The following is a 137354-nucleotide window of genomic DNA, read 5'->3' on the forward strand; positions in this document are numbered from 1 at the left end:
AAAAAATAATTTTGCTGTAAAATGCCGTGTTATGCTGGGCAGCAGGCTCATACACGTCATGTTTACCACATCTTTTGATTACATCATTTTCTCTTGTGCTTGATTTAATCTTGTGTTGTTTTATAAATTGTGTACAGTGTTTATAAGTCTACAGCAGTGTACAGTAATGTCCCAGGCCTTCACATTCACTCACTGCTCACTGACTCACCCAGAGCAACTTCTAGTCCTGCAGGCTCCATTCATGGTAAGGGCCCTAGACAGGTGGACTGTTTTTTAATCTTCTATGTCATATTTTTACTGTACCTTTTCTATATTTAGATACACAAATCCTTATCATTGTGTTACTACTCCCTACAGTATTCAGTGCAGTAACACGCTGTTCGGGCTTGTAGCCTAGGAGCAATAGGCCGTACCACACAACGTAGGTGTGTAATAGGTTATACCATATACTGCACACCATTGCACAATGAAATCACCTAATGATGCATCTTTCAGAATGTTTCCCTGTCATTAAGCGGTGCATGACGGCATAGTCAAGCCTCCAGCTTGGGTAACCAGGCCCAGAGCCTCACACAGACACTGCCCAGTAGAATTTTCTGTGATGGTGGAAATGTTCTATACTACCCAATTCAGTAGCCGTTAGCCACATGTGGCCACTGAGAACTTAAAATGTGGCTAGTGCAACTGAGGAATTAAATTTTCACTTTAGCTTTATTTACTTAACTTGACTTGAAATTTAAATGGCCGCACGTGGCTGGTTGCTACCGTATTGGACAGATTGCGTTCTCAGGTCTCAGAGCGGCTCTAAATCCTAAGGCAGAAAAGAGATGCGAGGCTCAAAGGCAACCCTATGGAAGGCAGGCTCACCTCCATGCCTCCAGTCCCCGTGGGTTCTAACTAGCTTGGAGCATCATTTTAGAAAGCGCGAAGAAGAAATTGCGAAAGGTGAGTTCAGAACCCTTCTCGACTGATTGCTCCATTCAATCCAGTCTTTTCTGAAAAGTACATTCAGACTGCTAAGTATCAGAAAGCCAGGGCACTGGAATTCAGCCTGGGAACACCAACAGGCTTCTGCCTTGAGCATCCTCTCCATCACACCGGCACCTGCACAGAAAGCAGAAAACATCCCCGGCCAATTTTTTGTCTTTTAATTCTGAGACCAGAATGCCAGAACTACCCAGCAGGTGGTGAAAGGGTTTGCAGAGTGTGCTGCGGAAGGAATCTAAAAACACAGGCCTGGCCATCACCTTAATCTGGGGCTGGCAGGAGCTTCAAGCAGAACTAATGGCTCTGTTATAGACCTCATTATCCGAATGGGATTTTTAGCCTTTTCCTTACTGTGATTGTGGGGTTTTTCTTCCCATCTGCTATTGAGCGAAAGGAATTTTGTAACAATGTTAAATTATTTGCCATTTCCGGGAGGGGAAAAAAATCAATTAAAAAAGAGTCAAGGGAGAGCGTAAAATGAATTTCTTCATCATTTGTGCTGATCATTTAAGATAGGATTTTCCTCTGCGGGGAAACTGCAAGAATAACAGGGCATTTGATAAAGAAAAAAGTTCTCTCTCACTGGTGGTTAACATTGCCATCACCCACCCTTTCCTGCAAAAGGGGTTTGGAATTCTCCAGTGCAGTCTCCAGGTTGGTGTAGCCTCCTCAACTTCCCCGATCGACTCTAATTGGGGGTGTTCAGCGAAGGAGGTCCTATGTGGCACCAGCCATGCCATGCTCGCTGTGGACAAATGCATTCCCTTTACAAAATACCAATGCATGTTGTCCCTCCTGTAGATCTTCCTGGGGGAAACCTGGCTGCCCTCCCTTCTGATGCCTCTCTTCTGAGAAAACGGAATGTATGCCTCACACCAAGCCTCCTTGCCCGTCCCTTCGTACTTAGCCAGAAACTTCCAGCACTGTAAGCCAGCCTCTCTACGTGCTCTCATAACCTCTGACAACTCAATTCACTAACCATATTTCCGTTGGAGAAACTTTTATAAAATATTACAATCAATTCAATTGCATTAACACATTTGAACCTCTAAGTTCAACACTGGAAAACACAATACTTCTCTATTACATCAAGTGTCTGGTCAGATATATATCACACAAAACTGAAACCAGAGGCACTGGGGGACCCTGTTTACCCCAACTTAGCAAAAGGAATTATCTGACAGTTGGAAATGAAAAACTACTAATAAACATTATGGTTTATTGAAAAGTTTAAACAATAAGATTAAGGAAACTTCTGCAATATTAAGAAATGTATATTATCCTACTTTACCTTGCTTGGGGAATTCCTCAAGGATTTATTATTCTGTTACACCACCAAAAAGCCTGTGTTATGTTAAGGGATTCTGCCATCCTGCCTGCATTCCACATGAATCTAAAATTAAGAGGCAATCTTTCTTCAGCACATTGTACTTCCCTAAATTAGGTTTGGTTTCCAGAGCAGAATTTGGAAGTCGGTGTGTTTTTTCTCTGGGTAACCATGGGCCCCTAATAATAAATGCTCTAGAGAAAAGAGTCCCCCTTTCTCTAGTGCTTTTGTTGTTAGCGCTGAAACATATGCATGTAAGGCAGGTGAGGATGCTGGGATGGGAAACTGACCTCCGGGCCGAGCCCAGGGTACATACAAAGTGATGGAGAGGAGCCAGGGGCCGCTGCAGGGAGTGGGCTGGCCTTAGGTCAGCCAGGAACAAAGAGGTCCTTGGGTGTTTCAGGCTTCCAGAAAGCAGCCTCCAAAATCTTCATAGATCGTGAATTGAGTGGCCTTGACCCATAGAGCAAAGTCCTCCTTCCTGGGCTGCCTCGTTCCTTGCTTTCAGAGCTCATCACTCAGTGGGTTGCTACTTGGCCCCCAACAATTCTCTCTCTAGGCATGAGGGATTTCATATCAGAGTCAGGCTAGAGTGTTGCTGTCAGGATGTAAACCTCCAGATGGGGAAAGAGCCGAGCCCGTGGCCAGCCATCGAACACCCTCTCAGGGCTCGCATTCGTAGACAGTATTGCTAATGACGCCCAGATGTCACCTCAGCCTGGGAGACCTACAGAAGGACTTTTTAAGCCCTCCTCTGATGAAGGTTGAGTCCCCAGACTCACACACCTTTGGTCTAGATTCTGCTCCCCCTTGCTGTCTCCGTTCCATCCTATATCACTCCAGCTCAACCCCTTGACCAGTATCCCCTAGAAATCCATTCACACTGAGCATTTGGTGACCTCCAGTAGAATTTATTAAGATTTGGTTAGTATGGGGAGTGCGGAGAGGAGAGAAGCAGAGGCCTCACCAGACAGTACAAAGCATGCCACCACCCAGTCCCGGTTCCAGCTTAGTGAGGATCCCACAGCTGAGTAGCAATGGGCATTCCACCAACCCAGAGACATTTCCTCTACCAAGTACCCATGACTTTGAGTTGTTTCTGCAATGGGGGAACAAAGCACCAGAGTCATCACCCTCGCAGCCTCCCAGGACGATCAAGTGCAAGGGTTGGGAGATGCAGCCAGATCTCCCCTACATGTGGCTCGCAGGATACAGCCTTGGCTAGGATTTGGTTTCTGTTCTCCTCATTGCTAATTAGCACCTACAGAGGAGAATCTGTAGTCCTGGTGGTGTTCACGCCAGCCCAGCCTGAACAGCAGGGTGTTTAGACCCAGATGGAGAGGATCCGTGTGGACGGCCGGGACAAAGACATGTGCATTATTATCTCAAATACACCTGACTCCTTGGGTAGCCTCTAGAAATCTTTGTGTTTCCGAGTCTCAGTTTACCCCCACTGCAAAATGAGCATCATTGTCTGTCCATACTCACACTGGTTAGATCTTTGCTGGTGTTGGCATCTTTTATAATCTGAAACTCCAAACCCAATCTACTTTTGTTCCAGAATCGCTTTATCTCACCAACCTGCTGCTGCAGCTATTTAACTCTTACCCCTCTCCTTACAATCTAATTAGCTAAAGACCCTTTGGTCTTTTGAACACCCCCCTCAATTGGAGGTGTGAGGGCAGAGCTTGGCTCCCACAGGTTAGCTCATTTAGGACTTGCATTCATCCACTATGTTCATGTATGTTGGAAATGTCCCCAAATGCATTTTAATCTCCATCTGCCATTATAGGGAAATTTTCCCAAAATTTTTTATTATTGCATCTTGTAGTTCTAGAATGTAATGTTTAACCATCAAACCTCAAGACAGGCAGCCTTGTATATTAAGCTCCAAATCTTTCCTCTCTTGAGAATCTCTACATCATAAATTGTTAGCTGAAAACTCAAAAATGTAATGGTTTGCATTGGTATTCAACTGCATCCTTTGTTGTTTTCTGGCACAATGGAATGAACACTGAAACCTAACTCTCCTCAGGCCCACAGAAAGTGAACAGGCAACTGCATTTCTAGTCCAAGAAAGGTCATTTTGCCAAACTGGACATCCCAATGATGCCCATATCTAATTCACAAACTTTGGGGAAAGAAGCCAGTGAGGCCAAATATAACAGAAACCACCCAAATACACAACAGTACCCACTCATAGTGACATCTGTGCCTGGTTCTGTAGCCACAGCCTCCACACCATCTAAACCCTCTCATGTGAAAACTCTAAATGCAAGCATACCCTGTGCTTTGCAGAAAGTCGGGGGTGAGCAGCAAAGAGGGGCAGATGCCGAAAACTACAATGCTCGTCTTACTGAGCATCAGGAGTCCTCCCTGCTTCACAGAATCTCTGGGTGAAAGGAAACAGCATTTGATTCCCATTATCCCATTTGCTCTTCACAACCTCCTCCTGTTAGGTAGGTATTATTGTGTCCATTTCACAGATGGGGAAACTGAGGCTCTGAAAAGCAGTTACTTGCCAGAAATCACACTACTAGGGAGTTGCAGAGGTAGGAACTTGTATTCAGGTCTGTTCACCTTTATAGCTCTTCCCAATAGTTATTCATAGTCCAATGTACCCCACCCCACTCCCCATGCCCACCCCTGTCATCCAATGTCAAAATCCCTACTGCAGACTCCATATCTAGTGGCCATCCTCTTTTTGCTCAAACACCTGGATGGAAAGGGGTTCACACCCTTCTGAAGCAGCCCCTGTCCCCCCTTTCTTGCCCCTACTTTCTTGCCATTACACTGGGGAAAGCCAGGAATCTTTCCACCCTCAGAGACAGGATATTAAGAAGGAAGCCTTAGAGCTAGCTTTTAAAAATATTTAAATTAGAGAGAATCTTTCAAAATGGGAAGAAAAAAGAGAGAGAAAAAAAACAAAAACAGAAAATGCAGCCACAGCCAGGAACCTAACCTGCTCCAAAGCATTCGTCAATTTCACTTCTTTAAAGGAAATAGGAGCAGGTGAAGGGAATGGATGATGGAGAAGACACCACTCTTGGTACCCAATTTCCAGGGGTCTGAGTGGGTCAGGCTGGACCCATCTGGGAGATGGCTCCTACCATCAACCCAGTTGAACTTCCAAGGAAGCTTGGGTTGGCTTTTCTTACATCCTTACACTGTGTCAAAAAATAAAAGCAAAAAACAAACAATCGGGGGGGGAAAAAAAAAACCCATTGCCACTAGGGAAAGGACACAAATTTTTGTGGATTAGCAGAGAACTGCAACAGCTCAATTCAATTCAACTGAGAGGTTGGAACCAGCTTTGCTGTTCCACATGCTTATGGAATACCAGGCTTTATTTTAGTATCTTAACCTGTCACTGTATCTCCTAACTACCCAAGAAGCAGATACTATTATTGTCCCTGTTTTATACATGAGGATCCAAAATCTTTCTTTTCTCTATACTCTGACCCAATCAGTCACCCCTCTGAGCCTCAGTTGCCCTCTGTTGATAGCAAGTGGCAGAGCTGGAATTTGACCCCACTGGGTTTCAGGGCCCGTGCTCTTAACCACTGCCTCAGTATATTGTGACTGTAGGCATGGTCTCACAAAACGACAGGCAGTATGGGTCTGTCCATGACCTTTATGAGGTCAAAATCAACCAACCAACAAGCTGAGTAAACATCATACAGAAACCACAAGTCCAAAATCACTGGGTCAGAGCAGAGGACACTAAAAAACTTCTAAATCCATTTTCAAAGCCAGTATAACATTAAAACCTTACAAAAGAAGAACCCAAAATGAAATGTCTTATTTATGAATACTGAATAATGATCTAAATAGATTATTAACAAACAGAATCCTGCCACATATTAGAGGACTAACATACAGGACTAAATGGAGTTCATCCCAGGAATGCAAGGCTGGTTCAATTTTAGAAACTATTTCTTAATTCAACAAATCAAAAATAGGGACTATATGATCATCTTATAGATGCTGGAAAAGAATTTACAAATTTCAACATTCACTCCAGATTTTAAAAAGAAAAATTCTTAATAAAATAACAATAGATGGACATACACTAACATGGTCTACACATCTTAAGCATCAAAACAAAATCCAGACAACACTGAGTCTTGGCAAGAATGTACAGCAACCAGAACTCTCATACATTGTTGATGGACATGCAAAACACTTTGAGAAAAGGTTTGGTACTTTCTTATCAAATTAAGTATATGGCAGGTCCTCAATATTATCATAAAACAATGATGAACGAAAAGATATTTTCATTCATCATCGTTTCATGATAACATTGATGAAATGCCATAGGAACTTGATACAAACAAGCCTAACTCTTGTTATAAACTCTTGATATAAATCAATTAGCCTAATGTAAAATTGGTTTCGTTATATGTGGTTTCCCTTAAAGTCCAAGAACTTGTTGTCAATGTTAAGTGATGACTTATGTACACCAACCCTGCAACCCAGAAATTCTACTTGTATGTATTATCCAGAGAAATGAAAGTAAATGTCCCCAAAAAGACTTGTATGCAAATGTTCATACCTTTATTCAGTCCCAAACTGGAAGTGGTCCAGGTATCCATACTAGCAAGTAGGTAAGAAACAAAAAGGAAAGGTAAACCCAAGATAATCAGCTGAAAAATCTATTAGAAAATCTGAATTTCAGTAAGATGACTGACTACAGATGTAAAATGCTTATAAAAATTGATACCTTTTCTACATATAAATCACAAGCCATTAGAAAGTATACAGTAAGAAAAGCAAATCCTATTTATAATTGCAACAAAAAAGAAATTTGTTAGGCTTGTTGAAACAAGAAATGTGCAGAATCTATAAGAGGAACACTTTAAAACTTTACTGAGGGTATATCAGGCAGTAGAGCCTAAATGATGTTGCAGGAAAAACCAGCACCAAAATCTCAGTGACTTAACACAATAGCAGCTTATTTTTCTCACCTGAAGTCAGTTGTGTATATCTCAGCAAATGTTCAAGACAGCTGTCCTCCGTGTGTAGCTCAGCAACGAGCTTGCTTTGATCCTGTAATGCCTCATGCTCCCATGATCACCGAAACAAGGGAAGACAAAGTAGAGAATCACGTTTGGGTTTGTCAATGCCTCAGCCCCAAAGTGTCACATGTCACTTTTGCTCATATTTCACTGACCGGAACAAGTTATGTAGCCTCCTGTCATCTGCAAGAAGCGGCAAAATTCAGGGGAACAAATTAAATACTTGGTGAGCATTTACTGCCTCTACCCCAGAGTAAATGAAAGTCAGATTGGGATCTTGATTAAAAAGACTCGCTAAAGATATCACTTCTCCCTAAATTATGCTATAAATATAATCCCAATTAAAGTAGCAATAGGATATTTCTTGGAACAAGACAAGTAAATCTTAAGTCTATATGTAAAACATGTAAGTATACCCAGAAAATTCCCGGAAGCCTGTCTAGTATGCTACCATTTATATAGAAAAGCATATGCATTGAAAATGTACAGAAAGATACATAAGAAATTGCTAACAGGGGTTTCCTCTGAAGAGGAAACTGGAAATCTGGAGTGGAAAAATCGCTTTTCATTTTATATCCTCTAATAGTTGTTTTTTAACAAGTAAATATAAAACAATTGCAATTTTTTAATCCCTAGATAAAAATCATTGTGCTAGAATCATCAGGATGAAATCAGCAGAATTCCAGGGAAACACAGCTGTATGTAGAGCTCTTTTGTGGGGTAAGGAACTGAGTAGGGAAAGCGCCTCCAGCCAAATGACCTGAATGATACATTTGGCTGGGCACTGAGTTTTCAGAGAAGAGCAATACTTCCCAGTCAAGTCCACCTGGGTTCGCTTCCTTCGTTTGCCACTTACTAGCTGTGTGACTTCAGTCAAGTTTCTTCACCTCTCTGTGCCTGTTTCTACATTCCTTAAAAAGGGATTTCTTACATTTACCTCTGTTACGATGATTAAATGACACGATACAGATAAGGTGCTTAGTTAAAGGCTTAGCATAGCAAGCATTTAATTAGTAGTAGCAGGAGAAAGGTTAAATTAATTATTGTACCCTGGTACTCTAGAATATTATATGGCTTTCGGAAGGAATTAGACAGGGCTAGGCCTGATAACGTAGCAAGATCTCCAGGCCCATTTTTACATGAAAAAAAGCAAATGAGAGATGAGAGTATATAACAGGATTGCATCTGGGGTGGGGGGAGAAAACTGTGTTATGATTTGACTTTGATGTTTGGTGTTTTTTTAATCAAATGGCTATGCTATTAAAACGTCTGGAAGGCTACATGCCTATCTGTAAACGGTAGTTAGTATCTCTGGAGAGGTTTGGGAAGGAAGAATGGGAGGCATTTTCGCTTCTTACTTTATGCACTGCTGTATTGTTTGAGCTTTTCACGGCTAGTTGATCACTTTTTTGATTTTTTAAAAGAAATACTTTTTAATTAGACAATTAATGGGAATTAGGAATCAGGTGCAGGCCTCCGCAGCGGCCCGGCCAGTGGGGACACGAGGCCCACTCCCGGCTCTCAGCACGGACACCCGGCCCTCTCGCTCCGGCCACGGGGACGCGGGGCCCCGGAGCGCGCAGCCCCGCAGGCCCGGGCGCCCGCTGAGCCTGCGCGCCGCGCCGCCGCACCATCAGCGCCGCCATCAGCCGCGCGGCGTGCGGCCCCGCGCCCCGCTGCTCCCGACCGCCGGCCCCGGCAGCAATAATGAGGCACAGCACCGTGACCGCGGCCCCGGGCTGCGCCGCCGCCAGCCGCGCGGGCGCCGCATTAGCATTTTAGAGTCCTTCCTATTTGTTCTTTTGTGCTTGCTTGTTTTCCAGCCCGAATGCTCGGCACAGCCCACCCCGCTGTACTTAGCAGAGGGGCCACCGAGGCAGAACGCAGCCGCCTTGGTTTTAGAAGCCGGGCGGGCTGCCTCTGGGAGACCCCTGCCTCCCGCCCTGCCCAGCCAGACCTCTTTTGGGACCGCATGCCAGGGGACGCGGAAGGGGCAGGCTTCGCCTCAGAATTGACCCTGAGTGGGGTCTTCTCCCAGGGAATTCCCTGCCGTCCGTCCCTGCATCTCTGGCCATGGCGCACAAGCTCTGAAGCCAGACTGGCGTGGGCTCAAGTCCTGGCTCTACCACGGAATGCTGTGAAGCCCTGGTCTACAACCTCGTCGATGTGTGCCTCAGTTTCCCTGGCTTTATAAATGAAGCCGAGTACCTATCTCCTAGGAGTAAATGCTTGTAAAGCACTTATCTTAGTGCTTGACACATTATCTAATTTATTCTTTAACAATCCTGAGAGGTGGGTATTAATACTGTCAAAGAAAATGGGGCTCAGAGGGGTGAAGTGGCAGAGGTCTTGACAGCTAGGAAACTCCTGCACTGCTGGGGATAGCAGCCGTGAGCAGACGTATTTGTCTCTATGGTAGACTGCGGTGTGTACTTTGTATGCGACTAAAGTTTTCTAGCCCAGGAAGGATCTCAGGAATAAATGAACTCAAATGAGGAAGCTGGAGAAAAAGCCTGTGCTTGGGGTGACACCTTTTAAGGAACTAAGAAGCCCTGAGGTTTAGGTGTACGTGTGCATGCACCTGCCGTCCCAGCATCAGTCAAAGGGAGTGGCTTCCTCTTTCCACCATTCGTGCACCTAGTAGGTATGCGCTGAGCAACTGCAATTGCCTGGGATGGGGGAGGGGAGGAACAGAGGCAAAACTTACTGCATAGTTACAATAATCAAGACAGTGTGGCACTGGCATAAGGATAGACATATACATCAATGGAATAAAATTGAGAGGCCAGCAATAAACCTTTACATTTAAGGCCAATTGATTTTTGACAAATATGTCAAGATAATTCAGTGGGGAAAGACTAGTTCTACCAACAAATGGTGCTGGTACAACTGGATAGCCACATCATCATATACAAAAAAATGACTGAAAATGGATCATAGGCCTAAATGTGAGAGCTAATACAATAGAACTCTTAGAAGAAAACATAGGAGTAAATCTTTGCGGCATTGGGCTAGGCAATGGTTTCTTAGATAAGACACCAAAAGCGTGTGCGCGCGTACACACATGTACACACACACACACACACAGATAAGTTTAAATACATCAGAATTTTAAACTTGTGTGTTAAAAAGAAAAGTGAAAAAATCCCCAAAACAGGAAAAATATATTTGCAAATCAGATATCTAGTAAAAGGTATGGATCTAGAATATATAAAGAACTCTTACAACTCAATAATAAAAGGGCAAATGCCTAAATTTTTTAAATGGGGAAAGAATTTGAATACATATTTCTCTAAAAGAGATATGCAAACGGGCAACAAGCACATGAAAAGATGCTCAACATCATTAGTCATCAGGAAAATGGAAATCAAAACCACAGTGAGCTATCACGTCACACACACTAGAATGGCCAAACAGAAAGGATGTGGAGAAATTGTAGCCTTCATACACTGCTGGTGGGAATGCAAAATGGTACGGCCATTGGAAAACAGTTAAATATAGAATTATCATATGACCCAGCAATTATACTCCTAAGTATATACCTGAGAGAATTGAAAATATATGTCCACACAGAAACTTGTATATGAATGTTTATAGCAACATATTCACAATAGCCAAAATATAGAAAAACCCAAATGTCCATCAACTGATGAATGGATAAATAAAAGGTGGGATATCTATGTAATGGATTATTCTGCCATAAAATAAATGAAGTACTGACATATGCTACAACATGGAAGAACCTTGAAAACATTGTGCTAAGTGAAAGAAGCCAGTCATAAAAGCCCACGTATTGTATGCTTCCATTTGTATGAAATGATCAGAATAGGCAAATTTATAGACAGAAAGATTAGTGAATACCAGGAGTTGGGGAATGGGGTGGGGGAACGGGTGCTCAGATGGGGACAAGAACAGGTAACAGGGAGTAACTGCTAACAGGTACAAAGTTTCTTTCTGAGGTGATAAAAATGTTCTGGAATTAGATAGTGGTAATAGTTGCACAATTTGTGAATGTATAAAAACCACTGAATTGTACACTTAAAAGAGTGAATGTTATGGTATGTGTATTATATCTAAATAAAACTTTTTTTAAAGAGTAGGGATTCATGCATTACTTGTGCAAGTAAAAATCATTTTAAGTTAGGCAGGTTGAGCGGCAAGGAGGAAGTGAGTTCCAGGCAAAGGGAACAGCATGTGTGAATCAAAGATCTGACAGCAAGAGGGGCCGGCGCGGTGGCTCAGGCGGTTAGAGCTCCGTGCTCTTAACTCCGAAGGCTGCCGGTTCGATTCCCACATGGGCCAGTGGGCTCTCAACCACAGGGTTGCCAGTTCAATTTCTCGACTCCCGCAAGGGATGGTGGGCTGTGCCCCCTGCAACTAGCAACGGCAACTGGACCTGGAGCTGCGCTGCGCCCTCCACAACTAAGACTGAAAGAACAACAACTGAACAGAACCCGCCACAACTAAGATTGAAAGGACAACAACTTGACTTGGAGAAAAGTCCTGGAAGTGCACACTGTTCCCCAATAAAGTCCTGTTCCCCTTCCCCAATAAAATCTTTAAATAAAAAAAAAAAAGAAAGATCTGACAGCAAGAGAAAAGTCATGATGGGGGAGACTGGAGGAAGTCAGAAGGGCTGGAGAATAGAGTGTGAGGGGAACAGAGGCATGTGATAGGCAGAGGGCAGATTACAAGGGGCAGACCACGAAGCATCTAGTGGGCCACAGGAAGGAATGAAGGCTTTCTCCCAAATACAGTGGGCAGCCATGTCATCCCTCTCACTGACACACACTTGCACTGATCCGGACTCACTCTCTCATACCTTGTCCCAATCTACAATGCCGCCCTTAACCTAGTCTTTCTCAACACACCAACCTCTCTTCCACGTTCTTCCCTCTGCCTGGAACTCCCATCATTCTTTCATCCACCTGGTTAATACTCCCCTGTCCTTCAAGATTCAGCTCAGATGTCACAGTCTCTGGAGACCACCCCTCCCACTTCCCACTACCTGCTCCCAACCTCCTCCAACTTAGGAGAACTTCACCTCCTCCCTCTTCCCCAGAAGCAGCTCTCTGTCCTTGAGTTTCTCACGGTGCATTGTGAACTGTGAGCCTCTTGGGGTTGTGTCATCATGTCCAGTGCTGAGAACTCAGCACTGTCCCATGCTAGTAAGTGCTCTGCATCTGTGTTCAGTGAGTGACTGAATGGTGAAAGAATGACTCCTCAAGGGGTGTTTTAGCCACAGCTTTGGCCTCTCCTGATCTGTTAGTCCTCCCAGCTGTACGGTCCACGCACACCCCCCTGGTTGCCTGGAACACATCTCTGGGCACAAGCAAACCCCCACACTGAACCAGCCTAGTCACCGTAGGAAGAACCCTGGCTCTTCCTGGCTGCGTGAGCTTGCACCCTCCTCTGAGCATGCTTAATCACCTGTCAAGTGGTCATCAGTGCCTGCCTGACTTCCCACCCCAGGGCTGTGTGGCTAAAATGGAGTGTGGCAGGTATGAAGTGCAATCTTCAAACTGAAATGTCCAAGGAACATTTTTATTTTCTTTAAATAAGGTTAAGTCCAGCTCTGAAGATCCAGCCCTCTACAAGCATGGGAAATTTAATCAGTTATTATTGGGGCTCTTCCTTGCCCCAGGGCTGCTCAGGGATCCTGGGGTCTTGGGCAGCACCAAGCCTCAGAGAGACCCTCTGGTCACCAGCAATCATCTGTCCTGTTTGTTCCCAAGGATATGCCCAGGAGGCCCAGCCTCACAGTCCCGTGGGCCAGACAGCTCTGCTACCTCCATGCCAGGAAGCCAGCCTTCTAAAGTCATGCTATATCTTCTGGAAATGAGTCCCTGAGGTTCCCTTGGAGGGACCCACTACCTTTTCCCATTCCAGGTCCATGAAGGCTCTGTCTTCTCTCTCTCTCTCAATGATTTCCAAGGCACTCCCCACTCTAAGACACCCAGTATCACTTATTGAAGGAGCTCTGGCTTTTACAGAACAAGAGCCCTCTCTTCAATCAACTGCTTTGCTCTGCACAAGAATCCCTGAGGCAGAGGAATTCGAAGGGCCAGGCTATTGGCTTGGAGAAAATAGGGATTGGGGAAGAGAGAGGAAAAAAAAAGCAAACTGCATTCATATGTCAAAAATAGATCCTGCCACAGCACATGCCAAAAAGCATTAATACATTGTGAAAGGCCCTGCCTTGGGTGGGAGTTACACAATGCCAAGCCCAGCCTGGACCGCTTCAGTTACCTCCATGTGCGGACATCATTTGGCAAATGCCTGCCATAGTAGGACATTAACAAATAATAATTTATGGAATGGATGAAAGAATAGAAAGGTCTGACTTCTTTCCCAAGCTGAAAGCTTTTCTGACTTCAGCAGGGCTGTCAAAATCCAAAAATCAGACACTTAACACTTAACACCTGACATTGGCCTCTTTGGTCTCTCTGTTGTTCTAGATCAAGGGCAGGAGCTAACTGCCCCCACTGGGCTGCTCCTTAGGAGAAAACATGTTGCTGATCCTTCTTGGAAATACCCCCAGTAGCCCTAACGCTGAGCTTGCTAATGTCAGACACCCTCCTCTCTTTGATACAGTCTTTCATTTAAATTTGGAGAAAGTCTAGTGCATTTCTCTTTTTACACAGAGAAAACTATTGCACAGAGAGGTAGTTTCCCTTATACCTCTGTCTAACTCCAGAGCCTGTGTTCCTAAACACCCTTGCACATACTGTCTCCAGTTTTCGTTTTTGTTTTGTTTTTCAAGTCTGGAAATGTACCCAAGGTGGAAGAAGCGAACTCAGTAACTGTACAGGGAGACAATTACCGGCTTCCAGCAGAAGCTCGGGAGAGGGGTGGTCTGTCCTGTCCACTCAGCACAGGCCCACAGCCAAAACCAATAGGACCCCTGAGTCACAACAGCCCTTGTGTGTGTTATACTGCCCCTGGCGCCATGCCCAGGACTGCCCAGTGGTTCTGGGGCTCGGAATACAAGGTCAAAATGTCCACATGGTCCAAACCACGCCATACCTCTGCTCAAACATCTCCAGTGCCTTCCCACCACCCCCACAACCAGATCTCTCAGTCTTTTCCAATTTGTTGTGGAATGAGCACTGGCCTGGAGACCTGAGTTGTGTTTGTCTCCTGGGACCTTGGCTTCCTAGTCTGTGACATGAGAGTCCACATCTGTCAGCCCTTCCAGCTCCACGTGGCTTGACTCCATGGGTAACTCTGTAGCCTAACTGCCTGGGAAGTCCCTTCGTACTCCACCCGAAGCCCCTGCCTCATCATCTTCTCTCGTGATGCCTTTCCCATAAAATCTTCTTCCCTCCCATTTCTGCCAACCCAAATCCTCCTCGTCCTCCCAGCTCCAGCCCAAACATCACTTCCTCCAAGAAGCCTTCTCTGATCCCAAGAGGAAGCCATGTCAGCCCCTCAAACTCTCCCAGCACAATGTCTGTGGGTCTCCCAAAGGACACAGCTCCCTTACCTTCTTTTTATGGGGCTGTGTGCTCTTGCAAGAGGCACAATATTATCTGGGTCAAGGGCACAGGCTTTGCGTCAAACAGACCAAGGTTCAAACCCCAGTTTTCCTGACTAATGATCTCAGGCAAGTGACTTAACAGTTCTGAACTTCACTTTCCTCATGTGTAAAATAGGCATAACACAGGAGCTCCCTCAGAGGGTCATAGTGAAGATTAAATAATAGGATGCACATAAGAGCTCAATAAATACTGGGTATTAATTACTATTGTCTTGTCTTTCTTTTTATACAAGTTCCTTGAGGGCAGACATAGCCTCTTTCTCATCTCCTTACAGAACCTCAGCGCAGAGTCCTTTCTGAACATGGTTAAACATTTTCAGAATAAATGAAACAATCAAAAGCACACCCATGTTCATAGCTGCGTTATTCAAAACAGCCAAAAGGTGGAAACAACCCAAGTGTCCATCAACAGATAAACAAAATGTGGTACATACATAAAATAGACTATTATTCAGCCTTTAAAAGGAAATACTAACATATGGATGGATGAATCTTGAGGACATTATGCTAAGTGAAATAAGCCAGTCACACACAAAAAATAGAGAGGGTGCCAAAAAATGTATACACATTTTAAGAAAGGAAAAAGCTGTATTAAAATTGTAATACTCAAAATATACCAACAACAAAAGATGAATACAAGTCACGTTTGACTTCTGCAATTACAAGAGGTGCTCAAAGTGGTTACCGTCAGCGTAATTTTAATACAGTTCTTTCCTTTCTTAAACTGTGTATACATTTTTTGGCACCCTCTGTGTATGTGTGTGTATATACTGTGTTTCCTCGAAAATAAGACCTAGCCAGACCAGCTCTAATGCATCTTTTGGAGCAAAGATTAATATAAGACCCAGTATTATATTATAGAGTATAAGACCTGATCTTATATTAAAATTATATATATAATTGATTTATATATAATGATTCTACTTATATGAGGTACCTAGAGCAGTCAAGCTCATAGAAACAGAAGGTGGAATGGTGGTTTCCAGGGGCTGAGTCAGCAAGGAATGGGGAGTTGTTGTTTAATGGATAAGAGGTTCAGTTTTGCAAGATGAAGCATATTCCAGAGATTGGTGGCACAACACTGTAAATGTACTTCATGCTACTGAACTGGACACTTAAAAATAGTTAAGATGGTAAATTTTGTGTCACGTACATTCTATCACAATTAAAACTAAAGAAATTAAACTAATGACTCGTTTGGCCCTTTTTTAAAATAGCAGATTTAGGCTGAATCCCTCAAGGGTCTCAGTAGGAACAGAGCTACTGAAAAGATGTGCTTGACGTTTAAAATGTTTGGGTATAAATAATTTTTTTAATGTCTGTGAGCCACCTATATATGCATACACTCAAAACGAGCTCATTTTTCTTCTCCTTTCTGCTCTGAAGGGTGACATAGAAATCAGCGCAGGAAGGATCTGAACGACCTGCTGATTACAGGATAATATTCATACAATGAGGTTAAAAGCACTGGCTGAAAAGTTCTTTCATAAAACCTGCTACACGAGAAGAGAAAATAATTTATGAGAACATGAACAATTAGCACTTTGTAAAAAAGAAATAATGCACTTAACTTGATCCCTATATTTAACATCAATTAAAGATTATCCTCATGAATGAAACTCGACCTGGAAATTAACAAGGGATTTAAATTGCATTATGCAAGCGAAAGAGAGAAGCCGGCGCACCAGTTCAGGGCTTCCAATATTCGGCTAGAATGGCATCTGTACAACAAGGCCTGGCCATTTCTTCACATTTCTCTGCAAGATGTTGCTGCAATATATACAAGCATTTGTTTCAGAAAAAAAAAAAAAAAGAATCCCGTGATAAAAATGCCCAGGTAGCTGCAAGCACAAGGCTGGCACCCTTCATTTTTAAAAATAACTTCTGGGTCATTTTTTTACAAGTAAAACTAACCAATAGATTCCCTTTAAAAAAAAAAAAAAGTGTCTGTACTACTCCTAGATTTGAATCTGGCATTTCCATAGAACTATTCAAGTGAACCTATAAGGCAAGGCTGATCAAAAATTATATTCAGTCACCTGGTTCCAAGTCACAGAATATTTTATTCCTTAAAATGAACAACTCAAGGGCTGTGAAATGGGTCTTAGAAAACAAGTGTGGACTAAAGCTATTTTTGTGTGGCTTTTTAAAATAGTTACCATGGACTGAGCCCGACTCTTTACTAAACAACCCACACCCCACGAGGCCAGTATCATGATCTCCATTTTACAAGTGAGAAGACTGAGGCTCAGAGAGTTCACTTATTCGTGTTCACACAGGCAGATATGGACTGTGACCCAGGTTCCTCTGTTTCTACAGCTCACTTGTAGTCACTACCTTTTGCCATAGAGGGCAGATATGATGGCAGCAGCATAGAAACCCTCATAGAGGACAACCATGAGACACCCCCACCCCATGCCTGTATCTAGAACTAGAGACTCAGCTCTCAGTTTGCCTCCTTCTAATATAAAGCATCATGCTCCTTCCCAGGGGACATGTCAGGACCGTAGCTCTGATGCTGATTGCTAAGAATTGCCCCGCTGGGAGGATGCAGAGAGCTTCTTGCCATCTTCTAGACCCCCTGGAAGAAAGGGTCTTGTTCACAGCCCAGAAAGTGCCCCCTGAGAGATTGGCTTTGTTTTTTTTTCTTTTCTATCACTGTCACTCTTGCTACATCCAAGTTTTCTGGTTATTGTTCCTAGTGCCAGATCTGGGGACAATTTACCTCTTTGCTGAAAGAGAGAGAGACTCAGCTCTCAAATCCTGGCTTGGTGCGTGTGTGTGCAGAGCACAGGTTTCCCCATTGTTATCTTGGGAAAAGAGAAAGCAGATGTTAACCGTTACCCCTTGAGAATTCACCTTGCTATGCTGTAAAATTCTGCATTATTAACATTCCAAAATCCTTCCACTCTTGTATGCGTCTTAGATGGGAGTGAATTTTTAAGAATTCAAAAATGTGAAGAGGATGGAGGTGGCAGAAGTTTATTAAATTGGCCCAGGGCAGTTTTGAAATTTGAAAGTTTCTCACCCTCCATGGCTCTAGGCCAACTCACAGCCAACTCAGCTGAGCAGCCTGTGTGGAGGTTTCTCATTGGGTGACCCTCTCCATCCTCACAGAAGGTGAAAGGCAAATATGGTGGGATACCAAGGGGGGACTGATTTGTCCAGCCCTAGCTGGACTCTGGAGTACACTGGGAAAAGTGGCAAAAGGAAGACACTCTAGCTGACTTCACAGTAAGTGTATTAAATATTAGTTAAATCAATGGGTCATTTTTTTTAAGACAAATAATTCTAAGGCAACTTTTCTTTTATACAAGCCAACAATGAAATTCAGCAGTTTCTTCTTCCTCTAATGTGGCTGACCCATTGGAAAATGAGAGTTGGGTTTTTTGTGTTTGTTTTTCACTCTATTTTGAAAAAAGAGAGAAGCAGCAAAACCAAACATCCACTCATTGCAAAACTATAAAATAATTTTGAAGGGTAGTTCCCAACATACAAGTGTGCTTTGCAGCAAGTTAACTGCAAGTTTGTGTAACAGTAGAGTGATGAAGCCCAGGGCTTTGAAATCAGAAGGACTCAGGCTGAGTTCTGCCTTTGTCTCTTTCCAGCTGTGTCACCTTAAGCAAGTTAATTGACCTCTCTGAGTTTCAATTTCCTCCCCCAATTAATGGGACTAACAATAGCACCTACTTTATATGTAGGTGCAGTCTGACGATTAAATGAGATAATGAAGATAAAGCGCACAGTACTTGGCCCATAGTAGGTGGCCAAGAACTGTTAGCTGCCACACATTATTATTTTCATCATCGTTATTGTTGGAGAGGTTTTTTAAGCACTGTGGCCCCCAGATGCAGTAGCAACCACATGTCCTGCCCTGAAGCCGCAGCTGGGATTTGGTTTTCCATCATGAACTAGACCCAAGGATCCCAGGACATGAGACAAACTGCAAACTAAAAGCCACTTCAATATGAGGAGCTTCCTCTCCCCATCCCTCAGGACCCACGGTTTGATTTCAGAATTCCCAGCAACAAAAGATTTACTAAGGACATTCTGGAGTAGAGAGAGAAGAAAGTCAAAATAGAATCTAATTCCTGTAATTAACTGATTAACTAGGGCCCTCAATCAATGGAATTTTTTCATGTACTGTCCTTTAAAGATGAGATCAGAGGATACCCGACCTCTCTGATCTGTCTTCCTAAAAATAAGCTGTTCCCTAACCCAAGCGCAAAGGGCCACCCAAAGAAAACTCAGGTGAGTCCTGGCACCTCCTGAGCCTCAGGCATCTGAGCAAGGAGGACCCACGTGGGTTTGCTGTAAAAGGTTGGGCCAGTGGAGCCCAGAGGAGGAGATGGACGTTTGTGCAAGATTGCCACAGATCAGGATGAATCCGAAAAGGATGGTCTCATTAACGCAAAATAACCGGCCAAGTTAACTGACCCAGAGTCCCCAGTCTCCCAGCATTTAGGGAAAGGGAGTTTGACGAAGCCGCAGCGCCGGGTGTGGGAGGCTGAGCGCCGCTCCCTGCAGGCGCTCCCCCGCCTGAGTAGACAGCCATCCATCACTCTAGGAGAGGCAGCGGTGGGGACGTGAACTCGGTCACCTCCTCCCTTTCTCCCCTCCCCAGCAAGCTCTGAGGAGCCGAGGCGGTGGCGGCAGCGCGAGGAACAGAACGCGCTGCAAACTGCTTGGCTACCCCCTTTGCAAGACTGAAGCCGCCGACACAAGTTTTTCCATTTCCTCAAACAGCCTCTCCGGCTGCCAATAAAGACAGCAGGCTGCTCTAGGCCCTTGCACGCGGTCAAAGGGGTCGTTATCCACCGGGTTCAGAGAGGCCCTCTCTACCCAGAACTGGCGCGGGGGAAGGGGCCTCCGGGGACACTCACCTTCCCCCTCAGTCTGTTGGCCGGCTCGCAGGCAACCCCGGCCGATTGCAGGACTGTGCGGAATAATTACCGAGTAATTTGATGACGGGCCTGATAGGTGCCAGGTCTAAGTCCCCTTCGAAATCAAATTCTGCCGCCTTATGGGTCTCAGTGCGCAAGGCATGGTTCATGCCTGGTATCCCACATTTGTAGGGCTCTTGGGGGTTTGTCTGAGCCATTGTTGCCTAAGGCAAGTCTACAGGCTCCATTAGAGAGCGGCTCTGTCATGGAATTGTGATCTTAACACGGGTATGTGGTGGATACCAATTACTCACAGCTCCCTGCACCTACTGGCAGGCCCCTTTGGGGGTGGAGGGTGACTTATAGGGTCAGTGGATGTTCACACCACCATTCCTTAACTCTACAGGCCTGCCCTCATCGGACCTGATCTACAGGGCCCAGGTTGGGAAAGGTATGGCCTGGAGACCCACTGTGAGAGGGAACAATGCCCCTTCAATGCCTGACCCCACTCAGATGGTCCCATTGGTCCACACATTCTGAGACAAAGCCTCAGATGCTTCTCAAAGTCAACGCATACTGTCAACTTTGCAAGGACTGTCAGATCTCAACTTCGAAAGTCTTTTGAGCAAGGCTTGCAGCAGCAAGAGTGCTGAAGTGGGATACCTGGACTCCCTGGAGTGACCTTGACAAAAGCCTGCCCTCATCGGAGCTTGACAAAAACCTTCCCCCTCTATGCCTCAGTGACCCATCCTCCAAGCACCATGACAAGGCCCAATTTCAGAACCTGAAGCAGCTCAGGTCTGTCCCTGACTGATACATAAAGATGGCCACTAGAAATTCAAGCTGAGCTCCCTTCCTCCTAGAAAGCAGAGAAGCCACTTCCTGAGAAGGAACTCGACTGGAGGTGAGAAATGAGAGAGTTTGCAGACCTCACCTGCATAGGAGGCAGCTCCCACCAGAGGAACGTCGGGCCCTTGAAAGCAGAGACCCTAAAACTTGGAGCCCAAAATAAAGGGGCCAATAAAACAAATCCATTAATTCCCATCATACACTCCAAAAACAACAGAACTGACCCCAGCCCTCTGGGTCCCACTTCCCCTCCACCTGAGAAAGGAACCACGTCCTCTGCGCAGACCTCTCTCTCCAGTGGCTGCACCCAGGTCCTAAGGTGTGCCAGCCTGAGACGCGCTAATCACTGCTCCCCACAGGTGAGGCCCTGAGGATGGGCAGGGGTGACTCTGCCTGCTATTATGGCTCTTGGGTGGAGGGAGTATCTCTGTGGCTAAGAGACCGGCAGTGACTGACCCCGGGTCACCCGAAGCTAGTGCAAGGCTCAGAACGCCCAAGTCTGGCGGAGAGGGAAAGGATAAGGCTTAAAGCCTGGGTCTAAAGGAATTGGATCAGGATAAGCCAGGCGGCCTCTCACCGCGGATTTCACCCTGCGCTACCTCGCCAGCCCGCCCCTCGCCACCCCTCCCACAGAGCAGCCCGCGGGGCCTCCAGTCAGACCCTCCGGAGGGTGGCCACCGTTCCCGCTGAGCCCCCACGGATTCGTAGCACGGCGGAGACCAAGGCTGCCATCTAGCGGGCGCCGGAGGCTGGCGCGGACGGTGACCGGAGCTGGACCAGGATGCAGAGGGCTCCCAGGACTGCGGGTCTGGAGACCAAGCACTGGCGTGCACACTTCAGCACGAGTTCTGCGACCTTGGACAAGTTCCTGACCCGCTTTGAATCAAACCTCCTTTCCCCGTGGACGAGACGACTTCTCCGCTAAGGGTCGTCGCGAACCGCGAGACCCGGGGAGTGATGCACCCTCCTTCCTCGAGGCCACACACTCGCTCCGCGCGTCCGCTCCACACCCCGCTGTTTTCCAACCGAGTCTTGAGCTAACCCGGTCCCCTAAAGACAGGAGAAGAAGGAGGCACTGCAGAAAGCCAGCAAAGCAGACATCCGCACTGAACAACAGGATCCTTTTCTAGGAATTGTAAATCCAGAATTGTAAATAAAATGCTAATGATTTATTCGTGCTCAGACTCCGGGGGCTGAGTCTCAGCTTTTGAAGACAATTCCTAGCCAGGCTTTCCAGGAAGACGGGCCTCCCCGCTGCGCCTTCCATGGCTCCTAGGGGACTTACAGGCCTCGGTTCTGGGGGGAGCTCTGAACTGTCCTTCAGAGACCTGGATGGGGTCAGAGGTCTTTTTCCTTCAAACAACTGAGTCAGACCCGTCAGCAGGCACCCATCATCATTCAGTCAACAAATATTTACCCATCACCAAGTACCTACTAAGCCTTTAGCTGAATACTGGCAATCAAAACAGATGTGGGATTCACATCTGGTGGGGAAGACTGACTCAATGAGCAGTCCAACAAATAAATACATGCAAATTACACTGAATGTCTCAAAAAAAATTGAAAAGTACAGTATAGATTTTTAACTTCCAAGATGGATTCCATGAAAGTTCTGGGAATCTCCAGGGGCCCTGGGGAGAAAACGGGAGGAGAGAGTTGCAATAAACCTTGATTGTCCTAAGTATTTTAAGGTACTTCTTAAAGGATGGGCTTTTAAAAAAAATTAAAAACTTAAAAATAACCTAAGCTATATTCATGTGCATCTTTAGCTGCCATGGTAACTGTCCTTATGTCTGACTTGGCTGGGTAAGGTGACGGTCACTGAGTACTGGCAGGTGGAGAACACAAATAGCCCATCAGACTGCTGTACAGCCAACCCAACACACCAAAACAGCAGAAATGGCCTCACTTTCAGCTTCCTCTCCCGACTAAGCAGGAGGCGCACAGACCCTGGTTCAGAGCCGCCTTGAGAAGCTTCAGTGGCCACAAAGCCTACACCTCAGAGCAGGAGACCTGAAACAGCCCACCCAGCTCTCCAGCAGCTCCCTGCAAAAGCACATTGCAGGCTTTGTTTGTTTTTAATAAAAGCTTCTCTTCCCCACATTCCCTTTTATGTAATTTCTTAAGAAGTGGTGAGTCTCTGGTTAACACTGACCTTTCTAGGTCCTTTTGAATGTAAGACACAAATGTACTAAGGATGATCAGGAGTCCTGCCTCCACTACTAAGCTGATTTTTTGCATGGGGGGGGGCCTCCATCAGCCCACCAAGGAAATACTTCCTCAATCACTGGTCACTGAAAAGTGTATTGTTGAGGAAATTCAGGCATCCTATGGAGGGTTGTACTGAATAACTTTTATTATCTCCTCCTATGGACGGACTCTTTACTGGGCCTTGGGGATATAAGACAGATAAAACAGCTCCTGCCCCCATGGTGCTCACAGTCTAGGTCTGGTGCCTCGTTGGCAAAGCAAGGAATTCTGAGATTCCCTTCCTGTGCCAGCTGCATGGAGAGCTGGACCTCAGCACAACCTTGTTTCCCTTAATGTATGTTTTGAGGGAATTCACGAAACAATCAGGTCCCTAAAGTTAAATACAAAGAAGTTGGGATTTGGCCAGGGCAGCCAGAACCAAAGTCCAAAACACAACCTCTTTGAGGAACCCTTGTTCCAACACCCACCCCTTAGGCTGAGCTGCATTTTATTTCAGCTCATTTAGGATCACACTTTATTTCATGAGGCAGGGTTCTAATATGTATCTTTAAGGTAATTTTCATGTTAAAAAAAAATACTAGCAATGAAAATGAGTGAAAGTCTGCTACAGGCAAAAACATGGATGAATCTCGCAATCAAAGAAACAAGGCACAAAAGAGCACATACATACAGGATGGTTCCATGTATACAAAGTTTCAAAGCAGGCAGCAATAAGCTATTCTGGTGGGGAAATTATGAAGAAAGACAAGGAAATGGTTATCACAGAAGTCAACATAGGAGTTACTTCTTGGAAGGAGGGGTTAGGATAAGGGGGGCACAAAGTGGACTTTTTGGGAGCTGGTAATATTCCATTTCTTGACCCAGGTAGTGGTTGCAAAGATATTTGCTTTATAATTTACTCATCAGATTGTATCTGTGTCCTATGCACTTTTCTAAACATGGTAGCTCACAATAAAAATCACATTCAAGGAAAAGGAAGAAAAGGAAAATGCAGCCTACTTTTTATGACTTTTGAAACTGAATTCTTCAGTTTGGGTGCGTATACCCTGCCTGAATTCTCTATAACTGCTTGTATCAACACTGATTCTCTCATGCGGCTGCAACAGCGTCCAGTTCTGACTCAGCTTTATAGATACAGGGAAGGTGAAGAGCTTGGGCTGGGAGACTTAAATTCCAGTTCTGCAGCGTTACTAATTCATTGTATGACCTTGGGCAAAACCCTTCCCTCTCTGGGCCTCAGTTTTCTCTACTGCACAAGAAGGAGGTTAGAGGAGATGATTCCCCAGGCCTGTAGTTATGTGACAGGTGCCTTGTATGTGTATATTGGGTGAAGTTTTCTCTGTTCTAGAAACTCCTTTCCATCTCCCACAGGACTGACCCTGGGAGCCCAGCAAATCCTGCCATGATGTCACACTGCAGAGGACGTGAACATTCCAAAAGCAAGGCCATCAAACACCCAAGGTAGCTGTCTGAAACTGCCACAAAGGCTGTTCCTAGGGGGAGAGCACCCCACATCTCCACTCCCCACGTCCCAGAATCCACACAGAGAATCAGAGCTCCGTCAGTTCTCAGATTCCTCCCTTTTGCCGAGGCAAGAACTGTCTTTGGACCTGGTGTCCCTTGGGGACGTGAACACTGCTAAAATCCCATTGATTAATCGTGTCCCACCCTTGGATCAATGGCTGGCATTAGGCGAGCTTAGCGCAGTTTTATTAGTCTGGCTGCCCTCTTGCAGATGTTATAGATGAAGAAATAAAATGAGGAGGAGAGGGAAAAAGGACAAAATCATTAGTCTGAAAGGAGCAAAAGAGCATCTTTTCTATTTTGTATTCAGATTTAGAGCTGTGCTGGGAGCACACACAACAATCCATTTTTATGCTGTTTCCAGAAGTTCAGCTCAGCCTCCTGATTTCCCATTTTGCCTGATATCTAAGTTCCCAGGAGCATTTGGTGGATAGCAACCGACAGCCCAGCCTCTGAAACCATTTTCCAGGGCCCCAAAAACACCTGAGGTCCATTCATTCATTCATCCATTTCTCACGAGGGCTTTTGCGTGATATAGAGAAACAGGCCTAACTATTCACCAGATAATCCATCTTAAAAGTGTCACATTTGCTCTGAAGGGACTGCCCCTTCCTCAGGACTTGAAGAGAAACCTGCTACATACACACAGTCCCCACCTTTCCAAAGCTTTGGTTCCAATGGAGGAATCCTGTGGCCTCTTCTAGCTGAAGCTCTCCAGAGAAGCGCTTTGAATTAAGACCAGAAATGCTTTTAAAAGACTTTGGTCCCTGGCCTTCTAATGATGACCTCTTCCTTAATTTTGTGATGGCTTCATCTGCCTCCTTCAATCATCTAGGTAGCTATAAAAAGCTAAACACCTCCTACTAACCCCATTAGGATGAAAGTGGAGGATTTTACTATTCATTTTTAATAGGAAGAAGCTCAAACTCCCCCAGGAAGTGTAAAAGGTAGGGTTTTGATGTATCTAATATGGAGAGGTTGCAACAAAGCGGAACCCCCCTAAACCCCCAGAGTGGGAAAGCCTTGTCGAAAGACAAACTGGAAAGACTGGGGAGACCAGCCCCTGCACAAAAGTGAACGATCTCAGGCAGCCCGGACCGACTCAAGGCGCCTGTGCTCCAAGGCGCCGACTGATTTCAGAACCTGCTTGGGAATCCAGGAAAAACTCAAATCCCCTAGAATATCGTCTCCTGATAATTGTCTGTTAAACATTTGCAACTCACACACGAAGGTAACTAAATGGAATGGCTCCCTCCAGGACTGTGCCATTCATAACAGTAATAAAGCCCCTGCCACAGATAGCAGCATTATCCAAACGCCATCAACATCAATATTCGTATCAAATGCCATCTGGCAAAGGAGCCTGCAAACCTACGCCCCTCCTACTCTGGGACTTCACAGCCTGGTAGGGAGAGGAGAGCCACAGCCTGGCCTCCTCAGCCTAATACTTAGGGCAGGAGAGGCCAGGCCAGCAGGCTGGGCCCAGGAGGGTAGGAAGGTACACAGGGAAATGGACAGGGAGGGCGAAAAACATCCACGTCTAATTTATTCACTGTCACTGACTTTTCTTCAAGTCTTAATTATGAAGATGCAACTAACTGCTCCTTCACATTGTCATAATAGGAAACTGATTGAGTATTTATATAAACCTCAAAGGAATCATTGTTTTGAAGAGAAACAGAACTTAACCTCCCGCCAGTCCTCAGGGCTGCGTTGCCGACAGCATCACACACAGAACCCTATACTTAAGTTGAGAGAGCTTTCTGTGGAGAGTAATTACGTGACCCTAGAGCACCAGTTCTTCCTGGAGAGAGAGGCTGGGTGCTTGGGGCACAGCTCAGCTCCTCCTCTGTGCTGGATCCTGCTTCCCCAGCCACTCCATCGATGTCACCCTGGGAGCCTTCTGAGAACCGGAGGTTACACAGCCATGAGGCTCAACATCCCTGAGCTTAAGTGTGTGAAAAGGAAGAAGGAAGGAGCCTTGTAGGTCTGGGCTTGACAAAGTGATGTGTGGCGCAGGCAGAAAGAAATACAGGAGCAGGCTTCAAGGACATCCTAAAAAACCAGGCCGGACCTCATCTTTTCCTCTCCATTTTAGCTGTTATGATTATAAATATTGATAAATGAATAAATGAATACCTGCTGCATAGGAGTATGGTGAGATTTGAATCAAGTCGTAGTAATGATGATGATAATATAATAATAATAAGCGCTACCACTTACTGAGTTTAAATATGTGCCACGTACAAGGCTGAGTGCTTCACATCTTTTCTCATTTAATCCTCACCACAGCCATGTGAGCTTTAAAAGTATTGATCTGCATTTTATACAAGATGAGACGGAGGCTCAGAGAAGTTAGGTAAGCTACCTAAGCTTATCCAAGCTAAGTAAACTAGTAAGTGGGAAAGCTGGAGTTTGAGCCCAAATCTTCCCAACTCTAGTGCCCAAGCTCTTGACCACCTTTCTGTCCTGCTCCCAAAAGCATTTTGTAAGCTCTGATATACTGAGCACAAGATTTTGAATTAGAAGGCCAGGGTTCTCATCCTGGCTCCACTGCTTCCTGGCTGTGTGAGCTTGGGTGAGTCACTTTGCTTCTCTGGGCCTCAGTGTAGCTGTCTGCCTCACAAGGTGGCAGTGAGGAGATGAAGGTGGAGACTGACCTCTCTTCCCAACGGGTAAAGCACTGCACAGATGAGAAGAACAGGAGTTCCGCTGCTAGGAACAGCATGGACCAGCAGTAAACAGCTGGGAAGCAGCAGCAGCCAGTGCAAAGAGGAGCAGCTTTAGGGAAACACCAGGGAAAAAGTCTCTGTTTGAGCCGAGCGTCTGGGGCAGCCAAAAAGCAGAACGACCATTTCCAGCCACTGTGGGCTCTCTAGAGAGCAACGAAGGGCCGGGGAGCGGCTGCTTGGACTACAGGCTAAGGATAGTCCTTTGGCCCCACACAAGCAGGAACCTGGACAATGGCGTAGCATCTGGACAAGCAGCTGTAGCATCTTTCATACTGAGACGCGACTGGCTGGTAAGAACTTCTCTGACTTGTACTGTCTTGATGAAAGTGAAGAAGATGGTATAAGGCAGGAAACCCTTCTCTACTTTAAATCTTTTCAGGAAAGATACAGGACTCAATCAATTCAAAAAACGAAACAAAGAGAAGTGAGTTCCCAGCATTGGAAACGACCATGCACAGCCCACCAGGGATGCCCCAGGAACGAGTTTCTACATTGAGAAGGAGGTCTTCACACCTAGACCTTCAGTTCCCTTACAGTTCTTTGTAATCACCCGGCACAAAGTCTTCTTACAAGAGGCAGGGACGGACTTGAAAGGGGACGCAGCGATGTTCTGGGAGAATCTAAGTCGTTAACTCCAGCGCAGTACTGTTCACACACCATGTGTTCCCTATGATAAAGTCCAATCATTCCACACCCCCTCTCACTCCCTGTATGCCTCTTGGGGCTGGTGTGGTGGACACTTGCCGAGAGCTGGAATGGGGTAGGTTTGGAGGCCAGGACTGAGCTGGGATTCCCTGGCCTGGGAAAGCAGAAGACAGCACTGCTACAGGGGAGCCAAGGCAGAATGCAGCTCAATCCAGAGCAAGGAGACAAGTCCTGCAAGGCAGGTCAGGATCCAATGGGAAATCTGCAAACTGCAGCAAATGCCAGCCAGCATTTAGAAGTCGCCTTTCTGACCAATGAGGACATGACTCATGGCTTGATCAGCCCTGGTCATAAAAGACCTGGGTAGGGTGGGTTCTTGGAGTGAATAGGAGCAGCCCCTGCCACCAAGTACCCAGATGCCAACACCCTGCCCTCGACCGCCCGCAGTACCCTCTGAAAACCTTGGGCATATGTTCTCTCACGCCAGCCTACTAATAGCACAACCGAGGGAACTTTTTCTACTTCTCCCTAATACATTCAGGCGGAAGAATCATTAATACTTCACAAGGAATGAAAAATCAAAAGAGGAAGACAATTTTTTACTGTATTTTTTAAACATTTGAGTAAGAAAAGTCAGATGTCAAAAAAAAAAATCCCCATTTACATCTTTTAAAATATGAGCAATTAATATTTTCCATGGAGGTTCATGCTCCCTCTCTTCATTCTGTTTGCAGGGTATTGTTAAGCCATGCTTTGTAATTTGTTGCATGTTTAAATATTCCGTCTGTATTTCATTTGGCTACACATTTAATTCAGCCAACATGTTCATTTTAAGATCAATACTGTCATAACTATGTTGAAAAATTAAATTATTGTAACTTTATTTACATTTCTTAAAAGTACTGTGAAAATTATTCTTAACCAGGACCTAATCAATGTTAGAGTCTAAAAATATGCCACTCTGCATGAAGCTATAAAAAGATTAATGTACATTTTTTTACAAGAAATTAGTAGCTTAATGAAGTGGATAAAAACGCTGTCACAATTTTTATTGGATCTAAATTGCATAGTAGTGGAGGTACAGTAAGTGCCTTCTACATAATGACATAATGAGTCATGACTGGTGCTGGAAGGCTAATTTGCCCTTAACTGACACAAAACCAGGGAATTAACATCCCAGTCGCTCTACGCCAATAGCAGATGCATTATTTCATTGCACAGCAGGGTTTTTAACTAAACTCTTAACTGTAGAAATATTGATCTATTCTTCTGTGAAATGATGAAATTGGAATTTTTTAAAAGGACGTCTTAAATTATGGCTGCGGCAGTGACATTTGCTTTCACAGTACCGTGCCTGCCGACAGAGCAGATGCAACAAGAGAAGTTTGGTGAGGCTCATACCTGTTTGAGAGTCTTTACTCAGAGGAGAGGGGAAGGTGGATTCTGTGTGAGAGCAAATGCTGGCATTTGAGAAAATGACAGACTGTCTGTAGGTGCCCAAGTTCCGGAGTGAATGTTCTTGAATATGTCCTAGCCCATAATTTGGTTTATTTTGAAGATTATGTAGTGCCTGCAGGTTGTTTGAGGATAAAACATCACCAAAACAGTGAGATTCAACTTAAGTCTGAAATAAAAATTTAGTGGTAAAGGGGAGAATGGGTAATAGTTGAAGGAGCTAGAGACCCTTATAAGAGACAAGTATAAAGTTAGAGACATTGTACTGTCCTAGTTTCCATCTTGTCATTAATTCATTCATTTATTCATCCTATATTTATTGGACACCTACCAAGTATCAGAGATGGATAAATACAGTCACCCTATGGTGGCTAACTATTGCTGCTGTCAAATAGTGCAATGCAACATATTTGTTTAACCAAGTGGATCAAAATTCATCTTTCTGTGAAATTTTCACAAGAAATCTGATACTAACTACAGATACTTTGAGCTACCACAACCCAGGAATTTAGAAGAAAAAAGAACTGTATACTAACAAATACACATCTGACACCTCTTGTGTGTCTCTGACATATCAAAAAAAAAAAAAAAGAAAGAAAGAAAGAAGTGGCAAAATCAGAATTCTTTGTGCTTGAGGAGCTGGGAGACCAAACCTATTTAACTCAGTTCAACAAGCCTATATATTATGTCACATGACCTCAGCCTGGGCACATGAACTACCTAGATATAGTTAGATCAGCCTACAGGCCAGTGGTTCTCAACAACACTACCCCGGACATTAAGTCGCATGGGGACAGCCTTATTGCATTGGCTTGGGATGGACCTGGTATCGCTATTATTTAAAATCACCCCAGGTGGTTCCAGAGTGCAGCTAGGATTGAGAACCACTGCTGTAAATGCATACAACATAACAACAATAGGAACTGCACAGACATGCTCCAAGAGTTAGAGGACTTGACGATCAGACTCTGACCAGGAGTTGAAAGGAGGAGAATGACAGATGGGCCAGGTGAGGTGCACAAAAAAGGGGCAGTTTGACACATAATGAAACTGCAGACAATCAACTCGGTTCCCTTACTCTGCGTCTAGGAGCGCGCTCTTCTGCATGTTAAAAACCAATAAACATCTCCTCCTCACCTTCCCTTTAATTTTTATAGGATTCTTTAAAATGCATATATGTTGTAATGCAGGGACTCAGCTCCCACTCCCCGCACAAGAACGCAGGACATGGTGAGGCCAAAAAGGAACAACAACGGAGCCATAGATAGGGGAGTCATACCACTATATTCTCCATGGCGGCTGGTAGAGACACAGGAAGTAGGATCAACACAATCCACAAACCGCTTGCTTAACCGCACTTGCTAGCGTAGCTACAGCATTTATATTCGTGGCTAATGGCTAACTGGTTACAGCTGATGGCCAACTAGTTATAGCTTATGGCTATCTGATCACAGCTGATGGCCATCTACTTACCTGAGCCAGCACCTTTCCACGTGAGGCCGAGAGCCTGGAAACTGCTCTCTGGGGCTCTGTCCCTACATATATATGTATACCTTGTTTCCCCGAAAATAAGACCTAGCCAGACAATTAGCTCTGATGCCTCTTTTGGAGCAATATTAACATAAAACCCAATCTTATATTGTATTATATAAAATCAGGTCTTATATTATATAAGACCCCGTCTTATAGTAAAATAAGACGGGGTCTTATATTGATTTTTGCTCCAAAAGATGCATTAGAGCTGACTGTCCAGCTAGGTCTTATTTTCGGGGAAACACAGTATTGTTAATTATAAAAAAGATACACATTCACTGTAGAAAAATTGGAAATCACTGTTAAAAAGGTATTTTTAAAAAGTAAGAGACTTTTCAAATTTGTTATTTTAAAGAGGTACAAGAATCAATTCGTTTAAAAACATCCTAAAATTGATTGCTAAAGCATGTATGAAAGATTCTTGTATTCTCATCAACATGGAGCATCATCCTTTGAAGAAAATACTCATTTTATAAAGAGAAAGGGAAACCCATTGTTATTTTAATTTGCATTTCTTCTATTACTTATGAAGTTTTATGGACTTTCATGTTTTTGGCCCCTTCTACTTTGCGTGTGATTGTCACACACTGGTATCTTCTCATTTTATTTTGGAATGTGTTTCTTACTGATTTGTAAAACTGTACGAAGAATATTAACTTTTTCTACTACACATTAGCAAACGTTTTTCCTAGTTTCTCCTGTTTTGTGTATAGTACATTTTGACATAGAGAAGCTTTTCATTTTTATGTTTAAAAAAGGACAATAAATAGAACTCTTTGTTAAATTGCCTCTAATATCTTTCATATCTCTCCTTCCTACCCGCTTTGTGTGTTGACAAGCTCCTGGGACTTGGAGGCAGAAGATGGACACTCCTTAACAGGTGTGTGATTTAGGGCATGCCACTCCGCTTCTTGGAGCCTTCGTTTTCCTCCATTTGCATCCTAACTTTTGTCAGAATGAAATTCAGTCACCACTGTAATGGCAAGAACTTGGCTACCTTATTCACAGAGACCTGTACCTAGTAGGTACTCAATAAATATTTGTTGAATGAATGAATGAAGGAAGGAAGGAAGGAATAAGCATGTGGCTTGGATTCTAGCCCAGAGAAGGTAAGCAGTGGATTTTGGTCACCCAAGGGATTCAGCATGTCTGTTCCTAAGATGTCTTTCATGGATCAAAGATTGTATCTCCCAGTCCTGCTGCTTACATTTTCCCCATTATTTCCCAGCACAGCAAAGTATGTACTGGGTGTGCAGTGTGAGGCGGGGCCTGTTCTGAGCACAGACTCTGCCTAGGCCTCATGATGGCCCTTGCAGGATTTCATTACACACAAAGAATAATTAAGAGGAGATGAGATGGACCAGAATGTAGTCCATGAGTCTTACTGAGAAGTGAGATCAAGAAGAGGAAAGCAGGAGCAGGGAGGGCTTGTTAGAGGAGGGAGCAGCGAGGGAGTTAAAGGATGGGGACACTTTGGACGCACAGAAAAGAGGAAGCTGGCTGGCCAGATGGTAAGCCATGCTCTAGGTTTACTTTTATTCCTAAGACTATTGGCCTAATGTGCTACTTGATCACAAGACAAGCGCGTTTTATATTCATGATTTCCCTCACCCAGACTATTTTACTTGCTCATTGACACTTGTACCATATGCTAATGTATTGGTTTCGATAAAAAGCTCTCTTTTCAGTTTTTACATATACAAGAGGGGAGAATGGGAACCCCCAGGAAAGAATGTGAAATCCAGAACATCCAGCTGAGTCAAGCTTTTTCAATTCTGTTCTAAATATGCCTCCTAAGAGGTTTGTGTTCAGATTCACAACTGTTCCTTCACCTTTTTGAGTGCAGACCCCTGGGAAAATAGAGAGAAAAGCCAGGTTCGCCTGTCCAATTGGTAATTTTGCACACAAATTCAAGAGCTCTCAGAAGCCCTGTAACCCACCCATTGACTCCTATGGTCATACAGTGAACCCCTTGCATTAGAAGTTTGCCCTGAAGAGCAGCCAGCAAACCCCAGAGTTCAAATTCTGTGATCATTATACTCTCCTTGGCCTGAAAAACATTATTTTAGCATTAAGCAACTGGCCACAAAAACTGGACCTTTCTGGTTCACTTCTTTCCAGAAGTTATTTCCTGTCTCTGTCCCTACCTGCTTAAACTTCTAGCCAAGAATCATGACCCACATTACGCATAGGTGTGTAAGTTAGGATAAAACCAGCTGTTATAACAAATAAAGCCCATAATCTCAAAGACATCAGAGACACTTGCGCACTGCTTATGTAACAGTCCAGTGCGAGTGTTTCTACTCAGCAGTTGAGCCTCCACCAAAGTGATCGAGGAAGCCAGGTTCCTTCCATGTCAACACCCTGCATTTGTAATAGTGTTGCTGTGTTCACCGACAGCAACCTGGTAGAGGGGGAAAGGATCATGCAGGGAAGATCATATATGACAGGGTTTTACGGGCTAGGCCTGGAACTGGTATACCTCACTTCCACTCATGCTCTACTGGCCAAAACTCAATCATATAACCTTCCCTAATTGCAAGGGAAGCTGGAAATGTTATCCCTGTGCCTGAGAGGAAGAGAAAACTTGTCTGGTGAACAGGACTTCTGCCTCTGCCACAATGGGTGTCTATAGCTACTCACAAAGAGCTCTGGAGCAAGCTGTTCAGAGTCCCAGTCCCCAGGTAGCCATTATCCTTCCTCCTTCTGTAGATGCAGCCTCTAAGGAGCTCTGCTAGTACCAAGAAGACAGACCTTTGCTCTGGCATAAGACAGATGGGACTTCAAGTGCAAGATCTGCCAATAATTAGCAATATGTCCTTGAAGGTTCCTTAGCCTCTCTGTGCCTCAGCTTTCTCATCTGTAAAATGGACCACAACAATAGCTCCAATCTCATGACACTGAATGGATTGTATGAGAAGGCACACAATCCTTCTCATACAATTAATAAAGCTCTTAGTACAATGGCTGGGAAGTTGTAAGCACTCAAGTATCATAACATTAATAATACTAATAATTATTATAACAAAAATAGTACTATTATTATTATAGGCTAGTCCAGATTTTGGAAATGAAGAGAATCTAAGAGACAAGCTGAGGCTCCTGTAAGAATTGAGATAAAATGTGGTAAGAATCTGGCCTGGGTTAAAATAAAAAAGAATACCAGTTAAACAACTACTTCTATAACCATTGTCTTGGATCTGAAAGGAATTGAGAATAATTTAGGGATTTAATAATACATTGGAAGAGGAGAGTCAAGGGTCTATAGAAGTATAGTGGCCCAGATCTCCAGGTTGAAGGTCTTTCAAACTCACCAATACTCCTAGGCAAAAATCAAGGTTTCTTATTTATTCTCATCCTTCAGGTCTCGGTGCTGCACTGCATTTCACGTATCACAGTCTACCTGGTTTTCTTCTCACTGCAAGGATCATTCTGACTTCTTTCCCAGCTATCCTCCTTCACTGATTGACATGGCCTTCAACAAATTCTGCCCCCACCGTCTCAGTGTGCTAGTTCAGTCTTCAGCTCAGCCTTTTCCCCCTCCATCCAGCCTCGTCACTCTCGTTGTCCAGAGAGCATTTCCACTGAGACCCACTGACCCCTGACACCTACGTGAGTTCCTTTTTGCCAAATAGCCTGCCTTTCTCAATTATCCCATTTCCACCAATAGACTGCCACAAGGGTCATGTAGTGAGGAAACAGAGCCCAAAGAACCTTCAGTCTTAGACATCTAATCAAGAAGAGCTACCATGCATGCAGCAAAAAGGCATCCTCCAAGCAAGCAAATGGAAAACAGCTCTATTTCCAAAGTCAAGACAGATATTAGAGAAATGGTCAGTAGGGCTATAAGCCTACTTCTCAGTTCATTTCCCAAAGCTGTAAAGCCAATGCCTTTTCTGGGACAAAGCCCCAGTACAGAGAGTTCCAGCATTGCTTTTCAGAGTAAGTCCAGTCTTCAAATAAATTAACATTCCCTTCTCAACTGACTCATTACCTGGAACACGAAGTTTGCAAGCCTATTTGAATAGACAGGAGGACATGGAAATAAAAAAGGAATATTTACAATTTACCAAAATGAGTGTACCAGCACCTCTCTTCTTAAAACCAGCAAAAAGAACACTATAGAAGATTAATATTCCTTCTTTATAATCCAAGCTTCTGTTCTGAAGGTTATGTTGCATTAAACCAAGTTAATCGTCCGCCCAATGTCTTCTGATATTTAATCACCTTAGGTGCTCAAAAGATGCTTTTTAAAGTGTAAGGATCTTAAAGGGGAAGTTGCCACACTTTAGGGCAACTCATGGGTAATAGCAGGCACTTTGAAGTTGGGGGAGGGGAAAACTAATTTCCTTCCACTCAATTCCTCATTATAACTGTCCTTTTACAATTTTCTCAATTATATTTTAAACAGTTCTAAAAATGCACTGATGCATCTAATTCTTTTTTTTTTTTTTAACTTTTATTTAAGTGTGTTTTTCCAGAACCCATCAGCTCCAAGTCAAGTAGTTGTTTCAATCTAGTTGTGGAGGGCACAGCTCACACTGACCCATGTGGGGATCGAACTGGCAACACTGGTGTTACAAGCATCGTGCTCTAACCAACTGAGCTAACCGGCCGCCCCTATCTAATCCTTTTTACACTACAATTTGTCTTTGCAAAACAAAGTCACAGTTGGGAATTGGGGAGATGATATGGCACTACAAGAAAAACAGTGCCCATGGAAGAAGGATAATGGGCTGCAGCCTTTTCCCTGGCAGTATTGTAACTCTCAAGTGTGACATGATTACAACAAACCTTATCTGAGGCAAAGGGAAGTGATGAAAGCAGATATTTTAATTCAAATATATGGCATTTCCTTACATGGGAGCACTGAAGAGAACATACATCTACAACAGATGCTTAGGGAGCAAATAGTTCTGCCTGCTACAGGAATGTGGATAGAGTGGTCTTCTTAAGGTCCCCTTGGAAACCATAATCGATGACGCAAACGATGTTATGACCGCCCAAAGCTTGTTGGATAAACAAGCTTTATCCAACCCCTTGTTAAAAAGCTGACAACATACCAAAAGGGAAAATCGCAAATTGCCCCCCTTCCAATATAGTCTCAAATCAGTCCTGATTTGTCAAGGGAAATAATATCAGCAATTCTTTGCATCTCTATGTTCGGTGTACACTTGGGTGATAAGGGCGTTTTAAACTTCGGTTAACAGAGCAAATGCGCGGGAGCCTGAAAGCTAGAAACCGCGTTAAATAATACAACACCGCCACCTAGAGGTCAAACATTAAGGAACTGGACACTACAGCCAAACCGGGTGAAAAGCTAGACAAGCTACTGCCCAGACCAGAAAGGCACCCCTTCCTTCACATCAAAGCTGCAATGCGAGACGATTTAAGTGAGCCCGGGTTTTCTTCAACATACGGGATATTGAGGAAATGCCAGAGTAGCAAAATATGCCTCCCCCATCACTACCTACAAGGACTGGTGCTGAGCAAGTGATTGGAGCAGAGAACAGACCCCACCCACCCGCCATGGAAGGTACTGGGGAGGAGAGTGGAGGTGGGAAAAGGAAGGAGTGATCAGACGGCTTTCACGGATATGGCCGTTAAGCTGAGCTAGTAGGATAATAGAATTTCTACAGGCCAAGGGAAGTGGACTCCAGGCTGCAGGATCAGCATGAGCTATTAAGTTCTATTGTGAAAACACACAAGCTTTACTCTTTCAACTAGTTCACTGAAGGTTATAAAGACACGTGGAAAATGAAATAAAAACTGTGCTTCCAATCCTACTGAAAACGTTTCAGTCAAGTGTCCTTCAGTGTATTATATGTTTCTTGAATAGACATTTCATAAAGGGTCAAATATACTTAGGAACATGGGCTATAAACCAAGGTAAAGAGACATCTCTATTGCAGGTCTTCTCAGAACCTTTAATATTTTACTGTATACTATGTAGTAAATCTCCAAGAAGAGAATACAGGATGCTATTTCCAAAAGGTAACTATCGACTTCGTTTTCTGCAACACATCCCATGAGCAAATCCTCCCTCCTCCCTACTAGGGAAGTAAAGTCAAGTGGCAGTTTAAAGATGCAGGTTCTAGAATCGAACTATGGATTCTGATTCTAACTTCACCATTCACAACTGAGCCTATGAGTTTCCCCATCTGCAAAATAGGAACATATACCTACCTCACAAGGTATTGTGAAGATTACATGAATACATATAAACCACCTAAAATAATTGCTAGTGGTTGCTATCCATACTTCATGCCCTTCCTGGATGTTCTACAATCTCCCAACTCTGTAGGAGCAGTTCAGGGAAGATACTATTAACGGAAACACACTACAGCTATGCCCAACGGCTTGCTGCCTACATTCCCTTGTAAAGACTATGTTCCTTCAGAGGTCTCTGGGGGAAAATGGATGCTTAAAGTTGCATTACTAGCTTAGATGGAAAACAACGATATTCACTAATAATCTCCTTGGGATATAATTGGAAGCACTTTCAGCATTTGCAAAACAAAACAGGACAAATAGAAAACCCTAACAGAGTCCGCAAATCACACACATTGCTTTCCCCACCTCCAAAGCTTGTAACTATTGGAATTTTCTTTAAAATCGCTTGTTTTTCTATAAACACAGACCTTACAATGTAGAAGGTAAACTAATGCAACTCACAAATACCTTCAGTATTCTATATTGGGAAATCGTTATATCTGTCTGTGTGTGTATAAATGTGTATACATAAATGTGTGAATGGGAGAGGTAGTGGTGTGTAAAACAGCTAAAACATCTTGATGCAAAAGATTTCAAAGGTTTTGTTTCACCATCTGTCCCAGCTCTCTGAGGTAGCCTTGTATAAACACCCATCGGGATGCAGAACGTATCAGGAGGCAAACCCTCGTTAACAGTCTAGTATGATTCTTCCATTTCCCCTTTCCCTGAGTTGTCTCCTTTTCTCATTCACTTTATTTCTATTTCACGATTTTTCACCTTTTCTCCTTCATCACTCCCTGAATTTATAATTTTTCATAATAGTGGGGGGGGGAATAGTATTTCTTGGGTATCTACGTACCATGTTACGCTCATCCATTTAACCAATGGGAGCCTGAGGCTGAAAATGAAGGCAGGCAGCACTGGGCGATGTGCAACACTAACTAGATCTATGACGAGACTAGCCACCCTTGGTGTCCCCAGGACAGCACAGTTTACATCTGTTGTGCTGGGATCTCGTGAGGGCACCCCTTCCACGCTCAACACAACAGTATCCTGGTTTGGAGCTTTAGTTATATGGTCTCACACCATCTATAACCCTGGGCAAGGCTGTTTAGTCCTCTGGACTTTTGTTTTCCTAACTTGAAAAAGGATATAGCATTTGACACTATTTTTAAGATTTTGTTTTCAATGTTTCTGTGATTTCCATTTCAGTTTTAAAACTGAACTTCTAAAGTAGCCCCATCATGAAATTAAAGATCTTCCAAGATCTACCTCCCTCCCTTCTATAAATTAATGTATACTTTATTCCAATCAGTTTAGACCCAACCTAACTACATAAGCACCTATACATAAACATTGATTTAACTGACATTTAAGGGCCAATAAGTGGAAGAAATGAACAAGCTGGAAATCGGTACAAGTTTTTTATATGGTGTTCTACTAAATTCATCTCCTTAGCCTTCCTAGCTTGGATATAATGCATCATTATGCCAGGCCCTGGATATTCTCCATCATGAGTGAGATTTGTTAGTATGAGACACCACAACCAGAAAACATTTTCACCTGGGCTTAGACCTAAGCAGAAATGGGCCAGGAGAGATGTCTGGATATAAGGCATGAAATTCCTACATCAGGACAAAACTTGAAAGTCCTGAAACATAGCCACATTAACCATATGAGGCAGCAAAAGAAAAAAAAAACGATGATAACATGATAGTATGGGAAAACCCAATGTTCACCTCACCCTCTCATATCCTAGGCAAATAAAAAACTGTTTTTGGTGTAAATACATTTATTGATACCCATTTTATATAGTTCAATGAAATAATCTATAAATATAAAAGCATTTTTCTTTTGGATATCACCATGGTCCATGTAAATACTCAGCAGTCAAGAGTCATCTGCAAGAAGCACTCCAAGTCACACTGTTAGGTTTACAGACCTGAATATACACATTTCATTAAACAGTGGCACTTATGTACTCAAGTGGTCCAGTGGCTTTGGAATACATGACTACTGGGCATGTGGAGTAAAAATAATGTGTAAGTTTAAATCAATGGAAAGGGTATCAACCATCAACAAAAAGAAACAACTGAGAATTAATATCCTGGACAAAAGAAAGTACCACAGTTGACACTTGGTGTCAGAATACTGGAGATGAACTGAAGTATGTTTAATAACACATGTGTGGCGCCATGTGCTCTCTCCAAATCCCAGTGGACAGTCCACCAGTGCCTAAGAGTCATTCATGGTCAACAAGACATCAGTACTTAAAGAATCTAGATAGCTTAGAATAAAAGATATATAGCGGCTGGTATCAAGTTTAAAGAAAAATGAGTTAAGTATTTCAATGACATAATGAGTTCCTCCCCTAGGAGATTATAGGGAAAACAATTTTTTCAATTCCCTTTGCTATACTGACATGATCTTTTATCTTATTCAGGAGAAAGAACCCAGGTATCTGGTACCCAAAACACATGTGCAAAAATTTTCTTCTGCTTTAAAATTTTTTTCCTCAATACTTCAGGGGAACTAACACAGTAGCCACTGTTGACCCTTGCACTTGACCTGATGCAGCATAAAATTTTCTCATTTCTTCAGTAACAAATACAGGAATGTCCTTTGCTGCAGTCAGAGCATGAGTCTCTGAGTTAGCAAGCAAACACATTTAAAAGATCTTAAGTATGCAATGTCCAAAACTGAAATCTGAGAGGCAGTGTTAGAACTTAAGCAAGGCAGGATTTTTAGACACTACTCAAAATGAAAACATAAGTATATAAAAACTCAGTTCTTTCTATTATTTTCAACTGGTAAATGATAACAACATCCCCTGGTAAAGATAGGTTATCTCCAGGTCCAAAATGTCCCAACTACTTAAAGTAGGACCCCAAAAAGGAGAAATGCACACTTGAGTTCTGTGATATCTAGAATTCTTTTTTGCCTTTCTTTAAAAAAAAAAAGAAAAAGAAATAGTAGCTTCAGTTGTACACCACTGGTTGAAGGGGTTTTCATCCAAATGAGAACTTCTACCCATGGTCTTCAGTGGAACAGGCACCAGGTTCCCACAAGCGGCATCTCCCATGTCCTGTAGCATGTGGCATCTGACCCTGGAGTGAAGAGGAAGCAGGCACAGAGCCCCGACCGCTGGAATTCAGGTTAGATGGCCAGGCTAGATGGCATTTCGCGGCGTGCCATTGTGTGTCAATGCTTTCAGGCTGGGGGCACTGGTCTGGTGACCACAGCCCCTGTGAGAAGTCACGCCCACCTCAAAAACCTCATGAATAGCTTTCCGGAAACAATGGAAGTTGTAGTCTATTAAACCTGCAACAGAAAAAAAGATCAGGCCTCCAGAATGTCAACTGTGAAATTACCTACTAAGAAACATTTGGTGAAAGAAAGAAATAGTCGGTATGTATTTAAAAACAAACATCCAACTGAGGAATTCTCTACGCGGGAAACATGATAAAGCATACGCCCAAATTGTTAACACTGGTTACCTCTGGGGTCTGGGAGTAGACAGGTTAAACAAAACAATTAAGAAGGTAAATTTGCTAAGAAAATTTACAATGAAAGCAAGCAAAATACTTCATGAAATATCAAGCTTTTACTTTTACACATCTTTGGGGCAGCCAATGTAGAGCTGAAGGAAACATCTAGAATAATAGTTTGACAAACTGCTCAGCTGAGCCCTAGGGTTTGGCGGTACCAGAGAGAACCATCAGGCAGAACCTCAGGCAGCCTGTAACCCCTCTTCAAGGCAGTTCCTTCTTCATCTGTTTCATGAACTGGCTTCCAAATAAGATTTTGGTCAAACAAAACGTTCTCTTTTGTGACAGAAATGGCTAGTTGCTTACTAAACATTCATTTTCCCCCTTTTTCCTCAGAAACAGAACCCCAATTTTGGATGAGCACACAGGTGCTCCACTGAAACATTACATTTCCCAGCCCCCCTCGGAGTTATGTATAGCCACGTGACCAATTCTGGCCACTAAGATAAGTGGAAGCGTGTGGGACTCCAGTGAAGTCTCATTAAAAAGGAAGAGGATGCATGTATTCTTCCCTCACCCCTGTTCCTCCTTAATGTCTGGAATATGGATAAAATGGCTGGAGCTCCTGGTGCCATTCTGGACCATGAGGTGACCTTGAGAATAGAAGCCAGTGCTAAGAATGACAGAGCAGAAAGAAAAGTACCTATGCCCTCAAGGACACTGGGACATAAAGACAACATACTAAAAATCAATCAATACAATCTGCTGTCAAATTGACTACAAATGCGAACGGAAGTCCAAACAAGGGAAAGCCAAATGCAGGGCAAGAGCAGCCAATGAAAGCTTGGGGGATGACGCAGCACCTGGAGAAAGATTTCATTAGGCAGGAAAGATGAGCAAAAGGGTAAGAACAGAGCAGGGTGCTGGCAAGGAGAACACAGCACAAGTAGAAGACTGGGAAGAAACCAGTCTGACTGGAGATAGGCGCAGAGAATTCTTGGTAGGAAGTACTGGGAATCAACGCCAAATTAGTAAATTAGAGCCAAATTAAGGCAGACCTTCAGAGTCAGGGGGGAAAAAACTATAAAAGAAAAATTTAGATAAGTTCAACTACATTGAAATTGACCTCTGTGCAAATGGTAAAGTAAAACTGACAGGGAAAGTTGAACACTGGCCTGATATTTGATGATATTATAAAATCACTGTTACAATAATTTGTTTACATTTATTAATAGTAATACTGTTATGTTTGAAAAAGAGGACTATCTCAGATGTAACTGCTGAAATCTACAGACAAAATGATTTGGTATCAGGAATTTGCTTCAAAATAATGTAGTATAGAAAGAGGTATAGAGATGAAATAAGATGGCTGTATTTTTTATAAAAGTTGAATCTGGGTGATAGATTTAAAAGGTTCATTATATTACTCTCTACTTTTTTAATATGTTTGACAATTTTAACAACAAATAAGTAAAAAAATAATAATTTATTTGTAAGGATATATACACAAAACAAGATTGACCAGATATTGATCATTATTGAAGCAGGAAATGGGTACATGAAGAGTCATTGTGCTGGTCTACTTTTGTGTACATCTGAAAATTTCCATAACCAAGAATTTTTTAAAAAATTTAAACAATAGAGAAAAATAAAGAAATCCTAAGAAGTACAAAAAAGATCAGTACAGAAACAAAGGTATATAAAAAGGTAAATTACCAAAGAAGAAACTTGATCAGGTATAAAAAGATAATCACCATGAAAAAGACACTTACCCTAACTAATAAAAGAAGTAAAAATTAGAGGCAAATGAGGTACCATTTCACACCTCCTAGCTGAAAAATAACTAAACAATCTTAACAAAGCAAGCATTATCAAGGACATGAAGTAACAAGACCTCCCACACAATACTGCTGAGGTGAAAATGCAAAGCAATACCTAAAAAAGATATTATGTCCTCTATATATTCCGCTCCTAAATACCGTGTTTCCCCCAAAATAAGACATAGCTGGATAATCAGTTCTAATGCATCTTTTGGAGCAAAAATTAAGTAAAATAGTAAATATAATAGAATATAACATAAATATAACATAACACATAACAAAAACATAATATAGTATAATATAGTATAATATAATATAATATATGATATATGATATAAGACCCGGTCCTATATATAATATATATATATCTTATATATGTTATATTATATATAGGACCGGGTCTTATATTAATTTTTGCTCCAAAACACGCATTAGAGTTGATTCTCTGGCTAGGTCTTATTTTTAGGGAAACACAGTACATACTCTAGAGAAATTCCCCACATGTGTAAAGGGAAAATGTTCATTTGTTGCAAAACTATTTTTAATTTTAAAAATAATCTAAATATCCAGCAATAAGACAAGAAATTGTGGTATATCCAACCCATGAAATATGGTGTGACAGTGAAGTGAAAATGAATAAACTGGAGCTACATGTTATCAGTATGGATCAATCTCAAAAACAATCTTGAAGGAAGAGAAACAAGCAAGTCACAGAAGAGACTACTTACATTTTTACATTATTTATACAAAAATGTACAATACGCTATACTGTTTAAAGGATAGATGTGAAGTAAAAGAGTAAATCACGCATGGGAAAAATAAAACACTACAATCCACAGAGTGTAAAGGAGGGGTTTTCAATTGAGAAGACACAGAAGACACAGAGGACATATACATATTTGTCATGTTTTAGCTCTTAAGCTCAAAGGAATGCAAAATTTTTGTTTTATCCAAAAAGTTTTGCATATCTGAAATAACTCATTAATATTAACATTAATAAAATAATATTAATTCATTTAATATTAATTGATATTAAAATCTCAGCCAGAAGAGCACGGACTTGTTGCAGTGAATAACAGGGCACTACTATAGATCCTTAAGTAAATAACATGATAAAAGCAATTTTCTAAAATCTAGTCTGCCTTCGGAATAAAAGATGATACATACTAAGTCTTTAATATAAATATATGTGTGTATATATATGTATGTGTATGTATGTACGTATATATGCATGTTGAATGCATAACCTCAAGAAGAAAGGTACTGCAGCACCCCAAGCCTGGAGGGAAAGAAAAAAGAAAACCCAAGAAACAAATGATAAGATTTGGTGAAAATTCAATGTAAACAATACAGGAAAAGAATGGAAAAAAGAGAACACTGAATGCCCTCTTATCTGCAAGAGCCCCTTCAGCAATACTACCACTGATTACCTGACTACAGATATCTATGCTTGGACACCAGAAAAATGTCCTAATAACAGAAGTAGGACAGCCAGGAGAGCCACAGAGCAAGGGGAAACATATTCATCAGTTTTTGACACTGTGGACAAAATAATCAAATATTTATGTGTAGATGTCTCACTAATAGCTCCAAACATGGGACAGGAACATGGGCCCAAGTCAGAAAACACGGCTTGGATGAGCTAACCTGGAGAGTAAGAGAAGTGAGCAGAAAGACTTGGCTCTCAAGAATGCTCAGAACTGGGGGGGGGGGGGGGGGGGGGGGACAGTCAGAAGAAACAGGAAAGATAGTCAGAGAAACAAATACATAAAATAACCCGGGGAGTTCAGCTTTAGGGAAGCAAAGAGAAAAGAAAGCTCCGAGAAAGGAGGGACTGACAAGGTCACGTGCTTCAGAAGGCCGAAGAGGCTACAGAATGAGAAACACCACTGAATGCAGCAAGAAGGTAACCTGGTAACCTCTAAAAGAAATCATCTCAGTAAACTGGTTCCGGGGGAAGCCAAACTGCAGGCTGTTAGGTAATGAAAGGATCCGAAATAAGAGGCTGGAATAAAACACTTGATTTAAAATAGAAGATCAAAAGGAGAAAGTCTGACTACATAGGGAAGGGACAAAAGTAATTTGAATTTTTAATCGTCTAACACTGTAATATTATTCTCGCTTGTCTTCAAGAACCTAAGAAATTATGACGAGAACATAAAAAAAGCTTTTTAAAATGCCATTACCTTTTCGTTCAAAACTTTCTTCCCTAAGAATGCAGACCAGTGCCAAAAATTTAGTCACTTCCTTTAAATAAAGGACAGTTGTATTATTCAGTTTGATAATTGCCATAGATTCTTTGTCATAAGCACTTCCACTGCCATCTTCCTTTAACCTGTTTTAAAAGAAAGGACTGTTCATTACAGGTTTCCCAACTTGGTATTTTGTCACATTTAATTTTCACACTGACAAGTTTTTCCACCCAGTTTCCCAAATGTCTTTTGAGAAAGAAGAATACTGGCTTAAATATATTGGAACAGAAGTTCTCACTGAAGTATAGGATTCCCAGACTTTGCTGCAGCATTCCATGCATGCATTCAAACCTTCCTTTACCTAAAATGCATGCAATACAGCAGGCTCAAATCTTCTCTCATACTAATCTGTACTGACACAGTCTGCATATAAAGGACCTAAAATATGAAAACTGCCATTAGTGAAAAAGAGTAAGAGAAAACCTAAAATAAATACAGTCTATCAAAGATACTATAGAATCCTGATCTTGCGAAGTGAGCCGGACAGGGTCTGAAAGCTTTCATTTATTAAATTAGAATAGTCATCCTGGAATTGTTATAGGTAGTCCCGCTTCAAAAAATGTAAATCAACAATTATGAAGCAAATTAAACTATAATAAAGCACACCAAATTACACAGATTGTGTTAATAATAATGAGATAACAGATTTTTTTCTTTCATAATGTACTTTATATTTTACAACATACCTAATATTGAAAATAAACTTTACGTTTGATTTTATTATAAAACATTGATTTAAAACAAAATTTTTATTTGTTTTAAAGAAAAAGCAAATGTTCTATTCATCCATTTTTAAAATTAGGAATGCAAACATTAAACTTTACTAAATAATATAATAAATAGACATCTCATTTTCATTATGGAAAGAAAACAAAGGAGAGCAAGTAATCACAAAAGTGAAACAGAAGACAAGAATAGACAAGAAAAACAGGTGAGACAAACACATTCTCCTATCAGAGGCAGCTAAAGAAAGACACTGACAAATTAGGCAGAGAGACCAAGGTGAAGGGAAGGGACAGAGCAATGAAAGAGGGGGAGCAGAGAAGAACAAAAGACACAGGACACAGGTATCAGAAAGCCTTGTGAGTGCTGAAGTTAACATATCAGGAGAATCGGGGCTACCAGAGTCAACAGAAGTTATTGGTCTTTGAAATACCAGTAATTCTCCAAAGTTTTCACTCATCCTCTGGGCTACTCTATAAAATCACATCTTTGCTAGCTTTTATAAATTTCTGTAGTTTGGTGAATTTACATCGAGTTTACATTTTAGAGATTTATTTTGGAAACTCAGGCTTACAGGTCAAATTTTTATAAGTCCTTCTGACATCCTAATTCCAAATTCCTAGTTTCTTAGCTCTCTAAAAAATTAAGAACTCATTCCACAAAGCCAGAGGTTAAATTAAGAATCAGTACAGTCTGTTATTCAGGATGTTTTAATTAATCTAGTTTTTTGATCTAGCTAAGTCCCTAAGTGAGACGATGCAGTGCAAACCCCCCCAAATAATAGCAGGAGAAACTTTCAGTGATACTTAAGTGTAGCTTTTTTAACAGGTTGCGTACGGCAGGGTTTAAATCCCTCGTGAGGATTCTCGTGATCCATACGCAACGTGTTAATGGTTCTTATGCATCCGCTCCGAAGGTGTTAAGACGGAACCAGCAGCCCACCTACAGAGAAATTATGCTCCAAGTTGAAGCACTATGGTCAGAACAAGTCCGCTTCAGACAGTACTTGCTAGAAGCCTCAGAAATGACTCCCCCTAACAAACCGAAATGGTAGTTTTCCACCAGAGATCTCGCAGAAATACGTACATAACTTACCCATATATACAAGACACATCAATTACAACATCAATCATGTCACAGCACAGTTCGTAAGATTGCATATCCACAGGAGAACTGTCTGTTGCGATGTAGATTTTGCTGACAACATCAAAGAGAAAAGCTTTTTCAATACCTGAATTCTTGGAAAAACAAAATTGAGGGAAGTGTTCAGTTTTTTTTATGAATCACAGTTTGTAACTTATCAAAGATCTTGAATTACTGATGACCATCCAAGGACATTTTTTAACTATACAACTCAATACTAAAATAACCAACTAGTATTTGGTTCAGAGACACTTCTATTATCCAAAATGAAATTATTTCTATGCTCTGATTTACTGACATAATTGCATTAGTCAAATTTTTTTATTTCCTCCTCTTAAGTGAATTATTTTCTAAGACATCACCAAAAAAATTTTTTTAAATTTTAAATCCTCCCAAAATTAAAACTTGCTACATTTTCAATAACCCTTTCTTGTTATAATAATCAATCTCTGATTTGAATGACCTTTCTACCATAGAAGATCAAAAGGAGAAAGTCTGACTACATAGGGAAGGGACAAAAGTAATTTGAACTTTTAATCGTCTACCAGAAAGACTTTACATGACAATTAGCAAAACATAAAAGAATTAGTTTGACGTCAACAACTAGCATAACCCAAAAGCCCAAAAGAACTGGAGATAACTACACATTGAGTCCTTTAAAGTAATGTTTGGAAAATATAATGGCTGACTGCTAAATTTATTGGGGGATATCTTTTTATTAAGCTGAATCCTCAAAATATAAGAATGGAAATATGACACTATCATTACAGTTAGCAAGGAAAAGAAAAGATCAATTTTTTAATGTGACCTCAGAGATTAAACTGAGTCAAATTCCCAAAAGCCAGTCCTTCCAGTTACTACTTTTCCTTCAGGAAACAGGTATCATGAAGATATTTTTAATTAAGAAAACATGAGGAAATTTTTAATTTTAAGACAAAAAGGGTGAGTACTAAGGAAAGAATTCAGAAAATAACTCAAGCCACTTTTTAATGTCATTTACTTTGCATGTTAAGGGTGTCATTTAGTCTTTAAACTGGATCCAGACAAACTCAAGCCATTTTTTTTTTTTTAGAGAATGTGATAATACAAACAAATTCAATGAAAATGGAATAGAAAACTATAGTGAATTAAATAGCTCACTTACAGATATAAAAATATTTAACAGGTTTTCCAAGGTCGGCAGCTGTGGAATGAGTTTCTGCACCACCTTACTAAAGGCTTCAAATATTGAATGGTCATAGATACTAGTCAAATAAAAGCTGAAAGACATAACAGATTAATTTGAAAAATATCTTAAGTTTGGTGACAATGGTCATAATACACAAAATTTTAAGTTTCTTAACATCTGATTTCAGTAAGTTCAAATAAAGCCTTTTAATATTGTCCACCATTCCCATCGTTCAAGATGATAAATGCAGTGTCCCCACCTGGCTTGTGGTTCGCCATCCCTTTACTGCATTTACACAGAAGGCAATTGAGGCAGTACCCAGGAAGCATTTTCAGATGCAGAAACTTAAAATATTCACCTAAGTCTTTGCAATTTGATCCAAAAAGCTCGGTTTCTTAAGCCAATATTTGACAAAAACCAAGAGAAAGCTCAGAGGGATTGGTGACATATAGTAAATAAGTACCTAATTCAGGTCTCTACTAAAATGTTATCTCCTCAGAAAGTTCTTTGCTGACCTCCCTACCTAAAATAGTACCCCCGTACCCACTGCTTTCTACCATTTTCCCCTAATTTATTTTTCTTCATAGTATCAATAAGTACTTAAAATTACACTATACATTTATTTATAAGTGCTTTTGAGCTGTCTCATTCATCAGAACGCAAACTCCACCAAGACAGAGACTGTATCAGTCTGGCTTGTAGCTGCAAGCCCACTGCCCTGAACAGTGCTCATAAATATCTGCTTAATAAACAAATGAATACAACTGGTGCTTAGAATTTATGTAAATAACATATTAAGGAGGATGGGAGCTGGTGGCCCAGAAGGATATACGGTAGAGAAGTTAATATCTGTAGATTTAACAAACACACATTTGAGGGAGAGAGAAGCAGGCCTTTAACAATTTAAACAGTGTGGACAATTCTACCTGATTTTTTGCTTAGAAAGTATACTCTTCATTAAGTAGTTGCATCAGTGACACATTTGTAAGTATATATTACAAAATCAGAAACACAGAATTGTGTGTATCACACTTCACAGGTAATTTAAAGATACTTTCAAGGAGCTGACCTAAGAACTTAATCCTATGCAAGATGGGGCTCTACTCGAGATGTGAAAGCAAGGGCATAGGTAAGGCCAAGATGACCCCCCAAAGGCACCAGGGACTAAAGAATGTTTTAGTGTTTCCTTTAGGCTGAAAGGTTAGCAATGTGAGAAGGTCCTGCAACGACATTGAGGCTTGGAGGTGGACGGGGACAGGACAAACAGGGCATTTTAGTAAGCTGAGTTTCTGGAAACAAGAAGAGCGAATGGAATCTCATCCACAGGACTGCTAGTAATTATTAAAATCTTGATGCAAAATTCTACTGAGGTTAACAAGGCCTAGGGTCCTATGAAGAACTGGGGAAAGGAATGGTGTATACCACTGGAGCAGGATGCCCTGGAACGGGACACGGAAATGCTATAGAAAAGCAGTTAGGATTCCCATGGGCACTGGGGAACACAGCACAATCAAGGCTTAAAATCCATTATTAATAGTGGATTCCCAAAAAATATGATTGAGGAATTTCATGGGGAGGCACTTTTACTTTCTCTTACAAATACTGCTGAATTTTTTTAAAGCATGAATTACTTATAAATATGTTAAAATTTTAACCCAGGCAAACTAGAGATCAATGAGACTTTTCTACATGATCTCCTAGAAGAATAACTGAGGTTTCAAAGACTTTGAAACCTGAGGCCCGAAGGAATATTACTGGCAGGAATGGGGGTTGGCTTGAGCCTATAAGGAAGTCACTGTAACAGACAAGGGATAAGGAAATAGCTCCGCTTGTGTCTCTCTCCTGCTTCCCCTTTAAGCTGTTTATATCAAGATAACTTTCTTGGGTACTTTTTATTACTCATTTCTACCTGTAACACCAAAAAAATATAAGATGTAGGAAATACTCCTCACACACTATCAGAACACAAATCATCAATCCCAACTAGTAGGTTCTTTAATAATTTCTCAATGGTACTTAGGCTGAAAGGTTAGCAATGTGAGAAGGTCCTGCAACGACAGTGAGGCTTGGAGGGGGACAGGGTTATGAGCCAGCAGTTTTTAAACTTAATAGCAGCCTTAGGCAGATTTATTGGCTAAACCCACCTAATTCAAACTTTAGTTTCATGAAAGCACAAAGTGTTTTAAAACACATAACCAAGACACATTGGAGTCGAGACTTGAACATGTATCACCTTTAGAAGGCTCTTCCTACTGAGAAAAATACTGTAAAAACAGAGTTCTATAACAAATGTGACAAGAGAGTCGAACTGAGGTAAGAAGGAAAAAAAAAGTGATGACACTAGGGAGTCCCAAATCAGTTTTATGCCATGAGGAAACAGCCTGACTTTGATCTCTTGGGATGAATTTGTAAAAGCACAAACAGAAACACTTCACATGACTTCAACCTCCAGGAAAATGCACAAAAGCAGGAAAGTAATTTCTCAATAACATCAGGCTCCCAAAACAGCTTGAATTTAACAAAGAAGGAATCAAACACATTACAGATTTGGGAAAGGTATACCAGTGACAGAAAGCTATGTTTGTCATGACAGAGATGGGAAGACATTTACACATTTTTCAGGGCTCCCATATCAAACACTCGTTTGTTACCTAAGGTGGAGTTTTTCTAGCCCAGCATCTGCAAGGTCATCATTGGCCCTTTGATGAATGTCCCTCTGTGTTTCTATTTTGTGATCATCAGACAGACCATCAACTTTGTGAATAAAAACCTCAAAATTCATGTCTGGGTTAACTTTGTAGGCTTTAGAAACAGTAATGTGAAGTCTTGTTAAAGCCTCCATGTAGTCATCCTGTAAGTCAGAACAAAATCATTTTTACAAAGAAATCTTGCAAAAGACAAGAAATGAGTTAAGAAAGTCTCAAACCACCTCTGTCCCCAACCACGAAAAATGTTATCCTAATTATTCATAAATACTCAAACATTCAAATACAGTAATTTATACCACTAAATATAGCTCCAATCTCTCAAGATAACAAAATTCAATTACCAGTACTTGAAATTTTTGTTAATGATAAAGAAAGGAAAAATGAAATGACATTCCTTCCCAATAGAATTTTTTTAAAGTAATCGCAGCTCTGCCATTTATTAGATGTGTGACTTTAAGCAGGTTGCTTAAACTCTGTGATCTCAGTTTACTCATCTGTAAAACTAGAATTATAGTACCTACCTCACAGTATTGTGAAGAATAAATTAAATTAGATCAGGTATGTGAAAGCACCCATTACAGAGCCTGTCACTCAGAAAGCATTCCCAACTAATGTTTAAGCTTATAAAAAGCTTCTTAAGGACAGGGACATGTCCCCCATTCATCTGAGCGCCTGCCACTTACTAGGCCCTCAGTAAATGCTTGTTGGGCTAAACTCAATTTGGACAATTAAGTAAATCATCCACTTTAATATTTACAGACTCAGTTCTCATATGCCTTCTGCTGTTAAGGGCATTGATGAGATCTTTTCAGTGAGTGACATCACTATTGCAACAGTTAATAAAAGTACAGCAATGTCTTCTACTAACAAATAAAAGTGGAAAGCTGCTCATTAACTACAATTCAAGGCTATAACCATATCTCCTAGTCATCTGCTATTCTGTACTTGTACAATGATACGCCTACTCCCAAAGCACTCTGCATCTCTTGCACTGCTAGGGAATCAACTGGCAACAAAATAAGCTGCAAGAAGCACATGACAAAGAAGATAAACAACTCTACTTTGTTTCTACATCTTTTGATACCAGAGGAAAAAAGTAAACATCATTATTCCTAACTACCTGTGCATCAATGACATATATCAATGCTCCTGTTCCCCTGAAGATCATCTCGTAGTCAAAAGTTGGGTCAAAAAAGTCCATTTGCCCAGGAAAATCCCATATTTGGAAATTCACAAAGGAGCTATTGGAAATGTCATCTTTATAAATCTTGTTGGTACTTTCCAAAAAGAGGGTCTCGTTGGGTGACATTTTATGAAACACCACCTGTTAAAAGAAAGAACACAATTTTGTGACTATTCAATTTTGTACTTAAAGTTCAAAATTCTACCCTTAATTAACATAATTTAAAGAATCTGATCCCACAGCAAAAATTTTAAAAGAGATAAAAAGTGAATGGTGTATCTATTGCTAGTCACTGTCCTTTTACTTCTGATAAAGCAGAAGATACCAAATTACTTTCCATTCAGCCTATTTTAGAACTGAAACTTTCCTCTTTTTTCTGCACCATATTCAATACTAGCAGTAACACTGTCTCTCAATTGATTTTTTTCCTGTTAAATTGTACTAATTCTGCCAAAATCTGCTTTAAGATTATGAAAGCTTATAGCTCAAGTTTAAGAAGCTTGTTCATTGAAAACTTACTAGAATGCCTACATTAGGCTATGAGGAATAATCAGAAATGAAACCGACTGGACCCTGCCCTCATTGAGTTTGCTGTCTTGTGGAAGAAATAAAACAAAGATAGTAATTATACCAAGTAGAAAGTGGTAAGGGGAGGAGGAGGGAGGGGACGCTGGGAATAGACAGAGAAAAGCCAGCTACGGTAAGAAATGGTAAAGGCAATTAAGAATCACAATAATCATAATCCGTACAACTCTAACATAAAACCGATATGCCTCTGTTACTTTCTAGAGAGAAAAATGGACAGCTACTCCCAGTGAGTCATAAGTGGGGAAAAAAATTAAAATCAGTTTGCTAAAAACCTACCAAAAATTTACCCAAATTTTGCTGTAGAGGTGAAAAGTAAATTCAAACACAGTAATCTAGTAAATTCGGAAGAAGGCTACTTTTTAAAATCATCATATCTCCCAAATATCGTACACAGGCTTATTCTGGATGGACCTTTGCAACCGAGTGGAAAGGGCAAAAGAGCAGGTTATCTGGTGTTTTCTGACCAGCTCACTTTGTAAAGGGGCGATGGCTGATGGAGGCGGCCAACCTTGCCTCTATTTACCCCTTACTAAAAAGTGTACAGACCTCCATTCGGTCCCGGCAGACCCCAAGTGAAAGAAAATGGACTGACCTAGGTCTGCAAATATTCTCAAGGTTTCAGATTTCTGTAATCACAAAGACAGGAGTAACATCACCAGTGTTATACTCACCAGGCCACGAGTACTAAAATAGGTGGCATAATAGCCCCAATCTCCAATAATGTTACAGTCAAGTCTCCTTCGTGCTAGTAACAAGAGCAAGCATTCAAATGGCCAGTGACTTAGTCACAACATTCTGACGCTGCTCCCTGGGGCTCACCTGAAAAGTCCTGCAAACTCAGGTCACCTGAAGTGAGTGGCACACACAAAAACGGGGCAGGGGAGGGAGTCCGTGAAGTTCTCCGAGTTATAACTGGGGAGTAGGTCTCAGTTTCGTAAAGACACAGGCGCTGGGTCCCAGGAGGCGGAGGTCCCGGGCGGTGCCACGGGCACCTGCCTCCTGCCAGCCAGTTTCGCCTTCGGCGACCCACTCGGCCTCAGCTGACTTGGGCGTGCACTTATAGGTCGGGGTCCTCGCACGGGCCGCGCCTCGGGCTCTGCTCCCCAGAGAAGAGAAAGCGCGGTGGAAAAGCCCTGCAGACCAGCCCGGGCCGCCGCCCTCCTCAGGGGCCTCCCCCGCCAGGCGGCCACCGGAGCCCCCAGGAAGGGGCGGGGGAGGGACGGAGGGACGCGGCGCGGCCTCACTCACCTTCTGGATGGAGGACTTGCCGCTGCGCCGGAGCCCCATGAGCAGAATCCTTGGCTTGGAGCTGTCAGCGCCCCCCGGGCCACAACCTCCGCCAGCCCCCGCCCCAACCCCGCCGCCCGCGGCTGCCGCCTCCTCTTCCTCCTCCTCCACGCCGTAGCCGAAGTCCTTTGGGAACGAATCCGCCGCGCCGTAACTGCCGGCGAGGGGCGCCTCCTCCGCCCCGTACTGCAGGGACATGGTGCTGGAGCCGCCGCCACCCGCGCCCTGACAGGCCAGGCCAGGCCAAGCCAGGCCGCCGCCTCCCCAGTTCTCCGCCACCGCCGCCGCCCCCGGCAGCCCCCACCGCCGTGCGGCCCGCCCCCCGGAGCCCGGCCCTCATTGGCTTCACTCCGAGACCCAGCCGTTCATTGGCCGCTCAAGTTGCCACTCAGAAACAGCAGGGTAGGTGGTGTCCGTCACGTGCCCGGAATCACCTGACTCGGAGCCGAGGTGGGGGGAGGAGGAGTCACGAGGAGGGTGGCCCCGCCGGGCCGAGCCCTCTGCCCTCCGCCCCAGCCCGCACCTAGGTCCTGCCCAGCTACGCGCGTTGTTTCTCACCGCTGTCCTGCCATCTTCGGAGCTCCGGAGGCCATCGCAACGGGAGATGCTCTCTGGGCATCTGCGAGGATTGTCCTCCTACTACAATTGTACTCGCCCAAATCAACGTTTATTGATGCCTGCGAAGTCCTGGGGCACAAGGAGCACAAAACTGGAATCGACACGGACCCTGCCTGCTTCCCCGTTGTTAGAAGATTAATAGATATCGGACCTCTCCGTAAGTAGCCTTGGTACGAGATACAGGGTGGGAAGGTCAAAGGTACAGATGAAAATGCTCGGGAGTTGGGAGGATGAGAAAGTCTACAAGGACCTGGTGTCTGAGCAAGGACTAAGATGGATGGCTATGGGTGGGAGATGCAAAGGTATGGAGCAGCCAGCCAGAATGTGGGCAAAACCTCAAACACGGCAGAGTGACGAATGTAATAACAGTTCTAGCAGGTAGAAGAGCAAATCACTGACAGTGAATACTGCTGCCACTTCAAACTCAACAGGACTCAATTTCCCCACCTACCCACCTATCCAAAGTCTGATTCTCCAGTAATTCCATCCCCTCATTGAGCACTGCATCTTCTATGACCTCCAAGTCAGAGATCAAAGGAATGAATGAAAGCAAACCAAAGTAAATGTCTGTCACCAAGTATTTGAGAAAGCTAAAGGAATTTCCACCCTCCAGGGATGGAAAGTCAGGCTTTAGAATGGAAATTGGACAAAAGAGGATCTTCCTCCGAAAGTGGGGGTGGGGTGATACTGGTCTTCCAAGGAAACTAACCTCTTGATTATGAAGGGAAAGCATGTTCATGCAGGTTTGGGACTTGGTTATGTCTGAATCTAGAAGTTAAAGGTAGGATACATCCTTAGAGGTCATGTAGTGCAACTTCTTGCCTATAGAGGATCTACTCTACAGCATCTCTAATAGACATATAGCATTCACTTCAATAGTTTTAAAAGGAAGAGAGCTCACTATCTCAAAAGGCAGCCAATTCCACTGATAGAACTTTGTTTAAAACAAAGTCTCTTCTTCAGGCCAAAACTCACACTCCCTGGAGCTTAAAAAGGGAACGATACAGGAGTAGTCTTCATCTCTTTAATGACAGCCCTAGATTGCAGTCTTCATTACCCACTGTCTGCTCTGCTTCACATTAAACACACTCAGTTCCTACAACTGTTCCTTCTACAGTGATGTCCAACAGAATGTTAGATGGCAGAAATGTTCTACATCAGTACTGGTCATTATAGTAGCCTATGTGGAATGAGCACTTGAAATGTTGCTAGTGTGACTGAGGAACTGAACTTTGGATTTTACTTAATTTTAATGGCCAGATGTGGCTATGACTACCATATTGGACAGAACAGCCTTATATTGTCAAATGCCCTCTCCCTATTGGTCACTCTCCTTTATATATATATATATATATGCATTTGAGTTTGTCAGCATCCATCAAATCCCTGGTGTCTACAATGCAATACTGACCAATACAGCTTTCAGGATGACTGTTTAGCACCTGGACAATATTTCTATTAATGCTTTCCAGAATGGAATTTTTTGTTTTATTATCCATAGAGTATAAGTAGTTCCCACTGATAATAACTAGAACTAGTACTGTCAGCAGTTCTAGTGCGTAAACTTGTATAACTGCATTTTTTAACCTAAATATAAGACTTAATCTTTCAGCTTTTTTATTTAGGCCCAGAAGTTCGGGTATTTCCAAGTTGTTAAGCATTTTCAAGCATGTTTCAATAGCCTATCAACCAGCCCTTCCAACTTTGTGGCACTTACAGATTTGGCATCACTACCATCTGACCCACATGTAGTCTTATACAATTTGCAAGATACCTTTCATACATTATATTTGATTTGTTCCTCACAAAACCTTGTGAGGTAGGCAAGATACAAAATCAGCACTTTATAGATGTTAGCTGAAGCACAGCAGGAACTGAATGGATGGGATCTATTTTCTACTCCATTGAGCCTCTTCTTGTATACTGTCTTCATCCAAGACCTTGATAGAAATGTTGAAGAAGACCTCCAGAGGCCAGGCTGACCCTAAATTCTTAAATAGCACTGACTGGTACAGCAATTTAGCAGGTCAGTTCCACCAAAAAGTGTGATTATCCAACCCATGGGTTGCCATTCTGTCCAAAAGGATGGTACAAGAGACAGTCACCTGACTACATAAATATTAATAGTAGTCCCATGGGAAAAAAATGCAAAGGAGGATTGGCTACCAGAAAAGTTATACTTGTCTGTATACACAAAGGGACTGTCATACCAACTGCTTAAAGAAGCCAAGTCTCCCTCTCTTCCAAAACCCCTATGGGGCCATATTTTATTATTCTTTTGACTTTTTGCACATCCTATCCCACACTGTAATTGCTTATATACATGTCTCATAACTAACTTCAAGTCATTCATCTTTATAACACCCAGTACTCAATACACTGCTGTCCATGTAGGAGGCACTCAAATTGGTAAAAGATAAACCAATATTCAAGTGTATGTTCTTCCAACAGTATCTGGCCCCCCTCCGAAAACAAACTTGTGACTAAAAGAGACCCAGACCATTACCATATTCCTGCCAATATGACTGATTAAAATGCCCTTAAAATTGGCTTAGTGACAGTTTCCAGCAGGTGCCGAGACTTTTGCTAGTTAAACCAGCTTTCATTGGATTGTTTTTTCTCTGTGTTTTGACCGAAAAATAAAGACAGGTTCTCTAACAATCTGGATAAGATGCATGAAATAGGACTACTTAATAATGTCAATCAGTAAGGAAAATTAATGATTTAGAAAACAAAACATCTTTTTAGGTGTTCTAAAAGAAAGGAGAAAGGACTAACAAACAAGAATATAGTGCTTTACCATTTACAAATCTTTCACATACATTCCATTTGACCCTCACAACAACCCTGTGAGGTAGGCAGCACACATATTCTTCTCATTTAACAGATGAGGAAAGTGAATCTCAGAGCAGTTAACTAATGTGTCCAAGGTTCTACAGTTAGTAAATAATTTGTATTAGCATCAGTCTTTGGCCTAAAAATTCAGCACCCAACTTCCCCTCATGCTTGCCCTACCTACTTCACAGGGATAATGAAGATAAAATGACTTCAAGGCTATAAAAATACTTTGAGGGAAAAAAGCACTATATAATTATACCCGCAAACTATAATTTTCCACGATATATGGCTCATTCCCCTTCTCATCCCAACTTGTGTGTGAACCCAGAATTTTATATTGCCTCTGTTCTGTGCTCAACTAAGCAACTAATACAGCGGAACAGTGTGATCCTGTTTAAAGTTATATAAATTACAATCAGGGTAACTGCTATTACAGCAAATTGAAAATCAACACAGAAAGGCCAATGTGCAAGTAGGCCCAATGAAGCACAGAGCAAGCAAGGCAACATTATCAGATAGGGCATGATTGCATAGAAGGAAAACATGGTATCAGAGTTCAAACTGGCACACACACGGGTATCTAAGGCAAAGTGGTGGCAAAGAAGAACTATTTGTCCCACATGATATAAAAAAGCAAAAGATTCATGGGAACCCATCCACACAGAAGCATCTGTCACACAGATCTCTCCAGCTGCCCACAGAGAATATGAACAGTATCATCTACATTTTAAAGCATGACTGTACCTGTGCTCATATCCTGAACTAAACCAAGAAACAGCTCCATGCTAACCTTCCTTGGCTAAAATACAACCAGTACCGTCATTCCTAGTCAGACTGAAAAACAGAATGTCTTTTAAAGTAATGAATTAGATGGCTGTGTTTAGAATTTTTTCAGCGTTCATTTTGGATTCTCCTGCTTTTAAGACTCAAAAAAAGTTATATTGAGTTTTTATTGGTGATTCTAAGTATATGTGTTTATAACAGTTAAAGTGTAATAGGTGAATTAAACATATTAAAAGAGTTCTATAGCATCTGTTCAGAAAAGATTATATACTATACAAACTATTCAAGTCATACAAAACCATTTTTCAGTGTCTTTTCAACTGAGAAGAATCCTATTCAGCACGCTTCTCCTCCTGAGGTGGTTCATACTGAGCAAGCTATAGGGCAAAGACAGAGGAGTTTAGGTGAATTTTAATTCTATATTGGGTAAAAAATGTAATGGTAACAAAACGAGTCAACTATTACTCAATTTTTGTCAGTAAGTTTGTATTAATATCCTATCCTTTTATAACCATTCAATGATTTAAGATTTAATACAAGCAAACCTAATGAAGGCTCTTTTTACATAAACTTTTACTATCACTAGGAAACTAAGATTTAATTACAATTCATGGCTACACTGCTGAAATATTTGACATGCAATAAGCTATATCTTCCCAAAGACGCTGTGGCTTATAATAAGGAACTTTCTTCCCCTCCACCAAAAGTTTACTGAACTTTCTCCTAAAAAGTAGAGAAAAAGAATTACATGACATGAATCTAGCAGTCAATGAAGAGCTGCTAATGTCTTTGACTTACAAGATGCCCAAGAGTTAAGTGGCATTTGCACACTATGGAATCTTGGTAATTTAAGATACTGCATTTTCTTTTATGTTAAGTTGTGGAAGAGCACTAGGCTAAGATTTGAGTTGTTCCATTTAGCTATCAGAGTTGTTAAGATAAAACACATCATGAGAAAGGCCTAGGGTAATGTAAAATGCATTGTGTGATTAAGAGTGTGGTAAAACCTCAAAGACTTAGAGTTGACTAATTTGAAATTTATGAAAATTCTCACGGGAGTTTAAACAAAGGAAAAAACTTCAGCACTAGACAAAATTAAGTGCAAACAAAATTTACAGAGGTACATTAACACATGACAGGGCCTCCACATTATGACTAGCAATGGCCCTTTACTGACCTACTTACATCAATTGCTTAAGACTCAGAAATCTCCATTTACTTTTATAAGCAGCATTAACCAATATTCTCTTTTTGTTGATGCAGGTTCCTAAGAAAATCTTGACCACACTTGGCTGTCCTATTTATAATTTATCTGTGGTTTTCTAAAAAGGGCATCCATTCAGCCTTGCAATTAACTGAGATTAATATTCACCTTCCTCCCTCCCCTACTGTCCATTTTAGTGAGGTTTTGATCATATCACTAAAGGTAAAATTATTTTTAACATGAATTCTTTTTAAAAATTTACCTTTGTTTTCAGTTTTTTATTTTCTTCTACAATAGCTTCATATTTCTCTTTCATTTCTGCCAATTCTAGGCGAAGCAGCTCTATTTCTGGATTTTCTGGGGTAGCAGCTCCTAAGTGATGCTTTAAAAAACTAATATTAAAGTTAAGAATTTACTTGAGCTGAATGAAACTAATGAAATAGCCCAGAGTAGCATCAATATCTCTGATCAGAGTCACCCCACCCTACACCCATATTTCCCCAGAGATCATCATCCAAAAACTCAAAGGAAAGTAACTTTGTCAATAATCAAAAGTATTTTAAACGTTATTATCTATGTGATCAGAGTTCCAAAAATAAGGCCTTTTTCTGACTTGAAAGATGAAAAGGATACTCCAAAGCACTATTAGGTTTCTCTGGTTCTTCATATAAGGCTACCAATACTGCAAATCAAAAAGCAAAAAAAGCAACAATTAAAGTCTTAAATTTGAATGGCTGAAATTGTATTCCATAACCCGGTATATATGCATATTAAGTGCCTATTATTAAGTGCCAAGCACATAGCTAGGACTGTCTATACTATGGTGAACAAGACAGACATGGTCCCTGCTCTCAATGAATTTACAGTCTAGTGCAAAAGCAAGGAACTAGACAAAAAAGAGTACAAAGGGACAGTACAGGACAATGGGTCTTGGGAGCACTTTGGAAGATCACCTAACTCAGCCTAAGGACACCCGGGAAGGCTTCCTAAAGGAAGGGAAGTAAGACCTGAGCCTGAGGTGATGAGGGTTGCAGATGGGAAGGGCAGGAGGCAAACGAACAACATATTGAGGAACTGAAATTCAAGTGTGGCTGGATGGAGTGTGAACCATGTGGCAGGAGTATCCACTGTCAGTGATTTACTGAAGAAGCTGGAAGGGTGGTCGGGGGCAGACAAGGGAGGATCCTGCAAGTTCAACAGGACTCTGATCCTAAGAACAAAAGGCACATAAACATTTTCAGCAGGAGAGTGATACTATCACTCTTGACTGCTGTGTGGAAAATCAACAAGTAGGACCAGAATAAAGGCAGGAAGAACAGTTAAGAGGCTAATGTGGTAATCACAGGTTGAAAAAAATAAGACACCTGCACTAGAGTGATAGAGGGGTGGAAATAAGGCAGATAAATTTGAGAAAAATTTAGGAGAGAACCAATGTGGCTATGGTAATTACTGGAAAACTGTGAATTCAAAATGTTCTTCAAGAATGAGTTTCATACACAACATGCTAAATAACCACCAACCAAAAACTTTACCAGTAATCAACATGCTCAAATCAATATTAAAATATTTTAGTGATTTCACATCCAAAAGCTCATGTCAGCACTACCTTGCTCACCTTCTATTGAACAAATTCCTCCTAGGATTTACTACTCAGATAAAAATCTCTCTAAACCAGTGGTTAACTTTTTTGTGCATGGAACCCTTTGAAAAATCTGATAAAAGCCAAAAATATGTAACTACACATAAAAAAAAGTGCATATCTAGACCCCAAGTTAAGAACTCCTGTCGTAAACCAACTTACATGCTTCCCTTGTATTTTTTAGTTTTAGTAACTCATCAAAATAATATAGACAGTATGTAAAAACTCAAATGGGCAGCTACTTTTAACACCTTAATTTGAGTTGATAGTTACTCTTCATCTCTAAATACACTTACAAAACTATTTTTCTGAGAAAATGTTTACACCACTACTACCCTCACCTCTTCCCCTTTTCAATGTTACAGTACCTTTCATTCTGTACTTACTACCTTTTTCTTTAAATTATATGCTCTAACTTCTGTTTCTTCCGTTAATTTCCACTGATCTCTATTGAGTCCTAATTTTATAAGACATGAATACTCTTATCCTGTCTTCCTCTTCTTCCCCCATCCCATTTCTTTCCATTTTTAAATTTCTGTCAGTGGTGCTTAAAAGTTTGATAATCACAGAACATAATGTAAATGTCAAGTTTCCTGTGTTTTTCTATAGATGGAATATACTTCCTTTTAATCAGACAAGAAAAACTCTATACCCGATGTTCCCCTTTTTGCCTTAGCAGCCAGGATTTTTAGAGGTTGACACAGTGCTCAAAATAACTAAAATACTTCTTCTTCCAAATGACTTATCATCTTTATCTGTAGACATCCAGTCTTACAGTGTTTTAATGTTAGAAGCAGTTTCAAATCCTCTTGGAAATAAGCTAGATAAAAATTATAAATTAAATCTATGTAAAGTACCTATGTTTGAAGCTGAAAATCAAATTTTAAACAGATCACATCAGTAGATAGTATGTTGTCTGATGTTTAGGAAACTGGAAATCTAGGGAGGTTGAGGGTTAGATACCAGTAGATAGGAGCAAGGGAAAAGAAAGCTCCAGTGGTTTCCAATCTCTCATGAAGTTAAATCCATATATGGCTACAAGGCTGTACATCTTCAGTTACGTCCCACAAGGGTCACTTTTCTGCCCTTTACCATTCTTTCACTCACTCCATCTAGCCATTCTGGCCTCCTTACACTTCCTGCAACTCTTGACATCACATACTATTTCATTCAGGTCTCTGCTTAAATGTTACTTAAGAGCCGCCTTCTCCCCACCCATCCCCCATACAAAAACGGCATACCCATCACTCTTTATCCCCTACTTTGCTGTTTTTATTCATAACACTCCTGGCTGACCCTATGCATTTATTATCTGTCTCCCCCAACTGTGAAATAAGCTCATTTAAATATGGGAATTTTTTTCCCCACTACTGTATCCCCAGTGCCTAGAACAGAGACCTGAATAAAATGGTTGATTAAATGAAAGAAATGAACTTGTGGAGTTTTTTTGAGGGGAGAGGGTCGATGAGATTCTAAATCTCTGTGACACTTCCAGAAACAACAAAGCTCGGTGCTTTCGTAGAGTAGTCCTTTAATGTTTACTGAAACTTATTTGCAAGGAGATAGGGAAACCATTACCTAAACCCAAGGTAAGTAGCAATTCAAAATTACCAGCCCATGCTTGGGAATTCAAAGCCCTGCTTTCTGCTAAGACGCCAGAATTAATTCTCCCACAATTTTCTCCTAACCCTTGCTTCTGGCCAAAGAGCAGTTACCAAATTATTTCCCAAACACTTACTGTTCTTCTCATGTGGACCCAAGTCCTCATCCCTGCCAGCTCTTCTACACCCTTGAAAGCCCCAGCCAATGAGTGATATGTAACAGGCATTCAAATCAACTGCTGAGCTAATGAAATAAGCAGTGCCCCAACTATCTCTTGGAACCCTCCAACTTCAAGCACCTTACTTAGATCTGAACCCTGGAGGAAGAGACATGGTGTGACAGCTTCCATTTTAAAAAATGAAAACAATATAACCATTTTGATGTGCCCTCAAGTTCCTTAAACTGTAATTCTACTGGAATTATGAAATCTGCACAAAGTAGGAATTGATATGGACTATGAAACCGGGGTTGAAAAGCCACAGCCTAAAAGACTATGATTCGCCTACTTCGGGGATTAGGCTCACTTAGCTACTTCATAGCGCACTTTCAAATCGGTAAATTTTCCCACTTGCCCTTTGTTCGAGGTTAAACGTTTCTTAACAGGAGTTTGAGGACTCCGCAGAAACTGTAAAGCGGGAGGAATTGGATCTCAACGTCTTTAGCAAACATGCCCACTGCGGCTGCTCGAGGCTAAGCAACGGAAGTTGGAGAGACTTTGCAACAGCTGCAACAGTTTCAATCCCGGCCGGGAGAGTAGTAGCGTGAGCGAGGCTACCCAATCCGGGCGGTGTCCGGCAACTAAGCGTGTGCTGATCCCCGCCGAACCCCGAGGCCCACCTCGCTGGACCCCGGACGGGTCGCACCACTACGCCCTCCATTCCCACGCCACGGCTTCTCGGGCGCAGCCCCGAGGACCACGACGAGGACACGAGGAAACATCTCCTAGCCCATGCTCACCCTTGGTCAGCGTGTCCAGCACCCCCGACTTCTCCAAGTATCTCCGGAACTGCTCGCGCTTCGAGTCGGCGGCCTGAGAAGACACGGCGGGTCAGTGGCCGAAACCCCGGGGGCCGGAGAAGGAAGAAGGCGCTGAGAGTCCGGCAAACCCCGCCTCCGCCTCGCTACCTCAGGCCCCCAAACCTGCGCGCGCGCCCCCAATCCCACCCGGAGCCGACCAGCGGCTGGCTACCGCCCGCACGCCCCCAGCCACGCCGCGCCCCCCTCACTTTGTAATGGGCCATAGTGACAGCGGCAGCGGCGTCGCTGGCGCCGGAGACCGTGGCTGGCGGGCTCTGAGCAGCACTGCTCATGCGCGGAAGGCCGCGCGCGCCTGCGCACTTGTGAACCACGGTCCGGGGTGGCCGGGGTGTGGCCTGTTTTCATGGCGACCAGGACGCTCTGGATGTCCAATAGTGAGCTGAGCCGAGGGAGGTTGCGTAAGCCCGCCCATCTGGCTACCCGAGCCTCACCTCTCTTTCCTCTTCCGGTCGCTGCCAGGTTCATTTGCTCGTCAAGAGGTGAGGTTTCGATAACTTGAGACAAGTGTCCAGGTGGGGCCAAAGATGGGCGTGGCGCCCAGGGACCGGGCCCGCGGAGCCCAGGAGCACTAGGACTACTGCCCGGGGAAGGAAGCCCTGACACGGGTAGTAGGCGAATCCGTTTCAACTGGGACCTCGGAAGCTGTGGTAACATATATGTGCTGGCTTCTTGGCTCTCATCCTGAAAAAATACCCAGACTGACGCAGGGCGACCCTTGGATTTCCAATGGCTTGAGGAGTGTGTTTAGAATCGTATGTTTCGGTTCTAGCTTTTACGTTTTGAGTTTTACTTGTTTTGTGGCCGACTTGATGTGGGCCTCTGTAGCGTGAACAGTGACGTGCTAATAATAGCTAGCACTATTGAGCGCTTACTGTGTACCAGGTACTGTATTAAACATATGTTTATTATTTTAATCATACTATACCTGTGGGGTAGGTATTGTTAGTAAAGTGGCGAGATTAGATGACCAGTTGTCAAGCCAGGACTCCAATTTGGGCACCAAATTCACGATGCTATAAACTGGTCAAAGAAAGCCACCAATCTTTTAAAGATTTTATTTACTAGATAACATTGTGATTATACACAAGACACATCAGATTTCAGTCTATAAGGGAACTAAGTCAAGTCCCAGGAGCAAACAAAATTTAACCGGTGTACAGAAATAAAAGATCAGTAACTAAAAGGAGGAATTATATACATTAAAAACAATCTGCTAATGATACAGGAGAGTTAGCATGTCCCTGGGTAGACAGGGAGGTCCCTGGTGGAATAAACAAAGACAGCCATAGTCTAAAACTCCAGGTTTTGAAATCACTCCTTTGCTCCAGGACATAATGTAACAAGGCCTTGAGATTAATCATAAAATTCCTTTTGGCCTGACAAATGGAGCAGATCTGATAGATAAGAGTGGGTTACTTTGCTAATTCCTTTAGGATGGGCAAGCAGAACAAACCTGGTAAATGAATTTCATTAGAAAGCGCCAGTTCCCTTCTTCAAACAGTTTCCTTCTTCAAACAGCTCCCCTTCCCCAAACAGACAAGGGAAGGTATAAAAGTTTAGTTTTTTAACCCACATTTAAATTCTAAATTCTGGTTTCTTCATGACAACTTTTGAGCATTTTCAGAAATCATTTCAGTAATATAATTATGAATATTTATGAAATTCTTATACTTTGCTAGGGAAGGGAAGGTATAAAAGTAAGAGCTTTTTGCCTCAGTCAGGGGCCACCCCCATTCGGGACCCCCCTCCCACTCGGGATCTTTGACTCTTTGCTTTCAATAAACTATCCTCTTTTTAAAACTCTTTGCCTCTCCTGGGACCGTGTTTCCATTCTTCGGTCTCACGAGACACGATCCCAGCCTACACCCAGAAACTGCCGGCAGATCCAACATCATCTACATCGTCTGGGGACTCACAGGAAAATATTCCTCCATCACTAAGGCTGCGGTCCCTTCAAGGAAAATCCTGGTTCCAATCCATTTAGCCTCAATTCTAAGCATATGATTTTTCCAAAATCAGTTTTCACAAATTCTAAAAAAACTAATCCTGATTTGGTAACTCTATGTCTTTGATTTTAAAACTAATCCTTCACAATTCAGAATTTGAGCTGTTTTCTCTTTTTTGAAATGAGTTTGCAGGTGTCTGTCTTAGCGGCTGGTCTTTAGAGCTGCCCTTATGTTTTGTCTATGCTCCACCCACCGCTAGGCTACTTCTATAATAATATATGCAGAATGTCTAAAATCCAACAGTTGTTCAGATCTGAAGGTCAGTGGGAGCCTGCCTACTAATGAGGTTGTTTGTCAGTAACACTAAATGATTTGGAGGACAAGCGGTAGGATTATTGCAGGTTCTGACCAACTCAGATCCACAGGACAAGTCTCCCGAAGAATTAGGAGTGTCTGGAATGTCAGCTGGTTGAAGTCTCCTTGTAAAGGAAAAAGGGTTCTGATTGTGCCCTCTCTGAACTGGCCCTTGAGTTTACCTTTAGGAAGTGACGCCCAGTTTTCATCTTCTATAGAGGGACTCCATGTAGCTCGAAGCCATGTCGGTTTCCCAGCGCAGTTAGCTGGCAGGAAGAAAGCCGTTTGGGGTGACTGCCCCATATGGTTGTTCAGAGCTACAGTAAAACCTGGAATAGAACAGTGACCTCTAAAGTACTGGTTCCTTTTGTTGTCTTTGCCATCAATTTCTCTTTTTTCCCTTAACTGGTTACCATTAACTTCTTTTCCAAATATTTTATGAGTGTCTTCAATAGTACTTGAGCTGATGTGTTGAATATGACTACAGGTAGTACTAAGTATGCACATCTCATTAGAAAGCAGTTTCCTGTTCTTCCAGAATGCATTTCTCATGATTTCCATTGTGATTGTCAGGATATGCCTGAAATGCAGATGAATTTAAACGAGGGCACACTGCGTGTGTTTGCTTTCCCACTAACACATTATAATCAGGTGCAGAAAGACAGTCGCTTCAGTGAATTTGCAGATGTGCTCTGATATTTGGCAAGATTTTGTTTTGACTTATTCACATAGAATTCATTATGCTCATCCTTCAATTTATATTGTTCCCAAAGCCCTCTTTTAATCTTTTTAAAGCCTAGATGGAAAATTTCTAGAACATTTAAGAAAAGTGAAACAGTGGCTATGGATTGCATAAATAATAGGAATATTGTCTTTTCTGTTGGTTTTGAGACAAAGCAATCAATTATATTTGGACATGGGTGGCCATGGCATTTAAATAGAGGCTCTAAATGAACTCCATATAAAAAATACTGTCCAATCATGAACCCAATTTCAACTACAGAGTGAGCTAAAATGTGTCTCACATAAGTGCAAAGCAAGGTTCCTGAGTGGAATCTTATTTAATTTCCTTTGCTCCAGCTGATAAAGTTCTTGCTCTAATATCCTCCGATTCCCAGACATTTCAAACTCTACCCTCTCCAGTTCTCCTCTCAGTTGAGCTTTCGCCCTCTTCCTCTCTTTCTCCCTCTTCTTCTCTTTCTCCAGAGCCTCAGTCGGTACAAAGCATGACCCATGTAGACCAGGGATGGTGAAGACATAAATACCACCTGCAGAACCCAGTATCTAATGAGGGAGATAGGAAAGGCCTGATCATAGCATACATTTCTGCATCCAGGTTGTTCTGTATTACAGATGAATCCAGACTGCTCATCATGCCAAACATTTTCAGCTGCTACACCCAGACAAGCATTCGAAATATGAACAGGATGGTGAGCCAGACCTTTCCAGTCATGGTGGAGTGGATGTAAACTTCCTCCAGAATGCCTCCAAGGAAATTCCAGTCCCCCATGTTTATTTAGTTGGCCATCTTAAGTCTGAACCCCATCAACTAGAAGGCAGATAAATTCTTCCATTCTGACGGGGGGGCGGGGGGGTGCTATATCTTAAAGCAAACCTTTGGCCAAAATATGAACAAAGCATCACTCTTCAGTGTGCTGGTTGCTTTACTTTTTCCCTAGAGTTGTGATAATCTCTTACCAAGAATAAGATGTCAGGAGCTTAAAAATCACTTCTGTTTAGACCTCAATGCAATGAAAAAAAACAAAAACATGATACCTGGGGAGGGATGTATGTAAACTCTATGAAGAATAGAACGGTAGGATTCCCTATAAGAAAGGAGTCTTCCTAGCTGAAGTTTGTTGTTTTATTTTTTAAAACTCAGAGCTTTTGGAGAGGTTCCTAAAAACTACTGATTTGTTCTTACAAACCTATTAAGATTATTTTATATAAAAGTTATAACCAAAGTCAATGATTTTAAAATCTCATTTATACACAAAGAAAAATAAATGTGTTTTATTTCATAATTCAGTAAGATACAGCATTTAATGAAACCAGAGGAAACATCTGGCTCTGCTATAGGAATTCAGATTAGTTTTTTAACCCACATTTAAATGTCTAAATTCTGGTTTCTTTATGACAACTTTTGAGCATTTTCAGAAATCATTTCAGTAATATAATTATGAATATTTATGAAATTCTTATATTTTGCTATGAAAAATATTGTCTTTTTTTAGAATTAAAATCTGCTGATATATTTTAGTTCTTACTCTATTTCATACCTAATCATTTATACAGCCTGCCTCCTACAAATTAAAAGGTGCCATTAGGAGGCTTAGACAAAAAGTGGTTCCAAAGCCGGTTTAAAATAATTTTTTATTGCCCAGGATATTTTTTTTCTTATGGCTTGTGGTGTTTTTCTTGTTTTGTTTTGTTTTAACAGGACTTTATTGGGGAACAGTGTGAACTTCCAGGGCTTTTTTCCAAGTCAAGTTGTTGTCCTTTTAATCTTAGTTGTGGAGGGCAAAGCTCAGCTCCAGTTCCAGTTGCCATTGTCAGTTGCAGGGGGCGCAGCCCATCATCCCTTGGTGAAGTCGAACGGGCAACCTTGTGGTTGAGAGGACGCGCTCCAATCAACTGAGCCATCTGGGAGCTCAGTAGCAGCTCAGCTCAAGGTGCGGTGCTCAATCTTAGTTGTAGGGAGTGGAGCCCACAATCCCTTGTGGGAGTCGAGGAATCAAACCGGCAACCTTGTGGTTGAGTACCCACTGGCTCATGTAGGAATCAAACCGGCAGCCTTCGGAGTTAGGAGCAGGGAGCTCCAACCGCCTGAGCCACCGGGCCAGCCCTTGTTTTCTTTTTTAATAACTATAAATTCAAGCTTAGGGAAGCTTACCTTTGTCTTGAAAGACAAAACAATGAAGCTTTTATGTGATTTGCTAAACTGATCTTGTTTTAAGAGAGAGATGGTAGTTATCTTGCAAGAGTAAAATTTATGCCATGAATGATGCAGGTCTAAGTCTAAAAGGAGACTTAGGTGGTAGTAAAAGGAGACAATAGCATTGTTGACAAAATTATGTACTGGTGGCATTTGCAGAAAAGAAGCCCTTGCAAATTTCTAAACAACAGTAAACTCTGTTAGGAAATTCTAAAGTGTCTTACAGGCCAAAAAGGGAATGAGGTTAGTAAAATGCCTCAACAGAGTTTGAATAAAATACTAAATTTGAGATTTACTGGAGCTTGGATATGTAAAAATAGGTTGCAAGTTGGTTCATGCTTACAGTGGTCTCAAGTTCACATAATACTGTGACAATACACCACTTCACAGGTCACACACTTTTCCAGGGACTTTCTTTCCTTCTACTGTAAATTTTTATCATCTTAAAATGAACTCCAAAAATTCTCAACTATCTTGTACTACCAGGATGTTATTATATATTACTTTGAAATAAATGGAACATTGGTGTGATGGTGGTATTATAGAAATTTTCATTCTAACAGTTTTTGACCTATTTAAGACATGTAGCTTGCATTTGTGGAGGAAGCGTTGGGGCAAGTTGTAATTTACATGCTTGGATTATCGGCCAGTAGGTTTTATATTAAGGTTGATATCCTGGGATATCTAAGAGGAAATATATCCCAAAGAAAAGGAAAAAAACAATGAACGTATTCATTCACTTCATTTAGAATATAAATGTGTGTCCTGTAGAAAGGGAAATGTTACACAATCAAACAACATACGGGGATACTATAGCTACAAGATACGTACACCACAAAAATCCAATGAGGTAGGTATGTTGCTTCCCTATTTTACAGTGAAAAAACTGAGCACACCTTAAATTACCAAGGTCACACAGCAGAACTGGCATTCAAATTCAATCAATGTGGCTTTAAAGACAGCTCTTGTTTTACTAAACTGTTATTTTTTCCTCATTAAGCATTTTTTAAATTTGCATGAAAGAGATATTAAGAAGTCATGTTTTCTCTTAAAAAGTTTAATTATTTAAATAGTGATAGTTTTGATTTTTTAAATAACTTGTTCTAGAGTATGTTTTAAAGCTTTATATAGTTAAAAAGACTTGCAGAAGCATCAACCTTCTAAAATTTAGTTGTATTCCTGAGATAAAGAATATGTCTACTTGATTTGATTATGTTGGCAATAATATACTCAGACCCAACAATCCAAAGCACTTTAAAGTGTAAGCACATATTATTCATGATAGTAATCACAATTATCAATGCATGACTATATTGTACATAATAAGTAATAGTACATCCAGAGTATGGTACGATGCAAACAGTAGAAATAATAAATATATACTAATATAAAAAGACATTTGATATATTGTTTCAGTGACATTCAGGTTATAAAATACAGTAGTATGGCCCCATTATTGTAAATTCACTTATATGTAGAGATGCATACAAAAAGCCTAGAAGGATATTCATCAAAATGTTAACTGACAGGAGTCCACCATCCTCCCAGAATGCTGGCATTTTAAATAAACCTGCTTTTCATTCCACCAAAAAGAAAAAAGAAAAAAAAGTTAACTGATTATCTCTGGGTATTGTCACACTTGACTTAATTTTTATGTATCATGAGCACTTTACTTTTCTATCACAAAAAGAAATAAAAGATTTTTTTTTCCTTAAAGGGCATAGTATTTCCTGAAAGAAGAAGCAGTATTATTTCACTACAAATCTTAGGTTCTAAAGCTTTCATAGCAAATGATGTGAATACTAGTACTATACACAGATACAGTACTATAAAATTCAAAAGCAAAAGATAAAAACATTTTAAATGACAATTAGCTAAAACATAGAGATTAACACAAACCTTTCTTAGTTTAGATAAATCTGAAGCAAATCATGCTTAAAAGAAGTTATACCACGCCATCTTCAACTTTGTTTTCTGAGTTTGTCCCTTGGCAGGCAGGGGTAGAGCAGATTCGATTCAGTTTCATGTAGTGAATGGGTCAGCCACCAGATAAAAACCATTTCCCTTTCAGCTCTTTCTTGCTTCTGAAACAGCGCTGTCCAAAAACCTTTTTTGCAATGATGTTGAAATAGACTCTGTCTGCGCAGTCCAATAAGGTAGTTGCTAGCCAGCCACATGTAGCTATTAAGCACTCGCAATGTGGCTTGTGTAACAGAGGAACTGAGTTTTTAATTTTACTTAATTTTAATTAAAATTTACAGAACTACCTGTGCCTGGTCGCTACTTTATTGGACAGCACAGATGAAGATTACTTGCAATATTTCTAATCATAGCACAATTTAGAAGGTTAAAGTTATGAGCCCCAAAGTAAGCCAAATAAATTGTTCCTCTTTCATAAACAGATGTCAAATTTAAAACACCAGGAGATGTTTGTGTGCTCTTTTTTAATGGTAGTTTTGCCCACTGGGGAACCCAATAAGATAATCAGTTTTTGGTCATGTGAACAGTTTCTAGTACCAAAAAAAATCTTTCTGACTAGACAATAACTTCTCAGTCATCAGTCTTAATAATCAATGAGTCACATCCAATTTCATAGTTAGATGAATCCTGTTGCTCTGTCTAGTTTTCTATTATTAACAATTATATTATCCTTTAGGTCATTAAATGTCTCCTCAGAGCTAGTGACCTGGTAGATTGGCCATGGCAGATAAATATTTCCTCATCTGCCAACGAATAGCTACTTTTCAGATTAAATACAAACATTTCATCAGGGGAAATTTATAGTACATATACATTCGTATTTGTATAGTTTATATTACATAAATTACACATGTTTAGTATACATTATTAATAAACTTGAAAAACACTAAACCTCATTAGTAGAAAAATACAATTAAAATGAAGTATTTTTTAACTATCAAAATGTCAGTTTTTCAAAGGTTTATGATACCTGGTTTGGGCAAAGTTATGAGAAAACTGTTACTCTCATATACTGTAGGACTATAAATGCATACAGCTATTTTTTTTAATGTGTTTAAAGTCCACCAATGTTAACTCACAGTGACAGGGATAAAGGAAAATACTTTAATGGTTCAAAAAAATAATGCTGAAAGCTCTTTACAAAAGACTGAATGCAAAAGTAAAAAGTGTACATACCGGTAGTTGTTTAAAAAAGGAGTTTTAAACATGTTTACTTTCTATGCATTTTTTAATTTGTTATAGTAAATTAATAAGCATATCAAATTTTTAAAAAGGCAGTTTAAATTTATCAAAATTGACATAGCATTTCTGTTTCTAGATGCTTGAAATATTCATTCATTCAGCAACACATACTTAAAGACACACTGAACTTTCACATAGCATTGTTAGTAGTAACATAAAATCAGCAACGACTGAAGTGTCCACTAGAGGAATGGTTAGATAAACTACAGTACATCTTTATCATTCAACAACTCAGAGAATAAAGATCACTATCTCTGTTTAGTAACAGAGAAAGATCCCTACATCACATTATAAAGCAAGGTACAGAACAATATATGACACATGACCTCATATATCCTGGACACAGTGTGTACTAGAAAGCCAGTTGCAGGTTCCTTGGGATCCTAGAGAAGCTATTAGAATCTTAAACTAGAAGTCCAGAGAATTCTGTCTTCTATAAGGTATTTCTTCTCTTATAAGGTATTCCTGGTGCACCCACAGAAATGTTTATTTCTATACTCCATGATACTCTTTCAGTATTGAAAGACAAGTATTGTTAGACCAGAAGGGGAGGAGAGTATGGGCTTTCAAAGTCATTACCAATCTTTACGTTTTGCCCCCTCTTAGAGAAGTTACTTGAATTTTTAAGAATATTCATGTCCTCTCTAAGATACAGAGTAATAGCCACCTTTCTGGGTTGTTAAATAGATTAGCAATAGTGTATATAAAGCACTTCAGTGATCTATCTACTCAGTGATCGAAAGTGATTATCAATAGTCTGACACAGGTATGAAAAGTTTTTATCAGCTATCAAGCAATTTCTACAATGTATCCTCCAAGGAGAGCAAGTCTCTTTTAGAGGGTTTGTACATGCACACCATGTGTCTAGGAAAGACCCAATCTTTGTTTTTTATTGCCCTTCCCTTTTCTCTTTTCTTCTTCCCTCCCCATGCTTTTAGAAGCGCCTTGCCTAAACCCCACATCCCTTTGTTAGCAGTCTGAAACTGATGACTTCAGTGGTGGTTTGCCTTCTTTTTAAAATTGTTAGCATTAGCTGGGACCGCTCTGTTTCTTTATAGAGTTCTTCAGTGGTTTTTTTTTTTTCCCCAGATGGCTTTTTTAATAACTGGTTTCTATTAGGAGCAGGTCAGTTTGCTGGGGATAGGAAAATATTGAAAAACACAGCAAATACAACACAAGCTAAATAAGCTGCAATTGCTATCCAAAACCGTGGATCTTTCAGCAGCGCCTTATCAAAGCAGCTAAACACAGTGTAACCAATGGACATTCCAGCAAATCCACCTGCAATGTGAGCTGTAAAAGACACCTTGGGGAAAAAAGGGGGGGGAAATGGAAATAAGAAGAAAATGCTAATTACGTATTTCAGTTGCATCTCTCTTACTAAACAACAAATACCATCACAATCACACAAGAGTCTTAAAGGTTTGAAGAACAAGGTGATCAGGCAAAAGACACACAAAACTGCATGTGCACAAAAAGATGTTCTAAAACGTGCAAAGCTAAAAAATGTCATTTCACCAACTCTGAGTACACAAGACAGAGCCATTGTTTCTCATTCTTGTTCGTCATCATATTTTGGATGGTTTTCTATAGTACCAACCAAGAGAACAGAGTTGGGTTGCATAAGGGATCTCTATACGAGCCTAGTCTGATCCCATATAAAATGTTAGAATGAAAGCACAGGTAAATACAACCCACACAAATACTCAAACCACAAACTGCCAAATTCAAAGATGAATTTCAACAAAATGAAATCTTTGTCAGTTTTCTTTATATTATAAATTCATCTGGACCCAAATTGGCATTGCTGTTTTCCAATGTTTTATATTTTCTGTGGGTTGTGAAATCCCTTCTATCCTGTTCTGGAATAGCTGGCAGTATAGTATGGCAGGTGTAGACTAGTACAGCCAGTGGTCAGGGCCATGAGAGCTAAGTGAAAAGGACAACCCAAAAGTCTGATTTCCTCAGGAATTTTCTTCCAAATGGAAATTTGATTGCCCTAAATCACAGAATTGTGGCCCTTATTTAATGACCCTTTTTAGCTATTGATATGATAGGTAAACAAATTTTCATTAAAAAGATAATAAGCCAAACTCACCGGTGACCCATTTGCAGGGACAAAGAACCGTCTGTAGAGAGCGAATCCCATGTCTGACACAACTAGAAGGAAAAACAATCTGATGAAGCCCCAAGGTCTCCACAACAGTGCACCAAATGTGTTTGGTTTCTCTCTAATAACAGTAGCAGCTAACATGTATTAGACCAAATTCTGTGCCAGGTGCTTTTCATATAAGAGCTTTGCGTGTATTAACCTTGTATCATTAATCCTCACAATGATCTTATGAAATCGGTACTATCGTCCCATTTTGCAGATTTATTCACCCAACAAATATTTATTATCATCTATGTGCCAGGCACTCTTCCAGGCAATGGACAAACTGCAATGAACAGATCACATACCCGTAGCCCTGCCTCAAAGCTGACTAGTTGCAGGAGACAAGCAAACAAGTAAAATATAAGGTGTGTCAAATGGTGCTAAGTGCTATGGAGAGATACAGAGAGAGGAAGGAGAATGGGGGACGCTGGGAGTAGGGTGTGATTTTTAATAGAGTCAGGGAGGCTCTCACTGAGAATATGACGGCGGTAAGGGAGCAAGCCATGCTGAAGTAAGAGTCTTCCAGGCAGAGAGGAGAGCAAGCACAAAGTCCCTAGGGCAGGAATGTGCCTGTTCTGCTTGAGGAATCCCAAAGCAGCTGATGTGGCTGGGTAGGTAGTTTACAAAATGCAGTTCCTCCCAAGGTGGCAGCATAACCTGGGAATTTATTAGAAATTAAAAGTCTCAGGCCCACCCCAGACTTCCTGAATCAGAAACTCTGAAGGTGAAGCTCAGTCTGTGTTTTAACAAGACTTCAGGTGATTCTGGACTACCGTTAGGGATAAAATGATAGGTGATGAGCAGGGGACAGACCATGGAGAGGTCTTATGGGTTACTGTAAGGACTTTGACTTTTATTCTGAGTGACAGGAGGCCTTTGAAAGCTTTTGAGCACAGGCGTGACATGATCTAACTTATGTTTTTAACATACCATCCTGACCGCTATATAGGGAATAGATAATATGGGAGCAAGGACAGGTGCCGGGAGACCAGCCAGGTTACTGGTACTATAGCATCCAAGTGAGGAATGATGGTTACATTTTATACATAAAGAAAGCAAGACACTGAGGTTAATAATTACTTGCCCAAGGCCACACAGCTCAGAGGCAGGGGCAGGATTTGAACCTTAAAAAGTCTGGCTCCACTCTCATCCACACACTAACTGCCTCTAATTACAATCAGGAGGACTGAAGATGGGCCAGGAAAGGGAATGAGTCCACATTCTCCAGCAGAGCAGTGAGAGCCAGAACTTAGACATTCTTCGAATAAGTCAGATCTGTGATGTGAAAGGAGCCTGTGGATTTCTTGGCTTAGAAGGACTCCCGTGCAGCACTTGGAAACATCTTGTGCAGCTGTCACATTCCATACCCATCCCCCAATTCCCTGTGCTCTGCTTAGTGAGCCACTGTGACATAGGAGATGGAAAGACCTAGTCCTTGCCTTTGGGAAAATAGCTTCAGGACCACATGTCCTGGCGACTTTCCTTTTCAATACTACGATATTGACGTGGAAGTCACTGGGCGGGAATTGAGGTCGCGGAAGTAACCAATATAAATTTAATTGGAAATGACTATTACACAAAGTTCTGGATAAATGTGGCTGTATGGTATTTTCAATCATTTGCATGTTCTGGTCCAGTGTAAATGACACAGAAAGATGGAACTACGAAAGTATAAGAAAACCCCTGCCAGAGAACAGGGCTGACTTATTGGAAACAGTTACTCTGATCTAGTCTTCCAGGGTAGGAGGCCATGTCTCAAAAAGTCTTTGTCATGTCAGTATCTCCATTTCTCTCTGATCTTGCCCACTTCCGACACCACTGCCTGGCTCTTTGTACTTCCTAGGGGAGTTTGCTTCTTAAGTTGCTGCAGTCTCTAATCTGAGACATGTCTTCCCACCTAAAAAGAAGACCTTCTTCCAATAAACTGAATCATTGTCCTCACTAAAAACTTGACACTCATTTTAAAGAAGTTGACTTTATATGGATTTTTTTTTTTTCAGGATGAAAATGTGAGATTTCCTTAATGTTTTCCAAAGGGTAATCTCAGTTGCTTCATTAGAAAACACATCCAAACAAATAAATGCTTAATGAAGGTAAGTCCTTAAGCCCAATTGTCCTTCACAATTAAGAAGAATTTTTACATCTATATATCTTTATAGCTATACATTTTCCCAAGAAAATATGTTTAAATTTAAAATGTACTTATATTGTATTTAATCTGTTGTGTGTTGTAACTGTTCTTATTTCAATAGTAGGTAAATCAGGCCAAAGAATTTTTAGAAATGACGTAGGCCAGGAAGTGGGGAGGGTTGATGGTTAGCATGTGTGTCCTACCTCTGTTCGAAAGTTACAATAAAAGCACATCATTCAGTGGCTTTATTACTTACCTTAAGAATGACATAATGTTACATAAAGTGTCTTTGAAGAAACCCTGTGCACGAGGAAAGGGTTTTTACTCCAACATTGAAGAATATTAAGAGTATAAAAACAATTTCCCCATCAAGGGTTTGAGGCTTATTTTATAATCAGTTATTCATAATTACCCAAAAGAAGCACATTGAAGACCCAGATAACTTGTGTAACAACATTTTTCAGTCAAAGGACTTGTTTGTCCATTGGTTCTGGTTGTGACACTGAACAACTCAGGCGGCAGCTCTACTCCCACAGCATTTCTCCTACATAACTAACTCCCAGATATTTTCTCTCCTTTCTGGGCTGACAACTTTCCCTCACTTCTTGGATTTCTTTCTTTCCTTTTTTTTTTTTCAAGTGTGTTTTTCCAGGACCCATCAGCTCCAAGTCAAGCAGTTGTTTCAATCTAGTTGTGGAGGGCGCAGCTCAGTGGTCCATGTGGGGATCGAACCCGCAACCTTGTTGTTAAGAGCACTGTGCTCTAACCAACTGAGCTAACCATCCAACCCTTGGATTTCTTATACAGAAGGGAAAAAAAATCACATAGAGTATGGTACAGACTATAAACAAGTCACTCATTTTCTCTCGAGATGAAATATTGTTTTTACAGTTAAACTGTTTACAAACTAAATTTAATCTCTTTCCTCAGAAGTAGTTGTCCCTGTTCACAGTGTTGCTAATTGAACTCTTGATACCAATTAGCAGAATCATTTTTTACCATGTGAACAGCCAAAGTCTTTGGCTTTATCAAGTGTCACCTCTGTCTTGACCTTCAAGTCTGACCTCAGAGTCTGACCCCAGCGTCTGTCCTTCTCCCCACCCCCTCCGTGTGGATACAGCTTGAGCTGGAGCAGCACAGGGAACACAAGTTACTGGCCCTACCTTTGCTTGTTTTCTTCCCCATGTGGCCTGCCGCCACCCAAAAATCTACCCTGACTTTCAAACTCAATTAAAATTCCATCTCCTCTCTAGATTGAACACTCTTCCTAAACTCCTCCAGCATGTAATTCTCTATGGTAGGTCTGGGAGCTGTCAAAAGCCATATTAGTCATCTTCTAGTTCCCTGACCTCTCATTTCCTTCTCCTCCAGTCCCATCTTCAATCCTCAGCCACCACTCCATGCATATATCCTAGATCAGCTTTTTTTTTTTAATCTGGAAATGTAGAAATTGAGAAAGAAAATAGATTATAACATTGGTTTTCAAGCTTTCCCTTTCCAGAAAAAATCATATACAGAAACCAATGTATGAATAAGAAAAGTCCAGTATATAAAACATAAATGAAGCTATTGTGGTTGAAGTGGACAGAGTGCCTAGAGCTCTACTCTTTTGACTCCCCCAACTTCAGAAAAAAATTAAAAGCAAAAACATGTTACTGAGGTACCCCTAAGAACCACCCATGAGGGGTGAAAACCCCTCCTTTTTCTGCTTAGGGCTGTGGAGCTGATACTTTTCTGACTCTAGGCTAGCAATCATCCTAGATTTAGTGTTTAGGAAGCTGAGACCTTCTGAAGGTTGAACCAATAAAATTGAAGATGTGAAGTGTTCACAAAACAAACTTACTTATAAGGATGATGATCAGTAGTCGGACAATTCCCAAGGCCGGGATCATTTCTCGAAAATTCTTGTAAAGAGATAAATAATAACAAGATAAGCTGTCTATTTGCAAATGAAACCCCCCACCATACGGTGTTTCCCCGAAAATAAGACCTAGCCGGGCAATCAGCTCTAATGTGTCTTTTGGAGCAAAAATTAATATAAGACCCGGTCTTATTTTACTATAAGACTGTGTCTTATATAATATAATGTAAGACTTGGTCTTATAATAATAATATAATATAATATAATATAATATAATATAATGTAATGTAATGTAATGTAATGTAATGTAATATAATATTTTATTATATCTTATAATAAGATATATTAATTTTTATATTAATTTTTGCTCCAAAAGACTCATTAGAGAGGGCAGACGGTCGGCTCGGTTGCTTAGAGCACGAGCTCTGGGCATCGGGGCTGCCAGTTCGATTCCCACATGGGCCAGCGAGCTGCGCCCTCACAACTAGAATGAAGTCAACGAGCTGCTGCTTAACTCCCAGATGGCTCAGTTGGTAGGAGCGCGTCCTCTCAACCACACGGTTGCCGGTTCGACTCCCACAGGGATGGTGGGCTGCACCCCCTGCAACTAACAACGAGACCTGGAGCTGAGCTGCACCCTCCACAACTAAGACTCAAAGGACAACAACTTGACTTGAGAAAGTCCTAGAAGTGCACACTGTTCCCAATAAAGTCCTGTTCCCCTTTCCCAATAAAATCTTTAAAAAAAAAGATGCTTTCGAGCTGATTGCCGGAGTAGGTCTTATTTTGGGGAAATACCGTTACTCCCTCCTCATCTGCTTTTTCATTTAAAATAAAGTTTGAGTATCAGATATTTGCAGAACAAAGGACTGGTGTAATAGCTGTTTTCAAATGTATTTGGAGAGTACTACGCTGGTGAACTTTGGAGAACAAAATGAAACATGACATTTAATTCCATGATACAAACTAGGCACAATTTTATGTTAGAAAATAATCTAAATATAAGTAATATAAAATCAACACTTAACATGAGATAGATAGATAGATAGATAGATAGATAGATAGATAGATAGATAGATAGATAAACACTGTCAAACTAAGTCTGATGAAATAGTTCCAAGTTTTTTTGGTTAATATTCATTTGATACTTCTTTATCATCTTCCTGGGTAGGAGTTAGGAAAGACTTAACTAAAATTTGAGTGTTACCTTATTTTTTTAAGATAATTTCAAAACAATTTTAAATGTTGGTGGAAAAAAAGTTTAATTTTAGCTTTGAAAAATCTCAGTCCAGCTTGCAGTACCCTCATGTGTTACTAGAGAACTGAGTCAGAAAGACATTTCCACTTTAATCCATTGAGTTTCTTCTCCCTTCCCTTTCAAGTTCTTAACTCTCTTCCCAAAGAGTAAAGATGCTGGAATAGCCGTGTTTATTCTAAATCAATTATTTTCAAACTATTGTGACCACGACCTATAGTAATAAATAATGTACGTAACAATCCAGTACACACATAAATCAAACAGTATTTACTCTTATTACACATACTACATACTGAAACTTTTTCATTTTTTCATTTTTGTTTAATTTTTCACAACTTTTAAACTGAGTTCACAACCACTAGTGATTGCAACCCAAAGTTTGAAAACTATTTTTTCTAAATGACTTTTATTTTTTAAAGAGTTTTATGATTGCTTCATATTTTTCCTTCTACAGTATTTTAAAAGTATAAATATATAAATAAATATAAATAAAATATAAAAACTTTATATTTTAAAGTATACTTATGTAGTTAAAGGCTTAAGAACTAGCCAGGATTTTGGCCTGTTTTGAAAAGTGGTTGGCATTCTCACATACTATAGCATGGGAGTATAAAATAGTATGCAATCTTTGGAGGGCAATTTGGCATTAAAATCTACTTCTAAGAATTTACCTACAAAAAAACCACACAGCTGCGAAAACATAAATATAAAAGAACATTCTTTACAGCATTATTTGTAAATGAGAAAAGCTGGAATCACCCCACATTTTCAGTGAAAGATTAAGTAAGTCAGGATATACCTCTATAGAGCAAGCTGTGGAGCACTTGAAAAGATTGAGGTGGATTTCTATGTACTGACATGGATAGGCAGATGGTCAGGATACTCAACGTTAAGATGCAGAACAATATAAGGGTGGTTCCATTTTTGTAGTATTAATGTTGGTAGGATTTTGAATACATATAAAAAAAGGTCTGAAAGGATGTATAACAAACTGTTAACAAATACTATATTGGGGATTTTGACTTCCTGTTTTTCAAATTAAAATTTTATTTAGTATTCATTACTTTTGAGATAAGGGAAAAAATAAACATAAAATATGAAAGGAAAACTCTGGTGGTAAAAAGGAAGATGAGTGCTCAGTTAATATTTAAAAATGAAGATTCCCTAAATCAAATACCAGTTATTGTTGTAAAAAAGAAAAAGTCCATAGATTCCATTCCCAAAGTTCTTACCACTAGAACATTCATAAAATAGCCTCCCATCAAAGCATAGACTCCTCCTGAAGCACCCACAAGATATTTGAGTGGATCAAAGATGGAGCTGGCAAGAGATCCTAAGGAAAAAAAACACAAAGGATCAGACATGACTATAAAAATCACGAAAGATAAATCTAATCTAAGGTAAAAATTTGTGAATCTTGGGCCGTTATCATATTAACAAGCAACGTATTCACTTTGTCCCTTCTATACTATAAAAGTATAGCTTTGTGGATTAACTACCTCAATTTTTTTTCTGAAACATTAAATGTTCAATATGAAGACAGTTTAACAGTGATAAGAGCACACAGACTCTGGAGGCAGCATTGCCAGCTGTGTGACTTGAGCAAGTTTCTTAATCTCTCTGTGCCTTAGTTTCCCTGCTACAAAATGGGAATATTAATAGAATTTACTTCAGTAGGTTGTCAGAGGAGGTAAATGAGCTGATATGTGCATGATGCTTAGAACACTGCCTGACATATATTATGTACTTGTTAGCTATTGTTTCAAAATATCCCACGTTTAGCCAAAACTATCAAAATACCAGAGACATACCAACATTATATTATCTAATGGCTTGCTTTCTCACAGAGTCAAGATGTGGCCTCAGAATCCTTCTCAACATGCCATTCAATCAGATTCACCAAGCAAGATGAAACCTATTTGCTAACCCAATCTCAGATTGCCTGAACCGAAACAAAGCTTTAAAACCACTCTAAGACATTCTTTCTATACTGCTTAGTTCTATTACTTAGTCTCTTGCTTTCAAGGCCCTCTTTCATTCCTTAGGATACAGTATAATACCTACTTTGTACAAAGAAGACAAAGTGTCTGACTTTAGGAATCTTACAAATGGGTGAACAAACAATTATAAAATGCAGAATATAACAACTATGATTTTAAAAAAGTAATAAATTTTCTATGGAAGCACCTAGGAAGGAATGACTTTCATTGAAGAGAAGTGGAGGCCCTGCTACTCTGAGAAGGATGAGATAGCTTTTTTAAAGAACCTTTAACATTTGGACAGGTAAAACAAAGAGGAAGAAGGTATTCAGGACTTAGGGATATGGAAAAGCAAAGCATAGAAACAAAGGTACATGGGTGACTGAAGATCAGTGAGAAGTAGTTCAAAAGGATTAGCGCAGTGTTTCTCAAATGTTAACCTACAGACTAGGGCTAACGTGGTTGCATCTTAATCATGAGAAATTTATTTTTTAGAATACAGATACAAATGTACACTCTGGCCATGATGGAGATCCAAGGATAAGATTTACCCTCCCACCTGAAATAACTAAAAGCACTGGAGAAAAATATATGAAACAATAGCCTTCAAGATACTGGACATCAGATAACAAAGGACCGTGAACCCTGCAAGACAAAAAGTGAATGAGTTGTCTGATTGCCCAGTTTTCTGCCTTAAGAGAGATTTCAGTTTGCAGTGCATGAAGGGGGAACCTGGATAGATCTCAGCAAGTTGATGAAATAGAGTTTAGAGTCCAGAAAGACCTAAGCAACTAGAGTTTGAAAGACAGAGCACCAGAGAGGACAGAGCTGCATAGAGAACACCAGAGAGGAGCATGTGCGGAAATTATCAGAGCCAAGAAAAGAGTCACCAGAAAGGAGTAGAGAGAAGAGTACCTTTTGCTCACACTGCACCAGAGAAGCTAAGTAACTTTTCAAATAAGAAAATTCATAATTCATGGGACATTGAGTAAAGTACACAGGAAGGTCCTACACCAGTTGGGGGGAATAATTAGCACTAAACATGACTCAAAAACATTTCAACTAACAAATCTTACCAGAAAGGATCAAACTGCTTCTAAGTAACTGAGTTTCAAAACAAATCTAAGGAATATTTATAGGAATACAATGCACCATCCAAAGGTAAAATGTCTAGCATCCAAATAATAATTGCCAGAGAGGCAGGAAAATGACACATAATGAAGAGAAAAATCCATTAAAACCTATCCAAACTGACACAGGTGTTAGATTTAGCAGATAAGGACAATAAATATTACAACTATATATGTTCAAAAGTTAAATAGAGCCATATAGATATAAAACAGACTCAAATCAAACTTCTAAAGATGAAAACTATAATGTCTAAGATGCAAAAATAAACTTGTTGAGATTATTGGCAGATTAGACATTGCTGAAGAAAAGATTAGTGAACATGAAGACATGGCAATAAAACTGCCCAAAATGAAACACACAAAGAATATTTTTTGAAATACATACAGTAGCAATGCGCTGTGGGTCAATTTCAAGCAGCCTAAAAATATGTAATTGGAATCCCCAAAAGAGAGAAACAAGGCAGGTACAGAAAAAAATATTTGAAGAAATTATGGCCAAATTAACCAAAGTTTTATGAAAACTATAAACCCACAGACCCAAGAAACTCAACAACCCCCAAGTACAAGAAACATGGGGGGGAAAAGAAAACACAACAAAGCCACATGGCTCAAAACCAGTAAAATCTTAAAAACAACCAGTGTAAAAAGACATATGTCATACTGAGGAACAAAGATAAGGATGATAAATTATTTCACATTGGAAACAATGCAAATGAGAAAACAATACAGCAACATCTTTAAAGTACTGAAAGAGAAATACTGTCAAGCTGGAACTCTATGCCTAGTAAAAATATATTTCAAAATGAAAGCAGAGATTTTTTTTTCAGACACACAGAGGCTGAAAGAATTGATGACCAGCAGATCCTAACTACAAAAAATGTTGAAGGAAATCCTTAGGCAGAAGGAAGAAGCTATTAAATAGAAACATTCACATGCAAAAAATGACACCAGTGTATACCAGGGGTGCCAAAAAAATTTATACACATTTTAAGAGATGTTATCTATGCTCAAGCAGTAGTTCACCCTAATCAGAAGTGTCTGGATGCTGAAGGTAACCACTTTGAGCACATCTTGTAATTGCAGAAATCAAACGTGACATGTATTCATCTTCGGTTATCGGTATATATTGAGTATTACAATTAATACAGTTTTTTCCTTTCTTAAAATGTGTATACGTCTTTTTGGCACCCTCTGTATATACCTTGTACCATGTATAAAATGGATCACAGACCAATATGTAAAGCCTGAAATTATAAAACTTCTAGAACAAAACATAGTAGAAAATCTTTGTGACCTTGGGCTAGGCAAAATTTCTTAGATATGACACTGAAAAGCACAATTCCTAAAATTTAAAAACTAATAAATTACACTTAATCAAAATTTAAAACTTAAACTCTTCAAAAGATACTATTTAGAGAATGAAAAGACAAGCAATTGACTAGAAGAAAATATTTGCATGTCATGTATCTGATAAATAACTTGTATCAAAATATATAATATTATATCTAATAAGGAATATAATCCAATTTTTAGATGGGCAAAAGGTTTAAATGTACTTTACCAAAGAAGATATATGAACAGCAAATGAGCACATCATTAATCATTAGGAAATGCAAATTAAAACCCAATGAGACATCATTATACACCCATTAGATTGGCTAAAATGAAAAAGATGGATGATACCAAGTGCTGTTGAGGAAGTGGAGGAACTAGAACTTTGGGTGATGTAAAATGGTGCCACTTTGTACCATATGACCTAACAATTCACTCATAGGTTTATACCCAAGAGATCTACACAAAAGCTTGTACACAAATGTTCATAGCAGTATTACTCATAATAGCCAACAAGTGAAGACAACCCAAATGTCCATCAATTGATTAATGGATAAAGAAAATGTGGTATATCCATGCAGTGGAATATTGTCCAGTCATAAAAAGGAATGAAGCACTGATATGTGCTACATGGATGAACAATAAAAACATTATGCTAAGTAAAAAAGACCACATGTCGTACTCCATTTGTGTAAATGTGTGATTCCATTCATGTGAAATGTCCAGAATGGGCAAATCTAAAGAGACAGAAAGTAGATTAGTGGTTGCCTAAAGCTAGAGCAGGGCTGTAGGGTGAGGAGTAGGAAGTGACTGCTAATGGGTACAGGGCTTCTTTGGGGGACAAAATTGTTCTAAAATAGATTATGATGATGGGTGCATAACCCTGTGAATTAACTAAAAAATATTTAATTATACACTTTATTTTTTATTACACACTTTAAGTGGATTGTATGGTGAATTATATTTCAGTAAAGCTATTTAAAAAGTTTGGCAGCTTCTTAAAAAATATCCACACCCTATGACATGATACAGCCATTCCATTCCTAAGTATTTGGAGAGAGAAATATTTGTCCACATAAAGACCCAAGAGAAAATATTTGTCCACATAAAGACTTGTATATACATGTTTATAGTAGCTTCATTTGTAATAGCCCCAAACTGGAAACAACCCAAATGTCCATCAACAGGAGAATGGATTAAACAAATTATGGCACATCCATACAATGAAATACTATATGAATAAATCTCAAAATAATTGTGCTGAGTGACAAAAGCCAGACAAAAAAAAGAGTACATATTCTATGCTTCCATTTACATAAAACTCTAGAAAATACAAATTAATTTATAAAGATAGTGGTTGCCAGGTGAAGGTGGGGGAGGGGCAGGGAGAGGCTGGGGGAGGGATTTCCAAGGGGCACAAGGAAACTTTTGGGGGAGTGATGGATAAGTTTATTATCTTGATTATGGTGATAGTTTCGTGGTTATATACACATATCAAAATTTATCAAATTGTACACTTTATATGTGTGCAGTATATTGTATGTCAGTTATACCTCACTAAACAGAAAAACAAAACACACAGATCCCAGGGCCACATTACCAGAGATTCTGATTCATTAGTTCTGCATGGGAGCTGGATAGTGTCAGTTGTAACAACTTTTCCAGTTGGTTCTGATGATCAGTCAACTTGGGGAGGCCTGGGCTGGAATACAGACCACTGCTGCTCAATCACCTGTAGGTTTGCTCAGCTGCAGATTCTGATTTTTAGGTCTGTTGTGGGGCCCAGTATTCTGCATTTCACCAAGACCCCAGGCAATGCCAGTGCTGCTGAGCCATGAACCACACTTTGCCAGGAGCAAGAGTAAGGAAACTAGAATCACGAGTATATTACCTATGAAGGAATCTAGAAAAATAGCAAAGCAAGAAAGACAACAGGCAGGAGGAAAACTTTTGGAGGTGATGGATATGTTTATGGTATAGATTGTGGTGATGGTTTCATGGGTGTATGCTTATCTCCAAACTCACCAAGTTGTATACATTAAATATGTACAGATTTTTGTATGTCAATCATACCTCAAAAAATATTTTAAAAAGAACGTTTTACATCAGGTCATCCCCTAACCTCTTCATGTATAATTTCTTTTTTGAACATTAGTAAAGAAGTCCATTCCTCCAAAAAGCAAAAAAGAAAAGAAAGGCAACGGGGCTAGGCAGTGGAGGGTAATGAAGATCAATCTTGGGCATTTCAGCTTTCTTTTGGCCACTTAAGTGTTCCTTGAAGGATATAATATGATCTAATCTGTGTTTGAGGAAGGTGACCCAAGCAGCAGTGTAAAGGATAGAGCAGAATAGCGCAGAGATACCTGCCAAGAAGCTATTGCAGAAACAAGCAAGGATCTGAACAGGTTATTCACGTTCTCTCTTCTCTGAAACTGGGGCAGAGCTGATTCCACAGGTTGAAATCAAGCCATGGGGGAAACAGGAATGTAGATGCTGGAGCCAGGTAGAGCCTGACCATCACAAAAGGGTTTCAAGATCAGGGGGGGGAAATGTGCAGGAACCGAAGTAGAAGGTGGAAAACCAGGATCCACAAACGTAGGAGAGAAGCAGGATGAGCTGTAACCAAGCCTTGCCAATTCTCATGGCTGCTTCCATTCTCTCCGCTCTAGAAGGCTGGCAAAGTTTTGATCAGTAAAATCTCCTAAGTGTGTCCCACCCCCCGCCCCCCGCCAAAAATAAGATATGTTGAAATCCTAACCACCCCCTCCACCCCAGTACTTTAGAATGTGACCTTATTTAGAAATAGGACTCTTACAGATGTGATTAGTTACAATGAGGTCATACTGGAGTATAGTGAGCCCCTGAACCAATGTGATTGTGTCATAAGACAGGGACATTGGAAGGGAGAACAGCATGTGAATGGAGGCAGAGACTGAAGGGCTGCAGCTGCAAGCCAAGGAATGCACCACCAGAGGCTCACGAGAGGCAAGGAAGGATTCTCCCCAACAGGTATCAGAGGAGGGAGCATGGTCCTGTTGATTTCAGACTTCCAGCCTCCAGAACTGTGAGACAATGCAGTTCTGTTGTTTTAAGCCATCCAGTTTGTAGCACTTTGTTATGGCAGCCCCAGGAAACTAACACAACCACCCACTGCAATATTGGTACATTTACTTATAAATTACATGTATGTGTATTACTGTGCTAATGTGTTTTAAAAACATAAAAATAGAATTTTAAAGGATGGGACATATTAATTACACAATATTTTAAAATTATTTTTACTTCACTAATAATATAAAAAAAACTTATCAAGCCATGAAAAGACATGGGGGAAACTTGAACACATATTACTAATGAAGGAAGCCAATATGAAAAGGATACATACTATATGATTCCAGCTATATCACGTTCTGGAAAAGGCAACATTATGGAGACAGTAAACAAATCAGTGGTTGCCAGGGGTTGGGGGTGGGGAGAAGGATGAATAGGCAGAGCACAGAGGATTTTTAGGGCAGTGAAAATACTCTGTATGATACGATGATGGATACATATCATTACACACTTGCCCAAAACCATAGTAAAAGGTACAACACCAAGAGTGAATTCCATCTTTTATGGACCTGGGTGATTATGAGGTGTCAATGTGGGTTCATCAATTGTAAGAAATGGACCATTCTGTTGGGGGACGTTGCTGATGGAGGAGGCGGTGCACGTGCAGGGATAGGGGTGTTTGGGAAATCTCTGTACCTTCCTCTCAATTGTTCTGTGAGCCTAAAACTGCGCTAAGAAAATAGTCTTTAATTAAAAAAAAAAAAATCTTTCAATGATTGGTTTTATTAAATAAATTTCACTATTTTTTTAAATCCTGGTTAAATATCATGACACAGGAATACAGATACAATAGTCCCCCCTTATCCGTGGTTTCACTTTCCAGAGTTGCAGTTACCCACAGTCAACCAGTCTGAAAATATTCAATGGAAAATTCAAGAGATAAACAATTCATAAGTTTAAAATTGAATGCTGTTGTGAGCGTCATGATAAAATCTCACACCATCCTGTTCCATCCAGCCCAGGACGTGAATCATCCCTTTGTCCAGCATACCTACACTGTACACACAGTACAAAAAGACATTTCGAGAGAGACCGCAATCAAAGAACTTTTACTATAGTACATTGTTATTGTTCTATTTCATTATTATTGTTGTTAATCTCTCACCGTGCCTAATTTATAAACTAAATTTTATCATAGATATATATGTATAGGAAAAACAGTATATATTGGTTTCTGTACTACCACAGTTTCAGGCACCCACTGGGAGTCTTAGAATGTACCCCCATTGGATAAGGGGAGACTACTTGTACTTCTAAATTCAGTTATTTTTCTATAGGCATTTTCTCTTAATCAGTGTCCTAGCCAAAATATAAAATTAAAAAATGATGTGTAATTTAAATTGGAAGAATTGCATCATTAGCTGTATTTATTCCAATTATGCAAAAAAAATTTTGCTGTAATTTGACTATGATTCCCATCTTTCCTAATGTCAGTCATTAGTTCTTGCAAAGTAATCAGCAAGTATTATAATAAGTTTAACATGCACTAAAACTCTTCACTGACAAATTTGAAAACAGATTAGGAAATTGTTTCCCAGCTTTTTAAGTGTGAATATGAAAAGTTCTTGCATCATTTTCAGAAGCAAAGCCTCATAAACATGGACTGATTTCCAATGACCAGTTTTCAAAATGCCCTTTTCATAGCATGAGTATTTTTGGAAAAGTAGTTACATTCTTCTTCCTTGAGAGAAAAATGATATTATGTCCTCAAAGGGATATGTTCCGTGTTTGGTTTTCAACATCTGTTAGATAGCTTACTGCTGAAAGCCTTGTGTTATCACAGCAAAAAAGCCAGCAAATTAGACACCATCTTTTTGTAAAAGAAAAATGCATACACTAATCTTTTAAATGAGCAAACAATGAGAGGAATCACTCTGATTTCAAGACATTATGTAGCTGCAGTGGCACTGACTCTGGTATTGGTGACGGATAGACACATTGATCAACGGAACAAAAGGAGAATCCAGAAATAGTCCCACGCAATTATAGCCAACGGATTTTTGACAGAGGTGCAAAAGCAATTCAATAGTCTTCAACAGATTGTTCTGAAGTAATTGGATGTCCATAGGCAAATAAACAAAAAGAACCTCAATCTAAACCTCACACCTTATATAAAAAGTAACCAACTCAAATGGATCACATGTTATATAAAACATGAAACTACAACTTGAGAAGATACCATAGGAGAAAATGTTTAAGACCTAGGGCTCAGTGAAGAATTCTTAGACACGACACCAAAAGCATGATTCACAAAGTGAAAACTAATAAATTAGACTTCATCAAAATTAAAAACTTTTGCTCTGTGAAAGACCCTGTTACGATAATGATAAAACAAACTACAGCCTGAGAGAAAATATCTGCAAACTACATATTTGATAGAGGATTAGGATCTAGAATATATAAAGAACTCTTAAAATTCAACAGTATAAGAAAAAAAAGTGAATTAGAAAATGGGCAAAAGACATGAGCAGACTCTTCACTAAAGAGATACAGATGGCTGGGCTGGCCCAGTGGCTCAGGCAGTTAGAGCTCCATGCTCCTAACTCCGAAGGCTGCCGGTTCGATTCCCACATGGGCCAGTGGGCTCTCAACCACAAGGTTGCCGGTTCAATTCCTTGAGTCCCGCAAGGAATGGTGGGCTCTGCCCCCTGCAACTCAGATTGAACACGGCACCTTGAGCTGAGCTGCCTCCCGGATGGCTCAGTTGGTTGGAGCGCGGGCTCTCAACCACAAGGTTGCCAGTTCGACTCCCGCAAGGGATGGTGGGCTGCACCCCCTGCAACTAGAAAACGGCAACTGGACCTGGAACTGAGCTGCGCCCTCCACAACTAAGATTGAAAGGACAACAACCTGATTTGGAAAAAAGGCCTGGAAGTACACACTGTTCCCCAATAAAGTCCTATTCCCCTTCCCCAATAAAATCTTAAAAAAAAAAAAAAAAAAAAAAGAGATACAGATGGCAAATAAGTACATGACAAGATGTTCAACATCAATCAGCCATTAAGGAAATGCTGATTAAGACCATGAGGAAGTATCACTCCCCATTTATGAACAAAACTAAAATAAAAAAATAGTGACAACACCAAATGTTGATAAGGATGTGGAAAACTGAATCACTTATACAATACTGAAAGGAATGTAAAATGAAACAGCCATTCTGGAAAACATTTCGGCTGAGTCTTACAAAACTAAATATTCAACTACCATGCAACCCAGCAACTGGGCTCTTGGACATTTATCCTAGAGAAATGGAAACTCAAGTTCACAAAACTCTGTACTGATGTTCACAAAAACCTGTATGCAAATGTTTATAGCAGCGTTATTTGTGATAGCCAAACGCTGGAAACCCAGATATCCTCCAATGAGTGAAGGGTTAAATGGTGGTACACCCACCCATGGAATACTACTCAGCAATCAAAATGAACTATTGGCACATGCAACAACCTAGATAATCTCCAGAGAATTGTGCCGAGTGAAGAAAGCCAATCCCCAAAAGCTTTATAATGTATCATTCCATTTATATAACATTCTTGAAGTGAGAAAATTATAGAAATAGAGAACAGATTAGAGGTTGCCAGGGGTAAAGGAGAGTGTCGGGGTGGGAAGGAAGAGAGTATTGTGGTGTTAGGAAATGTTTTGTACCTTGGCTGTATCATTATGGATATCCTGGCTGTGGTACCGTACTCCTCAGATTTGCAAGCTCTTACCATTGGGAGGAACTGGTTAAAGCGTACATGGCACCTCTAGTAGGTATTTATTCCCTTTTTTTTTTTTTTGTTAAAGATTTTATTGGGGAAGGGGAACAGGACTTTATTGGGGAACAGTGTGCACTTCCAGGCCTTTTCTCCAAGTCAAGCTGCCGTCCCCTCAATCCCAGCCATGGAGGGCGCAGCTCAGCTCCAGGTCCAGCCACCGCCTTCTAGTTGCAAGGGGCACAGCCCACCATCCCCTGAGGGAGTCGAACCGGCAACCCTATGGTTGAGAGGACACACTCCAACGAACCGAGCCAACTGGGAGCTCAGCGGCAGCTCAGCTCAAGGTGCCGTGTTCAATCTTAGTTGCAGGGGGCACTGCCCACCATCCCTTGCGGGACTCGAGGAAGCAAACCGGCAGCCCCGTGGTTGAGAGCCCACTGGCCCACGTGGGAATCAAACCGGCAGCCCTCGGAGCTAGGAGCATGGAGCTCCAACCGCCTGAGCCACCGGGCCGGCCCAGGTATTTATTTCTTATAACTGCAGTATAAATCTATAATTATCTCAAAGTAAAAAGTTTAATTTTTTAAAAATGTTTCCAATAAATAAACGGATGGATGGGAGTTCTAATATTTTCTGCCCACACCGTAATGGATCAGCTTGGGCACATCCCATTTTAGAGGTCACTGTTGTTTGCTACTAGTTTCTACTCAGTCTTTGGGCCCCTTTAACTGTTCTCTATATTTTCTTGAAGATATTCATCTTAAATGCAAATTTGACCACGTTACTTCCCAAAATCATTTGTCTGACATGTAAGTGCTTTCATGATTTGGCTTTAGGCCTTTACCAAATATATGCACCTAGGCACCAAACTACTCACAGTTCCCAATTGTGCAAAACCCTGTTTGACTGTGAAATAGATACCTGAGGATAGTCACAATGAGTGACTAATATCTCTAATCAACTTATCTCCAAAGCTTATCAGGTTTTCTAGCACATATTGGGAGAACAATACATCCTAAATAAGACACCCATTATCAACATTTATTACCTTTGCTTTATTACCTCCCGAGAGTCCAGAGGTGTTGATTTCACGTTGCCCTCAGAACACTAACCTGCAATCACTCCTGCCAGGTACACCAGCCCCACTCGGAGGCCTTTGTGGACCATTTCCAAGGGAATACCCAAAACGAGCTGCATAATAAGATTCCCCAAGATGTGCTGAACTCTGCAGAGACAAATACAGTTGTCAAATATTATGACTAACCCAGGCAGTTATTTCCTCGGGAGATTAATAGGCACTGATGTGTTGTTTCTAGTTGAGAACTTGCTTAACTCGAATTCCATTTTCTAATTTTTATTTTTTTTTAGCAAATGACTTATTAAAAAATAATCTTGAATAGGGTTTCAATATGTAAAACAGATGAAAGGGCATTTAGAAATATACATTATTTTATAAGTTCTTTTTTATAGCAATTACTGATAATGTCAAACAGAACAGTGAGGCTGGTTTAAGGAACATAAACTTGAAATTAGGTTCAGATAACAACTGTCATCTTATTTTGTTTTAGTTGCACAGTATGGAGAAAATACTAACTCACTCATGCTGTGTTTAAGTTTCAATAGATTTTTAAACAATTTCTCTTGCAATCTCAGAATATTCTTTAATAAAACAGAGGTAGCAAGAGAACCTCATTCCCTTTTTTTTTTTAAAGTATCCAAGAATGAAAAAAAATCACCTAATAACACTAGCTAAAGTTGGTATCTCGCATGTACTACAATTTGGCATTTAACATATTTGAGTACGGGTGTTTTTTATTATATTAGGTTGGTGCAAAAGTAATCGCGGTTTTTGCAATTATTTTTAACCTTTTAAACCGCATTTACTTTTGCACCAACCTAATAGTTTATATAGGTAAAAATGTTTAAAGTGAACTTCATATGATTTTACTTGTCAAACCCCACCAGCCTCTGGGGAGAATCTCTGAATGCAGTTTGATACATTTTCACATTAGCATAATCCTCAATTTAGTTGCTATGTAGCACAATCCACCCCACCCCCCTTTTTTTAAAGAGATTTCAGATTAAACCAAAAAGTTAAAAAGCAAAACGGGTGTTAGATCTTCCACAAAACGCAGCAGTTTTCTTTTTAGTTTTAGGGATTGTGTTTTACATTATAATTTACTTAACAAATATCCAGCAGATCATTAAAGAGGTTCTCTGGGCACACCTGGTAGAACGGATTATTCACCTTTATGGTGTGTGCACACCCAGCACAACTCTCACTGTCCAAGCCATCTTTACCGATGTAGGACAGGTAGCATGTAACAGGACAGAACAGTCTAGCAAGGACAGTTACACTAGTCTTACAGAGAACTCAGGCTTGAAAAGGATTTGGAAATATGTGCACTGTGTGAATTTGAACAAGGTCAAAGAGAGCCGTCCCATCCTGTTGTCTGGGAACAACTTGAAGACAAGGTGACCAATAGCACAAAAACCCCAAGAATCACCCCAAGCACTCTTTCTGCTGCTCAACATCAAGAGTAGAAGTGGCATAAAGATGAGATCGTATACCTGAGAGAGAACTACTGATCTTTTTTCATCCAAACTTGACTCACCCTTCAAAGTCCTGCCTGCATCCATGTCATCTGTGAAGCCATCCCCATTCTGATCTTTCCCTCTGTTTGTTTATATTACTCTAGCTAATCCAACATCCATTTCCTTATCCCTTGTCTGCCTCCTCTAGTGAGGCTGGAAAAGCTACTGTTGATTTTCCCAGCCTCTCTTAGGTAGAGGGTCGCCATGTCACAGCAGCCGACCTGCAGCCATAAGAGAAAGGCCAAGGGAAAAGCAGAGGTGCCAGCACAGGACCAAAAGTCCCGACTTCCTTAAACTGATGAACCAGCCACATACCTGTGGACTTCAACAAATTGACCTTCATTTGTTTAACCCCTGTTAGATTTTTTTCATTACTTGCCTCCAAAAGTATTCCTAATTTATACAACCCCATATATCGCATGTCCTACACAACCTTGCAAATTCTTTTTGAGTGACTTACTATGTTTCAGGCACTATAAAAATTATGTTATAACTGTTGTCTGATTTAATCACAAAAACCTTATGAGGTAGGTACTATTACCCCATTTTACAGATACAGAAATTGAGGCACAAAGAGATGAAGTACCTACCGTATACTACAATATTATACTGCCTTGCATTACCAGTTCATGATTCCCTCTTACAATTTTAAAGTCTTTGAGTGCAGGAGCCACATTTGCTCAGAACATACTTTTAAATGGAAAACCGAAGTGTGGAACGGTCCTCAAAAACTGGGCCATTGGTGATTTTGTCCTTGACTTGTCAAGCCTCTCAGCCCTGTGTCCTGCCATGGTATGCTATTTAACCACATGCCAGAGTCATCCTTCAAGGTTCAGGGCTGGATAAGTCACACAAAGTTGGCCTCATGGGAAACTCTAGGAATCCACCATAGCAGTGGGGCCAGCACCAACTGTTCACTGTCTGCAGCGGACATGATGAATCATGGGCTCTGAGCAAGGTCATAAGAGCCTATTAGCATTTAAGACACTATAAGCAAAAGTAAAAGGCAGGCACTGTATCTCCTATTGCTTGTATTATTCCAGATGGATAATAGCATTATACATGCATCAAAATGCTCATGAATTATTTATTGTTTTAAGTTTGTGATGGGGCAGAGACAGTGGGAAGCGATGTTTCATATCCTAAAGGGAACATTTAGCAACATCGAACAACCAGGGGAACATACTTTTAGTTTGGTAATGATTTGGTCTCCTCTCATTAATACTCCTAAATAAATACCAATATTAGGCATTTATAATGCAATACACTGGGCGTGGAGTTAGCACTAATGGGTTGAGGTCCTAGCTATGCAACTTAGCTGTGTGACAAGGAGCAAGCGACTACATCCCCTGAGCCTCAGATGTAAAACAGCGGGAGTAACACCTGCCTCCTAGGGTTGCTGTGAGTATCAAACAAGATTATGGACATGAAAATACCTTATCAATAATAAAACACTGAACACATGTTATGGGTTACAATTCTTTATAGTCATGTCTGACATCAGCGACCTATCATTCCTTACCCAGCATGTACCAGCATGTATGAGATAAACCTCCAGGCTTCCTCCCTCTTCATCGGATTATAGGTAAATGGACTCTCCAAGATGCCCGTGTCCAAGGTGATCCACTGTTTCTGAGGCTTCCACACAGCATAGTAAATAAACACCGCCAGCTGACAGGGAGGAACAGACATGAGTATCAACCATGCCTTCTGCAGAGAGACCACATTCAAGTCCACAGGCACCACCTTTGTTTCACATGGTTAGCTCTCGAGTGGGCTACTCTACTGCACGTGCTCAGAAGATGACAGGAAGTCCATTTCCATGCTGTCTATCTCACCATATAACCGGGGTCACATCCTACTTCCTCCAGTGATTAGGAGCAGCCCTCAACCAAATTGTAAAGAAGACTCTCTGAACCCCTTTACCCTCCTAAATGCCCACTGCCCTCATCATCCTTACCTCCACCGTTTGGTCTTTCATTTACAACTTAGTATGAAATTAAGTTACTGCTGGCTTCCAAAGAATAGAGTGGGGAAGGGAAAAATGATAACTTTACAGTAGAGACACCTGGCCAACATGACCTTAACCAAGTGATAAAGGCTAATGTCACCAGGGCTGTCATATGGAATGTCCCCTACTCCATGATGTGATGCGATGTGATATGATGTGAAGGGCACCTCACCTCTGTGGTGTTATTCCCCAAAACCCATATGTCCAGTCTAATCATGAAACATCAGACAAACCCCAACTGGGGGATCTTCTACAGGATACCTGGCCAGTACTTCTCAAGACTATCAAAGCCATAAAAAACAAAGACAGACTAAGAAATTGTCACAGATCAGAGGAGACTGGGGAGACATGACAACTAAATGCAGTGTGACACCCCGTATTGGAGGGTACAGGAGGAACAGAAAGAGGACATTAATGGAAAAACTGGCAAAATCCAAACAAAGTCTGGGGTAATATACCAATGTGAGCTTCTTAGATTTTACAAATGTACTATGGAAACATAAGATGTTAACAATGGGAGAAATTGGGTGAAGGGTATACAGGAACTCTGATCTTTGTAACTTTTCTATAAAGCTAAAATAGAAAGTTTATTCAAAATAACTTTTAATAAAATAGTTGATCTTTCTGTGACAGGCAGATATCTCAGCACCTGCCCCGTGATCCTTCTATAGAAAACTGCCTTGTCCACAGCACTCACTGTCTAGGCCATCATGTTTTGTACCATGTGACCTTATCCCATTTTTCTCCATCACCACTACCACCACCATCACCACTACCACCACCATCACCACCATCACCACCACCACCACCACCACCACCACCACCACCACCACCACCACACACACACAGCTGATTGGACCATCAGCAGCCCAGCCAATCTATAGGCTGGAAAGATAACATGAGGCAGGGTGCTAAAAAAAAGCAGAAAAGCAGAAAGAATTATGACGGCTTCCTAGTTGCAGGTTGTCTCACAATAAAATCCCTTGAGAAAATTTAGAGCTATGTCCCTCCAACAAACATAGCCTTGACAAAAGCTTCTCCCAGGAATCTTTACACGTTAGCCTTATCTTTGTCTGAGCCATAGGAGGCTCAGTCCCTGTGACAGTTCATTTTATGTGTCAACTTGGCTAGACCACAGTGCTCATATATTTGATCAAACATCATTCTAGATATTTCTGTGAAGGTATTTTTTTTAGATGAAATTAGTGTTTAAATCATTAGACTTTGAGTAAAGCACATTACCCTCCATAATGTGGGTGAGCCCCACCCAATCAGTTGAAGGCCTTAATAGAACCTCCTCTGAGGAAAACAAAATGGCAGTATACTGCCTTTGAACTCCAATTGCTACTCTTATCCCTTAGGTTTCCAGTCAGCCTGCCTACCCTGTAGATTTTGAACTTGCCAAGCTTCCACAATTGCATGAGCCAATTCCTTAAAATAAATTAATATGCATATCTCTCTATCAGTATATGCATTGATAGATGAGAGAGAGAGAGAGAGAGAGAGAGAGAGAGAGAGAGAGAGAGATGATAGATAAACAGATAATGTATGTAAATGCATCCTGTTGGTTCTGTTTCTCTAAAGAACCCTGACTAATACAGTCCCTGGTAAGGAAGTTGAGGCATGAGTAGGAGTTAAGAGAATTCCACTGGGGACTTCCTAACGCCCTGAAGTCCTCTGCCAATTCCTTTATGACACTTCACGGCATGGGAGAAAAAACTAGGATTGATGAGGTTCAGGAGAAGCCCAGTCCTGGCCCAGTCACTAAGTACGTGAGCTAGGGCAAGTCATTCCGTATCTCTGGGTCTTGCACTCCTTTTTCGGAAAACAAGAGGACTGGATCAGAGCCTGAAAACACTACATGCTGCTGACGGACATCATTAGATGATCTCATTTTTCTCCTACTGAAATTTTATGGCAGCTTATAACTTGTAAACATATGGCTTACCGGCCAATCTAAGTTGGTTCATGAAAGCAAACCATTTGCAATGCCAAGATTATTTGGTTTCTAAAGCCCCCACCAGCTAAAATGAAATGAAGCCACTGAAATTATAGTCACTGCTGGGCAGGGGACTTGTTTGAAAAATAAAGCTCAACATTTGGCTGAAAGTGACTGGTAATACAGGAAAAACCCAGGGAGAGAGCGCCAGAGAGGGTGAATTGAGTTACGTGTGTGCTGTACTTGCCACCACGGAGCTCTCTTCTTACATATTTTCCAGTTTCTTATCTAGATCCGATCTAAACCCCCATTTTGTTTGGACCTCCCCAGTGGTATTTGCACTAGTGCCCACCACCCAACATAGTTACCTCTGCAATGCTGATGGAAATGATGAACACAGGGGGTGGGAGGCAATTAGCTCTCTCCACGTATGTTCTTCGGACATTTTCCGGAAGCATCCATTTTGAGACAATCGTGTGGACATTTTTATATTTGAAGGGATCTTTACCTTCTCCATCATCTCTCATTTTTTTCTCTTCCTCCATCTCTTCTTCTATGTCTCTACCCCTGTTCATATTCTCCATCTCCAAATCATGATCAGAAGCCATTGTACTGGGTCCTACCTCCACCTAAAAGAGATATGAAAATCAGGGAAAAACAGATGACCCTATGGTCTTCAGGCCATGGCTCTTTCCTGGCTTCTCTGGCGTAATCATTGGTTTCCAAAGCGTTTCCTATATGTTGATAGAAGACAACGAAGAGTTAGTACCCAAATACTCATAATATCCATACTCTCATCACCAGTTTGTAATTGTGACAAAGTACAAATGAGGGAGAGAGCTCCTAGGGGTCACTTATGGTTTCATTTACTGCCACCACCACCTAGGGGATGGATTGGAGCCTTGAAATGGCACCACGACCTTGTATACCCATCCTTCCCCTCTGCCACTGACTTGCAAGTCAACCGTTACCTTTGTCCTGAAGGTGATGTATCTCAGAGCCCAAACCAGGCACACTGCATAATTGAACTCAGTTTATCTAGCTTAACTGATCAGTCTCCTTTCCCCTCTTAGTTTCATCTTGCTTCTACTCCCAGGTTTCTGATTCAGAATCAAAAGTCACTTATTGAGCATCTACTGTGTATGAGACACTATATTGGGGACTGTCACGTCTATTGACTCATTAGATTTCCACAACCACCCAGGAGGGAGGGATTTGTAGATAAAAGACTGAGGTTCCTACTCATCCACCTCCCAAAACAATCACATAACTTTGATAAGCTTCATCTTCTCTTTCTAAATTATCAGTATCCTTTCTAAAATACCGCTGCTTCCCATTCTGTAGCACACTTGAGTTAACAAGGCCATTCCTTACTAGTTCTCCGGGTTTAATGTCAACACTTGCAAAAACACATCTTTTCAACAACTCTCTGACACCAAAAACTCTTGACTGAGTTCCTACTAATTTCTACACCTGGTAGTCCCTTGGACTCAATCCTCAACATTCAATCAATCGTTCAGGCATTTATTCAATAAATATCTATTAAAAACCTCCTATGTATCAGGTCACGACTCCTATCCCAAAATGCTTGCAATGTAATGGAGGAAACAGAGGTCAGTAAAATTGCACAAATAATTGTGTAATTACAACTGAGCTAGGTGATACCAAGCAGATGCTATTATACTGGGCAGCACGTCTATACCAGTGAGGCCTGATCTACACACTCTTTCCTCTTCCTGTACCATGGTGCTGTCTGTACTGTTCTTCTCCTTTTGGTTTGGTTCTGGTTTTTTTTTACTCCTGGTTAAACTACTAAAATCACTCAATCAAATATTTCCATGGTCAAAAAAAAGTGGGGGGCAAGGGGAGAGATTGAATATATTAAGAGAAAAAAAACTCATGTTGCAAAATAGTACATAGAGTATGATCTAATTTTTGTAAAAAGTAATGTACTAATCCACATACACAAGAAATCTGGAGAATTAACCATGATTATACCTGTGTGGTGGGATGTCCCAGATTTTTGCCCTTTATGTAGGAGTGGGCCCAGATTTTGAAGAGCCTTAAATAATGTGGAGGGTTTCCTTTGGGGAAAATATATAAAACTAAAATTACAAAATAAAACAAATTACAAAAGTAGATACACCGCCTTAGAAGGAGCTCACGTCAGTGAGAGGTCTGAAGCTTAAGCTTTATTGTTTCACAGGTAATCCACCTCTGTGTCTATATATTTAAGTATGTGTTACTATTTTAATTTAAAAACCAAGTAAAGGCATATCTACGAGCTCTTTGCTGACCCTAAAGTTTCAACTACTATACTACTTCTCTCCTCCCCTTTGTAGCCCAATGTCTTGATGAGGGGTTTGTACATCTGCATCCCCCATTGAAACTGCTCTCATGAGTTACGTCCTTCAAACACACCCACTTCAGTAGTGATGTGAGAGTCCTAAGGATGTGTGTCTGCAGAGCACCCTTGGCATTTCAAAGCACATCCCCTTGCAAAATCTCACATACTCCTCAGAACAATCTGTGAAAATAAAGAGAAGGCAAGCAATCTGTTCCAAATCCTCCGTGTCTTCAACCTTCCTAACAGACCTGTTGAAATCCCTTCACCTCTGCCTTTCATCTCAACCATATTCCATTCACTGGCTTCCTTCTCCCACTCCCCAGCCACAGGCATCCCCTCTGTACACTTCAACAGCAGCACTCTCGTCTTACGACTGGACTTCTGGAACGGGGTGAAGAGGGCATAGTGCTAAGGTCACTAAAGGATAAGAACACAGGTTTTGACGCGAGGTGGACCTGGGAGTGGCATGTCTTAGTTTTCTTTGTAACCCCACTCAGTAGCCCTGGGCCTGGTACCATGAGCGGTAGAATGACATCTGCCAGGGGTTGGGGGAGGACGGAATGGGGCGTTATTGTTTATGGGTACAGAGTTTCAGTTTGGGAAAACAAAGAAATTCTGGAGACAGATGGTCGTGATGTTGAAGAATATAAATGTAGTTAATTCTACTGAACTGTGCATTTAAAAATAGTTAAATGGTAAATTTTAAATTATGTATGTTTTACCACACACACCTACACAAAACTAAATAATAACACTAAACTTCCAAAGTCACTGTGAAGTCTAGATAGTGTATAATGTTTGTTACCAGTATGTATTTAATAAATAGTATCTAATGCTACTGATAGTTTCAGCTTAGTCTAATGTATCTAAACTTCCTCAGTGGCCCCAAAATAAAGTTTGCACTGTAATTTTTTTTTAACTTTTATTTATTTAAGCGTGTTTTTTCAGGACCCATCAACTCCAAGTCAAGTAGTTGTTTCAACCTAGTTGTGGAGGGCGCAGCTCACAGTGGCCCATGTGGGGATCGAACCGGCAACCTTGTTGATAAGAGCACCGTGCTCTAGCCAACTGAGGTAACCGGCCACCCCTGTAATTTTTTTTTAAAAGCATGAGCCCTGAAGCCAAATGATTGAGATTAAAACACAGCTTTATAACACATCAGCTATAACCTTAGATCTCTTAAATTCTGAGCCTCAAATTACATTTTTTTTTAAATTGTGGTAAAATACACATAACATAAAATTTACCATTTTAACCATTTTAAACTGTACAATCAATCCAGTGGCATTAAGTACATTTACAATGTTATACAACCATCACCACTAGCTAGTTCCAGAACTTTTCTGCCATCTTAAACAAAAACCCCCAATACCCAGCCCTCCTCTTTCCAGCTCCTGGCAATCACTAATTTGCTTTGTCTCTATGGATTTACCTGTTCTGGGTATTCCGTTTAAATGGAATTATACAATATGTGACTTTTTGTGTATGGCTTCTTTCACTTAGTAAAAGTCTTCAAGGTTCATCCATGTTATAGATTGTGTCAGTACTTCATTCTTTTTTATGGCTGAATAATATTGTATTGCATAGATAGACATACCACATTTTGTTTATCTATTTGTCTGTTGAAGGACGTTTGAACTGTTTCTACCTTTTGGCTACTGTGAATAGAGCTGCTATGAACATCCCTGTACAAGTTTTGTTTGAGGTTTTATTTTCAATTATTTTGGGCATACACCTAGGAGTGGAATTGCTGGACATATGGGAATTCTATGTTTAACTTTACGGGAAACCCTCAGATTCCATTTAAAGTGAGGCTGATAATAATAGCACTTACCTCATAGTAGCATTTTGGGAAGATTTTTGAGATGACGCATGTAAAGCACTTAGAAGAGCATCCAGCAAGTAGTAAATATTCCTTAATTGTTAGTTATTATTGGCTATTAATGGATGGGTGGCTGTGTGGATGGATGGGTGATTGGAAATCAAGCTAAATTCAATTTGTTTTCAAATGTATTTCATTAGGCAAGATTCCACATTACATTACAGCAGGTTTTATTCAAAACTAAATTTAGGGAAGAAGAGAATTCTTTTATTTTTATTTTCCCAACAACTTTTCTGAAAGTAAAGGCTTCTTCCCTCCCCCACATCTTCTACCTTCCACTCACCCAACTTTGAAGGGTCAGACATTAAGTCCATAGACATAACTATTTTATTAGTTTTCATTGGATATTGATGATTATTTCTAGTTTTTGGTCACTTCTCATAATTGGCAAGACACAGTGTGGATTTAAGACCAGCAGCTTTAACCACAAATATTAAAGCATTTAAAAAAATAAGTTCAGTTAGAGATGATTCACATTGTGTTAATAAGCCCTATTGTAAATTTAAACATCATACAGGATGATTTTATGAGAAAATAAAGTTCCACATTAATAATACAACTTTATATCTATAAAAGGAGGTAGAAAAATAAGGATTACACTTCCACCCCAAATTTCTCTTTTCTCCAGATTTCAAAATTTCCAGAAATGTTACAACTTCAAGCCCATCATTTTAGGTGTTTTAGTGAAACGTATTTCCCGTGCTGTGAAGATAACCTGACCCATCCAGTTTCAGCGAGACTCACTGTATGTCTGCTGTCTTACTTGGCATGTGTGGTAAAGAGGTCTGACGTGTCGTTCCAGCTACTGCAGGCTCTAGCAGCAGATGAGCACGTTGATAGTCACTGCAGTTTTGTTTTTGCCTCTCTTCTCAGTCAATCACTACCCCACTCTGACTTCCATACCTGTGTGTGCGCCCTGATCCCTGAGGACAGGAGTCTCTCCCTGCTTCATCTTATCTCCAACATCTGGTGCTGGATGCTCACAGGTGCTGCTTCCAGACCTGGCAGGGCCCATCCTTCCCACTCCTGTTTATCTTCTGCTCTCACACCTGAATTTCTGAGCACAATCTACCACCTTGGAAACTTGCCTAATCAGATTGGCAACAAGGAAAACAACTGACCCACACTTACGAGGCAGTGGGGAAATGGATGCTGGTCATGGGGTATAAATTGATGCAGTCTTTTTGGATGTACCTTTCAACAGAACCATCCTACTCCGAGAAATCCAGCCTACAGATACATTTGAGCATTTCAAAGGTATTCTGTACAAAACTATTAGAGTAGTGAAACGTTACAAAGAACCCAAATGTACTTTAATCAGGTTGTTGCACTTTCTGACAGTTCTAATTCTTAGGTAGTTCTTCTTCACACTGTGCTCAAATCTGCTTACCAGCACTTCTGCTCCTGAGTCCAAGATTTCCCTCCCTAGAGTCACATAAGCAAATCTAATCAAAGGTCACGTCATTAATTTTGTCCCTGCATGGGTCTGGCCTCTCTATGGGTCAAAGCTGGGATGGGGTATCTGGAAGCACACTTTTTATTACCAGAATTTTTGGAGGCCCAATCGAATAGGGCAGGAGTCTCAAAACAAGTCAGCCATGATTACAACATATTACTATAATCTCAGAGTTATAAAAGCATCCATAGCTATCACATTATTTACTTGACTACACTCATCGAAGTGTTGCTCATTGAGTGGAATTATTTACAACACTGACTGTGCTTTCTTACTCACGAAGCAAAGATCATGCAGGTTTCTTGAGCTTTCTTTAATGTTGGCTTGATTTTATGCTTCCTCACCTTTATCTGCAGCAAGTGGCTGCCAACTCTGTTGAAATCTCTCTCTCTCTCTGTCTCTCTCTCTCTCTCTCTCTCTCTCTCTCTCTCTCTCTCTCTCTCTCTCTCTGACACACACACACACACACACACACACACACACACACATCAAAACGGGAGAGCACTGCTGTGACATGTTCACATCCTACCAGTAGGGACAACTGGACTAGATTGTTAGACTGTTGGAGGAGTAGAAACGACTCATCGCCTTCTGGTTAAAAATGGAGATGTTCCCCCCGCACACCAAGAATCAAAGACCTTCCCTTCGTGGCTGGCAAGTATTCTTCAGAAGAGAAAAAGAGGAACGAACTTCCCTACTTCCTGACCTCATCTGGTCTCATTGCTTATGTTATGAATCACAGAGCCTGTGTGTTGGCCAAGGATTGGGAAGGGCAGAGTTGTGCTCATTTACCGGGAACAGTTGTCTGCCTTAAAAAAATAATAATAAAGAAAGAAAAAAGTGTAGAAATATAAATTTCCATAAGGACATTGACACAGGAGACCCTTGACATCGGCAAGGGATTTTTCCAAAGATTTCTCAGGTGTCCCCATTCGCTATATACCAGGTAGTGTCTCCCAAAATTACGCTAGCAATTATAGCCCGAAAGTTAAGTGATTCCATTTCAGGCCCTCAATGATTCTTAAGTGCAGAAGTAAAGTTACTTATATAATTTGTTGTGTGAGGAGTATTAACCATGTTCAACGCTTTGCACCCGAGAAGAAAAGGAAAAAGAAAACTTGGTTAGTCAGTTGTGCCTCTTTTCATCTTTTAGTAAAGTTTAATCTCTCTCCCAGAGCAGTTTCTGCCTGCAGCACGCACTAATGTGACTTCCCCAAGCGCTTACTGTTGTATGCACATGACCCTCATTGTGGATCTCTCCAGACACCACTTAACCTGACAGTCCATGCTAATTTATCCAAAACTCCTCTTTGTGGCCAAAAAATAAATAAATAAAAGTAACTTTCTCAGGCCTCTTCACTTTCTTTTCATTTCTATCACTGGCACTATCAAGTGATTTACGTTTATGAGTCATTTCTACTCCACCAACGAGAAACAAAGATGTTAGTCACAGCAAGTTACACGAAGGCTATCACTAGTAGAGGACAAACAGTAAAGTCACGTGAGATGTCAAGGTGGGACAGTGGGCCTGGCTCACCGACTGGTACCTGACTGGCACAGGCAAAACCAGTCTTTCAAGTCACATTCATTTACAACGGGCCTTGGAGGGTAGCTAATGGAACACAGAAATTGTAAGCTGGAATCTGCAGATGTCAAGGGCCACCTGTATTCTTTTGCTAATACAAGTACTGATCATTTCTCAGTTTTCTTGGAGAAGTCCTCATCTCATGAATCTTGGTGGGCAGCAGGGACCACTTCCTACTACAGAAGTTGAAAATGCCCAATACTCACGCTTCCAGGTCCCTAGGCAGCTAAGGTTCAGGTACGTGACCTCAGCTTGACCCATCAGCTGCATTTGCTTAGGATTTTTGAGGCTGCAGCTGGGGATGGGGAAACTTCTTTACAGCAGTGCAGTGTAAAATAGTACAGTGTTTCCCCGAAAATAAGACCAGATCTTATATTAAGGTTTGCTCCAAAAGTCGCTTTAGGGCTTATGTTCAGGGGATGTCATCCTGAAAAAACATCATGCTAGGGCTTATTTTCCGGTTAGGTCTTATTTTCAAGGAAACACAATAGCAACAGTACCCAGTGTCCAGCCTTCCCACTGGGGTCAGTGTGGCCTCCAGCATCCAGTGCCAGATGTCTCCTTGACGAAGGCTGCAGCAATGAGCACACAGCAGCAACAATGAGGCCGTCTTCGCCTACCTGGCTCTGTGATGTGATTCTGTATAGTCAGTTGCATATTTGTTTCTGCTTATTTCCCAAAACTTGTTTCTGCAGCCTTTGAGTGATTTTGTAATCTACCTGTGATATGATGATATACTAAGAATTATATATTTGGCCTTCATCCCCAGTTCTTAGCACAGAGCTCCAAAAAGCCTTGGAATTTCCTGAGTGATAGGGGTGAGGAGCATTCTTTGTTATTTATAATAAGCCCCTTTCAATCCCACCTGAGTTCGTGGCTAACAAAGTGGCTCCTGGAGGATGGGGGCTGGTTGCCAGAGGAGACAAACCAGGTGATTGGAGGGTTGGAGCTTTTATCCCACACCTCTGGATAAGGGAGAAGGGCTCAAGATTGGGTTTAATCACCAATCGTCAATAATTTAATCAATCGTGCCTATGTAATGGGACCTCCATAAAAACCCTGAAAAAAGGGATTTGGAGAGCTTCCATGTTGGTGAACCTATCAAGGTGTTGACCTATGCATCTCGTCCCTTTGGCTGTCCCTCAGTTGTATCCTTTATAATAAACTGGTAAGGTAATTACAACCCTCTTCTGAGTTCTGTGAGCTGTGCTAACCAATTATTAAACCCAAGGAGAAGTTAATAGAAACCCCTAATTTATAGCTGGTCAGTCAGAAGTACTGGAAGCTCAGACTTGCAATTGGCAACTGAAGTGGGGAGCAATCTGGTGGGACTGAGCCCTTCATCGGTGGGGTAGGTAGTGTCAGAATTGCTTGGTGTGGAAAACTCACACATTTAGTGTCAGAAGTGTGAGTAGGAATAGAGAAATCATTTTTGTTTTTTTTTCCACTATCCAATGTACTTTCAATAAAATTCATTTACTGGTGTAATCAGCCAGAATCAGTTTCTGTCCCTTGCAACCAAGAACCTAATACACCTAAATAGCCAAGAAACTCTCCGAAACTATCTGGGGTTTTCCTGTCACAAGTTAAACTCATTTCTTGTTCTGTATTTGGGAGACATAGTGTAAGGAGAGCACAGAACCAGGAGACCTATTTTCGGGTCCAGACTCTGCCACTGTCCTGGCTATGTGACCTGGAGCGAGTCCCTTCCCGGCTCTGAGAAGTTCTCTCATGTGCACAGTGAACAGTCAGCACAACACCAGTAGTTCCCCAAACTGATTATGCCTTAGCATCCCCTCAGGCATTTGTTTTTCAACATTTGTTTTCATACAGGTTCTTCATCCCCGCTCCTGAAGAAACTAATTTAATACCTTTAATCGATCGCTGACAAGTACACCAATGAAGTGGAGGCAGCAGCACCTGTGAGAACCACCAACTAAGGCTCTCCAAGGTCACTCCACCCCCCTACTCTGATCTTCTCATGGAAGACAGAGACAGTTTTATTGCTGTATGCCTTGTGCCCAAAAAGTTCCTGGCACACAGGAGGTATTCAGAAAATATTTGTACCCAAGGAAAGGGTAAACAGAAACTCTCTGCAACTTTTCTGTAAATCTAAAATTATTCTAAAATAAAAAGTTTACGTAAAACAATACTGGAAAGAAGGAGGGAAGGAGGAGGGGGGAGGGAGGGATTTTATCCGCACCACATTAACTAAGAGTCTTACATCACTCACTGTATGTTGAAAAGCACTTCCCAGCATCCTTTTCCTCTGCACACACACCTCACCTCCACGCCCACCCCGTTATCGTTCTGCCATCGTTGATCTGTCAGAGGAGACCTGCAGAGCCCCCACGCTCTAATAGCTACAAAAGGGCTTGTGGCCTGTCTTTCAGGAGCAATGTTCCTTGTGCTGGGACTGCAAAGACCTGAGTTCTACTCAGCATCCACACATCATTTCACTGGCCCTCAGTGTCCTCGGCTATAAAATAGAGCTCCTCTCTCACGTCAGTACCTTGCAAAATTATTATAAGAATCAAATGAGATAATAAGAGTTGCCCTAAGAGTGAGCAGGGCCAGGTTCCATGCTAAATACTTTCGGAGTATTCTCTTCATTAATTTTCACAACAACCTTGTAAGATAGGATAATAATGTCCCTATTTTATGGATAAGGAAACTCAGGCTTCCAGAGAACTTGATCAAGGTCATACAGCCAGTGAAGGGAGGGCTGGGAGACGAGCCCAGGACATCTGACTCCAAAGACCCATGAATTCCTCTGCCTTCTGATTTCTGTGCACTAACTATTAATATTAGAGAAATGTACATCTTTGTTTCGATTATTTCCATCCCATCTTTCCCTCTAACCTATCCTTCTTCTTTCTCCAGTTCCCCAAACTGACCCAGACCAGACCCTAGAAGTTCTCAAATAGGAGCTGTGGAAGAATTGGCAGGTCAGCAGCCCCGAGGATGGGGCTGGGAATCCCCCACTCCCACTGCTGCCACAGGGAATCAATGTAGAGACAGGCATCCAGGAAAAGAAAGGATTTGCCTGCCTGAGCACCCAGCAGACTAAGTCAGGCTCACCTTCCCTTCTTCACCTCACCCAGGAGTGCACTGGCAAGGCACTCCTCTTTGGCAAAAGAGACTTTGGATCATTAGCTTGTGCTGTTTTCCTAGCCGCATTCAAACAAGTAGGTTCTAAATATCTGAATTGTTTTTTTTTAAGCAGCTGGCCACACCCATTCATCGGTACCAGGCGGGCCCCTGCTGAGGCTCACTGCAGTCTTGATGTGGCCAGAGAACCCAGGAGGCTGGGCAGCAGGCAGTGCTGGGTGGACCCAATTGCTGCCCAGCTGGGCCTGGTGGGGAGGCTTTTGGTGGTGTTGCTAGGCAACCTGGGTAATTGGAGAGGCCACAGATTGGGCTTCTGGGCCACAAAGATTAACAGCCTTCTTCATCACACTGCAAACCATCATTATGCCCAGTTCCAGAGGCCTGCAGCAAGCTCTGTGGTTAAAGCCTGAAAGAGTGCTTTTTTAGCTACAGACTTTAAGAACCAGCTTTTCAATATTATGGGTTTGTGGCTGTGGTTGTTTCTTTTTGCTACGTCTCTGAGGATACACTTGGAATAAATAGACAAAAGATCTAAAAATAAAAAAATGCCTTTACAACCCTCTTTTCCAAAAGTTCTCCTTCTTCCTGAAGCAACACACACTTGCCCTCAAGTGTGAGGGCAACTCAGGTAGGGACGCTCTGCTTCCTGAGGTGTCTACATGCCCACTACACATTAAAAGCTTCTTCCTTAGAATTCCACAACTGTGGCTGTCTTTCAGGAGTAGGGGACCAGGGCCTTGATCATGTACAAGGCCACTCAGCACAATAATGTGTTTGTGTCTCTCCCCTTCTAAGACTGTCACAATAACTCCCCTTCCCAGCCCACAGAACCACTCTCACTTACATGATTACAATGGATCCTCGCCTGTGAAGAAGACGTCATTATTATTCTCATTCTATAGATGAACAACTAAGGCAAAACGTGGCACCCACAATGACATGCCTAGTCACAGCAAAGCGGGGGTACCAACCCATTTTTCTGAGGCCAGATCCTAGGCTCTCCACTACACCACACTGCCTCCCCACAGAGCTACTTGAGATATTACATATATTTTAGTACCTTATTAATAATATGAAAAACAGTAATAATAATGCACACTGATTGGTGTAGAGTCACAAGAACTTCACCCTGTATCTCATAGTATCCTCAACACACCATCCTTGTTGATTGCGGTCAGGGTTTCAAAGCTGCCTCATGTACACTGAGGAATACGGTCTAGAAGAATTCCCAAAGACGGACACACTATTGAACTAGGTTAGCACACCACAGCATGGGGCTGAAGGAAAACCCTGATGCTGAGCCATCCTCTTTCATTCAAAGAGTTGACTCTGCTTGATAGCATTATGACACTACATCAGTCCCTTTAGTAAGGAGGCAGAATCATTGCTTTCATGAGAATTTGTAGGTATTTTTCAAAAAGGCTTTTACTGCTTCATCTAAAATGTCTCTTAAATACTGGTCCATTGACAGTGAGCAACTATGCCAGTTTGCCTAGGACTAGTGATTTCTTGGGATGTGAGACGGGGTGCTAAAATCAGCACAGCCCTGGACAAACTGAGAGGATAATTAGTCAATCTATCATAGACCACCTACATCAGAATCATCTGGGGACGTCATCAGGTGAAGATGGCTGGTTCTAATCTTAGGGCAGTGGCTCTTAACACCAGCTACACATCAGAATTGTCTGAGGAGAGTGTAAAACAGTGTTGACGTCTGAGCTCACCCCAGATCAATGGAATTAGAAACTCTGGAGGTAGGGCCTGAGTGCTGGTATATTTTAATGTGCAGTCAAGACTGAAAACTCCTGCCCTGGAGATTTGGATTCATAGGGTCTGGGGTTTTGCCCAGGGATCTGCATGTCTTTTTAACAGCTCCCCGGGGTATTCTTAGGTCCACCACGTGTGATAACCAATGAATTCTTACTTGATTTGTGCATTCATTGGACAAGCATTCCCTGAATGCCTCATATATGTCAGGCTCTGGGAACACAAAGAAAAAACGAAAAAACAACTACCTCCTGTTTCCCAGACCCTCCCTATCCAGTGAGGAATAAAGACCTACAAATTGTTCCAACACAGATTCAGATTTAGATTTAAAAGAGGGTCAGCATAATCAGCGTGGTTAAGGTTATTCAGTTCCCAGAAGCCTAGTATGGTAGATTAAAGAGGGAGCATATTATTTGCCATTCCTTCCACTAAGAGGTAGGGTTTGTTCCTCCTCTCCTTGCATCAAGGCCAGCCCTGTGACTGGTTTTGACCAATGATACATGGCAGAAATAGCGCTGGGTACCTTCTATGGCCAGCCCTTCAGAGATCTGCAGTCCCCACTTTCATTCCTCTTGGAATGCTCCTCCCTTTGTGAAGCCTGACACCACATAAGAAGGTTGACTCCCCTGAGGTGGCTATGCTATGAGGAAGCCCAAGCCACTCGCGTGGAGCGAGAGGCCACGTACACGATCACCAGAACGCCAGACTTATCAGTGAAACCTTCTGGGACCGTCCAGCCCAGCTCATCCACCAACTGAATACAGATGTTCCTTGACTGACGATAGGGTTACATCCTGACAAACCAATTTTAAGTTGAAAATATTGTAAATGGAAAATGCATTTAATACACTTAACCTACCAAACATCATAGCTTAGCCTAGCCTCCCTTAAATGTGCTCACAACATTTTCATTAGCCTAAAGTTGGACAAAATCATCTCACTGCCACGACCCAGGATCACGAGAGAACACTGTACTGCATATCACTAGTCTGGGAAAAGATCAAAATTCAAAGAACTGAATGCATATCACGTTCACAGCATCATAAAGTTGAAAAACGGTCAAGTCAAACCATTGTAAGTCAGGGACCATCCGAAGAGCCAAGGGATGGACCCCAGCTGACAGCTGAGCAGAAAAACAGAAAAGAATCATGACAAAATAAAATGGTTGTTGTTGTAAGCTACTGCGTTTTGAGGGGGTTTGTTATACAGCAATCACTACCCACACACCTCATCAGAACTAGAAGACAGAATGACATCCCAGCATTTTGCCTTCCCATGAACACTTCCTCTTCGTATCCCTCCATAGAGTAGATGCAGATGTCTCATCTGAAATAGCCTCCCAATTAGTCTCCATCTGTTTCCACTCCTGCCCCTTCCAAAGCAAAACAAAACACATTCGTAAATCAGAATATAGCAACTCTTTGATTAAATAAAATCCTCCAATGGTTTTCCCATTATCTTGGAGATAAATACAGGCTCCTTACTATGACCCATCAGGTTCTGCAGGACCTAGCTCCTGCTTCTTTGTGGAATTCTACCACTCTCCCCCAACATCTCCGTGCTGCAACTGCAGGGCCTTCTTCCTGTTCCAGGAACACACCCCGGTCTCTCCTGCCTCAGGGTCTTTGCCCTGGCAGTTCCAGCCACCAAACCCTTTCTCCTTTACCCCTCACACACCCCGATACATACACACAAAGCTAGCTGCTTCAGAACAAATAGCACCTCCTTGGAAGTCTTCCCAAGCAAACCATCAAGTAAATGAAGAAGGAAGGAAGAAGGAAGTATGGAATAATAGAAAGAGCACAGAAATTACGGCAGTCAGAAAACCCTGGTTGTTGCTCCAGTTTTGCCCCTGCTTACCGATGGACAAGCCACTTCACCTCACCTGATCAGAGTCCTCGCCCCCACCATGATGTACGAGGCCCATGACGTTCATGTGTGCCATATACCAGAAGTCTTCACATTTTTTGCTTAAGTCCCCATAAGAATTTTTAAAACGCTACGACCCTCTCACACATTTTTAAGTTAATAACTAAAGTTATTTTTATCAAGTTAAAGTAGGTTCCAAGGGAGAATTTTCTGGCACAGTCTTTATTAGAGGCATGCTTTAGATACATTTTCACCCAAACCTTAGAGCTACAGATTTAACTTGTTCAATTTATGGAAAGTTTCTACATAAGAAACATCCAAACCTACAGAGAATTTTCATGAATTATTTGAGCTCAACTGACAACAATTGCCAGGAAGCAAAATCTCAATGGATTAAGAAAGTGTTCCAGAGAATGGCAGTTTTGCAGCTTATTTTATGCATTAGAGTCAAAGGAGGGGACCTAAGGAAGGTTTATGAAATCCACTGGTGGTAGATCAAAGGGATGGGAGAAAGCAAAGTGGGGAAATCTCTGGGATTGGATAGAAAGTAAAAGAGAGAGACACACACTTCTTTTACATTGGTGGGTACAGGATAGTTAATAGTTAACATTTATAGCACACATAGAGATGGTATTTGGGGAACAAGATAACAATGAGAAGTTCTGTGGTCTCATACTCAGGTGTGGTGGGCTGTACCCTACGGGGTATGGAAAAGGAGATTATTCTGACATTTCTAAGGTATGTTATCTTAGTTGCAAAAAGACAATCGATAGACTCACTTCAAGCAAAAATTGACCTTTGTCAAGGAAGCTACAGGCCTAGGATGTGACTCCCTGCCATGACCCGCTTTTAGTTAGGAATTTTTATGTTCAGACCATCTTATGTGGTTACTTTCGGTCTCTGAGTTTGTACAGACTGCCATGCTGGCTTCCCCTGAGCTTGTCAGATTTAGTATGTGTCTCCTTTTTCATCCACAAAATTGTCTACCATATAATTCAATTGTCAAAGCCAGTCCTCACTGTTAAACCCATCAGCCAAACCAGAATATTTCTGTCTGTAAGAAAATCCACCTTCATTTCTAAAAATTTCTATAAATGTATTCATTTTCATCCCCATGACAACTGGCTCAAGTCCCAATTCTAATTTTACAATACATAGATAAAGCGCTAAAGCATGTTTAAAGTAAAGTAGCATAATGGTTAATAGTATACATTATAAAGGAAAGGTACAAGAGATCAAATCCTGATTTGCCACTTAATAGCTGTGACTTTCAGCAACTTATTAAATAAACCTCTGGGTGCCTTGGGAACCTCATCTGTAAAAAGATGATAAGTATCTACTTTATAAATCTGATATGAGTATTAAAGTTGATTAATCTGTAACACCCTTTGAACAGTGTCAGGCACATAATTAGCATTAAACAAGTTTTTGTTTTGTTTCTTAATAAATACTGAGTCTGTAGTAAGGCACCACCCCTATAGTCTATTTTACCTAATTTCTCTCTGTTTGCTCTCTCAGAAACACAGCATTCTCCAATTATCCTTCTGGTTTTTATGTCCCCAAGCGACACACCATAGAAAGATTCAATGAGGGTCTAGTAAATCCAGAGAAGGTAAGCAATGAATTAGAGTTGAAAAGGAGAGCTTAAAAGAATCCAGACAAGCAGCTGGATTCAGGAAAGAGTACCTGTAGAACCTGACAATCTGGAAACTGACTCCCTTAGAGTTATCCATGTCCACGTCCCCCCTGTTCCAGGGCCACCGGCGTATTCGACACAAACTCCCTGGACACATTCAGAGCTAGGTAAAATTCCTAGTGCCCCATCTACAGCTCCATCTCTTTCTCTTTTACTTAAAAAAGCACAAGGGATTGCAAATTAGGAAGCAGCATATCCCTGAATTTGCTCCAAATTGTTCACATGTAAATCATTTGTAAATTTCAATACTTTTATTAGGAAGAATAGATTAGTTGTAACCCAGCATATACCTGAGGCCAAGCACCCATAGATCAGGACACAAGACAAGTCAGGAGGCTCTTCATGAACTATCATGAAGTCCTAAAAAGGAAGTCCTAAAAGGGAAGGTTCATTTCCTCAGACAGGTAGGGTCGCCATCAGGCCTGGAGACGTTGGTATCATCTCCTCCATGTATCAGCCACACTTCTGAAATACAAATCAGATGACGTCTTCCCTTTGCCAAATCCCTTCAATAGTCACCTAATGCCCTTGGTATAAAATCTAGGTTCCTTAACAAGGCACACATGGGCCTCATGACCTGAGTCGTGCCTATTTATCCACTCTCATTTCTTGCCATTCCTCCATATACAACCTACACTTCAGCCATACTGAGCCCCCAGAAATTCCAGCTCCCTCCCTCCACTAGGACTTTTCCTGAGCATTTCCCTCTACTAGACAATCTTCCCTTCCCAATTTGTTCTTTTGATGAAGTTCTAACACCCCCTTCAAGACTCTGTCTGTGGGCACAGAGCCAGGAGTGCAGTTTCCAGGCTCTCGCTCTCATGTGGAAAGGTGCTGGCTCAGGTAGTAAATGGCCATCAACAGTAATTGGATGGCCATCAGCTGTGGTTAGTTGGCCGTCAGCTATAACCAGTGAGCCATTGGCCATTAATATAACTGCCGTGCTTATGCTAGCAGCAAGTGGGGGCTAGCAAGAAGATGGTGGCTGAGCTAATAAAAGCAGATTGCAGTTAGCAAGTGAGGTTGGTTGGCAAAGAAGTGGATGGCAGGATGCGGATAGTGTGGCTCCTGCTTCCTGTGTCCCCAACCCAGCCACCAGCGAGAATATAGTGATATGATTCCCCTATCTATGGCTCCATGGGTGTTCCTTTTTGGCCTCACCATGTCCTGCATTCTTATGTGGGGAGCGGGACCAGAGACACCGCATGCCACCCCACACGACACTGTCCTAAACACCTCCTCTGCAAAGCCATATTGAGCATCTACCACGTGCCTGCCATTGTGCTAGGCACTGGATACAGTGGGAAACAAAGCAGACATGGTAGAATTAAATGCCCTCTTAGTTCCCTCAGCAACTCCTGCTCCTCTCTAGGATGCCATTGTCTTCTTTCTATTATCACCATCTCCTCCACAAGGCTGTGAACACCCTGAGAATAGGACTTCTGTTTTATTCATCTTCAAATCCCTATTACGGAGCCTATGGAATGCATCAGTAAATGTTTGCAAGACTCATCTACTCACAGGGGATTCATCAAACATTTCTGTATCAGGGATATTAAAGTTGCTGGTTATACAACTGTGAACCAACAGACACTGTCACTGCCCTCTTGGGACCAATAGAGCACTTGATTGAATGAATGATGTATGAATGAGTGAATGGGTTAACAACACAGGGAAGGAGTGTGCTCTTCTCACTTGGATGAAGCCGCCTAGAGCAGGGGACGTACAGGAAGTGAGAAGCTGATGTCTAGGAAGTTGGGAAATGATGTCCTTTTATTCTTTCTGATACAGAGAAACTTATTAGTCATGTGACCTTTGGCAAATCATTTAGCCTATTAGTATCTTCATTTCCTCATCTGTAAAATGGGGATAATATCACAACAGGGTTATGGTGAAATGAGATCATGCATTTAAAAGCAGAGTTGGTTTTAGGGACTAGCAGTTCCCCTCACTTGTTCAGTGTGAATGTGCAGATTTAGAAACACAGCAGGAGAGCTGGCTGGGGACAACACATCCCTCAAGTTCCAGGTTCCAGCCCTGGGCCAGAGTTCTTACCTCAAACCTCCAGGAGACACCTTCCTTATTGAGCCCCACCCCCAGCCCTTCTTCACCTCCTTCTCTTCATTGTTCTGTGTTTACAAGACTGCCTAAGTGCTGTCAAGGCCAGAAGTTGACTTACACAGCTTTACAAGCCTAATAGAGCGGGGGAGGTGGCAGTTAGGGAGGGACGTGGTAGGAAGGGGGCCAAAAAGAAAGGAAGAGCATGGATGCTCATTGAGGCTCCATATGTGCCAGCTGGGTGTGTGACATGCATTGTCTCATGTCATCTTCATAACAACATCATCTTACAGATAAGGAAACTGAGGCTCAGGAAGAGAACAGGAGAAGTGGGATATGAAATCAGGTGTCTCTGTAACGCCAAAAAAATTTTCCTCTATGCCACACTGACCACCAGCTGATAGATGATCATTAAATGTTTGTGAAATAAATTTCAGTTTTCTTATTCCCAGGAAGAGCAGAAATTCTGTGTATTCCCCCACCCCAGAGAATCCAGATACATGTTCAAACAATGATGAGTAAACAAATGAATAATAACAAATACATAAATGAATGAAATCCCTCAGATATCCCATACCAGGAAGGAGGAAACAAATAATCCTGGGGAGGCACTTTGCAGGAAGAAGCAGAGACTGTCCCCCCTGACTGCGGTCTCCAGTACCCTAGACAGGGCAGAGGGCGAGCACCACGGGAGGGCTAGGAACGTACTCAGTTGAAGAGAGGAAAAAACTGGGAGGCAGGAGTTGGGGAGTTACTGGGGAGAATGTATTCAAGGGAGAGAAGACCAGGGCAGGGATGGGGAAGAGCATTACCTGGTCCTTCCATCATGTCCGTGCGGAAAAATCAAGAAACAGCCCCTTGACTCCTGGCCTAAGGTGTTGCCAACTTTAAAAAGAAAGTTGCAAGATCCCTAGAGGCCACTTCTGAAGGCTACTCCGGAAGGGAGGTTGCCATGGAAGCACTCTAACCAGCCCTGCGCCTCCCGCTGCCTCCACCTCTGCCCCCATGCTTCCTGCCACCAACTCTCTTCTCCCCAAGGAGGGACTCCCTCCACCCGCTCCCAGCTCCACAACTTACCTCCTTCCCTCGGTAGGCCAACGGGCGTCCCAGGCAGGACAGGCTGCTCCCCGGGTCCGGGCGTCCTCCGCCAAGGGGCTGCCTCTACTGCCCTGACTTTCTGCGCTGACAGGCACTCCTTGGCCCCTCCCCGAACTAAATTTGTCCGACAGGTTCCCAGCGGCTCTGCACTGGGGGAGGGAGCCTGAGGAAATCCTCTCCCAGCCCTGACCCCAGGCCTGGGCCGGGCCAGCCAGCTCCGCAGTCTCACTCCTGGGCTGGCCCTGGATGAATGAGTCCTCCCCCTCCGCCTGCCTGGGTCTGAGCCAGGGAGCCTGTGACAGCCTCTCTGCTCTTTCTCCGTGGCCATGGCATTGAACTCCATCCCTCCTCTGAGTCCTACCCTCCTGCTCTATGTCTGGGTCTTCTGCCTTCCGTTCTCAGCTCTGTGGGGAAAGACCCTGCATCTGGTTGTGCTCTGGAGGGAAGCCAGGCCTGGTACTGGGCACCAGGGTGGGTGACTTGATGATGCACAGCAGGAATTTAGTCACAAGCCCCTGGCTCTTTCCACCAAACTGGTTAGAACCTGGGCCCTGGTGAAATAGGTCTGCCAGTTTCTGATTATTCATTCAACGCAGTTTGAGAATGACTCGCCTGGGCTAGGCCCTGGGGGTGAAGAGGTAGATTAACAGGTCCTTGCCCTCGTGCTCTACTAGGAAGAGAAGAATGACATTCTTTGGTCGATGCTGGCTCAAGATTCAGGCAGCAGGGATCAGAGGGGCTTTCACCCCCTAGGGGAGGGTTCTGGAAAAGCTCCTAGAGGAGATGACGTACAAGGTGGGTTTTGAAAAATGAACAGGAGTTCTCCATAGTTGTTAGGGGAAAGAGCAGCACAGTCCCACTGGAGAGGCCAGGCAACTGGACAGACCCTGACAGGAACTACTACAAGTCAGAATCGAACAGGCTGTGTCAAGTCAGGTAGGGCTTCGTGCACCTTGCTAAAGGGCTTGAACTTTATCCTATAGGTACTAGGGAGTCACAGAAAAAGAGGTTTTTAACTAGGGAGACAGAATTTTGGATTGCATTTTAAATAGGTTGTTGGGGCATGCAGTGTAAAGAATGGTTTTGAGGGGACCAGATTGGAGGCAAGACCAGCCAGGCTGCTGCAAGAGTCAAGGTAATGGATAAAGTGGACTTCACCAGGGCCCAGGCAGGAGAGCAGAGAGGAAGGAAGAGTTTCAAAAGACGTTAAGAGAGTAGCACTGATGGGGCTTAATGAGTAAGGGAAGAGTTTTCCCCCTTGTCACCTAATTATCTCCCAAAGGCATCATCTCCAAATACGATCACACTGGAGGTTAGAGCTTCAAACATATGAATTGTGGGTGGGGGTGGGGACGCAATTCAGTCCATAGAACCAGATATACTGCCCACCATAGGGACTGAGCAGGAAGGCAAGACTCAGATGCCATAAAAGTAGATGAGAACCGGAGGGGACAGAGCAAGTAGGCTGAATGGGGTGGGGATGGGGTGTTGGGAGGTGCCCCAAAGCACTAGAGAGGGGCAGCTGAGGTGTTTTATAGGGAGCTTGTACCTGCGTATGAGGGAGGTACACCCCACCCCGATTTTCTAGCTAAAGTAGATGGCAAAGTCACCTGCTAGGAGATGGAGGGATCAAGGTTGGGTAGAAGATTGAAGGAAATGGTCAAATGTCTGAAAAAAAACAGCTAGGAAGAGAGGAGGAACATGAACAAAGTAGTATAGAGGTTCTCAGAAGGGTATCCAGAATCCAATCAGAACGGCACAGATTCACAATGAGAAGAGAGGGAGGGTCCCTCAGGAAGTGAGAAACTAAGGAAAGCAGGTCCTGTCCACAGTGATATGACAGTAAAGTCAATGCAAAATGGTTGAAACCCAAGGTGAATGCCACCAACACTATTCAGCCCCCAGGACTGGAGATTGAGCTTTCACATAAAATGGACAATGTCTAAAGAAAGTAGACTTGTTTTTGACCCCTGCTCAAAAGAGCTATGGGCAACCATGGAAGTGCAAACAGCATAGAAGACAAAAACATTGGCCGTTCTTGGTCACAGAACTGCAAGGAGGACGGTTGTGCCAGATCTCCTCCAGTATCTAGTTCTCCCCACCACATAAAGCTGGATCTAGCATGTCTGAGGTATAAATGACCATTCCAACCCTCCAACCAACCTCCTTTGTTCTTATTTCATCCTCAGCAAGCTACTTCCCAATTACGATTTGGTTTCCTTAGCTGTGTAATTTCAGAAAATAAAGATGTCTGCCCATACTGAATACACGTAAGTTAGGGAGCTCTTAGTGAACAAAGCCTGTGTCTTATTTATCTCTGTGTCACCAGCACCCAGCACAGGGTGTGACATTGAGTTGAGGTTCAAAAAGGTATTTTTAAAACAGATCTGAGGAGGGCTGATATGAATTTTTTTTGTAAATTAATAAATTCTTATATAGGAGTTGTACATCAGTTGCATGTGAATTTTATTAACGTGAATCAGTACCTACAAATCACATCAGTTCCAAGAGCGTGACAAGCTCATGTTTCTAAGCTTGCAAACCTCAGAGTCTGACCTTGGACTCTGACTTCACCAAGATCATGCCCCTGTGGGGCCAGCAAATCAGTTTCCTTCGCAATGCTACCCAAACTAGCACCATCCCTCCCCACCTATCTATCATGAGGCCTAAAGGATCTTTTCTTATTTGGATGTTTCCATTTAAATTTCTACAAATGTTTGTGTGGCTTTTTTTCTCCAGCAACTCTTAGCTGCTCAGGCAAAGAACATAAAAGGAGGGTGGTAGGATTGATTCAGGTTTGGATGCTACAGAAAGGCAGCACCAGATATCCTTCCAGCTCACCACAACCTTATTTCTCTGAGAACAGCTCCTACTCACACCATCCCTCGGGACTTTGGCTGTCATATATGTCTTCTGTGACCAGCATTGGTCACAGTGATTTGACCAGAGCAGGACGACATTCGACTCAGGTAGGCCCAATTCGTTCCCCTTTCCTAAAAATTTGCAGTGGGGACAGGAAGACCGTACTCTGTCTCTACTTGTAGCTGAAACTAAAAGAAGTAAATCTGGGCGCTAAAGAGAGTTCCTTGTGTGGAGATGCAGCGTAAACTAACCTCTTCCATGGCACTCTGAGCTTACCACATTGTATGGGGGGAAACCCAGACTTTCCCTCCTCTGTGTTTCCTTCACTCTCCACACAGAATACTTCACTTCTGACACTTCTGGTTATCAAATGTGTGTGTAGGGAGGTTCGCCCATTAAACAGTTCTCTGCAATACTAGTTGGGTGTCCTACAATTTAACTTCATTCTGACACTATCTACCTGCAAATAGTGTCAGATCCCACATGTTAAGGGCCTAGTCCCACAAGACTGCCCCTCCACTTCGGATGCCAAGCGCAAGTAGTAGCTTCCCCAGGTTACCCACAACTCCTGTCCAACTTGACTACAAATCAGAGATTCTCATATTTCCCTTCTTGGGGTTTGATTAATTTGCTAAAGTTGCTCGGGGAACTCAGGGAAACACATTTACCAGTTTATTAAATGATATGATAAAGGATACAGATGAACAGGCAGATGAAGAGATACACTGGGCAAAGTCTGGGAGGGTCTCATGCATAGTATTTTCTGTCTCCTTGGAGTTGGGGTGTGTCATCCTCCCAATATGTGGACGTGTTCACTAATTTGGAAGCTCTCCAAACCCCATACTGTTGGGATTTTATGGAGGCTTCTTCATGTAGGCATGATCAAATATTAACTCTATTTCTAGCCTCTCTCCCCTCTCTAGAGAGTAGTGGATGGGGCTGAAAATTCCAAGCTTCTAATCACAGCTTAGTCTTTCTGGTGACCAGCCACCATTCAGGAGCCATCCAGGAGCCATCCAGAGTCATCTCATTAGAACAAAAGATGATGCCAGTGCTCCTATCACATGGGGGAATTGCAAGGGTTTTAGGCGCTCTGTGCCAGGAACTGGAGGCAGAGACCAATATGTATTTTCTATTATTTCACCCACATCATAATACTTACCATAATGTATTTAAATTATCTGTGTCTTTCTCTTTTCCTGCTAAAGGGCACGCCCCAATAGTATGTGTTCTTTAAAAGCAGTGACCTTCTCTGTTTCATCTTTGTATCCATGCACTCATGCCCAAAATATGACACAAAGTATGAAACAATAAATGTTTGTTGAACTTTCGAATTGGGGAGCATAGACAAAGTTCCCTCTTTTAGCAAATGAAGGCTCCCTAACCACCAGCAGGTGTCAAGTCATGTCTCTGTGGCTTCTGGCCAGCAAGCTCTTTGTCTGAATCCTAATCCTTCGTGGGTGGTAAAACTATAGGTGAGTCACTGGATGTGTGTAGAGTGATCTGTCCCAGATCAGGGGACCCTCAATAGTAAGCAATATAATCTAGGCTGCATAAAGTTACTCGTTGTAATATTCCAGATTCCCTAGAGCATGTTTCCCAAATGCTGAGTTCTCTCCTAAATATGTTAGATGAACTGAAAAATATAAGTATCCCCATAAATTAGCATTCCTTTCTGAGATTTAGCATTATATAGCCAAAAGAAGTATAAAATCTTAAAAAGAGATTCTGTTTATGAAGACATACTAACCATCCACAGAAAACCCGGTACAGCAGAACCTTAAAAAAAAAAATCTATATGAAAATGTAAAGAATCTTTTTAAATGCATGTCTGACCTTGACTGGTATGTAAGGAATCCACAGGAGTAAGCAATTGTGAGAGCCTTATTTGCCCTGGGGGGCATATATGGATCCCTAGTGACCTAATACTACGGATTCCTAGTGACCTAATAATACCTGTGTTTTCATGGAGACAAGGCAGAACCTTCCCAAACCCCAAATTGCTAATGTCCTCAGTGGGCAGTAGGTAAACTAAAAAAAAAAAAAAAAACCCTGCCAAACTAGGAGGACAGTGGGGATGTGGGCCTGTCTTGTTTTAGCCTTGGATTAGAGTAAAGTAAAACAATAAACAAAAAAAATTTATCTCCTGAGAATTCTCCACCCCATACCTCCACTAATATGTATTTACCTAGAGACATACTCACCTTATCTGTGTAGCCCCCAATACTCCAAGATGAAAATTAAAGTTTTTCTGGATTGTTAGGACCTTTGGGCACTTGGAAGAAAAAAAATCTAAACTCTCTCTTGAAGAATACCATTCAACTCAGGCCTCAAAGATTTCCCACAAAGTTTCAAGTAACATGACTCACAATATTTTTTTTTAAAGTCTCTAACCACACAAGGAAACAAACAAATTCCAACAAGTAGAAGCAACCAAATCACAGACATTGTTATTATCAGCTATTAAATATAATTTAATTATCTTTCAAGTGGAAATAAATTAAAGAGGGAATTTAAAAGTACAACAAAGGAAAAAGTAACCAGTAGTGTAGATTGCCTTCCCCAATGTGAGTGGGCCTTATCCAACCCACTGAGGGTCAGAATAGAACAAAACATGGAGGGAGGACGAATTCACCCCTTTCACTTCCTGCTGGTGAAGTGAGACATCTCATCTTGTCTTCTCCGGGCCTTGGACTGAGATTTAATCAGCTCCCCTGGTTCTCGGACCTTTGGATTTGGACTGAATTACATCTCCAGCTTTCCTGGGTCTCCAGCTTTCAGACAGCAGATTGTGGGACTTCTCAGCCTCCAAAATCACGTGAGCTACTTTATCATATGTATGTGCCATGTTTCCCCCAAAATAAGACCTAGCCAGACCATCAGCTCTAATGCATCTTTTGGAGCAAAAATTAATATAAGACCTGGTCTTATATTAAAATAAGACCCGGTATTATATCATATTATATCATATTATACTATATTATATTATATTATATTATATTATATTATATTATAACCGGTCTTATAGTAAAATAAGTAAAATAAGTAAAATAAGACCGGGTCTTACATTAATTTTTGCTCCAAAAGATATATTAGAGCTGATTGTCCGGCTAGGTCTTATTTTGGGGGAAAATGGTACATCTGGAGAACCCTGACTAATACAAGTAGAATATATGATAGCATTACTTAATCTACTTTATCACTTACTGCCATACTTTGTTAATGCAAAGGGCGTTCCTTAAACTGCGAATCTTGCTGGCAGAAACCCTACTCAAGTGGGAGGATTTGTCTTTTTTACATGTATTCATCGGGGTTCTTAACTGCAAATAACAAAATCCCAACCAGGGTATTGTAAGCAGAAAACAAATTTATCACAAGGATATTAAGTAACTCATAGAATCAATGTGGGGACTGAAGAGAAGAATCATATTCTGGGCTACACAATGAGAAACAACCCAAATCAAGTTGCGGAACTGGTCCGGTGATAGGGATACCAGTGCCATGGCTATGAAGCTCTAGACAGGCAGCGTATGCCAGTGGTAACACTAGCACTGAATACTGAACTCATCACCACCCCTGCAGTGACTGCTTTTCCAGGAATTGGTCTTCCTAAACCAGTTTGTCTAGCTAGCTTTGAGGCATGTGTGTCTGACTGGTACAGCCCAGGCCCCACGCCCGTGCTCTAGCAGGGGATGAGGGAGAGGAAGTCCCTACCACTTTCAGCTTTTGGAGACGATGATGGGCCCTATACCTAAGATTTATAACCTGGGGGAATTCACTAAATGCAGGACAAGAAGCTCCAATGCTGGGGGCCCAAAAGAAATATCCAGTGTTCTCTACACCTTTAACCTTCAAGACCACCGCTGCCAGGTGCATCAACTTTGGACTGGTGCCAGCATACCTCGCAGAGTCTACTGCAAACAGGACTCACAAATTGTAATGCTCTACACTTAGAGCTGGTTATTGAATGAAGGTTGATTTAAGTCAGGCTCAAGCTACCACCAAGAAAACTGATACCTGTGCTACACCAGAAAATGAGGAAATTAGGAAGCCACTGTCCCAACTGTTGGCTCTCAGAACACACCACCTTAGCTCAGATCTGGGGAGCAGGAAGCCACTGCCAAAGCTATTGGCTCCAGAACCGTGATATCCTAAGTCCTCACGTGCTGCCTCATTTCTCCTCCTTAACTCTGTTCCAAATTCAAGCCCTTTAGGCATGGATCTGATTAGTGAACTTAAAATACATCGGGAGACCTAGCTACAAGAAGGTCTAGGAATGTAGTGTTAGCTTTCCAACCTCTACAGTATAGGGAGACAAGATAGGAAGGAATTGGTGCACACATTAAGGAAATTATTTACCCTATTTGCCTCAGATACTACCCATTCCACTTTATTCAATCTCTGAATGCTACATATTTTTTAAAATTATTTTTAATAGGCAATACATTCACGTGATAAAAAAATTCAAACACTATCACCAATACGCAATGAAAAGTAAATCTCTTATCCACCTCTGTCCTCCAATACTCCAGTTTTCCTCCCAAGAATCATTAACTTTTACCAGTTTCCTGTTTATCATTCCAAAGATAATCTATGCATATGTGTATATATAACCCCTTGTCATGCAGAGACTCAGCTCCTGCTCCCCACACAAGAACGCAGGATATGGTGAGGCCAACAGGAACACCAACAGAGCCATAGATAGGAGCCACTATATTCTTGCTGGCGGCTGGGTTGGAGATACAGGAAGCAGGCTCCACAATCTGCCGTCCGCTTCTCTGCCAACCAGTCAACCAACCCACCAACCAACCCCTTAGCGTAGCTACAGCTGTCATATTAGTGGCTAATGTCTAACCGGTAACAGCTGATGGCCACTCAGCCACAGTGGATGGGCATCTGATTACAGCTGATGGCCATCTAATAACTGAGCCAGCACCTTTCCACGTGAGGCTAAGAATCTGGAAACCACTCTCTGGGACTCTGTCTCCACAACACCCCCTTTTGTTTTACATATACAGAACATAAAATACACACTGTTTTTTTCCAATCTGCTTTTAATAGCAGTGAGACAGGAGTCTTGGAGAACCAAACACTAGGTAAGGATAATCTGACAATAATGAGAACTCCATTTCTTTTTCACACAATCTTTGTTTTTAAAAAAATATTTCTTATGAAATATTGCAAAATATTTAAACAGTACAAAAATGAAAACAGTAAAAATTAAGTCTCCTTCAAGTTCATTTTTTAAAAATCAATTTCTATAAACAGTTTTCATATTTATCTACAGAGGGTGCCAAAAAAATGTGTATACATTTTAAGAAAGGAAAAAAATATTGAAACTGTTATACTCAATACATACTGGTAACAAAAGGTGAATACAAGTCACATTTCACTTCTGCAATTACAAGAGGTGCTCAAAGTGGTTACCATCAGCATCCAGGCACTTCTGATTACGGTGAACTACTGCTTGAGCAACGTTGACCAAAGTGTCCACTTGTACACATTTTTTTGGCACCCCCAGGATATCTGTCTGCCTGTGTGTATATGCCGTGTTTCCCCGAAAATAAGATCTAGCCGGACCATCAGTTCGAATGCACCTTTTGGAGCAAAAATTAATATAAGACCTGGTCTTATATTATATTATACCCTGCAGTCTTATATTAAAATAAGACTGGGTCTTATATTAATTTTTGCTCCAAAAGGTGCATTCGAGCTGATGGTCCGGCTAGGTCTTATTCTTGGGGAAACACGGTGTGTGTATAGTTTTTTTCTCTCCTTTTTTTCAGAATTTTTTAAACATTAAATATGTTCGGATAACATTGGTTAATAACATTATATAATTACATGTGTATAGTTTTCATGGTTTTGAATTCCTTCCTCTGCATTGTTCCAAATTCTTCGTTGGCTAGAGTGTTGGCTCCAAGTTTGCCTCACAGCCCTGTAAGCTGTTAAAGCAATGGCTGCAGCCTTAATTAAGCCGTAAAATCTTGTGTCTCTACTGAGAATCCTGAAAGCAAAATAAGCCTGATCTAACTGTGTACTTGCTGTTCCTTGGTGGTAGACCCTTGAAATTCAAGGTCCTAGAGTCTCTTCGATTCTGCCAAAATTCTCTAGGCAGCTTCTACAATGCAGTCTGCATCTATTCCCTGACACAGAGGAATCCTGATTTTGCCCTCCCAGGCTCCTCTCTTCTGATCACAGACTTGTGATCTCCCTGGGACACAGGGATGGAACACAACCCAAGACAGGTTAATCAGCATTTTCCCTGAGATTTTTTCAAAGCAGATTTGGAAGAAAGATGCTCTTTTTCTTTCTGGTTAAAAAAATGTGATTATGTGAGTCTGGAACTGCTGGCGGCCACAGACTCACGTTAGTAGTGAAGTCAGATTTCCCTTTCATAGCAATTTTACCATGTATTAATAAAATTTTCTAATAGTTTGTTGAGACATAATTCACATAACAGGGACAAAGGCCAGTGAAATTCTTTATTATACAATAGGTAATAGTTACCCTTTTGGCATATGTTTAGGTTCCGGGGATTAGGAAATAAATACTGTTGGGGGCCATTATTTAATCTACCACATAGGATAATAATGGAACATATCTCATATGGCTGCTATGAGCATTAACAGAGTTAACACATGTAAAACTTGTACACACATAGTTCTCCATAAATGTTGGCTATTGTTTGTATTATTATTCATTGTTGTAATGTATCTTGTTATTCCTTGGCCATCTCATGACTGAACAGCCTTCTTATATTGATGGAAGTTCCCATTTATGGGTGTCAGTTGAGAGAGAAGCCCAACTTGTATTACAGAAGTTTGAAGGTAACAGGTGTTTACCTTCCCTCTCCCCTATCCTCTAGGCCAGGGGTGTCCAAACTGTGGCCCACGGGCCAACTGCGGCCCACAATCCATTTTTAATTGGCCCGCAGCAAATTCCAAAAATATATTTAGTTTACTTAAATAAACCAGGTGAGGCAATACGTACTTCACCTCGAGTGAGTCGCCCGGCTGTTTGTGTATTTTACCGCATATGGCCCTTGGTAAAAAACGTTGAAAAAAGTTTGGACACCCCTGCTCTAAGCCATGGGCCAATACCCAAGGCTTGGCTAATAAGATGCTCATGCCTAGGACACTGGAGTCTTATAAAGACTCAGTTTGAGATTATTAAGGGCTGCAGCAATAGTGCCAAAAATCTGGCAGCAACAAAAGTCCAGTGGTGGTGCAGTGGTTATACTTTTCTTGTGGTAAGAGATGATTAAAGCTGTCTAGCTTCTTTTGGCCAGGCACACAACTTTCTGTTCATTTTCTAAGACTGCTTCTCCCATTTTCCATTCCTTTCTATTAGGGACATAATGCCCTTCTGATAAATTCCTTTTCTGCCTCAGTTAGCCACTTTTGGCTTCTGTCATTGCAACGAACAACACTGATTGGCTTTCTGTTGGAATTCTAGTGGTCTGCTGTTTGTGGCAGTTAATTAACTGTGATTGTTTGAATTACAGATGATGTGCCCCCGCCCCCGACGGTGAGACACTGAGGACTTGATTAGAACTATTTCACAAGCTGAAACACATAAGATAAATTAATTGATTACTTTAGGTACCTACAGCAAGAAAGGGAAAATTCTGGTTTAGTTTTCCAAATTCAAAGCAAATTTTAAAATTCAGAACCGTCATGAAATGCGGCAAGATGACTTTCTGCCTCTCTCCAGAACTCTGGAACTTTTGAACATCTGGCTCAAAATGTACTAATTTTTAACAAATGGTACAGGGTCAACTGAATAGCCACATGCAAATGAATGAAGTTGGACCCCTTTCTCACACTATACATAAAAATTAACTCAAAATGGACCATAGACTTAAATGTAAGAACTAAAATTATAAAACACCTAGAAGACAAATAGGAATAAATCTTTGTGACCTTGGGTTAAGCAATGGTTTCCTAAATGCAATATCAAAAGCATGATTGATGAAAGAAAAAAGTAGATAAGTTGGGTTACCTCAAAGTTAAAAATGTTGTGCCAGGGTGGCTGGTTAGCTCAGTAGGTTAGAGCACGGTGCTCTTAACAACAAGGTTGCTGGTTCAATCCCCACATGGGCCACTGTGAGCTGCACTCTCCACAACTAGATTGAAACAACTACTTGACTTGGAGCTGATGGGTCCTGGGAAAACACACTTAAAAAAGAAAATTTGTGCCATGAACAATACCACCAAAAAAGTAAAAAGTCAACCCACAAAAATGGGAGAAAATATTTGCAAAATCATATATCTGATAAAGGACATGTCCAATATATATAAAGAACTCTTAAACTCAATAACAAAGACTTATAGGTCAATTAAAATTGGGTAAAGAATCTAAATGACATTTCTTCAAAGAAGAGATACAAATGCCCAATAAAGCACATGACAAGGTAGATGTTCAACGTCGTTCATCATTGGTCATTAGAGAAATGCAAATCGAAACAACAATGAGATATCATTGCATACACATGTGATATCAGCCTGACCCCCGGGAAGGCAAGGAGAGAAAGGACATTGAGTTCAACCAATGATTGATGGACAACCAATAACCAATAATCCAATCAATCACGAGTACATAATGAAACTCTGATAAAAACTCTGGACCCCGAAGCTTGGTAGAGCTTCCTGGTTGGCAAACACATTGAGGTGCCAGGAGGCTGATGTGCCCTGACTCCACAGGGAGAGGACAGAGAAGCTCAGCATTTGGGACCCTCCCAGACCCTGCCTTCTATATCTCTTCATTTGACTGGGCCTGACTAATATTCTTTATAATAAAACTGTAATTGTAAATGTAGCACTTTCCTTATTTATGAGAGTCATTGTACTGAGTTATTGAACTAAGGGGGTTATGGAAACCCCCCACATTTATGGCCAGTTGGTCAGAAATGCACATAACCTAGGATTGACTGAAGTGCAGCTGGCAGCTGAAGGGAGGGCAATTTTGTTGAGAACCATGCCCTTAATTTATGGGTTCTGCACTAACTCCATATGATTAGTGACAGTACATAAGTTAGTGTCAGAATATTACCATATATGGCAAAAGATGTACTTAAGGATCTTGAGATGGGGAGTTTATCCTTGTGGGGACAGAGCCCGAGAGGGTAGTTTACAGGCTCTCGGCCTCACGTGGAAAGGTGCTGGCTCCGGTAGTGGATGGCCCTCGGCTGTGGCTGATTGGCTGTCGGCTGTGGCCGATTGGCCTTCGGCTGTGGCCGGTTAGCCGATTGGCCGCTCGTATAACTGCTGTGGCTACCAAGGAGAGCCGAGGATTGCCAAGGAGAGCCGAGGATTGCCGAGGAGAGCCGAGGATTGACGAGGATTGCCGAGGAGAGCCGAGGATTGACGAGGATTGCCGAGGAGTCGAGGAGAGTTGTCGGTCGGTTGGCGGAAAGGCGGACGGCAGGTCAGGCGTCCGGTGGGCCCAGCCTCCAGTGAGACCATAGTGGTATGACTCCCCTACCTATGGCTTGTGGGTGTTCCTTTTTGGCCTCACCATATCCTGCGTTCTTATGTGGGGAGCGGGACCAGAGACCCCGCAGGCCGCCCCGCACGACAAATGGCACAGCGAGCAGGATCTCCCGCACGACAATCCTGTATTATCTAGGTAAGCCCTAAACCCAATCACATATCCTTATAACAGAGAGTTTGAGAGAGCTGTGACCCAGACAGAAGAGGAAAAAGCAACGTGACCACAGAGGCAGAGACTGGAGTAATACAACCATAAGCTAAGGAATGCTGATAGCAACCAGCAGCTGGAAAAGGCTGGTTTTACTCTATGAACAGACTGTACTCTAGAGTCTTCAGATGGAGAATAGCCCTGCCAACATCTTGTTTTGGGCCCAGTGAAACTGATTTCAGACATCTGATCTCTAGAACTGTAAGAGAATAAATTCCTGTTGTTTCAAGCCACCGTTTGTGGTTGTTACTGCAGCCATAGGAAACAAATACACCCCATTTACAGATGAAACTGAGGCCCAAATTGGTGAAGAAGCTTTCCCAAAGTCCTCCAACAAAGCCAGATTCACATCTAGGCTATCTGGCTCCAGAGTCTATGCTCTTAATGGCTACACTATCCAGCAACTAACCCAAGGAAGATTCTCACTGCTCACCATCTTGCTGTGGTTGCCACATTCACTTCACAGCTTCTGAAGATCTGCTACTTGCAACCTCACTCCTGGTGCTGATTTCTACAGTATAAGCTCTTTCAGGCTAAAGGAAACAAAGGCATTCCCCCACTTACCTCAGGAAATGAGGGTTCATTGTTGTTAAGATTCATAGATAAGAAGCATAAAAACCATCTGAGGCTGTACAGTCAGGCTTTGTGCAACTGAACCCTTGTTGTTTGCCATTTAGGATACAGTAACAGTGCTAATGCATGAAAAACAACTCCATTCATCATGCCCCTCCCCCACGGATAGGTGGTCATTCATTGCTTCCTACACAAGTCACTCCTCCATCCTTCTGACACAGGTCATCTCTTATCCTTGGCCCTGCTTCTCCCTATTGCTTCTACTGATGGCTTCTCTCTTTATTCTCCTTATAGCTCTCTCTCTTGATTTCATCTTTTTCCCAGATGCTATTACCTCATGGCTTTTGCTTAGCCTTTTCCTTCTGTCTACTACTATTTCACGCATAGTGAAATGCCTCAAAAAGGGATATGTCCAGGTTGGTGAAGCAGTATCTGATGTGGTGCCCTTACTGGTCAGAGCTCTCATTCTAGACTATAGTGTAGATTCCACTCAATATATTCAAAACAATTGTATAATTTTTCTAAGTTTTAAATTTTGATATTTGCAATATGCTGGAAATCCTACCCTTTGCAATATTTAATCTTAGAATGAAAAAACTTTAATGTCAACTTAAACAAATACACAGGAGTACAGTTTTTCAAAAGTGTTTTAGAGGCTATGCAAACAAAACAGTTGGCTCATTGCCCAACTTCTTTCTTTATTGGAGTCTTATAGAAAATAATGGGAAGAAAGGTTATGAGTTGAAAAGTAAATGAAAACTAGCTGAACACAAGTGTCTGCACTGAGAGAAATTTTCTGACTTTATTAATAATAAGATTTGTCCTAAGCATCTGAGATTCATTATCTCAGTTAATTCTGATTATTAACCTGTGATATAGGCTTATTTTACAGGTGGGCAAACTAAGGCTCAGAGAGGTTGTGACTGGCCTAGACTTACACAAAGTTGTCAATAACAGAGCTGGGATTTGAACCCTCATCTGCCTGATCCCCAAGTCTGTGTTTTAACCCCATTACTGCTATACGGCAGGGAGGAGCAGCCTCCATTACCTCCTATCTCTGAGAATGATAGTATAATAGCTGCACCAGCAACAGTCAAGGACAATGGCAGACACAGCCACACCAGCAGAGAGGAGACATGGGAGCAGCTCAGAGTGGGAGGGCAAGAAGACCCAAAGCACTGTGGTACCTGCTGCCAAGACTGGGCAGGTTCTGTAACCCAATGAAGGATGCCGGGGTGACCTCTGGTGGCTTAAGAAGTCACCATACTCATACCATATTGAGATCTAGGAACAGAGGCTTCTGTGTCCTGTCCCGTCTTGTCTTGGAGGGTGGGGGGAGGGCAAAACAGTTGTTACTAGATGATTATTTCCCCTTTACTCTGTGCTCCTTCGATATCCACATTTAGCTATCTCTCTCTCTTTTTTTCCCGTTTGTCATCTTCTACCAATTTTTTATTCAATTCCCCTTCAAAAGTGACATAGTTTAGTGGCTAAGTTCGTGAACTCTGGACCCAGACTTTTTGAATCCTGACCCTACTCCTTCGTAGCTGTGCAGTCTTAGTCAATTACATAAATTTTCTATACCTTAGTTTCCATTTTAACATCCTACCATGTAAATATGCACACTTCCGATCCATTCTCCTTAATAGTTGCATTAAATGTACCCTACTTTATTCAATCACTGCTTGAATGATGAACGTTCCCTTTAATCTTAGCCTTTGATCACTGTGAACAATGCTGCAATAAACATCCATGTAAATATATTCCAGTGCTTTTCTCTTATAGGGTGTCTTCCCAGAAGTGGGATTTGCAGATGAAAGGGTTTGTTTTTACTTTTAATAGATGTTGCTGGAATGCTTTCTGAAAAAGCTGTACTAATTTACACCAATACATAATAATGGCTCCATTTTAGCAATCCCATCAGCAATAAATATCTGAATTTTTAAACTTTCACAGTCTGGTAAGTATAAAATGATATCTCATTGTTACTTTAATTTGCATTTCCCTGGCTATTAGTGAGCTTAAGCATTTCTTATATGCTTGTCCATCAGATTTGTTCTGTGAATTACTAATTCATGTGCTTTGTCCATTCTTCTATTGAGTTGTCAGTCCCTTTCTTGTTAGTTTGTAGGAATGCATCTTATGTTATAAATGTTAACTTTCTGTTCTATTGCATTTCCCTCTCGAGATTTGTTGCCTATTTTTAAATGTATTTAAAAGATTTTATTAAGTTTAGTAGTTCTTCCTTTTCTGAGTTTGTTGCCTTAGTCTACCTTATACCTAAGTTGTATATAAGGTCTTCTACATTTTCTTTTTTCAAATTTCTTTTTTAAAAATATATACAAAAAAATAGTTGCTTTTATTTTTAAATGTTTTCCTCTTTAAATGTAAATATTCAAATTTTATCAAAATGTTTTGAGCATCTGCGGTTTACACAGATACTTTGCAGGGAAAGATTTTTTTTTTCTTCTCAGCTGCATTGAGGTATGATTGACAAAAATTTTATTTAGATTGTACAACATGATTTTTTAAGGTATACAGTGTGATGATTTAATATATGTATATATTGTGAAATGATTACCACAATCAAGGTAATTAACACATTAACACATCCATCACTTCACATAATTACTTTTCTGTGTGTGTGTGTGTTTGTGTGTGTGATGAAAACACAAGATCTATCCTTTTAACAAATTTTGATTATATAACACAATATCATTAACTGAAATCAACATGTTGTATATTTGATCCCCTCATACATTTTCTTCTAAGATTTCTATTATTTTCAGCGTCTATTGATATGATCTTAAGGCTTTTCTTCTTTGATTTGTGGAGTTTATGAATTGTATTGATACATTTCCTGATAGTCTAACCACCCTCATATTTTTAAAATAACCCAATTTGATCACAGTGTTTTACTCTTGTGTGTTGAATTCCATTTGCTAATATTTTATTTGGAATTTTTGCCTCTATTTTTTAGTAAAGATGGACCATAGTTCTTTTTTGGAACTATCTTTATCAAAGTTTGATTTTTAAATTATGTCAGCTTTATAAAATGCATTAGGGAGCTTTCCAAATTTGGGTTGAACTAGTAGATCAAATAACAGTGTCCTTTAAAGGTTAGATGGAGCTTAGTTGGAAAACCACCCATTCTGATCCTTTTATTAAATGGTAGATCTTTAATCATCTTTCAAATCTCTGTTATGATGATAGCTATATTATAGTTTTCCTTCTCTTTTTTAGTTAATTTGCATAATTTATAATATAACTGAAAATTTCCCATTTCCACTAATTTTTCAAATGTGTTGCCATCAAGTTGCAAGTAGTACTCCCTTAAAATTCTCTTTATCTCTTCTGTATCTATGGTTGTCTTTTTTCTCATTCCTAATCTTAAATATTTTGTCTTTTTCTTAGTGAGCCTTTTAAGGAGTTCATCTATTTTATTATCCTTTTTAAAAAAGCTTTGAGATTTATTCATCCTTTTTACTATTTGTCGTGTTCTAGTTTATTTTCAGTTTTATCTTTATTAATACTCTTTTCCTACTTTCTTTTAGTTTATTTGTTCTTTTTCTAATTTCTTAAGATGTTTTAATTTCATAGGTTTTTAAATTTTCTTTTTCAATAATAAAGGCTATAAAATTTCTTCTGACTTTAGTTTTTGCTGTACATCATAGGTTTAATCTGAAGTGTTCTCTTTTTCATTGTTTTCTACATAGTTTATAATTTTACTTTTATTTTTAAAGCTTTTTTTTAATTAAAAAAATTGTTTTAATTGGGGAATGCTGGGGAACAGTGTGTTTCTCCAGGGCCCATCAGCTCCAAGTCATTGTCCTTCAATCTAGTTGTGGAGGGTGCAGCTCAGCTCCAAGTACAGTTGCTGTTTTCAATCTTTAGTTGTAGGGAGCGCAGCCCACCATCGCATGCAGGAATTGAACCCCAAACCTTGTTGTTGAGAGCTTGCATTCTAGCCAATTGAGCTGTCCGGCCACCCCTATAATTTTACTTTTTATTATCTCTTTGATTTCAATATTATCTAGGAGAATGCTTATTAATTTCCAGGCATCCAAAGGTTTTCTTATCACCTTTTATTATGTATTTCTAATTTTATGGATTATAATTAGAGTGTGCCTTGTAAACTTGCTTTTTTAAAAATGTGTTAGTGTTTTCTTTGTGACCCAAATGTATGGTCTCATTTTGTAAATGATTCATGTGGATTTGAAAAAAGAAAGGATATTCTCTATTCAATGGATATTAGGCACCATAAATGACTGCTAAATCAAATTTGTTTATTCAGTTATTCAGTTCCTCTATGTTCTTGCCTATTATTCAGTATTAAATCCATTTAATCACAATATAATTGTATTTCTATTAGTTCTCTTTGCCTTTCTAATAGTTTTTGCTGTACATATTTAGCTGTCAAGTTGTTTATGATTACTAAAACTTCTTAAATTATGCTTTTTATTATGACATCATATTACCCCATTTAGTGCTTTTTTTTAAGATTGCTCCTGATATTAATATTGCCTTTTCTACTTTCCCTTTACGTAGCTGGATATGCCTTGCCTACTCCTTTATTTTCCACTTTTCTTTGTCACTGTGTTTTAAACCTGTTTTTTATATACAGTACATAGTTGGGTTTGTATTTAACTCAATTTGACAATCTCTGTCTTTCAATGAGATAGTTTATTTACATTTAATGGCAATTGATAATACTCACTTTAGTTCTTCCAACTGATACTATTTTATTATTTATTTTACTTTGCTGACTCCTCTGGTTTTATGAAATTACCATTGTTCTCCCTTTTTCTTGTTAGTTTTTGAGTTCTACCATATTTTTTCATTTTATATATGATTTCTTTACCTTCCCCTATGTTTATTATTGCACACGTATTTTGTTACTGTTGTTATAGTGTTAAAAAATACACCAAATATTTGCCCTATAGAGATGCTTAGTTCCCCACTTTCTTCCTTCCCCTCGCCCAACTAGACAAAATCTTTTAGAATACTTTTATTTCCCCTTTCTACAGTCACATGAAACCTTTGGATGGATTTTACTGCTTCTTCTTTCCTCGCTCCCACCCTAGTTCCTAGGTTTTGCTTAGATAATTTGGCACTCTTTGTGATAGGCTATAATTGGAATTTCCTTAGCAGTATGTTTCTTCTATCTCAACAATCATTTTTTTTACCCTTTATATTATACAGTTCTAGATAATTTATTAATATCCAATGGATATATATTATACATTTCGAAGGTAGTTTATCAGTATCAAATGAATAATATCCAATGGATTTTGATAGACTATCTGGAAATTTTATGCATATATATGTCTACATACATATAGACATATACATGACTAATTTTCTTGTAATCATGTGTATTTTATACACTTAAAAACATTCAGAAAAGGGGCTTACAGAATTCCTACCCTAGACAATCCCAGCTGCCTCTACAACTTCAATTGCCATTTCTACACCAATGACTCACCTATTTTTTTTTCCAATCCAAACTTTTCCTAAATTCTAGACCCACGTATTTACACACACATACCATTTGAGAATCCCAAGTGATACTTTAAAGGAAGCTCTAACTCAAGATATCCGAAACCATGCTCCTATTGTCCTCCCAAATCTGGTCCTTGTCAGATGAAAACTTAATCAGAAAATGGCGCTGAGAAAGCTAGAAGCCCGGGAGTCATGCCTAAGTCCTTCTCTCTCTTACCTCCATACCTAATCCTCGCCAACATCTGTTCATTTCATCTTCTAAACCTTGCTCAGTCCACTTCCCTCCATAGCTTGGAGGTCATTGGTGACTTTACCTGTTTTAGTGGAATGGGAGGGGCAGAAATCAGATGGGTGTGGGTTGATGGGTGGTGGGAGGGAAGTATGCAAAAGGAGACAGCAAATGTAGACAACTCCTTTGGAAACTTTGGGCAAAGAATCCTGGAAGATTTTGGAAGATGGTATCCTTCTTTCCTTTCATTCCCAGCCCCAACTTTAGCCCATGTATGCCCCTGGGTAGGACAACTGCTGGCACCAGTAAATACACAGAGTCTCAGACCTATGGCTGAGCTTTCCACAGGGTGAATGATCATAAAAACACCCACAGGTGGGAACATGAAAGAATTTGTGTGTGCCAGGAGATGGGAGGTTCCTTGTAACACAGTAAAACTAATACTACAAGGCATGCACCTGGACAGATACAATAGCCTCTTTACTGTTCTCCTCCACCTCTGCTCTCTTCCAACCTGTTCTCAGGAATCTTCTCAAATGTACATCTGATCATATTTAAGCACTTTTGTTCCCACTTTAACCCCTGAAGTGGCTTGCTACTGTTCTTAAAGTTAAAAAAAGTCTCTTGGTAACCAACAAGGCATTAAATGATCAGGCTCCTGCCCACCTCATCAGTCTTTTTCTCCCCTGACTCGACATTCATGCTCTCTGTACCACAGCCACTTTAGACTTCTTTGATTCTTCAAACACATTAGGGTCTCTTCTATCACTGGACTTTGGATATGCTGTCTCCTCCACTTGGGATGGTTCTACCTTCTCTTTTCTTAGTTAACCTCTAGCTCAAATGTGACTTATTCAGGGAAGTCTTTATTGCTCTCCAAGTCAGTGTAAGACCTCCATTATACTCTCTCATAATTCCCTGATTTTTCCCTTCATAGTATTTGTGAGAGTTTGTAATTATATATTTGTTGGTGTGATTTTTGATTAATGTCTGTCATCTTTAACAGATTAGAAGACCTAAGATGGCAGGAATTATGTCTTTTCTCATACCATAATATCCTCAACACTGATAGTATGGTGCCTGGCACGTGAAAGGTACTTATCGTGTTTCTCTGAAAATAAGATGACTGGGTCTTATACCATATTTCCCCGAAAATAAGACTGAGTCTTATATTAATTTTTGCTCCAAAAGACACATTAGGGCGTATTTTCAGGGGATGTCTTATTTTTCAATGTACAACAATCTACATTTATTCAAATCTTCTGGAACATCATCATAACGTACTAAATGCATGCATCTGACTGACGATCTTAACTGGGGCTTATTTTTGGGGTAGGTCTTATTTTCGAGCAAACACGGTAGTAGCGTGTGTGTGTGTGTGTGTGTGTGTGTAGGCACATAAAGGACCAGTCAAGTGTCTGAATGTACAAAGTAAAGCAGACCTGGACTGTGGTGACCTCATACGGAGACATCACACTGGGTGGCTGTCCCAGCAGCCCATCTGTTTCTCTCAAGGATATTGCTCTGGTTGGGCTACTGTCAACTTCAACTTACAATAGGATACACAACCTACTTGTTTGGTTTCTGAATCATATAAATCCACCCTCATTCAGCAATGTGGATTCTCAGCTTTCAGGGACAGAGAGAACAACATTGAAATAATTACCATTTATTCATTTGACCAATATTTATTCTGTGCCTACCCCTACTGTATTCAAACCCTGTGCAGAAGATGGGGAAACACAAATGAGTGAGGCCTGGTTATTATTTTCAAGGAATTTCTCATTTTGAAGCACAGTCAGATCTGTAAACAAATTATAACTTCCTGTTTTAAAACACTAATATTAAAAGGCATGCTCAAAGCTTTAAAGGATCACAGAGAAGTGGTGACTATCAAAGCACTTAGCAAAACCCTAACTAGAAGTGCTATTTAGAATGATGACCCAAGGGACAAACTTTTAAAACTTTCTAAGCTCTAACTTTGAAACAGTTTAGATCACAAGAAAGCAATTTCCTTAGACCACATTAAACAAGCCTCTTAAAAGAAAAAAAAAACATCACTAGGTTGCTTTTTATGTCCTTGGCTTTTATTAGACATAACAAGAAATATCTATTTGAATTTGGTTTTGCATTTGTTGTTCATCTTCTTCATCACTTTATTAATCATACACTGGTTCCTAATAAAGTCACATAAGAAACTACTTTTAGAATTTAGTGCTACGGAAACAAAAACTATGGTCTGTCTCTTCTGATGAACTGATTCCTCTCAGATGACAAGATCTATTCAACACGTACTGTTTTCATTTTTGCCCTGGCAGTCAGGAAGCTCAGAACTAAGTTTCAAATTCAGATAGTCATGTGTAACCCCACGATAATTACGATCTTTTTCTTTGACCCTAATGTTCTAGTTCTGGTTTTCTAGCCTATTGTAAATCATCTTTATATCCTATGGAAAAGATATAGGATAAAACAAATTTAACATTTTGTACGCCCAGTCATTTTAGAATTATTTCTGCTGTTTGTCAAACATAAATGCAAAAGAAAAAAAACCAACCTTGACCTATGTTTGGATCTTTACGAAGTTTGGATTAACTGGGGAGGACCCAGAGAAAAGCAACAGCTAGGGACAAAGAATGGGACTGAGGAAGTATGACCATATTCTCCAACTCAAATATTGTGGCACACTGATCTGGCATATCACCTATTAGAAGAGAGTATCTGAAATTTAGATTGTTCTGGAAAATCCCAGAGATTATTGAAGTAGACAGATCTCAAGAGTCACTGTCATTATTTAATGTATATGAATAGTTATGGAAAGGTTTTAACCTTTTTGGATCACAGATCCTTTTCAAGGTTTGCTTAAAGCATTGGACCTGCTCCCCAGTAATATATAAGCACAGTTTCTGAAAGCAGAACCCTCCTGTTTATCTTTCCAGAATATCAAAAGCACTTTACAGCTGGTAC

General features: G+C 41.0%; 4 protein-coding genes and 2 long non-coding RNA genes across 8 annotated transcripts in view; 1 reads left to right on the top strand and 5 right to left on the bottom strand.

Annotated features, from left to right (window-relative positions):
• Positions 1 to 7564, bottom strand: part of LOC141572362 (uncharacterized) — a 19841-nt gene extending 12277 nt beyond the window's left edge. Inside the window, exons 1-2 of the long non-coding RNA XR_016018470.1 lie at positions 7282 to 7564; positions 6870 to 6910 (exon numbers count right to left, since the gene is read on the bottom strand). This is a non-coding gene — a long non-coding RNA (uncharacterized LOC141572362). The remainder of the gene's footprint in view (positions 1 to 6869; positions 6911 to 7281) is intronic.
• Positions 7565 to 35517: 27953 nt separating this feature from the next.
• Positions 35518 to 53571, bottom strand: RRAGC (Ras related GTP binding C). The gene is made up of 7 exons (XM_019726582.3): positions 53239 to 53571; positions 51340 to 51543; positions 50163 to 50362; positions 47488 to 47602; positions 46296 to 46438; positions 44412 to 44560; positions 35518 to 40238 (listed from the first exon to the last, which is right to left on the bottom strand). The coding sequence occupies exons 1-7, from the start codon at positions 53473 to 53475 to the stop codon at positions 40087 to 40089; spliced, it is 1200 nt and encodes a 399-aa protein (XP_019582141.1). The 5' UTR covers positions 53476 to 53571; the 3' UTR covers positions 35518 to 40086.
• Positions 53572 to 53705: 134 nt separating this feature from the next.
• Positions 53706 to 107591, top strand: LOC109444872 (uncharacterized). Of its 3 annotated transcripts, none has more exons than XR_016018615.1 (7): positions 53706 to 54052; positions 75612 to 75704; positions 80709 to 81499; positions 101756 to 102139; positions 104042 to 104160; positions 105757 to 105874; positions 106807 to 107591. It is a non-coding gene; the product is annotated as an uncharacterized LOC109444872 (long non-coding RNA). The 3 variants fall into 3 exon arrangements; XR_012497154.2 differs by having other exon boundaries at positions 101756 to 101868; positions 105757 to 106001; XR_012497155.2 differs by lacking the exons at positions 101756 to 102139; positions 104042 to 104160 and having other exon boundaries at positions 105757 to 106001.
• On the bottom strand, positions 56670 to 63344 carry MYCBP (MYC binding protein). The gene is made up of 5 exons (XM_019726585.3): positions 63188 to 63344; positions 62919 to 62991; positions 59354 to 59402; positions 58983 to 59112; positions 56670 to 57893 (listed from the first exon to the last, which is right to left on the bottom strand). The coding sequence occupies exons 1-5, from the start codon at positions 63269 to 63271 to the stop codon at positions 57849 to 57851; spliced, it is 381 nt and encodes a 126-aa protein (XP_019582144.1). The 5' UTR covers positions 63272 to 63344; the 3' UTR covers positions 56670 to 57848.
• GJA9 (gap junction protein alpha 9) lies at positions 65253 to 67285 on the bottom strand. The gene is given in 7 exon segments (XM_019726581.3): positions 65253 to 65419; positions 65422 to 65819; positions 65821 to 65957; positions 65959 to 66346; positions 66348 to 66487; positions 66490 to 66704; positions 66707 to 67285. Coding segments are annotated over 7 exon segments (1548 nt in total). The 5' UTR covers positions 66810 to 67285.
• On the bottom strand, positions 72528 to 115745 carry RHBDL2 (rhomboid like 2). Its single transcript, XM_019726583.3, has 8 exons — positions 115502 to 115745; positions 97022 to 97282; positions 94226 to 94374; positions 91221 to 91333; positions 80094 to 80194; positions 77586 to 77646; positions 73555 to 73616; positions 72528 to 72762 (listed from the first exon to the last, which is right to left on the bottom strand). The coding sequence occupies exons 2-8, from the start codon at positions 97259 to 97261 to the stop codon at positions 72583 to 72585; spliced, it is 906 nt and encodes a 301-aa protein (XP_019582142.3). The 5' UTR covers positions 97262 to 97282; positions 115502 to 115745; the 3' UTR covers positions 72528 to 72582.
• Positions 115746 to 137354: the final 21609 nt, after the last annotated feature.

Source organism: Rhinolophus sinicus, chromosome 14 (genome assembly GCF_057876585.1).
Source record: "Rhinolophus sinicus isolate RSI-liver-muscle chromosome 14, RSI-T2T, whole genome shotgun sequence".
Lineage (NCBI taxonomy): Eukaryota > Metazoa > Chordata > Mammalia > Chiroptera > Rhinolophidae > Rhinolophus > Rhinolophus sinicus.

What these genes read in the sequence shown, in the direction of transcription:
- MYCBP (XM_019726585.3), bottom strand. Translation starts at nt 63,271, where the DNA reads ATGAGCAGTGCTGCTCAGAGCCCGCCAGCCACGGTCTCCGGCGCCAGC. An exon ending in TCACTATGGCCCATTACAAA is followed by an intron (nt 62,992 to 63,187) that starts GTGAGGGGGGCG and finishes GTGTCTTCTCAG; the next exon opens with GCCGCCGACTCGAAGCGCGA. An exon ending in ATAAAAAACTGAAAACAAAG is followed by an intron (nt 57,894 to 58,982) that starts GTAAATTTTTAA and finishes TTTGCCCTATAG; the next exon opens with CTTGCTCAGTATGAACCACC.
- RHBDL2 (XM_019726583.3), bottom strand. Translation starts at nt 97,261, where the DNA reads ATGGCTTCTGATCATGATTTGGAGATGGAGAATATGAACAGGGGTAGA. An exon ending in CCTGGCAGGAGTGATTGCAG is followed by an intron (nt 80,195 to 91,220) that starts GTTAGTGTTCTG and finishes TTTTTTCCTTAG; the next exon opens with GATCTCTTGCCAGCTCCATC. An exon ending in TCCCTGCAAATGGGTCACCG is followed by an intron (nt 72,763 to 73,554) that starts GTGAGTTTGGCT and finishes TTTTTCCCCAAG; the next exon opens with GTGTCTTTTACAGCTCACAT.
- RRAGC (XM_019726582.3), bottom strand. Translation starts at nt 53,475, where the DNA reads ATGTCCCTGCAGTACGGGGCGGAGGAGGCGCCCCTCGCCGGCAGTTAC. An exon ending in TATATGTCATTGATGCACAG is followed by an intron (nt 50,363 to 51,339) that starts GTAGTTAGGAAT and finishes TCTGACTTACAG; the next exon opens with GATGACTACATGGAGGCTTT. An exon ending in TGTTAAATATTTTTATATCT is followed by an intron (nt 46,439 to 47,487) that starts GTAAGTGAGCTA and finishes TGTTTTTCCAAG; the next exon opens with AATTCAGGTATTGAAAAAGC.